This window comes from Chroicocephalus ridibundus, chromosome 14 (genome assembly GCF_963924245.1).
Source record: "Chroicocephalus ridibundus chromosome 14, bChrRid1.1, whole genome shotgun sequence".
NCBI classification, from domain to species: Eukaryota; Metazoa; Chordata; class Aves; order Charadriiformes; family Laridae; genus Chroicocephalus; species Chroicocephalus ridibundus.
Genome location: NC_086297.1, coordinates 376,351 through 517,973, shown reverse-complemented (window position 1 = coordinate 517,973; position 141,623 = coordinate 376,351). Strand labels below are relative to the sequence as shown.

The window sequence follows — 141,623 nt, the reverse complement described above, 5'->3', positions numbered from 1 at the left end:
CCCCTAGAAGAGAGAAAGGAAAACATTCTCACCTGCAGGCAACGTGAAGACAGATCCCTCAGTATTTACATGCATCCTAAATAACAGTCGATGTGCATCCCTACTCAAAACAGAAATAAAACCAACAGTCACACAATAAGCTTTCACCAAAGTTCAATCCTGCGCATCAGCAGAAATCCTCAACCAAGCACCAATGACTGCATCCTGAGCACACGGAAACATTTAACAGGCACAACTGAGGAAACAGCCATGACAGACTCACGCACTCCGGTGCGAAGGGGAAGGTACTTGCTGCCTTACAGGACGGATCTTATTCCTAACCACAATCTTACTAAAAAATTTGCCAATAATAAATGGGACGCTTCCCTCAATAGAACTGACATAGTCATCTGTTCACTGGGACATGTTCTTGCACATTTGATCAGCAAAAACATTTGTTTTATGTTTTCAGCTACAGCTGTAGTGCTCTGTGTTGACTGTAAAAATAGTTCTGTAAAAATGATACAGAATTCAGACAATACATGGAGTCATTACGGCTTCACACAGCAAAGGTCAGCGAGGTGCAGTAACTGCCCGTACACCAAGGCAGACGCTGCAGCCAGCTCAAGCCACAGCGTGGCTCCTATCCCTCCACCCAACAGGTTTCTGATCCTTTTTCTCTCGCATGTGCAGTCAGGTATAGTATCGCATTATGCTGCAATAACTGATGAATTCATGGTGACTTCACTGTGTTTCTCCACTTCGGGTAAACAGCCGGATCTCCTGCTGATGTTTGTAAGTAGAGTTTTCTTCAGCAAATCCCGTGTCTCGTAGTCCCTTGAGTATTGTGACTGAAGAGTCCCGCTGGCTTGCATACTTACACTGGGAAAGCTGGCTTGAAATCATGGCTTCTGGATTTTTAGCTGCAGATGCCGGAGGTAATGAGCAGACACTTGTCTCCTGAGGCAAGTCTGGAGGTTGCACTAAAGGTGAAAAAATTAAAGCCTTAAGGCACTTCTTCAAAGTGTAAATAGGAAGTAGTTATGCTTCTAAAGGAAAACACACAGAAAATAAACCTAGCTAGTGGTTAAAGTACAAAACAAAGAGTTGCTTTACTGGTTGTATAAATTATCAACAGATGTGTAGGCAAACATTTTATCCATTTTTATCTGGTGTTCTTGGTTTTTTTTCCTGAGTATCATGTGTTTCTTGTGTTTCTTGCACGTGCATTGCATAAGCACAAAGTAATTTTTTATTCTAATTGCTGACCAAATGCCTGACATTCAGCCCTACAGCTTTAAGGGCTGTTTCTAACTTTCTATGACACTGTAGTGCATATTTGCAAGACTCACTTGCAGGCACTTTCTGGTGTAGTTGCGCAGTATGTTGGCTTCATCTTGAAGGCCGTCCTTAAAAGTTCCTGCCCCACACCTCTGCCCACTGAATCCTCAGTTTTGCTAGTAAAAACGATGGCAGAGCAAAGCTGTAAACTCAATTGCTGAAACGATCGAGACAAGAAAAAACCTGAAGGAAAAATATGGTGAAGTATCTGGGGTTTTTAAGAAGCGGTGCAGGTAGTACTGGAAAGGGTCGGAAAGGGAGAATTGCCCCTCAGCAGCAGTGGGGTTTTAGGTCAGTCTGAAGTTTCTCTCAAAAACTCTCAGAGGTCTTTCTAAAGGGGAGGGACGGTGCTGGGAGGAGGAGAACTCCATAGCAAGGGCCACACCAGGTCTAAAGCTTTGCTTCAACACAGCTTTTGGTGGGAGGGAATTTTATGTCTGCTCTTAGCAAAGACTTTGCTGTTACGTTACTCTCTATTTAGAACAAAAAAATTTAATGGGTTATATTTCATTCTCCATTAGTGATCTGCTTGTCAGTCAGTTCTTTTCTTTTGGGCTCCCATGCAAGGAGTATAAAGTAACCGTATTGTCTCCAAAACTGCAAGGGGCTTTATAATAATCACACCTATTTTCTCTGAAATTTTTGGGTTGTTTTCCAAAGCTGCAGACCCATCCTTTTCTAAGAATGGCTTTTCCATACAAATCTTTACTGTGGGGTCAAAGCAGTGCCAAAGCACAGCAGCCCAACGCCCCCCATGCAAGGGAGGGAGTTGGGGGGGGACACACAGGGCCCTGATGGATCCACTCTCTCTGAAAAAAAGATTTCAAAACAAGGAAAACTCACCTGGTGGGAACTGCTGAGCGTACTCCAGAAGTAAAATTTCCAACTTTCTCTTAAGATCTTCTACAGCAGTTTTGGCAACGTTAAGCTTCTCATCAAGTGTCATTTTAGTCATTGCTGAAGGTGAGCCTTTGTACCTCTGTCTCTCAGGTAAATCACTCTAATAATGACGTAAGAGAATCAAGGGGAAGATATAAACAATAGCAGATATAAACATCTAGCATGATAGATTATATTATAAAGCCAGAGTGGAAAAACAGCAGTGATCTCTAAAATCTTATTCTTTCTATTGAGAGCTTCCTTTGGAGGACAGTTTTCTGTGAGCCTTCAGGTTAATGTATCCATATGTATACACAAACTTTATCTTTTTAAACTTTTTTCTTGTTTTAGAACCCAAAACTGAAGTTTTAAAGTGTATTAGTATGAGATCTAGCATAAAATACCCACAAAGGGATAAGCCTCATCTGCCTCAATTTAGAAATTGTGGACATCTACATCTGCGCTTTTCTCTCAGTCTGCCTTTAGAGTCTGTGGAAAGAAGCAGGCGTTCTGAAGGTGCCATTAATCTCACTTGCAGGTAGGCGTCTCAAGTAGGCCAGGTGACTCACGTGCTCTAAAAGTGCCTGTTTCTCTTGACTGCCTGTGACGGGACTCTGGATCAGACAGACGAACGTAGTCACACCAGGGGAATTCCAACGCAGGCCCCCGTGCCCTGCCCTGGAAGCGCACTTCTGCCGCCTGGCACCGTCACACCCAGGGAGCCCCACTCCAAATTTCTGCTAGCTAATTTGCATCATTGGCATTGCTGGTTTCAACATCAAAACAGGCTCTGCAGAATTGGAGACCCCTTGACATATTGTCCCCAAGGAAGTTGTTTGAAAATAATTAATAACTTTGTGAGTTCTTTAACTTGCAGACGTATCTGTATATACATATACTGGAAAATAAAAAGATAATAAAGGATCTTATCTTAACCTTAGATTTGACTCAGGACTGGATTTAAGCAATGCAGTCCCCACTTCAGCTCACCAACCACCTTGGAACAAACCCAGTTCTGACTTGCATCCCCAGCCTGTGCCTTTGCTAAGACTTGTTCCCTCTGAATTTCTCCCTCCAGGCTTCCCCTGGTAACAGCAATGGCTGTGGATTGGAGCATCGTCTCTAGAGAGAAGAGTGCAGTGGGGACCCAAAAGCGCCCTGTACATTTTCAGCTCTCCAAGACATCGAGCCTAAGAGTTTCTACTCATATTCTGCCACTTCATTTCACAGCTTACCGTTTGGGCTTTGATGTCTGTGAGCATGTTCGCTTCACCACGGAGCTGGTGAATAGTCTCTTCAGTTTTCTCTTGAGCTGCTTTTTGCTCTTGTTCAATGAACATCAGTGTGTTTCTCTCCTGTCTTTCAACATACTCCTTCATGCAACAGAAATCTTTAGTAATCTGGCTTCTGATCTGAGATGTGTATTCCTGAAAGGCAGGGAACAAGGAGTTCACTGTGTTGGTTGAAAAGGTGTGTGGAATATGAGAACCTACTGCCCCATCTAACGTGCTCTTTGCCTGACCCCTGCAGACCAGAAACAGCTACCTCGAATCAAAGGAATAAAATATATTTGACACTCTCCTGCATTACCTGCAATGAGATTTTGGGCATATTAAGGATTTTGACTATTTTATGGCCAGCAGTCTCTCCTTGACAACTTAGAATCATAGAATCATTTAGGTTGGAAAAGACCCTTGGGATCATCGAGTCCAACCATCAACTCCACTCTACAAAGTTCTCCCTTACACCATATCCCCCAACACCACATCTAAATGAGTCTTGAACACATTCAGGGATGGTGACTCCACCACCTCCCTGGGCAGCCTATTCCAGTGTCTGACCACTCTTTCTGTGAAGAATTTCTTCCTAGTGTCCAGCCTAAACCTACCCTGCTGCAGCTTGAACCCATTCCCTGTTGTTCTATCGCTAATTACCTGTGAGAAGAGACCAGCACCAGCCTCTCTACAATGTCCTTTCAAGTAGTTGTAGAGTGATGAGGTCTCCCCTCAGCCTCCTCTTCCTCAAACTAAACAGTCCCAGCTCCTTCAGTCGCTCCTCATCAGATTTATTCTCCAGGCCCTTCACCAGCTTCGTTGCCCTCCTCTGCACTCGCTCCAGCACCTCGAGATCTCTCTCGTATTGAGGTGCCCAGAACCGGACACAATACTCCAGGTGTGGCCTCACCAGTGCTGAGTACAGGGGGACAATCACCTCCCTACTTCTGCTGGTCACACTATTTCTAATACAAGCCAGGATGCCACTGGCCCTCTTGGCCACCTAGGCACACTGCTGGCTCATGTTCAGCCGCTTGTCAATTAGAACCCCCAGGTCCTTTTCTGCCAGGCAGCTCTCCAGCCACACTTCCCCAAGCCTGTAGCGATGCATGGGGTTGTTGTGGCCCAAGTGCAGGACCCGGCACTTGGCCTTGTTGAAGCTCATACCGTTAGCATTGGCCCATCGGTCCAATCTACCCAAGTCTCTCTGTGGAGCCTCCCTATCCTCACGCAGATCAACACTCCCACTTAGCTTCACGTCATCTGCAAACTTGCTGATGATACACTCTATGTCCTTGTCAAGGTCATCAATAAAGACGTTAAACAGAAATGGTCCCAACACTGAGCCTTGAGGGACACCACTTGTGACCAGCCGCCAGCTGGATTTAACTCCATTGACCACCACTCTTTGGGACCGCCCATCCAGCCAGTGCTTGATCCAGCAGATCGTATGCTCATCCAGGCCATGAGCCGCCAGTTTTTCCATGAGAATTCTATGGGGGACAGTGTCAAATGCTTTTTGAAAGTCTAGGTAGACAATGTCCACAGCCTTTCCCTCATCCAATAATCGGTCATCTTGTCATAGAAGGAGATCGGGTTCGTCAGGCAGGACCTGCCTTTCCTAAACCCATGCTGACTAGGCCTGATCCCCTGCTTGTCCATTAGATGACTTGTAATGGCACTCAAGATGATCTGCTCCATGACCTTCCCTGCGACCGAGGTCAGACTGACAGGTCTATAGTTTCCTGGATCCTCCTTTCTGCCTTTTTTGTAGATGGCTGCTACATTTGCTACCCTCCAGTCCATTGGGACCTCCCCAGTTAGCCATGACTTCAGGTAGATCATGGAAAGTGGCTTGGCGAGCACTCTTGGATGTAACCCATCCGGTCCCATAGACTTGTGCGCATCCAAGGAGCGTAGCAGGTCACTGACCACTTCCTCTTTAATTGTGATGGCCTCGTGCAGCTTCCCCTCCCTGTCTCCTAGCTCACGAGGCTGGGTGCCCAGGGAACAGCTCGTTCCACTGCTAAAGACTAAGGCAAAGTAGGCACTGAGCACCTCAGCCTTTTCCTCAGCCTTTGTGACTATGTCCCTCTGCATCCAATAAGGGAGGGAGATTTTTTCCTAATCCTCCTTTCATTGTTAATGAATTTATAGAAACATTTTTTGTTATCCTTAACAGCTGTAGCTAGGTTGAGCTCTAGCTGCGCTTTGGCTCTCCTAATTTTCTCCCTGCATAGCTTTGCTATATCCTTATAGTCTTCATGAGAGACCTGCCCCCTCTTCCAAAGGTCATAGACTCTCCTTTTGTTCTTGAGGTCCAGCCAAAGGTCCCTATTTAGCCAGGCCGGTCTCCTTCCCTGCCTACTTGTTTTTCGGCACACGGGGACAGCCTCCTCCTGTGCCTTTAAGACTTCCCTCCTGAAGTATGTCCAGCCTTCCTGGGCTCCTATATCCTTCAGGGCAGCCTCCCAAGGGATTTTGTCCAGCAGTCTTCTGAACAGTTCAAAGTTTGCCCTCCGGAAGTCTAAGGTGGCAGTTTTACTAACCCCTCTCCTTGTTTCCCCAAGAATCAGAAATTCGATCATCTCATGATCACTGTGCCCTAGACAGCCACCAACCTTTACTTCCCCTACAAGTTCTTCCCTGTTCACAAGAAGCAGGTCCAGGAGGGCACCTTCCCTGGTCGGCTCACTTACCAGCTGTGTGAGGAAGTTATCTTCCACACATTCCAGGAGCCTTCTGGATTGTTCCCTCTCAGCTGTGTTGTATTCCCAGCAGATATCCGGGAGGTCAAAGTCCCCCACAAGAACAACGGCAAGTGATTGCGAGATTTCCCCCAGCTGCTTATAGAAAGCTTCGTCCACCTCACTGCTTTGGTTGGGGGGTCTATAGCAGACTCCCACAGCGATATCAGCTTTATCAGCCCTTAACCTAATCCAAACACTCTCCACCCCGTCATCAGTATACTTGATTTCCAAGCTCTCATAGCATTCTCTACCATACAGGGCCACTCCTCCGCCTCTCCTTTCCTGTCTGTCCCTCCTGAAGAGCTTGTAGCCATCAATTGTGGCACTCCAGTCGTGTGAGGCATCCCACCACGTTTCTGTGATAGCCACTATGTCATAGTTTCCCTGGTGCATCATGGCTTCAAGCTCCCCCTGTTTCTTGTGCATACTGCATGCATTGGTAGAGATGCACTTCAGATGTGCTAATGACTCCAGCACCTTTTTGTGAGTGTGGGCCCCATTTCCCACCAGACCCCTCTCAGGTGCTTCCATGATTTCTAAATGTCTGTCCCTTCTCTCAAATGAAATGGCAGAGTGAGAGTCCTCGCTAGTCAACCATCCTTCAAGCCCTGGCATGCCTCCCTTGGGTTTATTCCTGACGGGCCCAGTTATCTCCCCTTCTCCCCTCATATCTAGTTTAAAGCCCTGTCAATGAGCCTTGCTAACTCCTGCCCCAAAATTCTTAGGAAGATCAGTATTCCCTCATGATGACCTGCATTTTGCACCCAAGAGCTCTACAAACATTCAGGCTACTCCTGGGGTGGGCAGAAAAAGGCAACAATGCACAACTCCGGTGGCCTTTGTGCCAGCCAAGACAGGAGTTAGTACAGCTGCTGCCATAGCTCCTTCTCATCAATAAAAACAGAGTTGTGACAGCAACAGAAGGAAACAAAAAGGCAGATCCCTGCTCTGGGCTGGAAGGCTCTGCTGGAGTCAGTCACGTCCCCAGGTGGCAGTGGGAACAGAAGCCAACTGCAGGCGGTGAATGTACAACGTGAACCTTTGCTTTACTCAGATCTTTCCTCAAGAGCTGGGTGGTCTCTTACTTGGAGATGTCCCATATCTCCTCCTCCTTTCAAGAGACACATTGGACCATTTATCTATAGAACACTCAAAGAAAGCACGACTAGGTTGAGCAGCAGGCTAGTAAAAATCCCTACATCACTGACATTCATTAAGCAGTGGGCTGGTTGAGGAAGGGTATGGAAGACCCCTCAGAATTAATTCTGAGTGGGAATAGTCACAAGGAAGTCAACGTGCAACAGTCATCAATTACATGTCCAAATATAATTGTGAGCTTCAGCCCTTTGCTCGACTGCAGAGGCTGAAGAAGACTTTTTAGATACGTATGTGCTAAAATAATGAGGGTCAAGAGATTTTTCTCCTCTCCTCCAAGTTTGGGAGTTATTTCAAGCAAGATCTAGGTAAGGAAGCAGTCCCATTTTGTCCATTCAGCTGGGTGGAGCTGCAGCACTGTATAATAATGTTATGTGTCCTTTCAGGAGTTTCCAATGCAATGCCGGTGCAATAAATAACACCCAGCACAAAGAACACTTGGTTATTACCATCATAATCAGCTGAATGGTACAGCTATCCGTTCTTCTAATTCAGCTACGCAGTTCTCAATGTATCAGACACCACCAATGAAGCCCAAACACAGCTTTGCCTGAACTGATCTGCTCAACATCCTCGAGATTGTTATGACAATGCCAGTATCAGTGTGTGAAATGCAAAGGGGGCAAAAAGAAAGATAAAGTTCACTCAGTCCCAGCCATTCCCACATTCATGACCCTGGCGAAGTATTTAGAATTGTGGCAAGACTTGTCCCAGGGGTGCCACCGGAAGGAGCCCCGGGCTGCCCCGGGGGGTTCTGCGGGAAGGAGCCCCGGGCTGTCCCAAGGGTTCTGCGGGAAGGAGCCCCGGGCTGTCCCGGGGGTGCCACGGGGTGACTCCGGCCGTACCTTCTGCCCAGGCCGCGGCCCTGCCGAGCTCCGGTCGCTGCAGGGAACGGCTCCGGAGGGTTTCAGTTCATCCCCGGTTTCCAGCTCTTCGTCCTTTACCTCCTGCGGGAGGAGGCTCACCAAAGCGGCCAGCTCCCGGTTGGGCCGCAGGTCCTTCAGCTCGAAGCCCTCCCGGCAGAGCGGGCAGGCCGCGCGCTGCTTGCCCGCGCGGTACTGGAGGATGCAGGGCCGGCAGAAGCTGTGGGTGCAGCCCGAGAGCCGCACCGGGTCCCTGAAGAACTGCAGGCAGCAAGTGCACCTCAGCTCCACGGCGCCCAGCAGCCGCTCCAGCCCGACAGCGGCCGCCATGGCGCGCCCCGACTCCGCCCGGTTTCGTTTCCCCCGGGCGCCTCCTCCCGCCGGAGCCGAAGGAGCGCCGGGGGCCGGGCGGCTGCGCTCGGCCCTGGCTCTGCCGGAGGCCTCGGGGGCCCCTCCCCTCCCCGGGCGGCTGCCGGCCCGCCAGAGAGCCCGGCGTCGGCCCGGCTCTGCCTCCGCTGGCGACTTGGGCCGGGAACTTGGGGCGACTGGGAAAAAGAGGCGGGACACAGAGCTCGCCGTGGCCTGGCCTTGACTTTGACTGACTCGCCAAAAAAGTTGCTGCTCTCTGCCCGATTTCATTTTCAGAGGGGATTTCCCGGGTTCGTAACGAGTCATGGCAGAGCTGCTGACATGGCTGGTCCACTGACCCGTCCCGGAGAGCACGGACACAGCTCAGCGCGGTGAGCAGAGCTCCGTCCCGACAAAGATCAGGCTACAGGACGGACCGATCTCCTCTGAGGTCATCCTGGGTTACTCAGCTCATCTCAAAATAACAATTAACATATGCCAACAAACCAAACGAAGGCTGATGTTGTGCCCCACACAAGTCAGAAGGTGCTTGGCTATCGATTTCAAGGGCTGCAGAATTAAGTTGTTACAAAGATTTGCTGAACTAGCACAGAGCTAGAATGAATAAGGTCACATGGGGAGAGAGGGTGGGAGCACAGCGAAGTTCATGGGACCAGGTCATCAACAAAACTGCTACAGGTCGCTCAGAGATGGATGGTGATGAGCTGGCCAAGACAGGTAGAATGATGATCCAACTCAAACAATTCTTCCATGCTCTTTGGGGTGGGGAAGAGTTAATCTCACTAATCCCTGCAAGTATTGGCACTTCCTCATTTCTGCAGAAGAGGAGAACTATTCCAGCGATCTCCGACTGGCTGGCAACTGCCAGCAAAAGGTGGAAGCCTCAGCAGAAACTTAGTTTGCAAGACTTCCTCTTGATTTGCAAACTAATGCTATCTGAAAAGAAGAATTAAAGATCTGAATGTCTAGCTGCTTGTAAGAACAAAATCTCAGATTTGGTCTTGAGGCAAGAAAACGCTCATTGCACTGGATCAGCCCAATGCAAATCTGCACCAGTTCCTGCCCAGAAGGGATGCGAGTGGGACCTGATCGGGAGGCACCACCCTCTACTGCCAGCGCTGGTCCTCGTTCATTGAGTGTCTTCAAGCAAGTCACCAAAGAGAACACTTAAAAACTACTTTCTGCCTTTCAATGCTCAGACTAATCAAGCTCATTAAGCTTCATCTGTTTTTTAGGAGGGGAGACAGATCAGCTGTCTGTTTATCCTGAACTCATGATGTGTTTGCTGGGGCACCACGTGGGGTTGCTTTGGAAAAATTTGATCTTCACATGTTAGATTTGCCACTGATAAAAGTCAGGAAGCAGGGGCTGCTGAAAGCAAGGAGCTAGAGTGTTTGTCATTAGAGTGATTCCTTTACAGTATTCTCCACAATTCACACTTGACTTTTATTTTTTACTGTTCCAGAAATGTAACACTGTAATAGACATCAAACCCACTCTGTTGAAAACCACCATGTCCCCTTCTGGACAGGAGCTGCAGCCAGGTGGAGTGTAGCTGCCTGACTCTGCTCCTCCCTGAGAAGGACATCCAGCGACTCCAGCATGAACGGGTATCTTAGATCTCTCCAACAGAATACCCTGTATCTTCCTGACAGGTGATGATACCTTTGCCTCTTGGTCGCTGTCCCTATGTACTCATGTAACAGATGACCCCATTCACTGGCAGGATACATGCCACTGGCTGGGTTGTCCTTCCGACATCAGACCAAGGCAAGAAAAGGAGGACCTGATCTCAGAGCACCTGCAGGAGTCCTCAAGGCAATGCATGCCAGCCCTTCTGGGGTCAGACTTTCTCCACTGACCTTGTTTTTTTCCCATAAGACAACACTGGATGATTCATCCCTATGTCAGGCTGGCAAGGCCTCCTCTGCTCAAAAGCAGAGAAGGGCAGGAGAGAGAAGGCACTTCAAGCAGAGTTCTACAGGAGCACAGACAATTTGTGAATATCTGCGCGCTCTCTTACTCATTTCTCTGTTGCCCCCCTTCCTGTGCCCGTGGCTGTTGAAGGAAGCCCTTTGCACTAGAGTCACTGCAGGGCCTCGAGCACCATCCTTGCCAACAGAAAGAGGCCACAGAGCAGTGCTGAACAGAGCCCAAGAAGTGCAGTTCACCAGAACTCAGCACTAGTCTTAACCAGTCAAAGGCTGGGCAATGACTCCATTTAAGGCGTCTATCCACTCCCGCTGCTCCCTGTCGTTCTCACATATAAACACAAACTCTCTCATTGGCGTGGCCACAGTGATCGCTGGTTTCCTCTTCTTCACCCGGACTCCCTGGGGCAAGCCAGCTCGTACTTCATATCCCTCATCCGTCCTTCCAATAAAAACCTGGCCCTGTGCAAATGCGTCCTAGAAAGAAGGAAGCAGAAGACAGCCATTAGCCAGTGGACAGCACAGCTCCATCAGACACTGTTCTATCCTTTGACATGGAGGAGGAACTGGGGATGTGCGAAGGGGACGCCGATTTGGTGACAGGCAGCAGGAAACATTGGGGCTTTTTTTTTGTTTACACTCACGGGCGTTCTGAGGAGGAGGAGGTAGGGACTGCTGGGTGTTCAGAAGGAGCAAGGAAGGATATTCTCATGGCTAGGAAGCAGGATCTTGGGGCCCCCAACCCTCCGTTATTGGCATATTGCTCATCTTGCCTAAGGTTACAGGCACAATGGCAACTGGGCTGGGAGATAGTGGGCTATGAACACTACAGGCAGCAGCAGCTACTTTTAAAAGACTTAGATCTTCCCCACAGCCAGTGTAAGGGCCAGAGTTCCCAACCAGCTCAGCTTCAAGGAGATCCACTGACAAGGGAGATGAGCTCTTGAGACTGAGCCTGCTTTACTCTTGTGCAGCCACTGGAAGAGCCAGATAAGAAGAGACCCTTCCTCCCCACCCAACTTCATGAAGGGGCTTGTGGAATAGTGAAGAACACTCCTCTTACCAGTGGATTTTTAAAGTACATCAGGTTCCTTTCTTGAGAATCCAGGCAGAACCAGCGCTCCTTAAAGGCCTCCTTCTGCTGCAAGGAGATGGTAGAAGTTTTTTAAAGATCAAAGTCCCAAAGGGGAGTTTGGCCTGTTCAAGGCAGATCCCTGGACTGCTTAAACGACTCAGAGCTTGAGTTCAGTTTCATTCATCCCCATAACTGGTAAGGGGTGAGTCACTGCTGTGTGTGGCCCTCAGCTCCCCTCTCCTTGGGTTCACGCTAGAGATTTGTATTCAGTGACAATCCTTTGGGGAAGGCAAGGAAGTTTGGTTCTACCAGTGATGAAATTACCAGGATTAAGAAAGTTGCATCAAACGGATTAATTGAAAGCATTGCAGAGAATGATCCCTGGGCCAGTAGCGATAATGGAGAGTGTGCAAAGAATTTCAGCATTTTGGTTTGGAGGGTTGTCCCTAGCATTGTGGGTAGGGACAAACGGTCGTTTTTTTAAAAAGTGCTAATTCCATCAACTACACTCATCTGACCATTCCCTGAGCTATTCATTCCTCTGTGCTGAACTAAAGGGTCCTCTTCTAGGGCTCACTTCAGTTTGACCAGAATTTAGGCCTCGGGAGAAAAAACACATAATCTTCCATGCTTGAAGCTGCGAGTATTGTGCGCAAGTACCGGTAGGAAGATGTTTTGGAGCACTAGCATGGCCAAACCCCCAGCATACTCAATATCAGCATTTCACCAATTAACTTTTTAATGGGACTTTGCCTCGTGGTTCACTCGGAGGAGAGCAAGACAAAGAAGTGGGAATGTTCAAACAAGACCTCAGATCTTTATCTCCTCCTTCAGCAGAGCCTGAAATCTCCTTCTCCTGTTCCAAGGAGTTGCGACCCAAATACTTTCCCAAAAAACAAACCAAACCATAGGCTTCACTGCAGAGAATCTGCTCAATCATACTTTGCTGCTATAAACAGATGCAACTTATGTGCTACTGACTTTAAGAGAAACAGGGAAGTAGGGGAGCCAGCATGTGATGTGATGTTCTAGCAGGAGCTGCAGTTAGCAGATACAGCAATCCATTTAGTGTTGCGTAACAGGACTTTGCACGTCCACTGCCAGCTAATCCATCTTGCTTACTCTTCAAGGAGAATTCTTCTTCCCAGGTCTTATTTTCCACACAAAATAAAACATGACCCCAGAGAACACAACAGGCTGGAATATAGTGTCTTTTATCAACCCAGGAAGCATATAGTCACTCAACAAATTGTTTAGAAGTAAACAGAATTAGCAAATATTCTCCATCTGGAATAAGCCTGTTTGTGTACTGGCAAGTATGCACTTACTTTTGGTCCTGTTTTCTCCATATATCCTTCTTTGACATAATTTCTTGTGATCCTGGGTATGAGCTAGGAGAACACAAACACACATACACAAAAAAAAAAAAAAGGTGTCTCATTTAAGCTTGCCTTCCTGTTCTGTTTCTGTCAAAGCTAATCACCACCAATTTTGGCTTTTAGGGTCTGGGTTTTTTTTTTGGCTGCTCAGTAAGGGGAAGTCTGAAATAAGAAGGAACGTAAGATTTTTGAAAGATTACAGTTTAAAAGGACCATATGGAGACTTTTTGGCCTTAAATGTTGGCTACCTTTTTGCATGTTTTCCAGTGTGGCCTTTCCTTCTACCTCTTCTGTCCATTCCCAAGACCCACATGCTGCTGTTTGAGCACCTGGCTCTGGCAGAAGAAGTGCGAAAATGTTTTCCCATGCTATGTTTGCACAGATTATTGCTTCAAGCCCTGGTTCAGTTCTCACCTCAGGCTCAGGGACAGTTGGGAAGGTTGTTCTGAGATAATGGTAACGTGCTGCCCGAATGGCATTGAACCAATCAACAATCTCCTAGGAAAAACAGCAAATACAAACATAAAGACAAGAATAACAAGAAGGAGTAAGAGTGCTGCCTCTCCAAAATGCCCTTCTCCTTTCTTGTGACCTCTTTGCAAAGAGGTACTTTCTCCCCATGGGACAGAGAGAGTCAGTGACTTGTCCCAGACACATGAAAAACATTAGGCCTTCAAAATAATTTAAAAATGCCCCTCTCCTGGGAGGTCCCAGACATTCTCAGCATGGACAGTCACCCAAGTCTGCGTACACAGGCTTTTTCAGTGGATTCAGTTACGGATTGTTTAAAAACCTTTGTACCTAGAAAGACTTGAGAACTATGGCAAGGGAAGAAACAGATTTAACAAAACCCGTAGACATACTTCTTAAAATTATCATTGTTTGCTTGGAAATAATGCAGAACAACAGTATTTTCTATGCATGTCAAGAAGGCTTCAAAGAATATAACCACAGAATTGTATAAAATCATTACCCGGTTACTTTACAGATATTTACGTATGTGCCCCACTGAAGGCTTAAAACTATTCATAGAATCATAGAATGGTTTGGGTTAGAAGGGACCTTAAAGATCAAAAATTCAGGGTGTGAAGTTGAGTATATACCCCAATAGATCACAGGAGCAAGATGTCATAGTTTAATTAGTGTCAAATTCTGAAACTTCCTGTATTCTACAAGTCATATTGACTTCAAATAAAACCAGATCCTGCGGAAACAGGGTGTCTGTTCCAAAATATAGATCCAACGTCTAAGCACCTTGCTTATTCCAAAATCTCAGTGCTATTCACCTTTCCACTTTGATGATAGACAAAAAGGTTCCTTGTTTGACCATCTGCGTGGTATGTGATCTGCAGCCCATGAGCATGTTGGATTTTCTCTGTCTGGAACATCGCATTCAGATTCTCAATGCTGATAATGGCTTTTGGACCTCTGGACTGTGAAATGAAAAGCATCACCGTATTAAAGGGCTCTCAGGGAAGGTAATGGAGGACAGATTAGCTGTATGAGAACTAGATCCGTACTGAAGAGAAAGCAGGCATCCTAAAATATCTGAATATCAGATACACCTAAAATATAAAGCCTTAATTACGTGCTACATAAAATCACTTACAAAGAGTGACTCCCTTTACTTGACAAATACTGGGTCACTCTTTGAGAGGGATGTGTCTGACTTGAAAGGGTTGGGTTCTATCTCCAGCCTCATAGTCGGAGAACAATTAGCCACACTCTCCAACAGAAGTGAGACATGTTGACAATGATGCTGCAGCAGCTGATGAGAGAATATGTTGGTAACATAAGAGGTAACAGCTGCTGCTAACAGATCTCTTCTTCATCTTCCTAGTCTACTGCCAGTATCCATTTCCTTTGTTCACTATGCAAAAAGAGGCTGCAGGGTTAAGATAAGGGATGAGGATAAGGGCTAAATCCAAAAGAGCAATTGCCTAAGATATCACGTATGTTAATGGGGAAACATTTGGGCTGCTCCAAACACAGACTGGCCTGGCTGCAAAACTAGAGACAAAGCTATTTATGCTGGATTTTGCCAGTGAAGAGCAGGGTCTAAGGATGGATGTTGACCAGCTACCTATGGTCAACTCTGGCTGAGGAACTCACTTCTTTGGTGTAGTACTTCATCACCCCTTCCCTTGCAGACAGGAGAAACCGCCTCTTCTGGAACTGTCTGCTTTCCCGCCCACGCTTCCAGAGGAATCCTTCACGGGTACCTGCAGATCGGACCAAGATAAGCATCGCAGAAGGGCAGCACAATTGCAGGACTGTTTATTAAATGGTGAGTTTCAAGTCTCTTCTCCATCTGAAAATTTTTATCTCATATGAAAAAATCAGTGGAGAACTAGAGAACTGTAAGATCTGAATACACCCTTGCGCTTGTCAGAGTGCCTTTTCTTAGGAGTTTCTTCTCAAACTTAGACTCAAAGCAAGGCCTGCACATCCAACAGTTCAAATATGACAAGCCAACCTTAAACATCTTCAAAGTTGCCAACAGAATACTGTGCTGTTGGCCTTAAGGCTAACACCTTTTCCCTGACAACCCTAACTTTTACCTGCAGAACAAGGATCTTGGCAGATTCGGGTGGCAACAAATTCCTCACGCTCATATTTAGCTCTAATCCATTGCTCTCTTAAAACCCTGAAAGAGGAAAACATGGATAAAGCTGATCTGCCTCTACTCTATTTTCACCAACCAACCGGAGACCTGTAGAGGAAAGCAGTAGTTCAATAGCTGTAAAGGTCTGCAGCAGTGAATACACCATCAACTTACAAGCAATCACAGGAACGGGGGATGTAATAGTAGGGAGGGACTTTTGCCTCATATTTAGCTTTGGCACATAGATTCCCGTGCTTCTTCATAAACTGAAATATAAAAGAAATTACAGTTAGGTGTGCAACTACAAAATCAATACCATGTCATGAACATAAAATGAAACTTGTATCAAAAGGAGCACTGCACTTTCTGCTCAGTCTCAGCATACTCTCAGTGCATCTCTACGTACATTTATAAATTCCCCTCGGCACTATAGTTTGCACTTTTTAGGTGGTTGAGCCTTTTAGTATTTACAGTTCTGAACCAGATGGGAAGGAACACAGGATCGTGTTGTTGATTAAAATAACAAAGGAAGATGAGGAGAAAAACTATTTATGATCTCCCTATACCTTTATCTCATCCTAGACATTAACTGTGATTATATTATTAGCACAATCCAATTGAAAATGAGATGCTGAACCAATATTTAAGAAGGGTATGTTGATTACAGAATAGAACATACTATCTAGAAATATCTGTGGGCTTCTAAACCACAGTGAGGAGTTACTGTGTGCTATAAAAAAAATACACTGCAGGCTGTTAGAAACGCGGTCACTTATCAGTGTAATTTGATTAAGTAGGTCACAAAAAAAACCCCTAAAGTTACCCATGGAGTTAACTTGGTTCTGTGTGGCTTTGTTCCTCTGTCCATGGTGGATGACATAGGAATTATGAGGCAGAGTAAGTTATGATGAAATGTGCAGAAAAGTAAGAGAATTACTGCTTTTTCCCCTGTACCTCTATAAGATCATTCTCCCAGAAGTCAAGCCGAAGAGATTTGACCCTGCTGATTTGAGGAAGATTGCGGTGGATTCCAGAGCAATTTAAACAAATGAATATTCCAAGTTTGTAAGAAGCCCACTCTGGATCTAGATACAAACACAAAGAATGAAGTGATACATGGGAAAAGGCACAGCCACTGGCAAGGGCAAAAAAAGCACATCTGATGTACAGCCAAGCTTCACACATAATACATCAAATCCCTCCCCATTGTTTATGGCTGTCGCTTTGCTGTATTCAGAGGAACAGCACCTGCTTTCCCCAACGAAGAATGCATCCCTTGCCTTTGTAGGCTCTTTCACCGACTACTTGTTTAAAAATTAATGTGACCGTACAGGCAGCTGAGTGGCAATGTAAAAGCTCAGCTAATTATTAGTTCTGCATTGAAAACCGCTGTTGCTGAATTAACAATCTAAGGAAGTTGCAGACAGTGTGCACTACTAAGAGGACAATGGAGTACAACCACCCAGAGTGAGGGCTCGAGTCCGCTGCCCACGAAAGCTCCTGCTCTTGCCTGCTGCTGCATCCGCTGAAGAAGCCTTGAAAGGTCGATGCTTAGAGGCGTTCTGAGTGCACTAGCATGACCATTTCCTTAGAGCACCACTTTCACCATGTTGCCCTCCACTTCTCCCTTATCACGGCAAACAGAAGCTACTTGTCATCTTCTTCCAGCTGCTATAAGCTACCGGTTGACTGCTTGGTTCAGTGAGGGTGACTGCCACCTCAAATGAATGCAGGGTGCCAGCCTGATGTGGGCTTTCCAGCAGGCTCTTTGGTGCCTTTCTCTGCGCCAACCCCAGTGCAGAGACACTATCGTGGAACGGTTTAGGTTGGAAGGGACCTTAAAGAGCATCTAGTTCCACTCCCCTGCCCTGGGCCGGGACACCTCCCAGCAAACCAGGTTACTCCAAGCTGACCTTGAACACCTACAGGGATGGGGCAGCCACAGCTTCTCTGGGCAATGTGGTCCAGGGCTCACCACTCTCACAGGAAAGAATTTCTTCCTCAGATCTCATCTAAATCTAGCTTCTTCCAGTTTGAAGCCATTACCCCTCATCCTATCACTACATGCTCTTGTAAAAAGTCCCTCCCCATATTTTCTGTAGGTCCCCGTCAGGTACTGGAAGGGGCTATCTGGTCTCCATGGAGCCTTCTCTTCTCCAGGCTGAACAACCCCAGCTCTCTCAGCCTGTCCCCAAGGCAGAGCTGCTCCAGCCCTCTGCTGATCTTTGTGACACTCATCACATCCCCTCAGAGCTAGAAAGCCACCCCACGCGCCCTGTCCCCCGGCCTTGTGCACCGCACTGTCTACAAATAACTCCGGGGAAGCCGCTGTGGCGCCGAGGCCACTTCCTCTCTCACGCCGGCCTCCCCTCGCCCCGCGGGGCTCCGCCGCCGCCCTCGGCCCTGCCCGGCGGAGGGCAGCCCCGTCGGGACAGCCCGGAGCCCAGCAGCCCCTCAACGGCCGCCTCCGAGAGCGGGACGGCGGGGAAACCACCTGCTCCCGCCTCTGCGGTACGTGAAGTGAAAGGCGACGACGGGCCCCGCTCTCAAGAACCGAGGGGAAGAGCCCGGGAGGCTGACACGGGATGGACAGAAGGCGGCACAGCCCCAGGGGCCCGGCCGGTCCCTCGCTCACCCCCACCCTCCTGTCAGAAACACGCCCGGCGGGCCCGGGGGCGAGGGGAGCGGGGCTGAGGGTGCTGCCGGTCGGAGCCCCCTTACCTGGCTCCCCGCAGTCGGCGCAGCGGCCGTTGCCGGTGTCGGTGGCCCTCTGCAGCTCCAGCAGCAGTGACTTGTTGCGGTCGCGGTCCATCACCGGTGCCGGGCGCGGAGCTCTGAGGGAGGCTCGGCCCCAGGAGGGAAATGAGGAACTGGAGCGCAGCCCCGGCGCAGCCGGTCGCCCCGTCCCTTCCCGCGCCCCCGGGGCGGGCGCTGCCGGGCCGCCCCTCAGCCGCCTCCTGGTGGTGGCTCCCCCGGCGGGGCGGCCCCGCGCCAAGGCCCGCGGCGGGCGGTGCCGGCCCTGGGGAGGGAAAGCCCGCCCCGGCCCCCGGTACGGCGTGAGGCGAGTCGGGGAGGGCCGCGCAGCACGGCGTCCCCGCCCGTCACAACGAGGCCAGCCTTCGTCTTGGGCACCGAGTCGAGGTAGGAGAGGCCTCTCCTGAGGAGCTGCAAGCATCTGCTGTGGAAAAGGTGGGAAGGGGACTCTTGATCAGGCAGTGCAGCGATAGGACGAGGGGTAACGGTTTTAAACCGAAAGAGGGAAGAGTTAGATTAGGTATGGGGAAGAAATTCTTCACTGTGAGAGCCGTGAGCCCCTGGCCCAGGTTGCCCAGAGAAGCCGTGGCTGCCCCATCCCTGGAGGGGTTCAAGGCCAGGTTGACCGGGGCTTGGAGCAACCTGGGCTGGTGGGAGGTGTCCCTGCCCAGGCAAGTAGATGCTCTTTAAGGTCCCTTCCAACCCAAACCATTCTAGGATTCTATTAAATTCATTACTAAGGGTCTTGCTTCCAGGAGGAGGGCTCACCCATAGGTTTGTCTCAACTCCACCTCAGGTTTGTCTCGAAAAAACTAATTTTAAAAAGCCTGCTGTGTAACAGAACGGCATCCGTTCACCAGAGATGGCTCATGGCACAGGTACCCCGGAGGGCAGGGGAGCTCCTCCACCCTGCGAGGGCTCAGCGCAGCCTCTGAGGAGCTGTGTGCCACCACAGCCCTGCAAGGGGAAATCGCGTAAGCACCACTCAACCTAGGGAAAACGGAGCATATAGGATGTCGAAAGCCTAATTGAAAATGTCCCTCTTTCAAGATAAAGCCAAGGTCAAAAAGTCTGTGACTTAATATTCAGTTTATCTAAGGAAAGAAAAAGGCAAGAGAAAAAATTCAGTTGAGGGAAAGATTTTCAAGAAGGTTAATTAAATCAGAAATAGATTAAGAGATATTCAAATATTTTGCATTTTAGTAGTTTCAAGCTAAACTTAATTTGCATAGTTAACTTGCATTACTGTAGTGCACTATAACATGGCCATTCTTCTTTAGTAAAGTTTACGTATAATCTTGCCAAAACAGTGTAGTTACTTATTTTGCAGATGATGAAATACTGTACTAGAGATGTATTATCAGCTGAAAGTACTAACACATTTTTTCCAGCTTTTCAGGCACTAAATAGCATTATACCTTTTATTTATTTTTAAATATTGGGACATCATAAAATAAACCACAGCAGAATATCTGAAAAGTTGAGTTGTTCAACTACCTACGTAAAAGCTCTCTTTTCAGCACTTACCCTTTGAGAACTGTTGTATACTAGACTGTAAACATGGATTTAATTTTCCCCAGAGATAATTTTCTTACAAGCCACACACTGAAGCTCTTTTACTAGCTTAATTTTTGTGGTGTTCTTACAAATCCTGTAAAATATAAAAGAGAATCTGTATGACCATTTGCAAAATGGTTATTTATGTTCAAGACAACCTATAAGCCCACCACCAAAAGAGAAACCCGGCATTGGTGAGTAGCCCCATGATTTTTCTTACATTTTTCATACTCGGATGGCTGAGCTTCAGGGTCTCCCTGCGATTTGCAAGGGACACGTCCTTCCCAGTCCTCAAGATACATCTTACCCTGTTTCAGGGCTTTTACAAAGACTGAGGACAGTCCTGCTTGTAAAGGGATCCTTCCATCCTCCTACTTCCACTCGGCATTAGTATTAACACAGTGCCTGCTTGCAAGAACACACGAAGGCTTAACTGCTTTTTTCTATATTACTCATGAGATTGAAGAACAATGTCAACTTCATTTGCATTCTAGAAAGTAATACTGGAATGACAGTAGAAAGAAAGAAAAGTTTGAAACTTGACTGAGATTTCAACAAGAATAACATGTTTGTTGAGGTTTTTTTGTATTTAAATTATTGTACACTTAGCAATAACTACTGCTTAAACAGGGTGTAGAGTCATTGTGAAACTCCAGGGCTTTTTTACTTCTGGTTTCACTGAATTCAGGCACGGGTTTTGCCTTTTTCCTTGCCAAGCTGCCAGAAGCTGATGTTCATGTTTTAGAAGAAAAGGCGTTTTCTGCTAAACAGCGCCCAAACTATTGCAGGAACGCATTTTGAATCAAAGGTAGGAGACTTCCGCAGTACTGGCATGGATCTTGTGGAGCACTCCTTTTAAGCTGAGTTAATCACAACCAGCCCCAGATCTCTTTTCCTCAAGATGAGCCCATCCCTCATAGAAACATGTGCTTTCTTCTAGCATACAAAAGATGGTCATACTCGAGCTCATCAGAGTTCAAATAAATCTTAAGTAGATTATCTTGCATTCAAACTATTTTTATGTCCTAATTGCACACAAGTTGTCTTATCAAGAAGTGAAATACTTGAATTCCACCTTACTGTTTGGACAACACAGCCTGGAGATTGTATAAAAAAATTCTTAAGGCAATTATTAGAACCAGAGATTTGACTTTAAAAGGATGGAAGGTGACTCCCATTGATATCTACTTTATGTCTTTTTAATTACCCATGAATTCCCTAAAATAATAATACTTTATAGGGCCTGTTTCCCTGTAATCGAGTTAGATTGAGATTGCTTTTATAAAGCAGTGCACAGACATCCTTTTACTTTCTTATTTAAAAATTTTAAAAATTTTAAAATTTATTTGTTCTTACAAAAATGTACTGGAGTTGCTTAGACCATTGACACAACAATACAACCCATTTAGATTTTAACAGCCACCACTTTATTTAATTCTTATTTGATAATTCTGGGCTTCTGAAAGAGTAAAGTATAAAAGATTACTATCTACAATGCAGAGCTTAAAATAATTTACTGTTTTCATAAATATTTCTCATTCCTGAACATATTTAAAATGTGAACAATACAAAATGAGAACAGAACGTACTAAAAAAATGCCCTTCCTTATTATTACAGAAACACTGAGGTAAGTGGAATACCACTGCATGGCACCAATCTGAGTCAGTCTGAGGAAGAGAAACAGTCCAACTGCAATATAAAGGTGGAAAAGTACATGGTTGAAATATTTCCAGTTAAAACACCCTTAAACGTAATCTTTATGGACTGAAAACCATTAAGTTTTAAGAGTCTTACTTTTCATACAACAGAAGTATTCAGAATTGTAGCAAAATCTCACAAATTTATTGTCGTATAAAACCAGATTCAATCACAAATAATCAGGCTGAAGTCTTGTCAAATACAAAGTGAAGTACAAAAATAGAACACAATATACAAGACTGGAAATAGTTAAATATTACTAAAACCAAAGTAACACTGGAATAATTGTTATTTACAGAATCTTGCCTAATCTCTGAGTCTATCTTGAACTATGGTAATCATTTCTCTACCTTTTTAGGAGATTAACATGCAGATCTGACAGCTGTAAATAATGAAATTAAACCAATGTAAACAAATATATGTACATCGAGGCATAGTGCTTTGTAAAGACTTTGCCACCCAGTCGTTATTGGGAAGAGCTGGTTTTTAGTCATTTCCATTTTAGAAGACTTGTTACATCCTCTCTGTGCCCCCTCCCACCCCCCGTTATTTAACACTTCACTACACATTCAGAAAGAAACAATCTTATTTTAATAAAACAGTCTCCTCAAAAAAAAGCAACTTTGCTGTTTAAGTTGTGACAGTTGCTCATTACAGAAGGACTTCTTGCTATGTGATACACAAACTACAGAGAAAGACAGTATGTAGTCATCCCCATTGATTAGTTTGTGCATTTAGTACTATAAATGCACTTCCTGGACAAGCACCAAACCAACCCACATTTCAGTTGTGGAGAGCAAAATATCATGACAATAGATATATACATTATCTTAAATACTTATAGAAATTTAATATACAAATGGCTCTGAATATACAATAAAATAATGTGGTAAAAAAATATAAAAATCAAAATAAGGTGAGAATACCACCATTAGGCACAAAGTATTTCTGGTGTTAGCAGTTTTAAGGGAAGTCCAAAGACATACTGTTTATCATTTGTATGGGTAATTCGAGATGAATCCCTTCAAGATAATGCAAGAACCTGTAAAAAGAAAAGTAAAAGTGACATAAGGAGACAAAGTTATTTCCAAATACGAGGCAACACTTATTGTTTAGAGAAGCAAATGTTCACCCTTCTTGTCCAGAATTATTTGACAAAATATTTTATTAAAATTCTTAACTACCTAGTATATTGAAGTGTAGCAAGATTTAGGAAAACCCAAACTTACCTTCTTTTAGTCTTCCCTTGCTCTTTAAGCTTCTGAGACCTACAGATACTGCGAAGAGTGGGGAGGTATTCAAGTATGCTAGCTTGCTTATTACCCAGGTTTGAAGGACTTCTGGAAAATACAGTTCTGATGACCGCCAGCCTCTTCTGTGCTTTTTTGTGAATACTAAAATGGAGAATTAAGCTTTATTGTTTCTTGTTCAAGAATGTGCAGTCCCTTTTTTGTTGCTTTAAGATCAAATCCACATGTTTAAAACTCTGTTAAACATACTGATGTCCAAAACCACATCCCAATGGACTGGACTCCGCACTCAGACAAAAGCATGAGGGACAGTAGTTTGTTTGGCCAATACTCTTAGCTTAACTATGGAGTCTAATCTGGCGAGGTCTTCACAATCTAATTATGTATGTGAAGTTTAGTACATCTGCCAGACAGTATAACCTAAAGCATCTGTGGTCTTCAAAAATAAAAAGTGTTGTGTGATTGGTATTCGCCAGAACGTCAATATCAGATCCATTGTGTAACTCATATATATTGGCCAAACTTGGTCACAGGTTAGATAGATAGATCCATTTTGACTTTGCTCCTGTGGGTAGTGACTTACATAAATGAGAGTCTAACCTATTTTCCTATTCAGACACTTGAATAGGTTTTATTCACCTATTATGCCCGTATCAGGTACGACAGCTTGCTTAAGTTAAAAACAGTCTTTCATATCCACACTTGCTAGCAGCAATGTATTCTTTGATCTTTTATAATATATTAAAGGTTATTGGTTTTGTTATTCTTTGTTACCATAAGTTACTGCCAAAAAATGCAATAACTTTGCTCTGAATTTTGTTAGGTCTTCATTGAGCAACACCTATGCATTTAGTACAGGCTCAATATGACCAGGCACTGGATGAAAAATTTCACGTCTAGTACTTGCAGAATCTATTTCAGTCCATCTGTCTTGAAAAAGCCATTCCTTTAGGCTTTTGTTATTCTTTTGGGTGTGGTAGTGGCATTTGTCTGTTCGTTTTTAAAGTAAGTAGACTAATAAAGGCTGCCATTCCTGAACAACATTATAGTGACCCTATTCAAACAAGAAAAGTCATTTTTTGCACATTGCCAGGAAGCTAACTTAAGCTTATGCAAGCAAAATGAACAACGTATTCCAGTGTTTTGAGACATACTGACAACATTCATGTTGGTATGAATGTGTGTATATAGTATCTGAAACAGTCCTACACCCTCTGAAATGCTTTTCTTGACAAATACATTATATTCCAGACATATTAGCAAAGTCTTACCTTGAATCAGCCGACTGACTGAAGGATACACAATTTCTTGTGTTTGAAATGTGCAAAGTCAGTCCCTCCAGCTGATCACTTTCAGGTGTTTTACTGGTACTCAAAGAGGATTCCAAGTTTTGTGAAATACTAACAAAACATTTGTTAAAACTGAGTGCTTCAATAGCTGCCTTTATTTCACTACAGCTCTGGGAACTCCACCAATCAGTATTTTCTATACTGAATTCATCACAAAGGCCATTTTTGATTTTGCCATTCATCCAGTTAAATCCTTCCTCTTTAGAAAACTCCAGTGGTTCCTTGGTGTTCGCGTTTACACAGCAATCCAAGAAAGACATGTTCTCCACAAATTCAGTCAGTGAATTCAGACACTGAAAAACAAGAGCAGAACTTTTCTTGTTTGCTGAGGTTTTAATTTTCATTTCTTTTTCTTCTTTGTTCATCAACAATTTTGATTCCTCTTTATGCACTTCAGCACACGATGTAGGACTATCCGATGGCAAAGTTATGAATTCAGCTGAATAGTTCAGTCCAGTATCAAATAAGTCACTATCATCCAATACATCAAGCCTTTTCTGGTTCTTTATCTTTTTAGACTTTTTTCCAGAGCGATAGTTGTTAGTAGATCTGTTTTTCGAAGAAACTATGGTAGTCCTTTCAAGTATTGAGTTAGAGGCTTCAGATTGGTTTGAAAGAACTTGCACTGGTAAGGGAAGAATAAGTTCAAGATTACTATATATAAAATCCACTTTCTTCATCTGGAATTCTGTGAGGAGCTGCACCAATTTATTCCATTTCTCCATGGTTGTGATTTTGTGCTGTAAAATAGTAATTGTGAAAAATTTATCAATACATTAAAGGATTTTTTTTTTTTTGAAGTAAAAGTGTTATTACAGAAAATCTCATATTCCTGGCTTTGTGTGTACAAGGTGAGGGGCTGTTTTGCTTGCAGGAGACTGCCCCAGTTCAGATTTTGCTTCATAACGACAGAATCCCCTAATTTCTACAACAAATCTTTTCAAAGAGATTAGCTTCTAAGAAGATGCTATTCATAGTGATCCTACACTCAATTACCTGACAATCATTCAAAGTATTAGCTAGTCAACTACAAAAGTACCTTAAGAAATGTAAACAAATCTTCTGAAGGCAACAGGATATTCTTAAGGCCAAGCAATGTCTCCACACAGCCTGTATCACATTTTGGAAACTCCTGAAGATGTGCATCCGCTTGAGAAAAATCAATCTTGGAATCAGTAGTCTTTTCAGAACAAATTACATGATCTGCTTCATTTATCTCATCTCCTCCTGCACAAAGATAACACACGCTTTACTTGAAAAGAAACAAATTGCATCACAAAATTGATTTTTCCCCTCTTTGCCTCAATTCTTTTTATAAAGGGTACTGTAACTGTTGCCTCTTGACACAGTTCTGAATTAATGTCATAACTGAAATTAGTCATCCTCATCCCCGTGCATCATCCCCATTTCATTTCTTAAAGTGTTACCAATCTGCCCGCTCTCCCTTCTTTGCCAGTAACCATTTGAAAAGCCCATTCTTCCTTTTACGCCCTACTAGTCTCTCTCTGTCGCTCGCTCACACGCCGTCTCACACACCCGCTCCTGCTGAGAATACTCTTCCTGTGTCCTTTGGGACCAGGTTCGTGCCCTTGCTGCCTGCTTGCTAGCTGTCCCATTCTTCTAATTTTTTTCAGTTCTGCTTCTTCTAGGTGAATTACCTACAACTCAACGAAATGGATAAAGAACTGCAATCTCTGGGTTGAAGGGAAACTACCACTGGCTCCCTGCTTTGCCCAATTTTGCTACTAAGAAGAGGAAAGGGAGAATTAATTACCATAATGATGGATAATAACCAAATGCAATAAAAAAAAAAAATCAAACTTTTAGTTTCTTATGCATATATACAAAGCTTTGAAGTAGCCAAAAAAAAAAAAAACCCCAACCCAAACCCTACGAGTCTTACAGAAAGTTACCATCTATCATACATGTCTAAGAATGGTTTGATTTAATCAAATTCATGTTAAGATGAAGAATTATTCTTTAAATTAAATTAAATCAACCTACCGTGATGTGCCAAACATCTGTCTTTCAAGCATCCACCTCCACTTCTAACCCAAAATTGTAAGTAGAGAACACTTCGTCTGATATCACAGTTATTTGTGGTTAACAGAGCAGCTAAGTCTTTTACATCTGTCCGTAGATTCTCAGCCAGACACAGCACCTGAAGATAGCTGGCAGCATTTATCTAAACAAAAGTTAGACAAAGACCACTGAAAACAACTCTTACCAATCAGACTGCAATAAGTCACACAGAAGCAAATTATTCTATTTATGCTTGCAATACATTGTTCCTTTTAATACAGAAAATTAGTTTATTAAATTAGATTACAGTTACATTAAAGCCTCTATAAAAAAGCAGACTACTTTACCAAATCTGAACAGTCCAAGTCAAAGAATTAAGTTAAACTTAGAAATTCAACTCATTAAAACCAAACAAAACACATTCTGCTTGTGTTCCTGAAACCATCTACGCTTTGCTTCTCATCGCCAGTGAAGAGGTTTTAGTGAGCTACATTCACTTGAAATGTTTTGCTTTCTTTCTTTTAACCCTGCAATTGTCTGGTAGTCCAGAAGACTTTCTATTTCACATTAAAAAAATTCCCCTTCTCAGCCTTCTGATTTTCATTTATTTAGATTTTCTGTATAATACACAGCTGCAAACAAAACAATTTGCTATACAGAATACTAGTGTTTACATTAAAGGAATGACTCATAATATTTCTAGAATAGTTCCTGTATTTTTTAATAAGTGAACCAATACTGGCATAGTCAGCCCTCAGATCAGAACTATTAGATATATCACTATGAAATTATTTACTACATTCTAAAAACTAAATTAAGCAATGAAGTGATGTTCTTACTGTAATTCTCTGAAATACTAAACAGTTAAGAAAATAAACCTTCCACGCTAGTAAAAAAAGTTCTACATGTAAAGATAAATACATCCTATACATCCTTGCATAAACCCCCCCAAAAGTTTTCTGATGAAACAGATATATTACATCAGATAAATATAAACCTACAGCAACATTTAAATTTCAAACTTAACTGACAGTAACTTGCTTAGTATTTATCTGCATTTCCAAACACAGACTTACCAAGGAAGGGGTTCTGAAGTTGATCTCTTCAAAATAGCCATCAAACATTAAGCTGAATGTTGGATCTATATAAAGAGATATCAGTGAACTGTCACAACATTATGTTCTAAACTAATTGTTTTCTTTATCCATTAGAGCAGCCGGTATCTTTATTCAAATACTAAAATGCTCGCTTTATAGCCTTAACTCATTTAATTTTACCTTTATGAGCTGTATTCAGCCATCACCATTTCAACCATCTTTAAAGCCTAAAATACTACTCACCATTGGTAGTAAGAATTACAGGTCTCTTTGCAGTTGCCATGAATGTCTTTATTGCATTTAGAAATCCTGCATCTTCATCAAATATTATATCTACCTATAGAAAACAAATGAAGTGCAAAATATCAATAGCTTAACAATAGCTACAAGCTGTGAATGGAGTCACACTGTTAACAACTGAGTAAGACAACACAAATACAGATTTCTTCACCATAAGCAGGCAGTGACAGTATAAATGCTTCAGGTAAAGGTCACACAACACTTCGGTCATAGTCTTCTGTGCTGCAGCTTATAAAACCACAGGCTGGTTGAGGCTGGAAGGGACCACTGGAGGCCAACATGTCCAGCCCCCCTGCTCAAGCTGGGTCAGCTAGAGCAGGCTGCCCAGGACCATGTCCAGGTGGCTTTTGAAGTTTGGGTTGTTTTTTTTTTCTTTTTAATAGAATTGCACCAGTGATCTGTAGGATCAACCCACATTTGGCAACACTGCTATACCTCTTTTATTTACTTAAAATTACATTATTGGCTGCAATTTTGTATTCTTAGTTTAAGACTCAAAGACATTTTTGGGCAAGAGGTTAAAAAAAAAGAATTTAATGTGGGCTTAGATACTGTAATTACTGGGGTGTTAATGGTGACTTTTAAAGTGCCTCAGTGTATACAAGTAGTGTAAAATTATAAACCAAGACTTTTGGCATAATCAAAGGAATTAAATTAGCAGAATCCTGCAAACTGTTCCAACAGTGAACAACTGCTGATAGACGATAGTTTATTTATCTTTTGAAATAACTTTGAAAAATAACAATCTGTGATTAAAAAAAAATACTCACAAGGATAAAATCATTAAACATTGAATTAATTTTTAAGTAGGTGATAATCCTTACACTTGAATCTACCTAGAAGTCTCAAGGAGGAAGGGAAAAAAAAGTTAAACTCTTTAAACATAATGAAAGGACACATCAATGTACTTGACATTAATTTTACCTCTTCAAAAAGAATGAGAGATGTTGCACTTTTTCTGTTATGTTCTCCTCCTTCTACTTCTTTGTTTATCGACTTAATCTGAGCGTCTTTCTTTTCTTCACCTGAATTCTGAGTATTTCCTGCAGATGGGCGCAGAATTGAGCAGGAAGTAAAGGAGGACTGAAACCGTTAAATATGCATTCTAGACACTGGTTTCAAAAACACCCCATGCACAAACAGCTTAAGAAAATCTACACTGACACAAAAACTTAGAAATCTGACCCACATCCTTTTCTGATGTCTCGTTTAAAAAAATTGCAAGAAATTTGCTGTGAATTCAGCTGTGTTTGGTGAAGGGATGACTATTTGTAAAATTAATTCTGCACCTAACCTGTTTGTAATCTGTATTTCCAGGGCACAGAGACGATGCAAGTCCTTCAAGACAATGCAATATGATTGCGTGAAAAGGACTAGACTCGATTACCCCCATTCAGCCCAGCACTTTGCTCATGCATTCCTCAAACATTTATTTGCTTTACAGCACCTCTTAATTCCGTGGCAGTAATTTTGATACATAGGTATATACACCCCACTTAACACAATGACCATTCCACACCAACCTGAAACAGGCACTGAGGTAATATAAAAGTGTATTTTTCTAGAGATAGTTTTTAATTTATCTTCTCTTGTCTAAATGCTCTGAAGAAACCCCAAACAAACCCACAACAAAACCAAACAACTAAGGAAAGCTTACTGAACTTCAAGTAGTCTGTACCCTTGTTAACTCTCCTGTAATACAGAGTAATGACTACTTCCTATGTAGTTAAGGGTATCTGAGATGCACAAAGTAACCCTTGGCAGCACTTAGAGTGTAATAAGTGTGCTCTACTCTTTTCTTCACGCAGCTCCACATATACCGTAGTACAGAGTAGCATTTCCATCTCCGAAGGTAACAAATTATTAAATAGCGATAACCTACCTTTATTTTTTTCTTGAGACGCTACTGCTCCATCATTACCTTTATGTTTGGAAGAAATTTTGAAATAGTTTGCAAGTGTTTTAGGGGGTAAGTTTCGTTTTAATCCTGCTCCTTTTGGTGACAGTGGAGGTTTTCTTGGTGAAACAACTTTCTTTGGAGAATACATTTTTTCTGCAAGATATGCTTTATATTAAACTTAAGTTGGAAATGTAAGGTCAAACTGACATTTATCAGGCAAAGTTAGATCAAATCCCAGTTTTCTGTCTAGTACAGGACAGGTTTACTGTGCTGATTCCTACTTATTTTACTTTTCTCCTGTTACAGGGAATGCTTTCTGTTCAACTTTCTATTCAAGTACCATAGCACTTACTCCACCACTACAGAAATAACTTAAGATAATCAAGAGTCTGTCATTTTGATAAAATCATTAATTTGGTACATAGTTGTGTTAACCAACAGAGCATTTCTTATTAATATGGCCAGATAAACTGAGATTTGTTATCTTTTTTTAAACAACTGATGTCTAAAAATTGCTTTGGTAACTCAGTTCTTTAAAAAACCAAAACAACCACAAAACAAAACACCAGACAAAGCACCAACCTAAAAAGACCCCCAACCAAACAAAAACCGCAAATATAACCATGAAACTTACTTGGTGACTTGGCACTGCTACAACTGTTAAAAAAGCAAGGCTTATGTGCATTAATGCCTTTTTTGTCCACTTGATGAGACTGAGTAGCTTCTTTTAGTTGAGACAGTATCTGTCTACCACTGCGCTGGCAAGAGGCATTGACTTCAAATATCTGCAATGGTATTTAATTTTCATTAAAAAAGTTGTAGACATCTTGTATTACAAATGCTTTCATATCACGAGTTACAAATAAGAAAAATGGCACTGAGGAGAGGACTCCACAAACCTTAAACCCCAGCTCCTGAGCACAGGCATATACTGCAGCAGTTTTCCCCACTCCTGGTGGGCCCGTTATCAGAACTGTATTGCAAAGGCTAGTCTCTTCCTCCATATCAGATTTATTATCTTTAAAGTCAAAGCTGTCCAAAGAATCTGTAGAATTATTTAAAAGAGAGGATTCATGTCATTTTTATGCCAAGTTTAACAAAGAGAAGCTATGTATATTATTTTTAATTCTATCAGCACCTTCATGCTCTTTGTCCTCCTTTTCCCCTTTCTGATTTCTTTTTTCTTCCCAATCAGCTCTTTTTTTCCATTCTTTTAACCAACTATAAAAGGAAAGAATGGAACAAAAAATAAAAGTTACGGCTGAATAAAGCGAACCAAATTCAGATGAAACAGAACATAATACTAGGGGACATAAGCCACGTGTTATCCCTCTCAGAAACTTATCAAGTCCTTTCAGATTAAAAAAAATAATTAGATTGTTCAGGATTTGTTTGATTCTCTTGTAAAAAAGGATTCCTTCTTCATTCTCCGTTCTATTAGTTGATCAGTGTAAAAACAAGTCACTTGGTGAACTACTTCACAAACTATGGAAAATGCTTTGTCATTCATAGTTTACCATTCTTTGTCAGATGGAGCTTTAAATTCTGCTTGACTTATACAGAAAATTTAACTGAAAGAACAATATATTAGATGGACTTGAGTGCTAAATTACTGTCAAAAGCAGAGGCAGTGCATCAGTGTTACCGAAGGCAGGCGTCTGCTTTGTTTCTAAAATAATTGTTTCTTACTAACCTTCTTACTGTGTGAGAAAATAGCTAATTACTGACCTTCTTACTGTGTAGAAATAGTTATTCACTGAGTTGATGTTACAGATAGCGATAATGAGGAGACAACCAGAAGTAGTTAATCACCAAGGATGGAATAACAAGAAGTAGTTAATCACTCCAAGGTTCTTCTATACGTCAAGTATGTACTCCTATACCAATTAGGACAGAGTTATGGCTACTTCAAAGACCATCCTTATTATCTTCAAGAAGTTGGCAAACTTACAGCAAACTTTTACTGTCCTGAGATGACTCAATACCTTAAAAGGATAATGTGAGGAAGGGTCTCCTTACCCAAACGACCAAGACACTCACGCTTGTGCAGAAGTGTTTTGCTGATGCAGCAGAATTTGATACACATGCGTAAAAAGACTATTAGGTCATCCTACTGAATATGTAAGCCTAGGTGGAGTTATGTATTAGGTAGGCAGAATAATGAGAATATTTTGTGTATAAATAATGGGCGAATATCCCCGGAAAGGTGTGCCAGATTGTGGGTTTTTTTCCCCCTAGCCTCTGATGTCGAATAAAGCAATATCTCCTCTCTAAACTACTTTTGATTTCGAGGGCTTTTATTTCAGGTAACATCAGGATCAGGAAGGCTTGTAGGGAAGTATAGCCAAGTACTAATAAGTTGCTACCCCTCATTCATAGTGTGCAAGCTTAAATAACCTGACAAAAATAATTTTTACTAAAATTTTAAGGGTATTAGTTAAGTAAGTATTTCATCCTATCCCACAGCCTAATGTAGCATTTCAGGTGTGTTTTTGTTTTGTACCATACAAGCTACTGAGGTACTACTGTAAAAGAAACTATGACCAAAAGATCATTTACACCAACTGACAATTGGTTTTTGCAACTTTCTGGAAGTAAACCAAAGCAAAGGCTGCAAACATACACTCTGGAAGTGTTATTCAAGCACAGTGTAAAATAACTGACTTTGCTTCTTTGAGCATAATCTTGATGTTTTGAGTTATTTTAAGAGTGGATCCATACTCCCACTTCTGACCTGTGTAGCCTTTCAATTTCTTTCTTGTTCCCTACAAGTTCACTGGAATCTTGAGGCTGGTATTTTTCTGTCCAGAGCATGTCTTCCTTTTCAACACCTACAGAAAAAAAAAATTATCCATTTTTGAATGGTTCTTCATGCAAAAGAGTTCATCAAGTCTAGTAGAACATTAAGACTAGATATGATTTTTGCATCACAGGGCAAAGCTGACATACATCATACGTACATTCCCCCAATGCAGAGAATTAAAATCATACAGGAAATGCAGTTACCTGAAAGTGCATTTGGCTCTGATAAATATTCAGTGTCTTCTGTCATAACATCTGGTTTCTGGGTCTTGTTTTTTCCCAAATGCTTTGCATGTCCTGTCTCTGCTTGTGTTTCTCCAGATAGGTTCCTGGAAACTCTGGATTTTATTTCAGTCTCTGTACCTTCAATTTGTTTTCTTCTTTTTGATTTGTGGTCTTCTGTTTCTTTCCTTTTCCTCTTAGTTTCCTTCCACTTGTCAGAATGTTTCTGATTTACCTCAGAATTTGCAGTGCCATCTCTGCTTTCTAAGAAAAAAAAAAAAAATTACATCCTTTTAAAATTTCAAGCTATGTCCATTACAACTATATGTTTGTTTAAGCCGTATTTGAAGAATTTGGTCAAAATTACCTAAAATGCAAGGAACAATTTAGTTCCAACAACAGTATTCCTTCACTGAAACACTCCTAGAAATTCCAAGTTGCGTTTTTATGCCAGACAGAGTGAGAGTTTATTTTTCCCTACGTAGATTACTAACCTTGTATACTGTTTTCAAAAACCAAACGTTCAGTTTGCTTTTTCAGAAGCTTGTAGAAATATTTTCTCACTGGAAATTCAGAATTAGAAGACATGATCTCATCTAGTAAATCTTCCCTGAATGTTTCAGGAAAAACTGGTCGGTGGCCAGAAAACTGTAATACATACATACACACACAAAAAAAATTATTACTCAAAAATATTACAGAGAATAACGACAGTTTTGCATCATTTAAACGGGTAGCTATCTTGTTAAACACAGAAATTAACAGAAAGCCTTGAGAACTGTCTAATATAATGATGCAGAATGAGTAAATCACACACAAGAAAAAAAATAATCCAGGACTGACACAGATTCAAACTCCAAGATTTTTTTAAAACAACAGAAGTCCTAATAAGTAACAAAACAATTTCAATGCTCTTTTCATTTTCCTTGTAACACAAGCCTCTATTTTAAAGTACTAACCACAGGCGCAGAACAGTTTCCAGTTAGTTTTGAATTCACAGTAGAAAATTCACCAAGCGAGAGAGTGATTTTTGTGACATTAATGACTTCAGTATTCAGTTTCCTTAGCTTAGTTAATAGAGGACACGATGGTGATTTCAGTTTCCACATTGGATAACCTACAAAAGAACCCCCACCAAAAACGCAACAAGAGGAGACCTTTGTTAACAAAACAGAGATACTCACAAACAAAAACATCCTACAGCAAATAAGAGTAAATGCTTTTTTAACTACAGCTTTATTATGTCAAAGCCAAGCTTATTTAACCTACACTGCATCAACGTTTTACCTTTAGTAATTCCACCTCCCACAAGCAGAACAAATTTGGACCTTTTTGGATACAACGTTTTTCCAGTAAGTTCTTCTTGGCAATGTTTGCTCCAAATAACCTGTGCCCTCGCCAAGTCTCTGTTGGACAAATGCTCATCAAGGAGTTTGTTTGTTTATTGGTTTGCAATATAAACTCTGTTAAAGTGCTATTCTACCTTCTGCTTTTCTGTTGTGGCCCTGCATAACACACTGTAGCACACTCCCTCAGAGTAAAGAAATGGGCTGTTTTTTCTCTTTTGAGAAATATTTTGCCTTTGTCAGAAGGAAATGGTTTCTGCCCCCATCAGTCCAACATGATCTTTATTCTCCAAATTGGAACTTGAAAGACTAACTTTTTTGACTAGATATTAAGAATTTTGCATCGTCACACATAAATGTATACATTACTTTAGCATGATTTAACTTGTAAATTGCGTCTTCAAAACTATCTCACTGGAAGCTTGTAAGTTTTTTTTCTTACTGCAACACAAAACAAGAGGGAACTACCAGTTATTCCAGTCATAATAGTAAGTTCTGTTGTTGAAATTTTTTTCTTCTTCTGCACAGATGTACTAGAAATTATTATATATATTTGCACAATGGTTGAACAAAGCTTACAGTCATCCTTCTGCTGTACATGGACAACGGTCTTAAAACATGAACTTGCAAGAGAGTATGCTTCCATTGCTGCTGCTTTCTTTGCAATCTGTCTTTTCAGTGACTCTGGCAATCCACTCATCAAGAATTCACGTTTTGCTCTGAACTGATCATCATCTTGAGAATTTTCAGATGCATCTTGGCTTCAATGAAAAAAAATAAAAAAAAAAAATCATTAGAACTACCAGCTATGTAAGGCTTACAACAGAATTTAATCACGTTCACTTCTACACACAAGTTAGAATTAGTCTGGGAGAACTGCTAAAATTAATTTAAATGTAAGAAGTTTACATTTAATTTCAAATTTGGGGTTAGAGAATTTAATTTAAAAAATAATCCTCTTTGGTTTTGTATTTTTATATGCAATTTAGGATTTCTTTTTAATCCGTCATCAACTATATTTTTAACCATCTAAAATGGCTCAACAATGGTTGAGGAGCAGCTCTCCAAAAATCCCCAAAATTTTGCAAGCAGATTAACATATTGACCAGTGTAAAAAAACTATGAACATTTAAATCATATTTCAGTAAGCGTATTTAAATTTGTAAAGTAAGAGAATGTTAAATTAACCTTGAAATATATTTTGATTCTTGAGCAACCACAACCTTGAAAACTGACCTGCTTTCATCAAAGATCACAATTGGTTCACCTGCAGAGTTTTGAGCATTTCTGCTTAGGAAGGAAGGTTTTCCTTTAGAAAGAAAAAAAAATATCATGATTGGATTAGCACTGATGTAGGATTCTAACCTTGCTTCTCTGATCACTATCTATATGTTCCATTTAATAACATTGGGAATCTCGTTTTCTTAAGGGAAAGCTGACTATTATTACAGAATTCATTATACCTTTATTTCTAGTTACTTCATCACCATAGACATTATTTTCTGTAACATTAAAAAAAATCCTTATATTAGAACACAACAAAACATGGTACACTATTGGCAGTTTTTGAAAAATAGTTTTCTCTGAATGAAGTAAAATCAAAGCAGCATGCGTAAACAACCTCTGCAGTATTAACTCATATTATAAAAACGTATATATTGTAATATTATATAAAAAATTAGAAGAAAAGATTAATGTACTGCAAAAGCAGCTTTATAAAATAATGTTATAATAGTCAATAACTGGATTAAGAAATAAATGCATTCAGTAAAACCCAATTACCATTTGACCTCTTCTTCACAACCTTCAGGTTTCTAGGCTTTTTCCCCAAAACATCATTTAAGCTCCGAAGTTTCTTTTGCTTCACATTCTGCACTGTAGTAGTGGCATTACTCAGGCTTGAATCTAAAATGACTACCAAGTCCTAGAGGGAAAGCAAATAAAATAAGAAAGGAATACAACTTTTCCTCATTTATTACCAATACAATTTAGATCAGTACTGAGAAAACTGAAGAAAATGCTAGAGTGCTTAGAAGTTAGCAAATATAATTTGAAGATTATACAATATTTTTATTACTGTTGTCTACACAGAAATAGTATATAGAATAACATCTCCAATATCTAAAAAAAGGCCAGAATTACTCTCATCTAAATTTAAATGTCTAAAACATACACATTTGAAACAGATGTCTTACTGGCCATTAGGAAAGAAAAACAGTCACTTCTACAGTGTGACCATCTTGCTGCGTGTTCTAGATCTGCACGAGGATGAGTCTTCCAGTCTATGCGTGGCAGTTACTGTGCTATTTGACATTACCATACCATTGCATAGATATCTACCTTATTTGATCCTTTTAAAGAAATGTTTGCAAGGTAGAAACATTTGTGTTGCTTAAATTAATTACAAAACCATCAAAATAATTCCTCCCCCAAAAGTATACAGGCTTACTTCATTTTCTTGTATTTTTTTCTTTTCAGCAAGAGCTCTCTGTCGAGACGAGCGCCGCACAGGAGTTGGTAAGTCTTCATTAACCTTTGATCTATTATGCCGTATAGCCTTTGCTTTCTCAATCAGCTGTTTCGCTTTGGACATGTTTTTAGAAGTAGAGCTTATCTGTTAACAAAGTACAAAAGTACCTAGCAATTAATAGCAATACATTCACATATTAATATAATTTTTCACATTCATAAAACCATATGATTTTTATAAAACTTTGTTTGCATCAGAAAAAATGAAAGAATGGAAAGAAGGAGTAAACCAAGATGATATAAATACTTTTCAAAAGGGAGTGAGAGCCCTACAAGGGGATCCTCCAATTTGTGCCCAGAACAAATGAAATGTGGGCAGTGACGTTCTTTAGCATAAGCTGTTCTGCTAAACCCAAACACCATGTCCCATCCTGAGAACCTGCAGAGCATGAGCATACCATTTTATTGTGTTTTCTGTTATGTTATGAAAAGTAGATTTACACTAATAAAACATACTTCAAAATCTAAGGTACAACTGTACAAGAAGCTATCTCAAATTCTATCATAAATCACAGTAATATCTTTTTGTAGGTTATCTGAGAAGTGTCATATTTATTATGTTACACTATTACACACAATACTGATTATTAACACAACCATATGCATATAGTAAATGATAAAATACTGAAACACAAACTATTCTATAAATTACCTTCATATTTTTGGAGTTAAACTCTTCATTTTTCATTGCTTCAGCTTTATTTGATTTTGTAGTTGCATTGATACGTGTAAACCTCATTCTAATTAGGGAAAAAAGTATTACAAAATTACTACTTTTTAAATAAAGGAAAATGTTACTCTCAATCTCATTTTCAAAAGCCTTTTAAAATACAGTGCTGCAAACAGAAGCAATCCCCCAGTTGGTGGTGGTGATGTGTGTTTGGTTTGGGTTTTTTTAATATCTCTAGTGCAAGCACATTTATAGAGTCAACTTTCGTTCTTCTGTATTATGACCCAACACAATCAGTATTCATGCAGCTTTGGTATGCATTCCAACTAATTTATAATCATGTCGTACTCTTAAAATACTTGCAGTAAAACAAGGTTCAGAAAGGTAGAATACACTCTAAAATGTTTACCTTATTGGGCTGTTTCCATCCAAGGGCACGGTAATCACCTCGGCTTTATACACATTACTTTTCTTCAAGGATCGTTTGCTTGCTTTTGGTGTAGAAGTCTGGAAAGGAGAGCCACTTAATTCATCTTCAGAAAAGGTATTTCTAATCCTGCTTTTTTTAGGTGTAATATTTTTGGATGTTTTGATTTTCCTCTGCCTTAAACTCCTCCTTAAATCATTCACTTTTGGACTTGACGAAATTCTTACATCTAAGGTGTTTTCCTTAGAAAGAGCATTAGCTCCTGGATGTTCATTAAAATTGCTAGTATTTGAGACATTTGTTTCCTTAGTTTCTGAAGCCTTCCTTTGTCTGCTTCCTTTTTTCTGAAACTTTTTAGGTCTTTTGGTCTTAGTTTTATTGTTTTCAAGACTAGAATGTGTATATTTGTCCACATAATCTACTGATACTCCACTTTCTAATCCTTTATTTGAAGTAATGTCATCTTCGGGTCCTTCTTTTTCTTTTGAAGACTTTCCAATGGCTTGCTTTTGTTTTCCAGGTGCCTTTTTAACTCCACTTTTTATCACATCGGATGTTGGTTGTCTAAATGCCTTCATAAACTGATTCCTTTCTTCCAGAGTACATTTTGGCTTCAAAGAATCTGACCCTGCAGTCTCTAGTACAGCTAACTCCAGTTCTTCTTCCTCAATAACTACATTAGATTTTCTTTTCTGAGTAACCTGTTCAGTTTGTTCATTGTCCAAGAGGGGTGGGCTGCTCTCTTTTTCCCCTACACATCCTTTCTGCTTCAAAAAAATTGAAGCTATTTTCCTAGAGCCTTTTCGCTCCTTATGTAAAGGAGCTAATCTGGGGGGAATGGAATGAACTTGTGCGAGGACAGTTACTGTTCTAAGTGGCAGCTGTTGAGATTCCTCACACTTTTCTGGGTCACTATCGCTTTTGTTCATTTCGTTTGCTGTAGCAGAATTGTCCACTGTTGGCTTTGTGTCTTCTTCAACATAATCTACATTATTTTCTCCCTGACTCTTCAAAAAGTCCTCAAAGGACACGGTTATTATACTATTATTTACCTGTGATGTCTTATCATCCTTATGAACTTCAGAACTGGAATCGCTAATAGTAGCACCGCCCTCTGCTACCATAGGAGATACCACCTTTTCCTTATCTTCAGTTTCCTTTTTGCACTTTTCATTTACCTGGTTTTCAGATGAACAACTTTCAGACAAATCTGTATTTACTTTGTGTTTCCTTTTCCTTGATTTTCTTATCCTATTTTTTGTACCATTTATTTCAGAAACAACTTTCTTCACATTTTTCCCATAGATGACAGCATTTGAGAAGTTGTCTCTTTGCACTTTATCTTCTCCCAAATCTCTTGCACGTTTTTGGTCAACTAAAGTACAAGTAGCAATAAAATCATTATTGTCCTGTTTCAGTCCTGTTTCTCTGCTGCCATCACTTCTAATTTCTATTTCATGTTCATTCTCAGATTCTTTCATCTCTCTCAGCTTATTATTTAGATTAACTCTCTTCCCTTTCCTCTTCCGCTTTAAAGATGGTTTAAAAGGTGACTTACAGTCTTTGTCATCAACATCCAACGGTGTTTTATTTTCTCCAGCTACAACTGGTAACGTAGCTTTCTCAGGTATGGATGTCTTCTTAAAATAATCCAATATATTGTTGGGTTTTGGTGGTGACAACACTTTATCCACTGGTTTTGCTAATGGTGAAAAATACCTTGTGATTGTTTTTACAGAAGTATCTTCCTCTCGCCGTTTCTTGCATGGCTATAAAAAAGTTCAACATTAATCTTAGTTTCTAAAAACGTAAGATGACTTAGCATGGCAATATAAAGCACTACAGTATCTGCAGTATGTACTAGTGACACTAGGACTTTTTCAGAGGATAAAAAAACTCATGTCAATGTGCTAAGACTGTGTGCACATCAACTTCACCTCCATGTTTCCAAAAGCCATTTAAAGTTTGAGATAAAGATTCTGCAGGTTTAAGAATTTTTTCTGGTGAGACCACCAAAACTTAAAGTGACAACAAGGTCCTCAGAACGGCTCTGCAGAGATTTCATAATACTGAAGTTTAGAAAGTCTACTTCAGTTCAGACGATCTACCTATTAGTTACATTGAGACCGTCGCCAGAGCATTTGTAGAGCAGTGAATTGCAACATCACTTAAAGATGTGTGATCCTACCATAAAGGAAATATCTCGCATATCTTAAGAAAAAACTATACCTTTTAAAATACTTCAAGAAAATGAATACAGGGGAATTCGTATCTCGTAAGTCAAACCATAAAAGAGAATTTATCTGTAAAATTCCAAGAAAGACTGCTCACCAAGAGCTTTATAACTCTCCTAGTTTATTAAAAACCGAGCTCTTCTGAAGTCACACCAACTGAAACTGAACACGCTCCTTCCCGAACCCACCGGGGACTCCGCCGAGGTGCTCCCATTCGATGACAGCCCGGCCGGGGGCTCCCTAGCGCCAGCCCCGGCCGGGCCGGGACCTCACAGTGCCGGGGCAGCATTTGAGGCCTCCCCCATTACACCGCCCGACAAGCCGCCTCCCTCCGCCCGCCCTCACAGCGCGGCCCCGGCCCGCCGCCGCCGCCGCCTCCCCACCTGAGCCTCGCCGTCTTTCCCGGGGAGGGAGGCGGCCGCCGCGGCCACGGCGACCCTGCCCACCATGCCCCGGGCGCTGGCAGGGAGCGGAGCCCTCAGCCGCGGGGGGAGGCGGGCGCTGTGGCCATGGAGCGGCCCGGCCGCCCGCCCGATGGCCGCCGCCTGACAGGCGCGAGGGGCAGAAAGGCGCGCGCGGGACGAGATTCGGACCTCCGCGCGGAAGGGGGCGGTGCCGCCGCGCCCCACGTGACCCGCCGGCCCTGCCAACGGCCGGCCGCGTTCCGCCCTCACGTGATGCGGGCCACCCCCCGCGGGCCAGGTCACGTGCCGGGGGGAGCCGCTCCCCGCCGCCCCCGCTTCGCCGCTGCCGGTCGGGTTTTCGCGCCGCGGCGCAGAGAGGGGTGGGGCGCGTGACGTCACGGGGCGGGGCCGGGGCCGCGGGCGCGGGGCCAGTCCCCGCCGCCCTTCCCGCCCCTCCCCGCCGGGCGCCGAGCCCGGACGTGCGGCCCTTCCGGGGGCGAGGCCCGCCCGCCGCCGCGGCTGCCCATGGAGGCCGAGGCCGAGGCGCGGCTCCTCTTGCAGGAGGCTCAGGAGAGCATCGAGGCGGCGCGGAGCTACCGGCGGGAGCTGGAGCAGCGGCTGCGGGGGCTGCAGCAGGCGCGGGAGCAGGTGGGGAGCGGACCGGGCGCTCCGGAGGTGCCCCGGAGGGGGCCGGCGGGCGGGAGGCGGCCGCACGGGGCTCCGGGCGCGGGAGGCGGCCCTCAGCGAGCCTCCCCCGGGGCAGCGGCGGTGCTCGGTCCGCAGCCCTGTCCTTCTGTGTCACAGCTTCTGTGTACCCTCCTAACCCGGGTAGCGCCCTGTCTCGGGTGGGACACGTAAGGATAAGGGGCAACGGCCTTAACCTAAAAGAGGGAAGATTTAGGCTAGATATAAGGAAGAAATTTTTCATGCTGAGGGTGATGAGACACGGTTGCCCAGAGAAGCGAGAGATGCCCCATCCCTGGAAACATTCCAGGTCAGGTTGGATGAGGTTCTGAGCAACATCTAGTTGAAGATGTCCCTGCTCACCGCAGGGGGGTTGGACTAGATTATCTTTAAAGGTCCCTTCCAACCCAAACCATTCTGCGATTCTGTGAAGGGAAAGAGGAGGGTGGAGAAGGAATCCTGCTAGACCTGGAGTTGGGTGATGGTGGTGGTGACCCTTGTGGTTGTCTGCATCTTCAGGGACGTCTGTGTGCTGCCTCTGTAAGTGCTGCAGATGGAGGATTTGGGAATGGATGGATATAGAAGTATCAGGAAGGAAGGAAGGGGTGTGAGTTGAAGTCTGTTACTGAACTGAACCTGTTTTTTCTGGGATGATAGGAAGGTTTCGTAGGCAAGAATAAAGACTTGTCTGGACAGGGTGCTAGGCCGCCTTGTCCAGACTGTGCTTTTGCTAAGAAAGGTTGGACTAGAAGTTCCTTGAGGTCACTTCCAACCTGGTATTCTATGATTCTAGCATGATTCTATGTCTAAAGGAACTACATTTTCTAAAGCAGTTGGGATGCTAAATCTTATTTTATAGGAAGCATTGTGCCTGTCTCCTTGCCATCGCATCTAAAAGATTCCTGCCTAGGCAAGTTGCTCTTTGGTTGCTGTCCTGAACTCTGCTGTGCCCATGCACCAACCTCTGTGGGTCACGTACTCTGTGGGTCACGTAGAAGTGTTGCCAGCGTTCCAGGTTAGCTGGTTTTTCTGCAGCTGTGCACTGAAGCCAGAGGAGAGTTTTCATTGGGACTAATAACCCACCCACTCTGTGCTGAAGATGCATGATAACGTATGCAAATGCGGGCAGGGTGATTGTGGAGAGCCAGCGAAGGATTGGCTTCTCTGCTAAGACATCTTCTAAGCATTTTAGCTTTTGCAGCCTAGAACCAATGCCTTACTATCTTTGATTCAGCTCTGCAAGGCGTAAATAAAGTAAACATCAAACTCAGAAACTGTTTCCATGGTGACCTGATTGAGTCTCTGAAGCAGATTCCATTAGCATAGAAACCTGCTATAAATCTGCTAGGTTAGTGTCCTGCTACTGAGCGAATGTAGGCGATCACTGGGCATTAAATTAGTCATCTTCAGAACCGCAAGCTACTTATGAAAATGAATTGTTCATGACTGTCTTTAATCCAAACCTTGTCATCTCAGAGTGTTGCCTCGTATCTCAAAATGCATGGAGGGGGAGCTGGTTTGTCTTTCTGAGTGTTTCATTAGCTTACCTACCTTTCCTTTTCCCCTCTGGGGGAATTTCTTTGCTTGTGTGCTTGTTTCTGTTTTCTCTCTTTCCATCTTTAGTACCACATGCTATTTTGTCCACAGAGAATCAGGCACACCACACACATCCAAGGATTCCCTGTGTCCAGAAGTGCTGAGTGTCTTAGACTGGGGTCCAGATTGCGGAAGCTTTATTATTTGGAGACTGGTGGGCCGATGTGGTAGGAAAAGCGCTTTAGATCACTTGCGTTGCATCTTTTTTTTTTTTGGACCAGTGGGACACGATTTTCGACAAGCTTCACGCAGCTCTGTATGTTCAGGGACTTGCATTTCCTCTTCTGCGTAGCTGGTAGCACCTGCAGTTCTGAGGCCGAATTGTTGGGTTTGTATCTGCGTGTAATGGAGGTAATGGGCTTCGAGAAGTGACTGTTCTGTCTTCCTCCGCCCCACCCCTTCACAAAGCTAAATACTTCCTTTTTTTTTCTCAAGCGATGAAATAACAAGAGAAGGGAAACCGAGCTGTGCAGCAGCTGCAGAGGTTCATGAATATTACTTAAAGAGGAAATTTATTTTACCTAACCAGAGAACTTCCTGTGTTGGTTGTCTGTACTTATAAAGATCTAGAAATTACGTGTAAGGCCCCATGTGCATGTTGCAGTGTTTCCTTGTTTGTGTGACTTAGAAAAGTTGTCCGTAGGGAGATGTTTAGTTCTGACTTCTGCATCTTTAGCTCAGGGATGTTCAAATGTGGTTTCTTCCCTAAAAGTCAGATTCAGCAAGTTTGCAAGCATTTTAATAAGCACTTGTAGAACCTTCTGTGGTCTAGTTCTTCCAGAATCAAAACAGAGTTGCTGTTCGCCCTGTAACCCTGCAGCACAGACAAATCAAAGGTGGCTATTTGAAAAAAAAAATAATAAAAGAAAGCAGCTTTACAAGGATTTAAAAAATTCAGTGAAGTGGTAGGGCCTGGCAAAAGTGCTTCTAGATAGTCTTCTAAAAGTCCGATACCCTCTTCTTTCCAGTGAGGATTACTGTATAGGATGACAGAGTTGTGTTTGAACAGGATTGCAGCAGTTTTGAGGGGTGGCAGGGAGAAGACCTACAGAGCATTTGGTCTTTTCTGACAAGAAAAATTCCATGATTGAAGTACATGTAACCCAGTTTGTATTTAGCTCCAGCCTCAGAGGTTATCTAGATTTGCCTAGTTAAAATGCTCTTCCCCTTGTCCAGGCTAGTTTCTTTGCCTCCTTCCCTGCTGTATGTGTGCTAAAACCACTAGTTTGTTACCTGCCAATGGTCCTTTTATTTAAAGGTGACTTTACAGACAGCTTTTCCCCAGCAGATGCAGATGAGGTGGTTCAGAAAAATAAAAGATGCGCGTGGCCTTTGCCTTTATCCTGACTCCTTCTTTCCTGTTACCTGAATTTAGATCAGAGAAAGTGCAACATTGACCAGAGATGTGCTTGAGCAACATTTTAATGATTTGAAAGGGACCCTGAAGAAGCTGTTGGATGAGCGACTGATGTCACTGCTGCAGGAAGTGGATGCCATAGAGCAAGAGAGCATCAAACCCTTGGATGAATGCCAGAAGCTAATAGAGCACGGAGTCAGTACAGCCGATGATCTGCTCCGGGACGGTAAGGCAGGACCTGATCTTAAGACTTAGCTCTACCTACCAGCATGTCTTCTCTGGAAGACTGAAACGTTCCTGTTACAATCAGCATGTTTGGCTTGTTTTGGACTTCTCTCAAACCAAATGTTGAGTACCATGTTGGGTACCATAATAATAAAATCTCTCCGTTGGTTGAAGAAAGTTATTTGCGTCTTAATGGGATAGCCGCTGAAGTAAACAAATTATCATTCCTGTTAAGTGTGATTATGCTCAATATTGATGGAATGGCCACTGTATTGGAAAAATTGCTCCATAAACTTTGAGGGTGGGGCAGACAAAAATAGAAATGTGGAATATTACTGTAAGGGCCAGTTTGCACCCTACTGATGCTAAATATCTAGCCAGAAAGGAATGTCACTCTTGACTGTTTTCCCCACACTGGAGAACCTACGGGGAGCGTGTCTGAGCCATGAGTATGTTGGCAGTTTCCTTGCATTGTTCTCATGTCTCAACTTTAACTTTCTTTCAACGTGATCTCAGTTTTGTGAACTAAAGTGCTTGAGCAGCCTCCCACGGGCAGGAGACGTACCAGCTTCCACTCAGGCCTGAGCTTTGCGCTTAAGGAACCGTGCTGGCTTGGGAGCTCTATGGCTCCTGCTCACAGGAAGAATGGCAATATTTAAGAATTAATTTGTTGGGATTTTTTTCTAGCGCCACGACCTCTGGTAGTGGTTGGTAGTCACCCTGTTTTGATTTTACCTCTCAAGTTACTGGATCACAGGATGGTGGCAAAGATTGCCGGTGTTTTATACGAGTTTCTATCAGATCCCATGAGAACCTGACTAGCTGCGTGCATCCTCTCCCCTGAGTCACCATTCCCTCTGCAGCAGTATGAGCATTGCCAAGTCATGTCGTCAAAATGAGCAGACGTTGCCTCTGAGTCAGAAAGGAGTTAAGCTTCCATGGTTATTAAATCTCCTGCTGCCAATTGTGACGTGTGCTTTTCTTTAGAGATTTGTAACATTTGTAATCCTCCATTTGGAGAAAGACTGAGCTTGCTTATGTTGTAAATTACCATCAAGTCATCAGATAAGAGAATGGAGCATACATCTGTGTAAGCTGAAGTGTGGGACGCTACTTTATATGGAAAGCTTATGAAAAGATTTCTATTTATCTCCATGCTTTAATGCATGGATTATTTCCTTCATTATGACAATAGTTACCATTTAGATTGTAGCAAACAGAACAATGGTTGAAATTACTGTTTGCTTTTAAGCTCCTGCTTTTTAATTTTCTGCTCAGTGAAGGTGCGTTGCTTTTTTCTTCCTTTAAAGCAGGTGGAGGAAGGGATTAATGATCCTGACTTCTGGCATCTGACCCCAGTTCTGCTACTGTCTGAGACCTGAGGCAGATTATTACATCTGTTATGGGTGTGCCTACAGGAAGCTTTGAGAGTTTCAAAAGCTGCCAGATAAGCTTTATGTTGTTAACTATAATTGTATTTTCTATGTAAGAGTCTAGTAAAAGTGCTGAGAATGCTTCGTATTTAATTGGTTGTTTGTGTCAGAACTGGTTCTTCTTTCAAGCAAGGAATGCCTTTCTTGGACGTTTTCTCATGAGGAATATTTTTACCGTTTGATTCCAGGAGAGAGTGCAGTCCGTGGAGATGTGGGACAACGGAACGAGAAACTGTGCAGCTTTACAAAAAAAGCTTTACACATTCAGCTGGATAGGTAAGACACTGACACGCTGAGGAGATCTGAGGCAGTGGCACGTGTGCTTTTCTTTATAGGACATCTTTTCTCTTTGAAACAAAAGCCTTCCGCTCTGTTGCCTTAAAAGATTCTTTTGAGGTGTTGCTGTCCTGTTTGTTTCACAGACTTTCACTGGTGCTGGCAGTCGCAGAATGGAGTCATTTTCAACCTCCATATGTTCGGTAGAGTTATAGGCTGTTTATTTGTGAATGATGGAACCACTCCTTGTGGAACAGCCTGTATTTGAGAGTATTTACTGAGAAACAGTCTGGTTAGGGCTGAAATACAATGTTTTCTGAGTCTTTTAAGTTTGAAATGCACATGCCAATTTCTGCATCTGTTCTCTCTTTGCAAATCTGCACACATTCAAGTGTGTGGACAAAATATGGATCTGTAGAAGCTGGCCCTTTTCATTACAGCAAACTTTCCTTTCTCAGCTTACCAGAAGTGCCCTCCTTGGTTGACGTGCCTTGTTTATCTGCCCAGTTGGATGACTGCCTTCTTACTATATTGAAAAATCAAATATTCAGCCATGGAACTGTGGCATCTCGCCCACCTGTACAGCTAGAGGAGTTCGTTGAAAAGCCTGGAGGTATTTTAGTCCGATGGTGTAAGGTGGGTAAAACATCCTGGGTGAAAATCATTCAGACTTCAGTTTTCTTGAAAGAAACTGAAAAAGCCACTTCCATTCTGGATTCTCGACAGCCACCAAAGGAATAGTCCACTCCAGTGTATCGTTAGAAGAGATTTTTACGGCAATGGCTTCATCTAGTGATGTTGTGGTTGGCGCTGGGGTTTGTGTCTGCCTGGCAGTGGCACTTGTGTGTTAGACTCTTGCTGTGGGACTCTGCTGCTCCCATCTGCAGGTAGAAAGGGCCGACACGCTAATGCACCTTTGCCTCGCAGTCTCCTTCCCGGGGTGTGGGAGCGTCGGGGGCTCAGCTGGAAACACTGCTACCCCTGCTTCAGCACGGGCCAGGTCCTGCGCCAGCAGGAAACACCTCCTTCACATACCCTTCCCACTAAACAAATGAATAGCAGAGAGAAGTCCATCTGCAATGCTGTTGGTCAAACAAGACCAAGAAATCCTGGGGTGTGTGTTTCTGACAGAGATGATTTGCACGTAGCCATTTGTGGTTTGTTTGTGTGGCAATGACAGCCGAACGCTCTCAGTGAGACTGAACTTCATTGCTGGGGTGATGCTGCTGTTCCCTTTGAAGACGTTTAGCGGATGCAGGCTGAGGCTGAACCTGTTCTGTTACGCTGTTACCCCTAAACATGTCTGTGTTCTTAGGGAGATGCAGTGGATAGAACGAGAAAATATTCTAGTATTGGCATTAGCTAGTCAAGCAGCCTTTCTCTTCAATACACAAAACCTGTTTTTGAGTAAACCACCGCTGTGCTCTGATGTGGTTTAGTTGTTGTTAGACAGTTCTACGCTCCTTGCCAGATTTAAACAAACTTTTGTTGTTCTAGCAACAGCCAGCCATTGATCAGCCGTCCTTACCTTCTGGGTGTGGATTCAGATTATAAAACTATAGGCGCTATTGTCACCTGTGGCCTGATTTTCTGGGCTATAGAGGAGTTCCCTGAATTTGGTCATGCCTGAGGGATAGTGAAGTTTTTGGGGGGTGTAGGAGGGGAACTCTTTTGACTTAGAGAGGTCAAAGAATTGGAAATCATTCCCTGGAGCAGTTTATGATGGGTAATAGTGACTTTCCCTTGCTGTTAAAAATTGGCACTGAATTTCTTCTGCAGATCTGTTTTTAGCTTTTGGCTGAAGAATCTTGTTATACCTCTGCTAGATTGAAGAGCCTTCTGTTAAATATTTCTTCTTCTATAGATACTTTTAAACTGTGATCGAGCCATTCTTACACTACTTTTGTATTGGTTGCTTCAGACACTGATATTATTTTCTGTAAGGTATGCTTTCTGCTCTTTACCTTGAGACTCTGAATCGCCTTTGATGGCAGCCTGCAGTACTACCCTAGTATGTGCTGCTTCAGAGGTGAAGGGAAAAAAAGAGGGGGTCCTTTATTAATGCAGTGACTGTTTCTCTAGGTGGATGATGACTTCATACCACAGGATTACAGACTACAATATCGTAAGAGTACTGCTAGTCACTTTGAAGATGTGTATGTCGGCTCTGAGACAGAGTTCATTGTGCTGCACATTGATCCTAACGTTGATTACCAGTTCAGAGTCTGTGCCCGAGGAGATGGACGGCAAGAATGGAGTCCATGGAGTGTTCCTCAGTTTGGCTGTACCACGCTCGTTCCCCATGGTACTGTTGTGTTGCTGTTCATTTTCAGCCTGTGTCCTCAGTGCACTCCTGAAGGTCTATGGCTGAATGACTTACGGAGCTGCTTTTTGTATGATGATGGGGCGTCCTTAGCTGTGCTGTATGTGTGTAATGTGTGATGAACTAGCCTTTCAGCCTAGAATTTATTCTTTGCTTCATGGTGTGAGTGGTAGTTAGCGATCCTTTCCCGCAGGTACTCACTGCTTAGCCTTGAAAGCATCCGTGACTCAGAAGTGAGGCATTTTTTCCCTCACCCCTACCTAAGCATTGTTTAATGACCTACAGTCACGTAACAAGCTCTTATACTGGAGAAAGAAAAAACGAAATTTTTGCTGCACTTGCAAATTTTTAAGGGCAGTGGGTCATGAAGGTTTTGCTTTGCCTACAAAATGACTTTGCAGGGATCATAGCAAAGAGTGAAATTCTGGTGAACCCTGCGAGCTGGGAAGTATTTTTTGTAATTGCAAACGATATGAAAAATAAATCTCTCCAGCAGAAGGCGGCAAAGCCAGCCCCTGTTCTTTACAGAGCTTAAGCTTCATATAAGGGAAAGTGAGTGGACGTTGTGACTGACTTTACTTTGCACGGAGAGCTGGTGAAGTTGAGGTTCATGCTGCTTTTTTATTTTTTCTTTCTTTGAAGAATGGACAACGGGTTTGGAGGGTTACAGCTTGAGCAGTCGAAGAAACATAGCACTTCGAAATGATTCTCAGTCATGCGGTGTGCTCTACTCCAAAGCTCCTACATATTTCTGTGGGCAAACATTAACATTCAGGCAAGTACTTTCTGGGCAGCTGTTCTCTGATCCCTCTCCTGCAAACCAAGCTTCTTTCTCTAGTCCCTTATTGGCATGTAAACCTGGGTCAGGATGCGTGTCTGAGTTTTACATCAGCTCAGCCCCAGTCAAGGTAGCATGTCTGTGCGAAGTCTGAACTTCCTTCTCTTTACTTCTACTTGCTGGCTCTTTAGGAAAAAACCTGATGTTTTTGTAGGACCTGCAGCCATCTGAAACAGAGACAAGAGCGAACTCCTGGGGGGTGGTGAAATATAGCCTGTGCTGAGCAAACCTGTGGAAATTGGAACTTCCTGGAGTTTTGTAGCAGCTGTTAATGGCTGGTCAGACGCCAGCGGAGGCTCGCTACCTATTTTTTTCAACCTTGGGCCAGGGGGTGCTTTCCCTCCCAGACTACCCACACGCTTTGATTACTTTGTACACAAAAACACTGTATGTGCTGCTGGGACAGGTAAGAATGGCAGTCTGGCACTGATGTCTTGAACAGCTGACATAATTAGTGGTGATCAGGCTACTACTTGAAACTTGCATTAGAAACGCTCAAGTGGAGAAGGGATCTTGTGAAATTCAAGCTTTTCATTTGACACAGAATGTGATTAAAAACCTTGGCAGCTTTGCTGCCTGTAGTCGTGTCCCTGCGATGATGCTGTTTAACGGAGTATGAGGAGCTTCCTTATGGATATGTCAGTTGTAATTACAGACCTCAGAGGCTCTGAAGCTTTATTCCATCTTTCCTTGGTTAAATAAAACTACTTGCTGAACAGTAGGCAATCCCCAGAGGCAATTTAAGGGAGTTTTTCATGTCATTTTTGTAACTCATTCCATGGTGTTTCATTTCTCCCTTCCTGATAATGAATTATCTTAACTTCAGATGGTTGTAGTCTGAGGATGTATTCAGTTGCCCTGTCTGAGATGAGATAAAAAGATCTCAAGCTTTCATTTGAAATCTGTTGCTAGATTTAACGTCTCTTGGCTCAGAAATGCCCGTGAAATTAAAGGCAGAACTTTGAGGTTTCCCTTGGTTCTCTTTCAGACCAATGCCTTTTATCTTTTTTTATTGGTAACACATGAAAAGCTTTTGCTTGACATTTTGGTAATGTGGACTCCTCTCCAAGAGGAGATTGTTTCAGGATGGCAGAGCACTAACAAGCATGTGTCCACAAGAACTATAATGGCACAAATCTTAAGATTGAAGACAACCTCAAAAATCATTTTGTTCCTCTTCCAAGGTCCAAGAGTTGCTTCCTGTTTGAAAGTGTGTGAGATTTTTCTGAGCAGGGAGACGTAGCACTTGGCTCCTGGCTTTCTCCATCTGTTGAAACAAAACTATATTCACAAGGGGATAAGTGGCTTTGCAGAGCAAGACAAATAAGCAAGGTTCACATTACAGATGTTTGTGAAGCAGCTTCGTATTCTTTTGTGTTCAGGACACAGGAATACCTACCTCATCAGTGAAAAGTGAAGCTGGGGTAAATACAATGCTTTATATTTGCTTTTTAACGATGGACTGCTTTAGTTACCTCTGAGGTGAGGCGTTTGGACAAGTTGTAGGAGAACATCGCTGCTTTAAGTCAGGACTCCTCCTGTTTCTTTGCAGCCTTCAGGGAGCCGCCCATTGGGAAAGGGAAGGTTTCCCTGCACACCCCGCTCTGCGGCTGTCTCTAAAGCTTTTGCTTGCCGTGGGAGGCCACAGGCAGTCCAGCCAGGCTGGTGGGTTGGGATCATCCAGCAGACGCCCTGTGAAGCTCATCCTGACTCCGTCAGGAGCCCACCACAATGCTCCTGACAGCTCATACAGAGGAAGCGCATGCGATCGCCCACAGATCTGCTTCTCTCTGCTCTGAGACAGATGGAAACTGGCAGTGGTTGAACTGGTTTGGTGTCTGTAGGCTGCAGGGGCAGGTTTTTGCCTCTGCTGCATTGGAAGTGGCGAGAAGGGATTCAAAACAGTGTCCCACTGAGCATTCTTCCTACCATGTATTCTGTGCCCTTTTTAAAATTTTAAGTCCCAGGAATGATAGGAGCTCGAGAAAACTTTGTTAATGTGATAGGAAAAATCAGCCTAGTAAAGCGAAGCTTAGGAGATTGTGCAGTGATGCTCTGTGCTGTACTTGGGCTGGTTATTAATTGCTGAAAAATGAAACCCCAGGAAGGAAAGGAATGGTGATCTATACCAGATCCTGGCCTTCTTCCCCATGCAGCAGAGAGGAGGAAGGCCACTGCAGAGTCACAGGTTGGCTGTTGTCTTGGGCACTCGGGTTGTGCTTCCTCGTTACGGTGCGAGGAGGGTTTGGCTCTTCCCTCGTGTGTGCCAGGGTGCAGCCCAGCCCGCTCCCCCACCTAAGGGCAGCGGTGCAGGAGGGCAGCCCTGGTGCTGGCTGTGATGGATACAGGGGTGCGCCACGAAAAACGCGGCCTCGGCCTGGATTTAGCATGGATGCCGCTGGGAGCGCTGGACCTCAAACGTTCAGCTGGTCCCAGTCTAACTCCGGTGTGAAGGCTCCATCACTCCTCCCTCTGGGTAGTCCCTGCCCTGGTACTTGTGTGGTGGGCTTTTTCTTCCTGCTGCTGTTGGTCCAGGTGACCTTGACCTGTATAAATGAGCCAGCAAGTGTGATGTGATAGAATTCCTACTTTTTAATGGGTTTTTAATTATGCATTTTTGGTAATTTTTGTGACTGTACACTTATTTCCAATGCAAAACTCAAGAAGGGCTCCCTTAACTAGGCATGGAATGAATTAATGTTACCGAAGCACAAAGGCTTTACCTCCCAAGTTTACAGATAAATACTTGTTTATAAAGCTTCACTGGTAACACAGACAGAGTTTAAAATCTAAAGTAGAGTACCAAAATGAACTTGAAATCTCATTTAAAGTTGTTTTGGGAAAACATGGTGGATCACTTCCAAGTTAAAAGCTTCTTAGATATTTAAATATTAAATTTTTTGTTGTTGTTTTGCTTTACAGTACAAAGCTTTTGCTATCTTAGTGATGTTCCCAGGGGACTGAGAAACCTAATGGAGTGCAAAAGTAAAACATGGTTCCAATTTTATCTTCCCTGTTTGTCTAGAAAGAGTTAACCCATTGTGCACCAGTCTACTGCCCAGTTTAATTTCCAGTTCTTAAAAGCTTCCGCTGAAGTTTTTCTGGTTTTTGGCAACAGCCATGTATCCATGCTGCTCTTTCTCTCAAGCTGTAATGAAAATAACCACTGGTTTACTTTCTAGAAAAGACCATCTCAGTTTCCTGAGGCTTTGAGAGATAGCAGTACGAGAGGAAGGATTATAAATACAGAGGAGCCCCTCAGCGTACAAACTGTACAGCCTCGCTCAGCTGCTGGGCCCAAAGGGAACTGCATCCCAGGGCATTTGCACAACTTATTTGCTTTTTCTTCAGAGGTTCTTTCCCAGGACCAAAATCCTGAACGCAGCTGAGCAGAAGCCAGATTGTAAATGCCCTTCTAGATGTTGTTTTTAGTGGCCATTTGCACCAAGCTGATTTAGTGAAAAAACAAAACAAACCCACACGCTCCTCCACACCCAGCAACCCACCACCACCAAAACACATAACCCTTCCCCCCCACCCCTTTATGGCAGAATATAGTGGGGCTCAAAAAAACCCTGGTTTAGTTATGCTTATGAAATACTTGCTGACACTACAGCCGTCTTGCCGTAATACATGATGTTGACCAGTAATCTGGTATAGATGATTGTAGATTGTAGTTTTGCACATATTGGTTGTTTCAGAGAACTGGAAATCACTTCAAAAGACTCTAAGCCGTGGCAGTGGAGAATTCTATTAAATAACAATGAAAGTTCGCTGGAAGCAGATTGATGTTTTGTACAGATTAATAGTTAGCGCATTGGTCAGTGGAGCTGTTGGAAAAGCTGGTTGGACTTCTGGTCATTCTGCAGCGATCTCCCCAAGAGGTTGGATGATTTGTTGAAAGCCCCGGAGCACAGCAGAGAGGTCTGGAATGGCAGGGTGTTGCTGCCTGGATTTCATTGTATGGTTCGATTTAAAGCCTCAGGGTTTGACTTAACTTTTTGCTTGGCAGGATTGAAACCGTGGGACAGCCAGACAGGCGAGACAGCCTCGGAGTGTGTGTGGAGCAGCAGAACGGCTATGATTCTTTGCAGCGGGATAAAGCTGTGTGCATTAGCACAAACGGTGAGTCTGAATCACAGAATTGAAGAATGTGACTTCCCCCCCACCAACACTATAGCCCCTGGTTCTTTATATCCCTGGATCACGTATGAGCAACTTCATCTACCTTTTACATACACACCGATTGTGTAGTTAAAATCTTTGGTGAGATCGCAGGTCACCTTTTGCTGCTTGCACTTACTGCAACCTGTTTGATGTGACAGAAAGGACCGTGGCAGCGTTGCTTTCCACTTCTATTTGCCTGCAAAAAAAATAGATGTAGTATTGGGACAGGGAACTACTGGAGCGAGTCCAGCGTAGGGCAACCAAGATGATTATGGGACTGGAGCACCTCCCTTATGAGGAAAGGCTGAGAGAGCTGGGACTCTTTAGCCTGGAGAAGAGAAGGTTGAGGGGGGACCCGATTAATGTTTACAAGTATCTAAAGGGTGGGTTCAAGGAGGACGGAGCCAGGCTCTTTTCAGTGGTTCCCAGCGACAGGACAAGGGGCAATGGGCACAAGCTGGAACATAGGAAGTTCCGTTCAAATACACGGAAAAACTTCTTCACAGCGAGGGTGACAGAGCACTGGAACAGGCTGCCCAGGGAGGGTGTGGAGTCCCCTTCTCTGGAGATTTTCAAGACCCGCCTGGATGCAGCCCTGAGGGATGTGCTTTAGGCAATCCTGCTCTAGCAGGGGAGTTGGACTAGATGATCTCTAGAGGTCCCTTCCAACTCTGAAGATTCCGTGATTCCATGTTAGCGTGTACAGAAAGTGAGAAATAATGTTTGTTTTCTTGACTGTTTCAGGGGCAGTATTTGTAAATGGAAAAGAGATGACAAACCAACTGCCTGCTGTAACTTCTGGCTCGACTGTGACGTTTGACATGGAAGTTGTGCAGTTGGGCCCTTGCAGCAACGAGGGAGGAAACTTCAAGCTTCGAGTCACCATTAGCTCTAACAACAGGGAAGTCGTCTTTGACTGGGTACTTGATCGGTGCTGTGGCTCTTTGTATTTTGGATGTTCATTTTCATACCCAGGCTGGAAAGTTTTGGTGTTTTAGCAGTGAGTGAAGGGACTTTTGTTCTTGCTACAAAGTGTAATGTTAAATGTGGGTTTCCAGCTGTTTGACATCAACGGTCTGTTAACAAAAACTTGTCTTTATGCTACTTGAACTCCACTATATTGTACTTCCTACTGGATTCATTTCAAAAAATAATTGTGAAACATTGGATCTGTTACTCTGGAAAAAGTTAGAAACAGGCATTTGCGTAGGCAGATTAATTTAAGCAGTCCGTAGGACCTTTCCCTTTTTCCTCCAGACTTGATTTTTGTCAGTATTTCATTGTACTCTAGTCTCAGGGTACGCGTGTTGTGTAGAATTAACTTTGCTTAATGCTGCTGTTCTGTGAAATAAGCCTGAAAACATTTAGGGGGGTGGAGGGGTGGTAACGGACCAAAGTTTCATTTATACCACTCAAAAATGAGCAAAGTATTTAGAGCAGTGACGTCCTGCAACACTTCCTTGTACACAATGCTGCCTTAATAGTATGAATGGAGAGTGGTTCCGCATGCAACAGCCATTTCTTCCATGCACGGTACTGTTCATTCCTCCGGAGCAAGGATGTCTGAGCCAGAATGTCTGTTTTAGGATGTAGCCAGTCTGTTAATGTCTCAATGAAGTGCCTTATTTCCAGATATTTCTTTAAGTGTTTTCTGTGTTGTCACTTGGAATATATTTCCCAGAGTAGCTGCATGGTGATGCTTACACCGGCTTCACATGGATGCTTGTCTCAGACTAGAGCAATACCCAGAGTAGGACAGTTACCTGTATCTGCTCCGAATGTCCTCCCTGGTTACAGTTTAGCCTGTGTCAGACCAAGTCGTAGCATTTCGTACTTCGGCATGACGTGCAGATGGCAGCCGTGACTCCTCACAGAGCCCTTGTAAGGCCCAGAGACAACCTTCTTTCTGTTCTGCGGCAGAGGCAAGGGAAGGGCTGTTCTGCTGTGCGGGATTCCTGAAAGTCCCAGAGATGGGCCCGGGAACGTGTTGCGTTCACCTGCAGTGGCGCAGGTTTGTGGTCGAGGGCACCGATGCAGGCGGGGAGCGCTGCTGGGGACCCACCTTGGGAGACAGCAGCATGGCCAGACCCCACCAGCAGATGTAACCTGTGGCAGTCAAAATGGAGCAATGATGGTAATTTAGCCCTCTCCTCCGTGCGGTAGGATGGGATAAGATAGCATTATGAATCAATTGATTCCTATGAATCAATTGATGAATGAATTCGGAAGTTACGTAAAAAGTTTCCACTATTTCCCCTAAGGAACAACTAAGACTTAGAATGACCTTATCAAAGAGCCTATTCCCGGTCAAAAGATTGCAATACTACTGGATTTAAAGAGTATTTTAAAGTAATGCTCAATGAGGGCCTTAAAAGGGACCTTCTTACCTCAAGTTCAATTAAAATTAAATATATTTTAGCACGTTAGAATATCAATATTTTTATAAAACCTTGACAATCATTCTTCCCTTTTTTCTTCAGTGTCAACATGCTACATTAGCCCTCTATGCTGGCCTCAAAAGCTTAATTTACATTAGGTTAATATTGCCCATACTCACGTTGTCAGAACAAAAAGATTAGCATGCATTTTTTCCCCAAGCATCTGTAATAGGGGGACAGGAATTTCAGAAGAGAATGACAGTTGATATTTATACCATTTACAAGAAAAAAAATTGTGAGTAGATTCAGAGGGACACAAAGAACTTGCACATGGTAGAAGGAGGTTAAGAGGGGAAGTGAGGAAGACGGGACACCTGCAGGTGAGATTATCCAGTGTTAGCAACAAAAAGCCTGCAGTATTCTCAGTTTTTCAAGCTAAACTGTTTCACTGTTAGGGAGTAAAAGAATACTAGCTTATCTTGTACTTTCAGTGTTCCTTTGAATTATCCTGTGAAGAGTATTTTCAATAATCTTTAAACGTTCTTTTCCTGTCTGCTGACAGAGCAGTGCCAGCCCTGATGGGAGCGCGCCCGGCTGCTGCTCCAGCAGCAGCAGACTGAAATCCTGCTCCATTGCCTCGTGCTGGTAATTTTACTTACACACTTCAGGTGTGAGGTAACTACTTGTGAGGTAACTACAAGGTACTACTTGTAACTTAGTACTTTTACCAAATGGAAACGAAAATTGTGAATATCTACACTTGGTGAGGTACCGACGGGTCAGGTACCTTCTCATCTGCTCTTGGAGGGACTTCTCAGACTATTGATTCTGCAGGATATTTACTTACGTATTAGAAATTAAGCTTAAGCCTTTATTCAGGTACTTCCAGAGATGGTGATGCCCTGTCAGTTTGTTCCGAATGCTCACAGAGAGCAGCTTGGGATGACTCTGAAGGGCTGCGAGGGCCCCTGCTGCTCCCCTTGAGAACAGAGCCTGGCCATAGAAGAAATTGGTTTTTTCTGACTTTGGGCTTTAGCTGTATATTGAACAAGGGCAGCTCGCCAATGTTGGGCTGGTGTTTTGGTCTTTTATTGTGTTGGTTTTGGGTTTTTTTAACTTAGCATAAGCCTAGCTGTCCAGATCGCAAATTAGGTACTGTTCAGACACCTCTAGAGCTGCACCTTTTAAACCTGGGAGGGGTGAAGAGTCTCTCGTCTCTTGCCCTGAGTAATTAAGTAACAAAGTATGCAAAGAATCAGAAAAAGCTTGAATTAAAAAGGTTGAAATTCTGTTCTTCCACAGCCAAGTTCAGGTAGGCAGAAAACTTGACACAATTTTTCACCTCTGGGTATCGGAGCCTTGCAAGAACAAGTGGTACCTGCTTATGAAATCCAACCCTGAAAGTTTTCTTCAACTAGTACATTCACTTACCTCAACTAAGACTTATGTGTCAAGTGAAATTTGAATTTTTTTTTTAAATAAAGTTTTATCCCTTAACTGCGTATGGTCTAGTAAATTATTTTTTGGGGCGTAAAGCTGGGCACCATGGCATTCTTTAACAAGAACATAAAAATGTATTGTGTAGCACTGCAGCCATCCTTAAGAGCATCTGCCTCTTTTTTAAATTATTATTATTTTCATCTTCTGTCCCTCAGAAGTCCCAAATTTTTTTTCAGGTTTCTCACTTGTTCACTTATTTCCTCGTGAAGTTCAGATCTTAACTGGTGTCTCTTGCAAAAACAGTAATTTTCCTTCTTTCTGAAAATTAGTTACAGCATCTGGAAAGTACTTTCCTCAGTTTTCCATCACAATTAATTTGTCTCAGTTTTACTGTTCCCAGCTCCTTACAGTTGCCTGAAGGGGTGCAACTCTTACACGTAGTAGTAGTGGCCAAAAACTACTGAGCAAGCAGCAGAGGTATTTAATCCCCTTAAAATGAAGTCTCTGTGAACTGAGAGAGTTTTACTTTACTCCCTTAGTTCTGCTTTACCTGCAGCCTGTTCTATTTCCTTGATCTCTTTTAAAGGGAAAATAATTTGTGAAACCAGTAAATAAGGTTGCTGATGGGGTGGCTTTCGCTCATAAAGACCCTTATTCCTGATAAGAAGCCGAGTGTTGCCCCTGAGGAGCCCATCTTCAGGCTCAAATCAAGCAAGGTAACAGCAGACAGGAGAGGCACGGAAGGCACTTACCTACTTGATGCAAAGCTCTTGTCTCTCAGGTGTGAGCCCATGAAGTATCAGGTTTATAACCAGGATCTGGTCCAACAGGAAGATCGTCATTCGAGCACTGGTTGATGATGGCACCAAACTGTTCTGTGAATTAAGAAATGCTTAACTTGGAACAGTATTGTCAAAACTGTCCTGACAGAGTGGCTCTTGCATTCTCCAAGGTAAAATCAAATTGGCTTGGTGGGAGGGTGTGTGTGTGTGTTGGTGATTAGAGAAGTTATCAGAACAATTCAAATTATTTGCAACTGCTTCACTGCAGGCAGCGAATCTTTACCCCACCCAAAAGCTCAAGGACTACATCCATGACACAGTCAAAGCAACGTACAATTAAGGTTAACAACTTAAATGCATCTAACAATTTTGAATATAGTATTTAATGCACTGAATTAAATATTCAAGTCATGTTAGGTTGCAACTTGGGGTTCACCAAATACAAAACATCATAAAAATCTGCCATGACCATAGTAAAGGCTACATTAGAAGAACCTCGCCAATTTTAAGAGACAAAAGCACACTGAACAACTGCAGCCTGAGGTCAAGTTTACAGAATTTAGCTGTCATAGCCTGTATTTCAGTATCCGAATTATTTTTAACATGGAAAAAGGTTTTCAGTGTCTGCTATTCAATAGTCACTATTCGGCCAAGCAGTTCCTTACTCGTTCTGTAGAACCTGCAGTATCCATCCTCTACAGTCCCAGAGAGGCATTATTTTTAACTGATACCAATTTAGTCTTTGCTCCAAATAAACTAAGTACTTCGTAAAATCTGTTTGAAACATTAACCACTTGCATGTAAACAAACTCACAAGTCTTACGTTTATAACTGACACATCACAAGTGGTATGTTTCATTTTCAGTTATATAAATTACAGTTCTAAAGAGTCATACACAACTTACAGATATAGCTCAGGTATTCAGTTCTGCCCCCAAGCATGGAGAATCAAAGGTGTTGTAAGCCAGCTAAAAACCTGGTAATTTATGGAGAAACCTTAAATATAACAAAGAGACTGGAGAGAAACTCAGCTGCCTTTGTAACAATCTGGCAGAGGAAGAGCACGTATCCAAATTTTAAAAGGCATGCAGAAGAAAAGAGTTCATACAAGGTACTGCTTGTGGCCTTTCTGCATGCACACAAAATGACCGGACAACCATCATGGCAGATTTTATATTACTGAACTTTATGTACAAAAGCGGATTTCAAATAAAACATTTAATGTAAAAACAACGGTTCATTTAAACAACTGAACTTGTTTTGCTTTTTGTTTTTGTTTGGGGTTCGGTTTTGTTTTTACATCTACTGTACCATTCAGATTCTTTTTAACCAGCTTACATGATATCTTCAAAAGCTATCAAAGGTACATATAGAAAAGGCATCTTTATAAATAGAAAACAAAGGGCTTTTTTCAGCTTTTATTATAAATTGACATGACATACAAAGTTTACTGGACAGAAGTAATTTCATTACTATTTTTGGGGGGAATCACCAACTTTTTGTGCAAACAATGCTAGCCTTCTTTTAAGCATTAAGAGCATAACTGCTTAAGAAATGACGTAAGCAATAATTCTAGAACTACATCTCCCCTAAAATAATCTATTTTTTTACATATGTGCACAGCTTTAGCAAATTAAAGCCAGAGAGAAATGCTTGATGTACTATCCAGAGGCATAATTAGAGTTTGCTAAAACTCAGAGAGCTGGCAAATTCAAGAAGGTTGTAATGAAAGCTGCAGTTTCCCTCTTTCCTATTTTGTACACAAAATCAGTGACTAAGAACTTAATACTGGATGACAAATCACATCCACACCATTAGTTAAATAGTCTCACAGTTAAACACATCTTAAGGACCATCAAAATCAGTATTTACATTTTATAAATTTCTGAAGACACCATTAGAAAGCTTATATACCCCTTAAACAAATAGGGAACTGCATCTCATGGTGATGGAATGAAATAAAAAATTAAAAATACCTGTATTTACAGCAGCATTGTTCCTTTATAAATAAAGAATATGAAAAATGCAATATTTTAAGGATAATAAAAAATTGAGGTGATGTCACTCAACCACAGTGCTTGCTGGAATAAACCCTTCGGTGCTGATACTGTACCAGTAGTGAAACCACTTTCCATTGGAAAAAATCTGTAAACGTATGCATAAAATGTGTTAACAGCAGTGCAAAACTGCTCAAATATAGTTTAGTCAGCATCTTAGTATCTGTATTGAATACAATACATCACAGAATACTTGCATAAGAAGTGCAACACATTTTCTGGTCCAATTTTACAGTGCATTTTTCCCTCAAGAGTGGCATCTCGAAAGCCAAAGCTAAACCTATGGCCTGGACTTGCAGTCTGTGCTCAGGCAGAACAGCAGGCATCAACTTCAGAAGTTAATCGACGCAATGCCTACATACTGATGATCGACTCTCGGCTTTAGCATGGCATGCTAACGATGCGGAACCCCAATAAAAAGGGTTGGCATCGAATAGTTTGTGTAGCTGTGTAAATGTGTAATAAAAATATAAAGGAGCTAATGTTCAAGTTTAAAATGGTACACTGGGTGATCAATACATCAGAATTATCCACGAAAACCCAAACTGCTGGTATCCTCAAAAAGCCAAGGTGGTACTTCACTGTGTCTGTAACGTGAAAAGCCAAGATCTTTCCAAACAGGCACAAGACAAAGGAAGTGCTAAGTTTACTGACTTTGATACTTTGAGTGTAAAAAAATTAATTTGTAATTTATGATCAATTGATAAATGATTTCAAATACAAGGATCAAGGTTAAACTTTAAATAGTGAGACGTTATTTTCACAAAAGCTAACTGGAGAATTTCTAAATAAGAAAAGCAGAAACTGTATCCCAATCCCCTTTCCCCAATGTTTCACAACTTCATGGTAGGAAAAACAGCCAGATACAGATGCAAAAACCTTAATATAAAAACGGTTTTACATATACTTAAATTATGTAAATTCCATAAAGTTCTTAAAACACTAATTACTAAAGTTACAAAAAGATTTTCATATTGCTCTTCATGCTCAAACTCTTAGAATATTGTCATTACATCACCAAAACCAATATACATGTAGTACTTGCATAATTAACTGAATAGAAACCCTGTTAAAACAATATCCTTGTTGAAATCATTTATTTCCATCCAGCAGTGCCTGTTTGGAATCTCTGTATTTTTGTGTGTAATTCTTTATAGAGCTCATGCACCCTAGAATGTCACTTCAATGCTTGTCCGTTGAATGGCGTTTGACTTTTGACTTCAGAGCTTTTGTTTCTTGCTCTGTTTTGTGACACCTGAGATGCTATCCATTTCTGAAATTCTCGTATTATTTTCACTATATCCATTTGTTGTCCCGCTTTGTTCCTCAGAAGATTCCTCATCCGTTGGGGAGGCCGATTCTCCTTTTTCTAACTTCTGCTGCATCTCTCGGAGCCTGGCAACAGCTTTGTCTATTGACATTATGCTGATGAGGTTAAAGTCATGCATGCTGACCAGATGTAGCATAAAGTTTCGACACAAGTTCTTCTTAATTATTTTTTGTCCGTAATTTTCAACAAACAGCATACAGGCATGATTCATTTGATTGTCAGCAATAAACCTGTCAAATTAGAAAGCCATCATTATGCAAGTAGAACATTTTCAAAAACAAAAAGATACCCCTACAACATGGTTTATCAACCTAAATAACTGCGTAGACCACCTATTACAGAACGTCAACATCAGCAATGCTTTTTATTTTCAAAGCCTTAGGCTACTAAGCACAAAAACATTTTTTAAAAACTTAAACAGTCAAAAGCTTGTTACCAAATTATCCTTTAACTGAGCTAACTGAATTTGAAGTGCTTAGTGAATTGCAATGACAACCAAATCTATACCATAATTGATTTGTATCAAACCTAAGTTTATAGTAACGTACCCGTGCTTCATAACATGAAGATTCCACAATTTCATCACTTCTTTCTCTCCTTCGTTAACATCAGAAAATTCTTCAATTTGCTGGAGAGATAAAGGATTGGGAGAAAGGACAGGAGAAGAAACATCAGAACTGCACGTCTGCTGACAAGTAGTGACAGCACATCCGAAGTTCAACCTATGCCACCCACACATCACAGAAATAACTACTGCTGAAAATTCAGGCACTGCAGTCAACAAGGTCAGAAAAAAGTTGTATCATGTGGAGACTTGCGATGATAAATTACTTCCACATTATATACACACACACCACTGTGTACTCCTGTAACACCAGCATCTCCTCTTTGAAAGAGAAAACCAGCCACAAACAATGGAAACTTGTTAGGACGCACGTGGACTGAGCTAGCTTTGCAACTAAAGACATACTTGAAAATACAAACGTTGATTCCGCGAATTTCTGTCAGTAGCATCTCACCATCACAAAATTTTCTACTTCCTCTTAAAGTAAATGCATCATTTTCACAATATATGTCCTGTTTGTTCCCTACAACAACTGCAGACTGCCTTTTAAAAACCACAATCCATTTAAAATAATTTTGTATACATGGAATAATTACAGTAATGGTTTTCTCCCGTAGCCATTCAGGGTCCTTTTCATCCTCACTGTCTACTTCCATTTCTTGTGGACGGAGAGGTAAACACGTGTCACTGTGGAAATACAGCCGATTGTGCCCGCTGCTGTATGTTCGCTGCTGTTCTACTTCTCCATCTTCAGATTCAAGAAATTCTGACATGCTGGCTTTCGTACGTTTTGGCCTAGCAGAAGGGAGGAAAAAAAAAGTTACTGTTCTCAACCACCAAAATATGCAAATACTATAATTAATACAAGTTATTCTTTTAAGCTCTAGCGTGCAAAAAGCGGGGGGGGCGGGGTCAGGGAGGAGGAAATAGTCAGCAGTGAAATAAACCAAATAAACCCCATCAAAACCCCAACACTCTGCTCCAACCCATGCTCCACCTTTTGGGGAAAAAAAGTTTTAGGATAAGGCATTTAGAAGTTACATCATTACGAACAGATGCTTCAACTGAAAAGATGTAGAAAAATCACAGATGAAGTTATCACCCTCCAATAACACTTTGTTTAGTCATAAACCAGTGTACTTTAATGACAGTGAAATTTAACACTGTTTATGTGCACCTACAGATTTACAAACCCCTAGGTTTCACAAATCCAGTCTCTATGCTGTATTACACAAATACAGATAGACCTAGATTTCCATCTCCCTACCTGCAAACGAGGATGTGTGTGATAGGAGTTCTTTTGACCGGCCCATTGCGACTGAAGGCAAATCCAGGTTGGCGATGGATGTCCTGGGGATTTCCTGCATAGGAGCCATCGTAGCACTCATTGATAGACACGTCTATCCTAGCACCTTTTGGATGATACTGAAACAGGTAACAGCAAACATAGTTAGCAAACAGTAATGACAATACAGCAGGAGGTCTAAACAAGTAACCTTTTCAATCCTGAATACCTTAAATATCACCCTATGAATAACCTGACCTAGCTCTAGTTTACTTCTACAACACCCAAATAATTTTTAACCTCTAGAAACAGATTATACTAAAGCTTCCTTGCTCTGTAACATTTTACTGTTTTACATAAAACCACTCAGAATAGAACTAATTATAAAATTAAGGAAAATATCAGCAAAAAATTATTAACAAAAACCCTTAGAAATTAGAACATTTCTAAGTTTCCTAAATCTTCAAGAGACTTCTACAAAGTGTAGATTATTGCTTTCTACATCACATAAAAATAATATATTAATACAAAAGCAGCAGCAATAGTCAGAATTCATCCTCCAGCAATTAGCATTATTTAAAATGTGTCTTACAAAAAAAAAACCTAAATGAGACCCACACATTTTTTTCCTCATGTAACACACAAACATTCACAGAACACTCACAGTAAGCTGCACGTAACCTGTAGATACAGTCCTACAACTAGCAATGGAGTCACTGCATGTGTAATATCTGTCACAGACTGGACTGTGTTTCATAGTGCTAAAATACAAAAAGATTACTTACAACATAATTAAAGATAAATCTGCTGTGGCACAGTTTAAGATGTTTGAGTAAACTATACAGTTTCCGACAGTTGAGTGTGCACCATGGGCAATGCAAGTCATCTCGGGCTTCGGTTTGCTGTCTCGTGTTGTTGTTATACAGGAACTGATGCAAACAAAGCAACTGGTAGCGTTAGCATCAAATGCATTTCATTCATTAATGTCCCAAACCAAAACTGACCATCATTTCAGGAAACCTCTACAGTAACATTAAGTTCTTGGGAACACTACAGCAGCTCAGCCTTCTGAAACACTGGTATTTCAAGAACTTTTTCCCCATCAGGAGACCACCTGTCCCCCTCCAGATGTCTAACAAGAGATGTCCTTTGTATTTTGGAACATCAGACATGCCCCCAGGAAGATCAGTTTTCTAAAATACTTCCTGTAAAAAGAAATATGTGGAATGGCTCCAATATGTGAATCTGAGACCCTTTAAGGCATCCTCTAAAAAGGCAAATGGAAATTTCCACCCAACTCAAAAGTGAACATTTTAATTCAATACAATATTTACAGTCTCTTTTTCCCCCTCTAACACTTATTTTTTAATACCTGGTAAAATATTCGCAGCTTTTGTCGAGGTTCATTTAAAACATCCCTCTCTTTTCTTGTTTGAAGGTCTGTCGGCAAGGATTCTTTCACAGCTGAAAAAAAAACCACGTATAGATATACATTTCTTTGGTGAAGAGGAAAAAAAGACATTGTTTCTTAGGCAAGTATGGAAGTACTGAGAAGGGCACACTGCTGCTGAAGGAAACAGGCTGCTCTAGTGTACTTTGCCATAAGTAGCTCCCATCAGCAACAAGGAAGTTTCGACGCTCAGCCTCCTTCACAGATCTGCAGGCAAATCCACCATTTTTAAATACCAGACGTATCTCCAGTTTTCGAGAACCATTCAGAGAACTTAAAAACAGTCAGGTAAAAAGCAACATTTTTCTTACTCCATTTAAGAAAACAGAGAATTCTTTAGATATAGCTAAAAGCAGGTGTGGCTGGAAATAAAAAAGAAACACTGCTTTCAGCTGGCTGCATTGCAAACACATTGCTTAAATTCAATTTCAGAAGTTTCCCAAGTCACACACCAGACAACAGTGTGAAATGCAAGTAACACACAAAATATTTAACTGAAACTTTCACCCTTATCCCTCAAACACTCACTGTTTGTGTGTGTGATGGCACTGCTCAGTTGCCTCTGAGTCTCTTCCATATATTTTAATCTCAGTCAGATTATTTGATTCCATATGATTAACAGGAAACCCCACATACCGAAGCAGGTTTTAAATCTACCCTCAGGACAATCCAAATAATGACACCTACTTGGTTTTGAATCATGAAAAAGATGGCAAAACAATCTTTTTCTTTTACTATCAGAACCTCTAACTGGTAGGAGTTTCCTACTGTTTTCACTCTCCTCCTTTCTTGGTATCTGGAGATCGAAAAAAGCACAACCATCACAAAGACCCTATGATGCTGCACATTGCGCTATGATATATTGCTGTATTAAGAGTCTGCTGTACTGTTTTGGAAGGTGGCTCTTGCTGTAACTTTACCAGTTTACTGTAACACTTAGCTTGTCTGATGCAAGAAAAGGGGGTTCTATCAGTACATCAGCAATGCAGCCCTGCCACCTCCCTACACCTCTATATTTATTATGTAGTAAACTAGTACACACCTCCTAGAGTTAGTCAACATACCGTCATTTCTTTTGCAAGTCTGAGCACAAAACCTGCCTAACAAATTACAATATAGGTCTCCAAGAAACTCTAAAGTGCAAGGAAGCCTGGTATGAGGAAGTAAAGAGAAAGCAGAACAACTTTTACAGCATAAGTTCAAGTACTTCTCCGCTTCTGTTGCCTTCCTTCTATTGGAAATTACTTCATGTTTGTGTACATTAAGTGTCAGCCATTCATCCAGATTTAAGAAACCAAAGTGACTACAAATCCCCAGCTCAGGTGAAATATTCACTTGAGAGAACAGGAATTGGTTTTATTTAAATATTACTGTACTCTTTTCAAAGACGTCTGTAGCTTGGATGAGGATGTTAGGGATCATTTTAGACAGTGGCTTCTGCACAGGTACGGGTGAAATTCTATTTGCTCTCTTTTTTTTTTTTTTAAAAGACATTTTGTAAAGGTGTAAAACTACTGAAAAGAATTGCTGCTCTTAGTCTCACCAGAGATGAGCTATTGTTGACCCATCAAGTTTCTCAACATCTACAACGGCACAAAACACACAACGGCACAAAACACACAACGGCACAAAACACACAACGGCACAAAACACACAACGGCACAAAACACACAACGGCACAAAACACACAACGGCACAAAACACACAACGGCACAAAACACGAATTTGGAAAAGCAGCATTTTTTTCCATAATAATTATTCCCTTGCTATCACTACTGCAGCTCCAAAACATACTTCTATATCCAACACAAAACCAAACTGAAATAGCATTTTGCAGAAATTCTCCAATGCGCTACCATAGACGAACCCCAAAACTCCAAGCACAGCAACTCTTTACAAACCGTGCCTGGCTACACTCCCCAGAGCTTAAGTCTGGAGACAGAACCACTACACGCCAATTACTTCTATAACAGGGACCTAGAAATTTCCTTAATCCCAGAGTCCCAATCCAGTTACAAGCTTGGAAACACTGATCACTCTGAAGTGAACTGGGTGCCGGGTGCGAGTCTAGGTACGTTCACAGGTGTCTGAACAACAGGAGCAGCCTGTTGCCTTCCGAAAAACTGAAGTTTTCCAGCTGTCCTTGAGCCTTACCTGCCAACACAGTATCCCAAGCCAACGTTACTAACAACTCTGAGGGACACAAAAGAAATACAGTCCCCAGGCCAGCCCCCACTGCCACTTAGGGATCAAAGGGGAGTTTCAGATTAAATATGAACCTGAGACAGGAAACTGGTATTAAAAAAAGGGGTTGAGGGGGAGGATAATGGTCATTCAAAGGTGTCTTTTCTATCTAGCATCAAACAAGTATTTTAGTAGTAGCTTTTTTGAGCTAAGCTCTCAGACAGCAAGGAAGAAACAGGGTTTTATAAACATATGAACAAAATTACAGTTAAGCGACTGAACTAAATTACTCACAAATTTGTATTAAAAAAATATAAAAACTACATTAAGCTTAATTTCCTGAGATAATTATAATGAAATATCCTGCTACCTGCCGTACAGCTACATCACTTTGTGAAGTGTTCAGTTAACCGGAGTGCAGCATACAATCAGTTACACCCACCCTAGCAGCTATCCCAGTGTTTTGCAAGAAAATCTAAACGACTCTTGAAGGAGAGAAAAAAATCGTTGGGTTATTTTTTATATCTAAAAGCCTAATTTAATATTACAATCTTTTGCAAAACATCTCCCAGCAAGTATGTGTCTGTTAATGTTTTTACATCATGTATGAATTAAAAAAAGTGTGTTATCACACACTCCTTGAAAATTATTAAGGGTCAAACTTTGTAAGTTCATTGAAATTGTCAAAGAAAAACCCAGTACTGATACTAATTAGCTAACCTTATGCAAAGGGAAATAATATTACACAAAGACTTTCCAGAAAGAAACTCATCTGGAACACATACCTGTTTTTTAACATATACCTACAGAAATATCAAAGGACATTTTACAAAGTTTTTCTAAAATATTGCTTAAAATCGCCTATGTAAACTTAAATATAATTTTATATTCAGTAGCTTCACAAAACAAGCAGCAGCAGAATAAGCAGTTTCTAGACATTTCAATAGCTCTTTAACTAATGTGTTTAAATATATAATGGGGGATATATAAGGTAACAAAACCTATAATTTTAGGTTTGCATTGAGTATTAGCAGACTGCATTAATATTTTTGACATTATGTCATCTCCCAAGTAGCAGATCAGATTATAATAGTAATTACATTAAATTTTCAATGACACTGTAGCCTCCGCAGAAGTATCACTACTATATTAAGTACAAACCAAGCAAAGTAGTAAAATGAAAATAGTTGTACAGTATTTAAAAATGTTTCCATAAAGCAAGGTTAAGCAATATTAAGTAGTCTATCCACTACTGCTTTTAATGGGCTATATATTTAAAAGTGATGATAAAACAGTTCAAAGGCTGATTACGAAGTCTGACAATATGTAAACTCTTCTGGAAAGAATGTACAGGAACTAACTTGTAGAAGAAAACCAAACCAGTTACATTTCAGATCACCGAAAAATTCTGACCTTAAAAAGCATTTAGTTTGAAATTACAATGCTTTAAACATTAATTAATGACTGGGGAGAAACTAGTTCAATGATACATACAGATTAATTTACATATAACTAATACAGAATTACCTCACGCTGTAGTAATAGTTTGCAGACTTGCTACGTGTTTCTCTTACCTACACAGAATTCTTTTTAGACAGTATTAACTGTAAGCCTGCATTCTATCCAGACACCCTCAGACTGCCCAAAATGAATAAAAGCAGAGAAAAACCTTTAGTCCCAAACCGAAATCTTTGTTAACTTGTGTGAATATGAAGAAAATGCAGCTAAGTAATAAAAATATTTATTTATTGTGCTTCCATCATGGGATCATGCCTAGACATCGAACTATTTATCAAGGAAATTAGTGTCCATTCATAAGCGTTCTGAAAGAACCCGTGTTACCTTTACACCAATGTGCAACGTAACATACAATATTTTAGACAGTTTGTAACATTTCATAGCAGCAGCTATGTTTTCTAAGAGCTCTGATATAATTTGATAGACAAATTTTATAACTATTTTCACTACAAAGCATAAAAAAGGAACTATAAATCTAAATACCAACAGAACAGTAATTAAAATGAGTCGAGCAAACCAGACAATCCTAAAAGTCCTATTCACAGATTTTCCCCCCAATTTATTTCGCATCAGGACGTATGAGCATGGTCTATAAATCACTTCAGTGTTGTCATGACCTCAAAGACCCCATTATTTTTAGTTTTTAAAATTACCTTAAAAACTGTACAAAATGTGGGATACAACAAAGCCCATTCATTTTTGCTTTTTCATGTTTAAGATTACCTGAAGCAGTTGCACCAGCGAGTCAGGAACCCTGAGGTACATATGTGCTAAGCAGATGATTATTCAGCAGCGAAGCCAAAGTTTGCTTACCTATAGTCTGAGTAGGTTTAACAGAATTGGGCTTGTTTTCTTGAGGGAGGCTTTCAGAATTCCGTGTTGCAAGAGGCTTAGCTATAGGAGCTGTGGACTTATCATTTGTGTCTCCTGTCCAACGAAGAGTAAACTGAAGTGTAGGTCCCTGAGAAAATGTTTCAAATGGAGGCAATCTCTGGGGGAAATAAAAAAAATATAACAGCAGAATTAGTGTTTTCCCATATAGAAAAACAATTATGAGAAAATATTCCCAGAATAGGGATAGATGTAATTTTTTTAATCACCCGAAGTCCTTGTATTTTCAACATAAGCATATGCATTTAAATATACTAAAAAAAAAAAAAGCTGGAAGAGATTACTATGCAGTTTCTGGCACCTTACTGAGCAACCACTTCACGCACACACTGTGGCACACAAATTGATCTTTGTGAAACATTAAACAGTAAACAGCATGGTCCCTGACTAGAGAGAGAACAGCACCTACCCAGGAGCCTGCTGCCACTGTACTTCTTTTTCTATTCATATCTACTCCTAATTCTGCAGTCCAGTATTATATATTAATACACAAGCTTTAAAACCCATCGCATTGTCTGCTGTAGAAAGGCTATTGTAATATTCTCCTGTGGATACGTTCTCATATTCCACTCACTTTTCAAGTTAATAGTAATAAAGTAATAGAAGAGACCTGAGTCAAGTCCAAACTCTTACAATCAAGTATCATACCCTAAATTTATCATAACATTACAGAATTCCATCTTAAAAGCTCTTTATTAAATTTAAGCATTGTTGTTTTACAGAAATGCTACTGCAAAATGGAAAACCAATGACAATGTGCTTATCAGATCTGGACAATAAACATCCTGGCCGTGACTATTTTTTCTTCTCTTTGGGGTAGCACCTCCAGCGTGGAAAACCTCTCTCATGTTCTCCCAACAACAGAAATCAACCATATCTCTGTCTCAGTTTAACAAAGTTACAGCAATTTTTTATCTATCTATCTATCTATCTATCTATCTATCTATCTATCTATATATCTTTTTAATTACATTTACACATGGAGGATGTCCTATAATCTTCCTAAAAGAAGTTTCTAGCTTTTTCAATTTTAATTTCTTGAACACAGGTTAACAGAATCAGAAGCAGTGTTCCAGGTAGAGGCTGAACAGGGTAACAGAGCTTATAACTGTATTTTTACTATATACTTTGGATCATCTCAGCTTTTTTCATAATTATATAATCATGTTGATACACAACTACTTTGCAACCATCTAGAATTTTCATATTGTTCTCCTTAGTCACTTAGGACTGATACTGATGGAGGAGCACCTGACTCTGTAAGTGCATTCACTGTATCACCCAGTGTTGATTCACCTCAGCCAACAGTTTCTCTCTGCACAACACTTTCTCCTACCCTGACGCACCCTCTTCCTTTCATCACTAAATTCACCAGCATTCTCTTAAGGTATGTAAGATCACACCTATGAAAGCTCGGGATTCCTCTTCCTTTCCCCAAAACATTCTACTTCTGCAGTTTGTTCCTTCTGATTTGTCCAACTTGAATTTATTACAATAAAAAACATTTAATTTGCCTGATTTTCTAAGACAGAAATTTAGAAGTCATGGAAAGAGACAGCGGCCGTACCTACAGTAGATAGCATCTGCCTGTATTAACGATCTAGTGCAGCCAAAGCTTTCCTAAACCAACAGCTAAATTAATGTCCATACATCCTGAAAGAGAAGTACCATTTCCTGTTCAATTTAATCAATTTTCAGAGGAACAGCCAACTGACTGCACTTCGAAATGTGTTCCACCTTTATGCACAGCATTTTAAGTGAAGACAGGTCTTTCAGCCACTAAAACAATCCATACCTTCCCATCAAGTATTGTTTCCCATGTTGCTCTTTTCTTGCTAATGGGACACTCTTCCATTTCCTGCATGGCCACTTCGTATTCTCCATCCAGAAGTTGCAAGCGCCTGTCAAGACAAAGTACGTATTATGAGTAAAGCAGCTCATTTTTATTGTTTGCCTATTAAAATGTAGAATATATTTCACAGTAACTAAGTTTCCATGAAACTAAAGGCAGATTTTCAGGCAGATTTATTTGGCAACCAAGTGTGAAACTCAAGCAAACATCATCCATAACGAAAATGCTGCCTAATGCCAAACATTAATGTAAAAGCCTCCATCCAAGTAATTCCAAGAGATGTAGGAAAGCTACTGTTAATACAAAATGAATACCATGATAGAAATCTTCCTGTGAAGAAAAAAACCCCCGAACTGAATGACATCACCTCCAAGTCATCTCTTATTTATTCCTTCTTTATTAGTAATTATTCTGTTCTGGAAAACCAACATGACCTTTAATAAGGCCTTCAAAACTAAAGAATCCTGTCTTCATATGACAGCCATGTCAGATGTAACCTTAAGAGGACTGCAACATAGTAAATTTGAAGTATGACATTCTCAAAAAGCAAACAAAAATGCTTTACATAGACTAGAATGGGTAATTTGGACACGTTAACCAACATGCCACATTTTCACTTTCCTCCTTATCTCACCCTGTTTCCTCCTATATAGCAGTCTGTTCAGGGAGGCTTGAGAAATTCTGATTTCTACTGAAATAGTTTTATTTTGTTGCCACTTGCTGAACAGCACAGGAGAAGCAAAAAAGAAAAAGCCTTGAACCAAAGGTATAGCCTCAGGAAAATGTCCCATGGATACATGCCCATGTTTTAAAGATATCAGTGCAAATCAATTTACAATACCAGCTCACTTTCCCAAGATTTTGTATTTTTCCTTTTGAGACATTACGTTCCGAAGCAATGGCACTGAATTTCTGACAATAGATCATAAACTACAGAAGCATCATTCAAAATAAACGAGTTGTTGCCAAGCAGGTAAATTCCATGTGAATGTAGGCAAACGGTCACACAGTTTGAACTTGGGAATTATGTCTTGCAGAAAAAGGCTGTTCCTGTTTCTAGACCCTTCAATATTCTACAGTCAGATATCGGAACACGTAAACTACAGCCTATCTTTTTCTGTTACATGTAAACTATATTACAGCAGAAGTATCCCAGCAGAATAGTTATAGATACACCAAATAAGCTATCAGAGACCTTTCGTTCTATTTCTTGACAGCATGTTGCTAACCACTAACTCCATCATGTACTCTATTTAGAAGAGTAACAGCTTCAAAAGGTAAAAAACCCCACATATATAGATAGAGAAGACAATGGCCTTAAGGCAATACTTTTCCTAGATCGGCATGATATGCATAATCCTTGTCCAGGGCTGGAGTCTGGGTAAAATAACTTATTTCTCAATTTCTCCATCAAACAGAAGACTCTAACTTCAAGAGGTTAACAAAAATGAATAGCTTATACTTTACAAAAATCCACAAATAATCAATCAAGGTAATAACTTATATTTTCAACATGGCTTTCCACATAAGTATAATTTAAAGATTTAAAAAAGAAAAACCCAAACAATTTTTATGTGATTTACTGCAAATCAGACAGCGTCACTTATACAGCAGCAAGGCTGAAAGTGTCCTAGCTTAGGTATCATCACTACGAAACCCCCAAATAGTTCATATCATGTTTAGCATATTAAAGTTCTCCAGAGGATTAAATAACAGAAAAGAACAAAATATTGTCAAGACTGCTAAGAAGATACAGATTAAAGACATTTCTTAAAAAACCCTACTCAAAATATAAGACTTCTAAAATCGCATTTGGATAAACAACCATTTTGTCAGAATGACTTGGAGCTACGTTTTACGCAGCTTTTTCTTGAAGCTGCATTTATATTTTTACTAATGAAGAAGTTATCTAGAGACCTTCACCTGGGGTCCACATTTCCCATGGATAGAACTCTTATTTTCATATACAGTATTTTGGATGTTGCTGGTATTATCATCATAGAATCTTCATGGTTGGGAAGGACCTTTGAGATCATCGAGTCAAACCATACACACACAAAAAAAACCCCTACAATCTCTGTCACTAGAGCATGCCCTGAAGTGCCACATCTAGACATCTCTTAAATACCTCTAGGGATGGTGACTCAACCCCCTCCCTGGGCAGGCTGTTCCAGTGCCTGACCACTCTTTCAGTAAGGTAGTTCTTCCTAATATCTAACCTAAACCTCCCCTGCCGCAGCTTCAGCCCATTTCCTCTGGTCCTGTCATTATTCACCTGGGAGAAGAGGCCAACACCCACCTCTCTCCAACCCCCTTTCAGGTAGTTGTAGAGGACAGTGAGGTCTCCCCTCAGCCTCCTCTTCTCCAAGCTAAACATGCCCAGCTCCCTCAGCCTCTCCTCATATGACCTGGTCTCCAGACCCCTCACCAGCCTGGTAGCTCTCCTCTGGATACGCTCCAGCACCTCAATGTCCCTCTTGTACAGAAGGGCCCAGAACTGAACACAGTACTCGAGGTGAGGCCTCACCAGTGCTGAGTACAGAGGCACGATCCCTTCCCTGCTCCTGCTGGCCACACTATTCCTGATACAAGCCAGAATGCTGCTGGCCTTCTCGGCCACCTGGGCACACTGCTGGCTCATGTTAAGCTGGCCGTCCACCAGCCCCCCCAGGTCCTTTTCTGCCGGGCAGCTTTCCAGCCACTCTTCCCCAAGCCTGTAGCGTTGCTTGGGGTCGTTGTGACCGAAATGCAGGACCCAGCACTTGGCCTTATTAAACCTCATACAGTTGGCCTTGGCCCATCAATCCAGCCTGTCCAGGTCCCTCTGTAGAGCCTTCCTACCCTCCAGCAGATCAACACTCCCACCTAGTTTGGTGTCATCTGCAAACTTACTGAGGGTGCACTCAATCCCCTCATCCAGATCATCAATAAAGATATTAAACAGAACTGGCCCCAAAACTGAGTCCTGAGGGACACCACTGGTGACTGGCTGCCAAGAGGATTTCACCCCATTAATCACAACTCTCTGGGCACGGCCATCCAGCCAAATTTTTACCCAGTGAAAAGTACACTTGTCTATGCCATGATTTGCCAGGAGAACGCTGCAGGGGACGGTGTCAAAGGCCTTAACAAAGTCCAGACAGACAACATACACAGCCTTCCCCGCATCCAGAAGGCAGGTCACATGGTCATAGAAAGAGATCAGGTTGGTTAAGCAGGACCTCCCTTTCCTAAACTCATGCTGGCTGGCCCTGATCCCTTGGCTGCCCTGCCCTTGCCATGAGAGCTCACTCAAGATGATCCTCTCCATGATCTTTCCTGGTACCAAGGTCAGGCTGACAGGCCTGTAGTTCCCCGGATTCTCCTTCCGACCCCTCTTGTAGATGGGCGTCACATTGGCCACCATCCAGTCATCTGGTACCTCCCCTGTTGACCAAGATTGTTGATAAATGATGGAGAGAGGCTTGGTGAGCTCTCCCGCCAGCCCCTGAGTACTCTTGGGTGAATCCCATCCGGCCCCATAGACTTATGTGCGTCTAGGTGCAGAAACAGATCATTGACTACTTCCTCCTGGATTATGGGTGGGTTGTTCCGCTCTCCATCCTTATCTTCCAGCTCAGGAGGCTGAACACCCTGGGGATAGCTGGTCTGACTATTGAAGACGGAGGCAAAGAAGGCATTAAGGATCTCAGCCTTCTCCTTGTCCTTGGTTGCAACTTCCCCCCCACGTCCAGTAAGGCATGGAGATTCTCCTTGGCTTTCTCTTTGTTGATGTATTTATAAAAACTTTTTTGTTGTCCTTTACGTTAGTGGCCAAGTTGAGCTCCAGATGGGCTTTTGCCTTCCTAATTTTCTCTCTGTATAAACGAGATCTGTGTACTCCTCCTGAGTTGCCTGTCCCTTCTTCCAAAGGTGGTAAACCCTCCTTTTATTCCTAAGTCACATCAGAAGTTCCTTATTCATCCAGACTGGCCATGTTCCCCGCCCTTTAAACTTGCAACACTGCAAGGACAATATCTGCAGGACATCATCTGCAGGATAAACAACTGCAATGTCCACTTACCAGTAACTGGAATGCTACTTATCTTCTGAACTATCTGGATTGCTCAAAGCTATAGCTACATGTAAGTTCACCCCACTCCACCTTCTTTAAAATGCATTAAGTAGTGTCAAGATAACAAATGTTAAAATATTTCACCACACTTAAACTACATGACAGAGTAAGCCTATTACAATTTTAACTACTTGTTTGATTTCACTGTAGTAATGGAGAACTACTGTCGTCTTCAGGCAGCAGCAGAATAGGATCTGTGACTGCATCAGCAAGAGTCTGGGCATGGAGAAAATTATGCCACCAAATAGAATGTATGCAGTAAGCATATTTCAGAGACTTTTTGTTTGTTTAATTTACTTTTCAATTACGCTGTCAGTGATCTTTAACAGAACCACAGAAATTACATCTGTCAGAAAACTGACAAGGAACAGAAACTGATGCATATTAACAGGACAATACCCAAGTTCATAAAGGGAATAATTTACAATTGTCACAGAACAGGACTCAGTATAAGATGTGCATTATGAAACCTGTAGATTTTTTAAAAAAAAAAAAAAAAAAGACAAGCAGCCTAAGCTCTTATTGAACTACCAACTAAAAATGTAGCCAAAGACAGCCAACACTGAAAATAAAGAATATACTTAAGCTTAAACAAATTCCTAACAATTAACAGAAATAATATTTATTTTGGACAGTATTACCTGTTTTTATCAAATACAGTCATTTGTGCTACAAATGTCTTTTCCCCATCTTCACGATTTGAAGAGTTTCTTTTTCTTCTAGCTGGAAGTTCCTCATTGACATCTGTACGTAAGAAATACAGCATTCAGTTATTATAGAAGCACAAACTGAAAAGACCAAATGGCTTTGTGTAATTGTAAAATACAACTGGCTGTTGATTATGTCAGATGTGTCATACAATAGAAAAGAACACAGTATTTAATGAACAGCTTGATGGCAACGGAAAGAGTACTTTGCTTAACAGTAATCATACTTTAGATATGTTCACATATATTTATAGTTTAGTCGTATTACTCTGTCAGCATAAAGAATTTGGGATTTGAGCTTCCTCCTCTCGTAGCTATAAAATAGTGAGAAAAAGTTTTTCACTCTACATGCACTCTTCAAAGCTGCAACATCTGTGATGTAACACAACACGTCTTGATAAGATTAAGAAAATAGCTTTTAAAATTCTGTTATTAAGGTATTTTCTTTATTGGCTAGTCACTTAGTTTTGGTGAGAGACGGTGATAGCACCTACAGCTGAGTCAGCAGTGACCAGTGTTGCAGGAGGTTTAATGATAGTCACAGCGACCACAGGGCTCTCCTACATTATTCACCCCCCAACAGTGTTGCCTCACCTTTACCATCACACATTAGTAAAAAATGATGTTAAACTTACACAGAAATAGAAGTACAGTTTCTAGCTACCAACTGTATTTTAGCCCTATCTCGAAAAAGGCTGAAAACAAATGAAAGCCAGTTCAGTCACTCATCTATTACTGGCCCTTCTCAGAGTACGACCTACGCTGCAGATCAAGACAACTGTATACGTGCCTACAAGATAAATTTTGTAAAAGCATATTTAAAGACTGAAGTTACCAATGTTTTCATTGGTTTCGCCATTGATCAGTCCATTAAACTCTCTTCTTCCCGGGCGAGTTACTCTGAATAACAATGAGTAAGACTTCACCATATGGCTGTTGCTTGGTTCAAACTCATTGCTGGAAACTGCAAGCGATGGGAAGTTGCCCGGTTTTATTTGGCTGAGGTCTGGGTTTAAAGGCACCTGCTTTTTACCTGTAGGAACCTGTCTTATCGGACAACTGACATCCTGCAGGAAAACAAGAAAGCCTAGGTTTAGGTTTTTAGAAAACAAACTAAAGACATTAAGTGTTAAAACTTGTATCATTTATGAATTGTACTTGTCCTGCCATCTTTTTGAAAATAAGCCTTCTAATAGACATAAATAAAAACAATCTGGAATAACGATCCCAGGTTTTAAATGTAAAACAGATATTTGAAACTGTAAATAAAACTGGCATTTTATAACCATTCCTGGCAGCATCCATCTTTCTCCAAGTGATTAAATTAACACTAACATGAAGCATCCAGAAAACTGTAGAACAGTCATTAATACTAATTTAATTCTGTTTACCTAAAGGAATTACATGGTTTGGTTACATATATATTTGAAGGGCTTCCTACCTTCTCCTGAGAGTGTACCCTCAGCAAGTTTGCTGATGACACAAAGCTGCGGGGGGGTGGCTGACACAGCAGAAGGCTGTGTCACCATACAGGAAGACCGGGACAGGCTGGAGAGCTGGGCAGAGAGAAATTCAACAAGGGCAAGTGTAGGGTGCTGCACCTGGGGAGGAATAACCCCATGCACTGGTACAGGTTGGGAGCTGACCTACTGGAGAGCAGAAAGAGACCTGGGAGTCCTGGTGGACAACAGGATGACCATGAGTCAGCAATGTGCCCTTGTGGCCCAGAAGGCCAGTGGCATCCTGGGGTGCATCAAGAAGAGGGTGGCCAGCAGGTCGAGGGAGGTCATCCTCCCCCTCTACTCTGCATTGATGAGGCCGCATCTGGAGTACTGTGTCCAGCTCTGGGCTCCCTGGTTCCAGAAGGACAGGGAACTGCTGGAGAGGGTGCAGCAAAGGGCTGCAAAGATGATCAGGGGACTAGAACATCTCTGTTATAAAGGAAGGCTGAGGGACTTTGGTCTCTTCAATCTGGAAAAAAAGACGACTGAGCGGGGATCTTATCAATGCTTATAAATACTGAAAGGGTGGGTGTCAGGAGGATGGGGCCAGTCTTTTTTCAGTGGTGCCCAGTGACAGGACAAGAGGTAACGGGCACAAACTTGAACATAGGAAGTTCCATCTAAACATGAGGAAGAACAACTTTACTTTGAGGGTGGCAGAGCCCTGGCACAGGCTGCCCAGAGAGGTCGTGGAGTCTCTGGAGACATTCAAAACCCGCCTGGACGCATTCCTGCGCAACCTGCTCTAAGTGAACCTGCTCTGGCAGGGGGTTGGACTTGATGATCTCCAGAGGTCCCTTCCAACCCCTACCATTCTGTGATTCTGTGACTCCAATATTACAAGGTGCACTTTGTGCTATCTGGGAGATAAAGAACCACTTACCTAGGATTAATTACATTCATTATCTCTCAAACAGATCACTGAGCACTGTGTAGTAGTGGAAAAACAAGGCAAGACGGCCTAAGCATGAAACTTGCAGCAAAACATTTCCAATAACCATCAGCACCTCCTGCTTTTACCATATTTATCCATGCTACAGCAAGTAAAAAATTGACTAGAAACAATATTAACTCTTACGAACATGTCAAAATAGCTTAACATTCTTAGGGAATATATACAAAGTTCTGACTGCAAATCTTTCCCTTTTTGGTTAAAAATTACTGCATGTATTACTAAGCTTCCCATATTCCCAGAGCTGTGAAAATAATTTGCTAACTGCTGTGAAACAAACATAGCTAAACCAGCAAGCAAATTCAAAGACACTTTGGGGAAAAAAAAAAAAGATGAAAATTGTAATTGTTTATGATTCATAGTAGCCAAAATCTGCAATAATAGAGATGATCAATGTAAAAAACACAGACACAGAAAAAGCAAGGAAAGAGACAAGACTTGGCAGATGACTGGAGAATTCAAAACAATTACAACTTGTTCCTTTTTATTTCTAAACTCTAAAAGGCAGAGACTATTTTATGACTTTGTGATCGCCTGATTTACTTAAGCCTCTGAACATCACAACAGAATTAACAGTTTAATGATGCGATACAAAAAAATTGAAGTAAAAACAGAGGTGGCCAAAATTCACAATGAGTGAATTTCACAATAACTTACAAGCAAGCTAAATTCAATGAACAAAGCAGAATGTTTTTTTAAAACTTCCAGTTATTTCTCGCAAAGCAAAGCGAAATCCATATATCTATACATACTTGCTTCTGAATAATCCCTTACCCAGTTAACAGAAAACAGCTTGAACAGATTAGTTCTTAAATTTAAAGACTAAATTAATCTCAAAAGAAGCATCATTTCATCATTTCAACATTACCCTGTTGCACGGCAATGATAAACAGATGTTCCACAATCAGGTAGACATTTTGCTTTACTATATATTAATACTTTGTCAAATCATTTTTACCTTTCGTTTCTTGTGGCAAACTTTCACAAGCAGTACTTCCAGGGTTACAGAATTTTGTTCATTCTCTGAGTTTTGTGATGGCTTATCTAAACAGAAAAATATTCGAAGTTCTGAAAAAATGAAGATCTATTCAACAGTGTAAATCCACCCGTAATTACTTTTTAAACATAGGTACCTCCAGGCACAAAGACCTCTAGTCAAATTGTAAGTTTCAATTCTCCCCAAACTTACAGCAAATTCCCACTTGAGCACATATACTACCTAACTATTCTAATATTAGCAGATTAAAAAGCGTAGTCAATCTCCAATGTTTCAAAGAGTAAGCTTGCTACCTTTGGCATTGCCAAAACCTCTTTATAGCAGAGAAAAAGGATATAGATAGACCTAAGGAACATCAGAATACCCTAATTACAGACGAGTCCAATTATTTCCTATAATTTTTTTTCTTTACAGCTTGCAAACGTAGAATTTGGTTTGCACTGAAACTTAAGATCCAGATGCAGATCCAGATAGGAAAACAAAAGAAAACAAAGAAACCTTAAAGATTATGCAAGGTTACGTACATGCAGAATAGCTGTTAAAGGACTCTTTAAAGAACGTGAAAAAAGTCGCCTTTAGAAAAGAGGACCTGGCTTGACAGCCTCTGCACGATCAGTCTTCTAGAGCCTGGAATCTTCAAGACGGCTACTACTACCAGCAGTATGATCAGCAACGCCAATCAAAAACTGCCTTACAAAATAAATTTCACCATATGGTAGGAGAACCTTTAATCATTTGAATTTATATTAAATCTAGAAACATGCCCTCATATAGAAAAAGAATAGCGAGATAATTTTGATTATATATCTAGTTAAAAAACAGTTCACGGAAGAAATTCTGAAAAACAATTATCAGCAAAAACTGAATGAACTTATTTATGCTCTTTTAAAAATTTTACAAATATCATTATGGGCTTAAGTTAGAAAAGGACAACGGCTTCACATTGGTCCAATGTCACAAAGAATCTGACATTCAATGAAATACTTTGTTATGCCCATCAGATATAAAAAGCAAACTTTAGCATAGTAAAGATGACATAACCCATGTCTCTTCACTTGCTTTCCTCCTGACACTATATCCACATTTGATAAGCTTAACACGTTTCAGATGACAGGGAGTGCTGGACACTCATCTAGAGACACTCGCAGTTTTAGTAAACAAATATGGGTTTTTTTTAAAATTTTAAACACGGGACATAATAGAAATCTGCTTAGCAAATACAGAAACTTGGGGCAGGGGGGAACCCAACCAAAACTCCACCACACTCAGTTTCAAGAGTTTCTAACACAATTTCTATCCAGACAAATAACCATATTAATTGTGCCAGTGTCATTAACTTAAATATTTTCTACAGGATACATTACTTATGTTAGTGATATCCTTTTCCATGGTACAAATGACCGCCAGTCTCTCACTATTGTAGTTCCCTCTTGAAGTGAAAGGTTTTTATAGTTAACAGTAGAGCTGCATAACCCAAACGTTCAAAAACACACAGAAAGTAATCAAATATATTAACATCTTGAAAAATCTACTTGTCTGCATAAGACCACACTGTAATAGAAAAGCAGTAAGAAAAGGAAGGTCTGTCAGCAAAATCTATGGAACAACTATCCTATCCACTAGGCATTTTAAATTCCATATTTGAATTTAAGACACATCAGTATACCCTTTCCTCCACTTTCATTCTATACTTCTCTATTCTTATCACTGGCTGCCCCAAAAGGCCTTCGCTCTTGCGGTTTCCCAGCTTTAATACTGAACGCAACATATAACATGAAGTTACCGAGAGGAGAAACAAGATGAATACTACCCATTGAGACCAGCACTGTTTTGAAGTTCCAGAAGCAGAATGTTCCTAATCTACAGATTTTAAGAACTTTCTCAGAGTAATATTACAGTTTAATAAAGAAGTGCTTCTGAAATCTAGACATTTGCAACTTTAACTTTCAAACACCTTACCAAATAGATCTGGTTAAGCACAAGATACTTTGAGGGAACATAACAACTTCCAGAAAAAAGTACAAAACCTCTTACATGAACTGCATTACCTTTTACATCCAAAGACTAAGATGCCATTCAGAATATTTTTAACTGAAAAATTAGAAACACCACTTTATTTTAGTAGATAAACAGCTAGGGTTTTTTTAGGGAAGTAAAAAGACAGTGAATTTACCCATGCCTATATGGCACAAAGCATGTCACTTCTGCTTTCTTTAAAGGAATAGAACCCTTCATTCTGGTTTGGGAAGTCCAATATTCCAATTTTGAGAAGTAAAGCCTTGTGTGCATAAAAGATACCATAGAATGACTGCAAGTCACTAAAACATGATTTCCATTGCTCTTGTAATCGCTGACATGGCCTTTGCCTCATTTTTGGATTCTACTTGATAAAATTTATTCTCACACTTCTATTTTAAATTAAAAAACACTGAATCTTCTAACTATTTGAAGGCTGAGGCTTTTTGTAAAGCTACTTCAAATATCCCAAAGATACATTTCCATAAAATCAGTTTCTTCAGGACTCCTCAAGGTCTATTTCAATTTGAGTGGATGACGACTTGAAGTATTTCTCAATATCACTGTTTTGACTAAAGCCCAGGAAGGCTTATTTGCTTAACATTACAATTACGCTACAACATATTTTAAGTGCTATTGAAAGTACTGTAACTAATGGGACTAAATAAGTTAAAATTTGCCTCCAAACAGCAAGAGATCCAAAATATTCTCACAGATCTATACTAATTTCAAAGGTTATATACAAATTAACAGTACAATTAATAAATTAGCAAACATAACATTTTATGGAAGAACCCATCAGAAATTAAAAATATTCAAATATTCTCCTCAGATCTATACTAATTTAAAAAGTGCTATACAAATTAACAATGTAATGAATAAATTAGCAAACATACCATTTTTATGGAAGAACCCAGTAAACGTAAGTTGCAAATGAGCAGACAAGCTAAACAGAAGAAAAGAAAGGAGATGTTACAACAAGTAAGTATTTTCTCCTCCCAGCGGCCGCTCCCCTCCATTCCCCGATGTTCAGGACAGGCCAACACAAGAGGCAGAACTACAATGAACAGGTCCATCTTTCTAACCTGCAAACCACCTGGGTACAGCAGTTGCAATTGATGCAAAGTTGTGCACCAGTCTTCACATACTGATTCTCTCTATGTATTCTATGACTTTAAGTAGAGCTTTAAACACTGCGGGAGAGGGGCGTTATCTGAAGACGTGAGATCTGTCCTTCACAAGCAAGCAACACGTTTCCTAGACATTTATCAGCAACAGAGATGAGTTTTGGTGGAAGTTTTCTAGAACTTCTAGACCAGACTAGAACTAGAACAACTAGAACCTTGAACCATGCACTTAGTCCACCACTAAACCATATCCCTGAGCACCAAGTCTACCCGTCTTTTAAATGCCTGCAGGGATGTTGAGTCAATTTACAATGGGGAAGCTACAGCCTTAGAAATCAAGATTATCAGTCACATCAAGTCCATACCATCCATAACATATGCAATCCAAGTAACAATTGCATCTATTTTGTTTCACAGCACTGCAGCTCAGAGACTATTCTGCTGACTGTAGAACCATGTTACTTCCAATTGTTATATTCAGAATACATCTCAGCTTAAAGCAAGTATTCATAAGCCTACATTAAAATGGCTCTCAAAACCATTTAGTATTTCTGAAGTCCACAGTATTGAGCAAAACATCATCTATTACACTAGAACACCACATCCAGTTTTGAGCACCTTCACTGACTTCTCAGGAAGGTACAACCTGACATTTAACACCTATTTTTAAACACAAATGTTCCTGAGAGCCTGAGCTTTCAAAAGACTGATCTATACCAAGTTGAATCATGCATCCATGTTACTTTTACAGACCAATTCTAGACTACAGTACATTTTTCAATAGCTTTGAAAGCACAAAAAATGCACACAAATCAGTATTTTGACTATTTTGTTTCAACATGATCCTTATCCTTAAAAAGAGAATATTTACCTAGCAAGTATCCACAATATATGGAGCAAAAGATAATTAAGAAAAATAGACCATAACTCTATAAAACCTCTTAGAAAACAAAATTTATAAATTTGTTTCAGACTAAATTCTATCTAGCACGGTTGCCTCTGAAGCAGGCTAGTTATTTGTAAATACTATGGAAAAAGAACTGCTGGTTAAAAACCAAGCAAACTAACACCACAAAAAAGTCATCTCAACAGGTCTTCGCACATTCCAGCAATTTAGGTTAGTCTTTAAAATATCTGGTTTTGTTTTAAAATTTCCAGAATGCTTTGCATTTCATGATCAATCAGCACAGTAAATAGAAAAGTTTTGCCAAATTACCTACAGCCTTTCTACCAAAAAAAGATCACAAAACCAACCTGCAGGACTAAAACAGATCCCTGACTGAATCGTATAAATTAAAACAAAATTATTCTGGAAGTCTTACAAGAGATTGGTTAATTACTGCAGTAGGGTGGACTAGATGACCTTTAAAGGTCCCTTCCAACCCAACACATTCTATGATTCTCTGATTTCCATCATGTATACTTTCACAAAAAGCTTAGGTGTGTAATTCATACATAAAGAATATAACTTAAAGTTACGGTCATCATCTATCACACTCAAATATCACAAACACATTGTATGCTCTATCAGTTCTCAGTGAATAGTTTTTTTTTATACCATTTTATTCCAGCACTAGGAAACTTGTCAAGAAACAACAGACCAGGCTTATTTGCTTTGCCTTCTTTCTGCCATGATTGCAGACAGGCTAGGATGAAAATGAACTGAAACGCACCAGTTCCAAGTTTCACATTTCTGCTGAACTCTGACTTTTGACAAATACAATATGGCAAATTCAGCAAGCATTCAGTATTCTTCTCTGAAGCACAGTAAGACCTGATAAAATAGGAGTTTTAGCCAACATTCAAGTGTGCTAAATAATTTAAAGTAAACTCTTGCAGAAACAAAATTAACATGTCGAAACCAACAGGTCCAGCAGTATAAAGATAATTACTATTTCACCATTAGAATTCACAGAGTAAGTCCCCGCCCCCTCCAAGTGACAAGTTCATATGGAACTAAGGCTTGAAATTATCTATTTGTTAAAGAGGGAGCGCTGTTATTCAGACAGAACTATACAAAGGTTCAACATGAACCACAAGAAAAATCTCCAACTAAGCAATATTTCTCACGAAAAAATTACAAGTGGAAATCTAAGTTTTGCAGCCTGTAATGAAAACTTTTTATAACTAGTTACTCAATTACAGCTTGAGATCAGTAAGGTCCTTTAAATACTCTTGAAAGTTTCAGGGTCTTTTGTTTTGGTGGTTTGAGTTTGGGGTTTTTTTGGTTTTGGTTTTTTTTTTGTTGTTTGTTTTTGTTTTTTTGTTGTTTTTTTTTTTGCATAACTATGAACATAAGACTAAGAACAGCAAGTATTCAACCATAAAAACCCCAAACAGTCTAACCTCATGGTATTTTCCCAAATCTGTCTTTTTTTTTTTATTCCAGTACACACAGATTAGTTACTGACACAAGTGACAGTTAAAAAGTTAAGGCAAATACCTAGTTGAGGCTTCTATACACAGTTCAAGAAACAGCACGACAAATATTGAAAGTTTATTCTGACACTGCTCTTCTCCAAGTTTTTAAGTGACCAGCACATATACACACACTTCAAAATTTTGGAAGCAACGTTTCAAACGGTAAGTACCTTGTTTCTAACAATTACTCGTTATCACTTCCATTTTATCAATCAAAAAGACTTTGGATTTAGCACATGCATGTGCTTATTTGTAGACAAATATATCGTAGGACAGTACCTGTGAGATTCTTGTTCTCCCTTCATTTTCTCTACTTTTGATAACATGTCATCTACTTTGAATGTTTTCCTGTGAAGAAAAAGCAGAAAGAACAGTTTCACATAGACACTATTCCCATAGTACATAACAAGAAAATTTATTCAGTCTAAACTTTAACTTGTTTTTAAAGCTAAAACTGTCTATATACAGTTTTTGCCTTCTATTCAGGAAGCACCCTTCCGATACCTTTTTAGGCCTAGTAGCACACCTGAGTTGTAGGGACAAAAGCACAATACAGCTTCTCAAGCAGTATCAAAATTATACAAAGCATTAAAACCAGCCCTTTCAGAAGTAATCCTACTGGTCCTCATAAGTGCCATTTAACGGCACCATATTCAAATGTTGCAATGAACATATCTAACCACATTTCAGCTCTGGTCAAAGAAAATCTGCGCACTTTAATGACACATATACCTACTAGGAACTTCTGCGTCAGCTCTGCAGCCATTACTATTTTAATCTTGGTCATAATAATGAAAAACACTTAAAACCTTATCTGACAAACAGTTAAAAACCTAATTATAAAACCCCCTTTCTTTCTCCGCAAAGTTACATTGAGCGGACACATACAAAGAACAATGAATTCTGCCCCTGCTTCTAGAGCACACTCACAGGAAATGAGGAGGACGATGACAACCAATGACAACAATGTCATGGAGAATAACCACTTCAAATCATTTCTCTCCGTAATTCTGACATCAGCCTGTTCATGCTCATATGTTCAGCCTGTTCTACCATACATACAATTTAACGTTCATTGCTAAATAAAGTTCACTCATGAACTGACGTTGTTCAGTACTTTCCAGAATAGTTTTTCAGTTTTTCTTTAAAGGAAAATTAATGCTTGGACCTAGATGCCAATAAAATTGCACTAGACTAGGGTGACAATGCAAGAGCTGTGAGGACACCCTTCCTTTACATTTATACCTTAGAAAAATGAAGAACAACACAAGCTGTTGCCAAATACTGGATTTCTTGCGGAAACAATGACAACATGCTCTGGGGAAGTGGGAAGCATCATCTACAGAAATATCCTGACTGAAGAAACACTGATGTCACACGTTGTCTACTTTCAGCATATAATGCATCCCAACGATTTAGTTACAAACCACATGGTGGCTAAATAGCAACACTGGGCAAGAAACACTACACAAGTACAGGGCTGCCGTCAGATAACAAGGACAAAAATAATTATGGTTTGTGTAATAAACAACCACTGATTCAAAGCTCTACTCAGCCTAAGGTTCACACAGATGACAGATTCAAGAACTGACTCACCTACACTAAAATGTGGGATTATTAAAATGAACATTGCAATGCTCAGCTTTAAAGCAAGAGATGTTGAAAACAGAGAAATTTGTTGAAAGTTTCAGATTCTTAGGTAAAAAAGTCTCTGTGTGCACTTTGCCCAAGCTCATGAAAATCAGGCACTGCTCTGAAGGACAGCAAGCCGTACACTTCTCTTTAAAGGGTTTTCTTCAGGCTAAAGAATTGCTTAGAACAGCTCTAGAGCAAAGCTATGTCATGATTGGAATACGAGCCAGAAACCACCTAAGAGACAAACGTGTTTCATGAATGGGAGAACATTTAACTATCTTTCATAAAATATACTATTATCTGACACAGCTTGCATTTAACATTTGTGAGCGTTACTGATCCAGAAAGATAAGTGACACAATCTTTCCTAATCTCAAACACAGGTTAGTTAAAACAAGAAAAAAGTCCTCCTAAAAATTGTTCAAAAAATCTATTAAATCAAAATTGTTGCCTTTGACATTAACTTATAAGAACGTTTTAAAAATTCAGAAATTCCTTCAAACTGAATTACTATCTTATGTTACCATGTTCCCATACATAACAGACAAAATTAAGTTTCTGCAATAACCATCCCTAACACCCTGGATTTAAGACAGCATTTACTTGTGCTACAAGTATGCGCATCTTGCGCATTCCTTTCTCCACCCACTCTTACTCCAGTCAAGCACACTCATAATTAACAAAGTACTAAAAGTCACATCATAGCATGTCATTACTTTGCCAATAAATAAAAAAATTCTTTTATCCAAATACTATACAGGAAGCAACTTCTACTAAGTCAGTAACTTTTTTGCAACACCATAGTTTTGTCTAATAACATAGCGACACCTGAAGACAGACCGACAGGCAGAAAGCTCATTTCAGTTCTCCACCAAGTAACACCTGACCCAAGCATATTATCTCTCCAATGAGAAGCAGCAACTTTCAACACTTTTTTTAGCCCAAGTTGACAAACGCCCATTAACATATTCCCTATCAACGTTTCTCTGTACTCTAAGCATTCTGGTCTTTATAAACACTTTCTCAGTATTAAACATACAGACCAACATCAATTGATAATTCCTTGGTAAAAATACAGTTTTACTTCCCTACCTCCAAGTGATAAATTTGTCTGGCATTTTTCTCAGACTATCGTAGAGCTAGAGATAAAAGATGTGGAGCCATAATTATTATTGTGATAAGTAAGTTCTATATAGTTTGGAGATATCTTCTTTATATTTTACATATGACACTGTTAACTGAAATGGCAATCAAAACAATGATAAGCAATTTAAAAAAGGCAGAATTAAGAAGTCCTATGGGAATAAATAAATAAATATACATGTACAGTCATGGTCCACATAAGCAGGCTAACAACGATGCTGTTCCAAAAGACACTTCTTTGCAAAGGGAACTCTACTAACATTTTTACTATACTGAAGCTAGGTACGTACAGTTTTCCTAACATAAGGCTCAGGAAGATCTTCTACTCTAGTTTAAATATTTTTCCTCTTCTAAAGCCCCCTTTCCACCAGAATAACAAGATCATATACCTTAACTATTTATATTGAATGAAGAACAGCAATTAAGGTCTTGTGCACATTTCAAAGTGTTTACCAGCACAGATCAGCAAACAACTACCCTTAAAACTACACCTTTTGTAGGTTTAACTAGGCTGAAAGAGAAGAACCATGGTACTGACAGAACATGGAAAAGTGGGAGAGGGGGACTCAGGGGAGAATAACGCACCACTTCGCAATTATTTTGGTTTTTCCCCCCCCTCGATTATGCTAGGTCACTTCTGTTGCATTATTGTCTTTTTTATAAAGAAAACAAATTGTTTGTTTCGCTTTATCTTCCTAGAACTAATAACCAGAATGACTTCAGTAAGTCAGTATTGTCAGAAAACTAGTGAGTGAAAAGGCTATTAATCTGTTACTAGAACACTACCTACCTAAAAATCAGAGTTCTAAAACAAAGTGGAGCTCGTAAGTATCAGTATGTTTCAAAGAGAATCTAAGCATCACTTAGATTGATCACAGCGGTCAACACAATGTAAGTGCAAAGTACCATTTCTCATTTCCGAGCAACTACAGCAGACATGCAAAGAAACACATTCAGGTAAAAGAAGATACACATTTCAATCAACTATAAGTTAATATAAGTTATAAGCAAGAACTTGCATGTTGCACAATTCTAGTTAAAAAAACCCCAAACAAACAAACCAAAAAACCCACAAAGCACTCTGACCATTATTTCTTAATATTTGCCTCTACCCTATTTTAAAATAGCAAACAATTCACTTCTGTAACTTTTCTAAGAAAAAGTAAGCAGCAACTTGAAGTTTAAAAAAAAAAGAATCTGATCATTACCTGTCTTAAATACCTGAAGTTGTAGGTTATGGATTCAGTTTTAAGAAAAAGTTATATTGCAGCATTAAAGCTAATGGCAAGAACATTAAAGAATATCCAAGAGATCTGAGAATGCCAAATATAGCTTCTTCTTTAAATAAAAACGTGCAAATTTTATTGCTCAACAGATCATTCAAATATTACCTTCCTTAGATACAAATATAGCTTAAATTAGAACTGTCTGCATAATCAGATTTTATTGCTATTCCTTAAGCAGTCATGATTAAGTATTTCAGTCCCACAGCAACTGTTTCAAAGCAGTAAGAACTTTAGTGTTAAAATATTTTAAAATAAGTGTCCAGGCTACACAAAAATCCAAAGTGTAACAAATGACTTTCAACTACTTCCCCCTCACTGAAAGGACTCTGCAATTCTGCTGCTAAATAATGTACACTGCACTTTTCACTCTGCAGCATTTATGTACGTTGAAGTCTACTGACATGCAGCTGTAGCAGCTCACATGATGGGAATGACTATTTCGCAAAGTCAAAACTGAAGCCCATTTCTCAGATGTAGCCAGTTCAAAGGAACCTTTTTAAAGTGTCTCCTGGACTTTTTGCAAAATGCTATAAACTGACCTCCTTAATTTTTCAGCTTTTTGATTAATTACAGAAATAATTACTAGATCCTTCTAAGAATAATTAACAAAACACATGTTTTTGTGTTTGTTTGTTTCTTAAAATAAGCAGTTAGGTTACAGTTTAACTAAAATGTTTCATATGATTATGAACAAGCACCATTGATTACAAGAGCTCATATCTTACAGTTTTCTTCGTATTTTAAGAAGTTCTCCCCCAAAACAGAAAACAAACATCAGAGAATTAGTTAGGATTCTGCAGATAGTTATCCACATTTGAGTACTCCCAGTATCAACAGAAGTCACAAGCATAAAGTCACACACACACAACGCTGCAGAGTTCTTAGGTCTCAGAAATCAACCACAAAGTGATGTATGCTTTTTTTAAGTTCTTCAAGAAGAAAAGGTGATGTTTTACACATCACACGAAAAAAGAAGGTCATCCTCCACTATTTTTTTGGACTTCTGCTACTTGGTTAACATTTTAGGATTACTTTTCAAAAAACAATTTTACCTTTTCATATTTGTTCGGGAGTTTCTGTGGGACATGTAAGTGAGAGTTCTGTGCAAAAATATTGGCTGCAGGAAAAAAAAAAAACAACAAACAACAAGGTTATGCTTTAATTAAAATTTCCTACAAATCCAAAGTAAAACAGTGATAAAGACCAGTTACTCACTGCTATTAGATTCCGGGTACGTAGAAATCTGTATATCTGTGTTGGTTCTAAGAAAAAGAAACACGTGTTATCCAACATACCTTATAGCTCCAGACAGACAGCCTTATAATGATAAAAGAGTATCTAATTTAGGATGTTGGGGGTTTTTTTTAGACAATTATCACAGAAGTCATCGTTTAAGTGAAACATCACAATGTCCAGATAATTTCAAATCAACAAGTCAAAGGTTACTCCAACCACTGTATAACACAAAGCAACTTCTTGTTTAAGCTACCATAAATCAGCAGTCACAATTCAACTATGACTGCTCTGCTTTCCACTAACTACGTTTCTTACAGGCTTTTTATCATAAAAGGATAGAAAAAAAATATCTCAACATACTACAACCTATTATCAAATAGGTAATTTTTCTTCATTAAGTTAATGATCATATCTGATATGATACCAAAAATAGTATACTAAATTTACATAGTCAGACAGTTTGATAGCTGATTTTCCCTTCTGGAAAGTACCAAGGTCACTTGCACAAGGTACCAAAACAAGAAGAGGGCCTGTCAGTTGACTCTGACGCATCAGGCATCATTCTAAACTTGAAAATTCATTTCCTAAACCTTTTACATTCAAAGGATCAGAAAAACGTTTATTCTGGTAAAGCAACTACTGTTTCAAAGTGCAAACGGAGGGAGGACAATACAGCCGTGTGCAATACTGACATGAGAGGGTAGCATCACTTGAAACAGTTATACTAACCCAGTTCCAAAGATCAAGACTTGCCTACAGAAAAGAGGACCTTTAGTGTAGTTTTAACTAATTCAGATAAATGAGGACAAAAAAGGGTTTTGTATAGATCGGGTTATATCAAACAAGAATTCCAATATAAACTGAAATACACCCTTTTAAAACTGAAATAAAAGCCAGCTTCTGTAGGTAATGTCATCAAGAAACTTGGAAATGACTTGATAACATACATAAAGTGGAAAAAAAAAAAAGACAGAGAGTGGAGAATGCCCTGATGCCCATGCTAAGGCTGCTAACACTGCCTCCATTTCGCACATAAAGAAAACAGACAACTATTACCTTTTAAGAAACATAAAACTTTGTTTTCATATGACTGCAAAACGTTTATTACAAATAGCTGGAAACCTTATCGTAATTTAAGGAATTCTGTGATTAGATGTGAAAGAGGGCAGCATTTTATATCCTTTATCCTTTTTTTAAAGATATGATTCAGCCTTATTTCTACACTTAAGAATGTAAGACCTCAAAGAGCCTACTACTAGTGAGACGTATTGTTACCAGAGAAGGAAACATTAAAGTGATCCTAATATTTCCTTTTAGAAGACTGATGAAAAACAGTAAAATTCTGCTTAATGCAAATTATCATAATAAAACCCGTATTTTTCAAATCAAGATAAAAGACAGAAAAAGAAATTAAGAAACGTGCACTTTGCTAGAAAGTGAAAATACAGAGTAGTCACAACTTTTAAAGAAACAGACCGTGTTTTTTAATCTCCAAAAAAAGTGACATAATTTAGAAAGGTATGAAAACGTTAAAATCCTTCCCAAGGTTGTAATTTAATTTAAAGACAGTGCACTGCTGCTTCAACTTTAGTTTTCCCCAAGTAGAAAAATTCTGAAACACACTTTTCAACCTGCAGACAGACATACATTTCACAAGTCCGTGTTACTCAGCAAAAGCTTAAAATATTTTTTTATCTTTTTCTAGCATATGACCTTGAAAAGGGACAAAAACATTCAGGAAGAATGTGATTCAACACTACGTGTGATAGGACTTTTTCAATCCAATATTTACTTATTGCACTTTTCCCATAATATTCACACTACAGAGTTTATGATACATTTATACGGTAACTTACTCCTGATCACTACCTGCACAGCTCTAACGCTCCCCTTGTCTGACAGACTGAGGCATGGGCAAGAGAATTTTCTTCCCCCATCTTGGGCTGAACACTGACACTGAGCAAACCTTTTAAAACTGGTTTGCCACTTGACCTATTTGCTGTACAGCATGTATTGAACACATAGCTTTATGAACAGGGCTAAGGCTCAAAGGACCCCGCGTTATTAAGGATTTTAGACATCACCCAAAAGTCCAATGCTTTCTCAAACACTGTCACCATCCATAGCGAGTGCGTGCAGTGACAGCACCAATCCCAGAATCAGATCATGTATGTAGTAGGGCATTAAAAATACCCTTCAAATCCTAGCAACTGCACAGAAATCTTTTTTGTAGAACCTAAGTTTACTGCTGCCCCGTGCTTTTGAATCAGAATTCCATAAACTACTTTCTAGGGCATCCAAGGGGATTCTTCTCCTGCCTGGAACTGCCACAGGGTGATGTGTGGGTCGCAGAGGTCAGTTTCCAATACGAAATCTGAACTAAGGGACAATTATTGCCAGACAAAGAAAAACCAAGTACAGTGAAGTCTTGATCACATCCCGCCCCTGAAAGGGGCTCGGAAGGCAGCCGCCGGAGAGGAAAAGCCGGCCCGTCCCTAACTCCCCGATGTCTCTGAGGGCTGCTGGAGGAAGGCAGGGAACCGGCCGCCCCGAAAGCCTGACGGGCGCTGTTACCGAGGAACCAAGTTCGCCGGCCGGGCGCAGACACACGCCCACGGGCACCGGCTGGCGCTCGCCACCCTGCCCGCACACCGGCCCCCAGCCCCGCGCTTCCGCCCCAGCCCCGCCGGGCCCCCGCCTCCCCCAGCCCCGCGCCCCTTCTCCCCCCTCTCCGGTCCCAGCTCCCTCCCTCCCCCGACCGTGTTTACCCCCGGAAGCCCCTACTCTCCACAGCCCTCCCCTCCTCCTCCTCCCGCCCTTTCTGCGGCGGCCCCGGCCGGTCCCGCCGGCTCGGGCCCCCACTTCCTCCCCCGGCCCGGTACTCACTCTCGAAGGCCTGAAGAAAGAGCTCGTGGTCGGCCTGGATCTGCTCCATCTTCGGCTTCTTCACGGGGGGCAGCGCCGCCGCCGCTGCCGCCGCCGCCGAGGAGGCCGAGGAACCGCCCGAGTAACCGCTTCCTCCGCCGCCGCCGCCGCCACCGCCCGCGGCACCACCGGATTTGCCACCAGGAGCCGCCGCCGCCGCCGCGGCGGAGCCCCCGAACCCCCCGCCGCCGCCGCCGCCTCCGCCACCTCCTCCTCCGGCGGCGCCGCCAGCGGAGCCCGAGCTGGGCCCCGCACCTCCACCGTGCTTCTGAGGAGCCATGGGCCTGGCCCCCGAGAGGGCCCCGGCAGGACGGAGACCGAGCGGAGAGGGAGGGGGCGGCCGGGGCGGGTGGGGTGAGGCGGGGGAGGGGAAGCGCCGAGCTCCAACTCCTCTAAGTCTCCTCCGCTCCGCTCTCCTCAGCGCTAGGACCAGCCGAACCCGACGACCACGACGCGCCCGCCTCCTCCGCTCGCCCATTGGCTCCAAAGATGGCGCCGCGGCGTCGCATTGGACGGGGTGGGACCCGCCCCCGCGTGACGCACGGATGGTTCTGGAAGAGTTTGGTTGGTCGGTGCGCTCCGCCGCTTGGCGCTTCTCCCCTCCCCCGCCTTTGAACTGAATTCGCGGGAAAGGGCCGCTCGCTCTCCAGCGCGGGGCATGCCGGGACAGCGCGCCGCCTCCGCCCGCCGCTCCCCGGCCCCGGCCTCCCCCCGCCGCCGGGCCCGGAGCCCCGGGATTTCCCGGCCCCTTCCCGGCGGCAAGTTCCGCTGCCTCCGCGGCCGCACAGAGGGAGCTGGTGCCCCTCTCTCGCCTGAGGGAACACGGCCGCTGAGGGGCCGCTCCGCTGCCCGCAGGAGCTGGGGCTCGATCGTTTAAAAAGCCAGATGAGTCGAAGTAGAATCTTGGGTATAAATCGGTACCATTTTTGTGATAAAAATGGTTATGCTGGGTCGGACACGAGATCCTGCTGGTATCACATAGCTTTAATCTTAATTAACCATGAGGTTTCCTCAGCGGATGGCACCAGAAATCACCCATAGGTGCAGGGAGACTTGAGGTGTGAGGTAAAACGTTGCGCTCTGGTTTTATTCCTGCCTTTCTTTGCTTAATGAGGACCCACGGAGTCCTGGGGGAAATAAAAGTGCCACTGTGGCTGCCTCCAGCGTGCTGATGGGCCGCGTACGGCCCGGCACACGGTCAGGATCCGGCCTTCGGGGCAAGCTCCCTGCCCGCCTCACGCATGTGGTGCAGCGCAATGCAGTCCAGCTGTGCAGTGGGAAAATTCTGCACTGGCTTTATTTAATCAAGCCCTTATCAGCGGTGCGGCAAGCACAATACATAAAAGGCTATGACAGCCACCCCATTCTATTTGCTTTCTTTAGCGAAACTTTTCAAGAGTAATTGTACAAGGTAGGGTAAAAATGGTCTATGTGTGAAATACAGCCTTGAATTTTGATACCAGATACATCTGTGATGCTGGCACTATACTGTCTCGGTTTATCTTCTAATTCCTAGTGTTATGGAAATTAATGATAAACATTAAGAGGAAAACCTTATATGAAACTCATCTGTGCTGTAAATGTGCCTTACATTATCAATCAACAGGGGGATTCTAATGTGATGTCTTAATTGTCTGTTATTAATCTTACTATGTTTTAAGAAAATGTGTGTATGTACACCCTACACACGTTTGGATAAATACGTCTTTATTGGCTACTGTTCCCTCCTCACTGTTTGATTTTGGTTTTGTCTTTTTCCACAGTTCCTTAATAGTTATTTAATATCTGAAATGTTCATTTTATTTTTCAATTACCTCTCCTCTTTTCTGCTGCACCATTTACCTTTTATCTTTTAATCTTTTCTTCCCTGATGCTTTTTTAATTACTCTTCTTTCCTTCCTTCCTTCCATTTTTATCAGACATTGATGTTTTCCATGCAGTTTTTTCTGTAATTTGTTTCAACCTTAATTTTTATACATTTTTAGAAATTTGTCTTTGTCACCATTTTCTATTCTTCTTCCCTTCAAACAAAAAGTGATATTTCTAAAATACTCTCTTGCACATTTTATCCTACTTATCATAATTGTCTTTGCTTAGTATTCCAGTTTCTTGATCTTCTATTTCCTACTCAGTTTCTCTACAGCCACTTATTTGTTGTTGCTGAATATATCTTTAATTACTTACTGGCAGCAGCAATGTTTGATGACCTTACATCATGCCTGAGGACCTTACATCATGCTTGAGGACCTCACATGTAGCTACTTCTCTCTTAATACCAGGGGCTTCCTGGTGAGATGAGCCTTCCGATGCATTGGGTATTTGCCCCTCTTCTGAGGTCAGAGACTAAGATAGCAACAGTACACCAAATGAAGAGCATCTTTAGGTGATCAGAGATTGATCTTGAGGTCAGCGATACCATGTGCTAAGTGACAAAAGGTAACAATTAGTGCAGTATGTGTGAGAAGGGTTCCTAAATGTTGTGTAGCTGCAGTTTTGTTCTTGGAAGTTGTTTATTACCTAAAATCTATTCACATTTCCTCCCAACTGTTTACAAGCCTCTGCTGCTTCTGGTGGCTCATCCTTCTAAATCTCAAAACCAGGAGGAGGAGCCAGAGGGCAACTTTCCAAGCCGGAGTAAGAAAGATAATTAGGCAATTATTCTCTGACATTGGAGTCGGATCTGCTTGTGAACAGAGGAGCTGAGACCCTAGCCTTGAGTGGGACAGGACAGCCTAACACAAAATATGTGCATATGAGCCCTCTGGGAGCATAGGACTGACTACCAAATAGTAGAGCTTCGATAGCTTGACCCTATTTTCCTCTTCATTTTTTATGTTATTAAGATCTGCTGCCCTGGGCTGTTCATATGTACTTGAAGAGCTTAGAGTACTGTTGAGATACGTTCAACTGACACAACCTCAACAACTCTGAAATGTCATATTTCTGGCTTCATAGTATGGATAGCTAGAGAAAGTGCAGGGCATGACATAGCAAGTAACTTTTATTTACTTAGCACAGTTAGAAGCATGAAAATAAATATTCCTTTTTAGAAAGATGGAAATCATTATGGTTTCTTCAGAAGAAATGACCTGTGTCATGAGACTGTTGTGTCCTTGACTCGCCTGGTAATATAGACCCCTCTAGATTTTACAGATGCGTTTAAATAAATAAGAAATAGAAAATTAAAAAAATAAAATAAAGAAATAATTAAATCATTTATATACACCAGGTAACAGAAAGAAGTTGGCCATATTTAGCAAATGACAGGGTATCTCCAAAGCCAGTGGAAATGTATTTTCTAATAAAATAGCCTAAAAAAGACAGGTAGTGAAATATAGTGTACCTTACTGAAATTGTTATGAACTCATAAAATTTAAAAAAGTAAAAGATGATGACAGGTAGTGTATTTTTTTTGCTATAAATACAGAAAATATCCTAACATAATGCCAAAGAGGGTGGTTTAATAGGTTTAATATGATAGATGGAAGAAACAATCATTTGTGAACCAGGGTTGCTGTTGGAACAAATGTCTGATAGTGAAAGCAGAAGTAGTTGGCAGGTGTGCTTCTATGATATGTTAGATTTTATGTCTTGAGATGGCCCGTCCATTCTTGTTTTCACGTACTGTTTGATTTGCATTTGATATCCAAAGTGGATATCAAAGTGGGATTTGCATTTGATATCCAAAGATCAGATTTGTTTCTTGCAGGTTGAAAGCATCTGCTACTTCTAAATCTCTTTTTCCTAAGGTTTTTTGCAGCCTGTGCGTACCCAGAATTTCTGTCATCTTGAAAGGCTAAACTGCAGCGATTTTTACCTCTTCAGATATGTATGAAAACGTGCATGCATATATTATACTGCTTTATGAATTTTTTCTTTGTTTCATAGTTACATGCTTTTCTTGGTTGCCTGTAGTACTCCTATGGCCACCTACTTAACTTTCCAGCTTCCAGTCCTCCAAATTACTGTATCTCAGCATGGGAATGTTGACAAAGTAAATCCTTTTTTTAAGGAGAAATAAATACCTGTATACTTGGGGCTCAGTCTAAATGAAAGTTCTGTCGGTATAATTATACTGTTTTCCTCACATCTTTAAATGTGGGCCTGTCTGCATAGATTGTTAGTAACTGACTAATGCTACAGATTTAGCTTATCTTCTGAGAACTTAATTTTAAATATAACTTTGGAACAAAAGAGCAGTGCTTAATAGCTGAATATAAACTTTTGGTCAATCTTTTTTAAAACTTGCTTACAGATTCAGGCCATCATGAAACCCGGTGTCAGTATTTATTACGGAATGCTATTATATCACATTGGAAAGGAACTGAAGTTTGCTTTTCAGGGTGTTGCTGAGAATAACAAATCCACAGCGAATGTTCTGCATGTCTTTATTTTGGCCTCGAGCTAATGAGCACATTCAGTGGGATTCAAGGGCATCCAGCATGGAAGAGACCTTATACACTCCACTTCTGTGGTTACATCCAAACTTCTTTCTCTTTTCATGCTTCCAGGTTCTCCTTCCCACTCTGGCCAGCCCACCAAACCCAGGTTTTCCATGAGAGAAGTGAGAATGCACAAATGCTGCAGGACCGAGACAAACAAAAATACTTCATACAGAGATGGGAAGGTACGGGTCCCACAGCTGTATCACTGTACTCCAAATACAGATCCATTTCAGTGGCATCCCTTTTTCACTTACATGAATAAACTTCACCAGATGATGAGTTAATTTTATCTGCAATAGTTATTAATTGATCTTTCAGTTCATATTTTTTATTTTCATTCTGATTCACTGTTGATCAGCAGTAACAGGCAATGGAAATGATTAGATAAGCTATTCTTCCCTACCTACTTGGAAAGCAAAAGTCAACTCCCACTTTTTGTTTTCCCATTCTCTTGTAAACAGAGGCTACATAATATTGCAACTGGAGAAAGGGAGTAGCTACAGCTTTCTGGATAACAGCATGAGAGCGGGTAGGCGGAGTACATGGTATATTTAGGATGGCAGGATCATATTGCCGTTGGGGTGGTAGCTCTCGGTTTCTGTTTGCTTTTCTGCATGTTAATGTCTAGCGCTGCCCTGTTTTTATAACCAGGGAACTAAGAAAAGAGAAAATAAAATTTACTGTAAGGGAACAACTGTACTGAAGCACGGCAAAGGGAAGAGCTAAGATCTGACGTAGCAATCCAAGTATTCTGATCTATAGCTATGAATGCAGTATGTGTGGAAGATTGACAGAGCAGCCACTTGCGATTCTCATTCATGTGTTTGGCCGGGGACTGCTTTTGTACAGAGCTGTTCAAATGTATTCCAGGAGCACAGTACTCAAGGAACTTGGCCCTCAGGGAATCTTAATGCACCCATAATGCACAGCTTTCAGCAAGCAAGTTGCTTACATGTCTTGAGTTATTGTAAAGAGTGAAAAGTGAATGCACAGTATGTTTTGCACCTATCTTCTGCATTCACATGGTGAACAAAAAGTGATAATTATTAGTCATTACTGCTTAGTAGAAGTGTGCGCTCAGGAGTTGTTTCTTAGACTCTTGGATGTTTTAATATATTTTTCATGACTCTCCTACAGTGAAATTTATTTCCTGATTTTCAGTTAATGATTTATTTTTGCTTGGTGGCTTTTTAGCAATAGTGTTTGTCTCTAGTATTTAGATAGTGGACTAAAAATACCATAATTGTTTCAAAGGCATTATGAAAAGCCTAGGCCCAATATATTAATTTGCTCTAGAAAGGTAGGAGATCTCTTAAGATGATTTAATTGTAAGCCCAGAAATGTACTAACAGTAAAAGCATTCATTACAGAAAATTACATCTCATACAATGAAATAAAGAAAAATAATGTATAATGTAAAACCAGTAAGTTCAGGATAACATCCACTTAGTTTTAAAGACCAAGATCTTTATTCATGTAAGATTGGATCAAAATCAAAAGAAAGTGCCTGCTGAAAAAAAACAACTTAGTGTTACTCACCTTTGTTAAAAACTGAATAAATTCCATGTATCGCTGAAGCCTCCATAGGTAAGAAAAGGACTTGTGGAGTCTCTGTGCAGAAGTACTGTCGTTGCTCAGTTGAGCTTACACAGCACTCAGAACAGACCTTATCTGGCTTACTCGTTGGTCTGTGCCCTTCATTTTTAATGTCTTCATCAAATTTGTAATTGTTTGAAAAATTGAAAGTGCTTGAGGTGAGCTGTATAAAAGTTCTTGTCCCTTTTGTCCTCAGAGAAGCTGTCGATCTTTTTCATGAGCCCCATTCTTAAACTTGAGCTTCAGAAAAGAATAGGGTATGCTTTTAATATTTTAATTCAGAGTTGTTTGCCTTTTTTACAGAAAATCTGATTTTACAGAAAATCTATATGATAAATAAAAATGCCCGTCCACACTACAATATGTTTAATGTATGATTCCAAACAAAATACACAGAAAAAAGCCATGCTAAATCTCAACGATTAAATGCTTAATACATGGAAATGGAATAGGAATCATGCTTGTTCATATTATAATTTCAGAGATACAGCATGTGTAGTACTTACTGCAAAACTATCAAAAAATAGTTCTAAGTGAACTTTCAGGAATTGTGTTCTCTTAATTGAGTGCCGGAAACTGTGAAAGATACGGCAACTGAAAAACTTGTGATGTAAACTTAATGATTAAACTCAGAAATGCAGAGATCAAAGAGAAACTGCTGGGAAGATGTGAGAATTAAGTCAGTTACAGATGTAAACAGAAGTTTCTCACCAAAAGGTCTGTTGCCAGTGCAAGAATGAAAGCTTCAGTCAATCGAAAAGAAGAATATAGGAGGATCAAAGAATATGTCAATAGATAGTAAAATGAAACCTCAATTAGTTACAAATTAATTTCAGCTTTAAGTAAGGGATAAGTTTTAGCAGGGATAAATTCTTTCCTTTTTGTCTAAACCAAGTACAGGTTAATAAGATGAGAATTTTGAATTTTATCATCAGCAATTACTGAAATGATAAGATCAGGGCAGAAACTGTTTTCCCAATGTTTTCCAGTTAGCACAGGTATACAAAATTCACACACAGGAGAGCTTATCTAAGTGTTTCATATGAAAGTTAACATGTTATCTGTGGTTATATATGCTAGAGGTTGCTTCAGAAGGCTTTTACAAGAGTTTATCTTGGTTTTGGAATGCCGCTTGCGATATATTATTCTGCACATTATAATCTGAATTATCCATACTCCAGAAGTAGTTTTACTCATTGTTGCCATGACTGTGGTCACAGCACTTTTGCCATGCTAAACACATCTCCACAGGAGGTGAGAAACAGCAGGAAGCAAATTGCAACCAATCCTAATCCCACTTTTTGGAAGGAGAAATAAGTCTGTATGTGGCATACTTTATGCTCTTCAGCATGCCAGTTCAGTTGACGCTGGTACTGATATCTTTGCGTTTAAAAGATACGAGGCTTTGCTCTGAGAAGTTCTATTTTTACCTGACTTACTACTTCTGATAAAGCTGGGTCATGCAAGGCCATGACGCAATTTCACCTACTCTTCAGACCTAGACAGGTTAGTGAGGTAAATTAAGATTAGCACGACTCTGCTCTACAGAGCTCTGGCAACAATCCTAAGTACAAACGTACATGCAAGAACTAATATCAAATTAAAGGTAATTAAGCAATACATTTCATGGTGTTGACAATTTGGGAGTATGTAGGAGATGACTGATAACAGTTTTAAACTGTTGAAATGTGACTGGCATTTCAATGGATTATGAATTGGCAGCTAGAATATGATGACTGACTAGTTATAACTGCCCTGCTGCATTTCGACAGAGTGTCAACTACTCACTAACCAGCCAAATGACAAAATCGAATTAAAAGGCGTACTTATAGCCACTACTGTACAAGCCCCTGGAGACCCTGAATAAACAGATGGATCTTGTACTGAGTACCAGATGTGAACTGGCAAGGAAACAGTTCCAAAGGCATCATTCCCCTTCACTGAAAATTCTTCGTGTAGATGTTCAGATCTTGGGGCAACTGAGAAGAAACAGAATGCCTCAAAATGCATAGGAGGACAAATCTCATTCATAAACATTCAAGTTCAGAGCTAATGCAGAGAAGTAAAGTTCTTGCCTTTTTTAAGAGACTATATGTAAGAGTAAGTTGTTGGATAATAGTTCTGTTAAGGCATTGAATTAAAATGCTTATTTTTTTAACCAATAATAGTTGAAGAAGAGATATGCGAGTGAATGAAATTCTAGGAAGCGTTCAGATCTCATGCTGCAGGGTAAGAGCCAACAAGCTCCAAGAGTGAAGCAATGCATTGACAAAGACAAGCATTGGTCTATTGGAATGTGAAAAATAACATTACTGTTAATACAGGTACATGTACATGAAAGTAGGCATGGTGCAGTCCAACTGACTGATTGCATAGTCTCAAATATAAACTTTTGGAGGCTCAGCGTGGAACTACAGTGATGAAACCACTGTTTATGCAGATAGACGGCTGGTTTTGGCAGAGGAGAAACCAAATCATCGTGTAAATTGTTTTAATTACAAAACTAGGTAAGTTAATATAGTCCAAAGTTTGAGTTAGTTTATTTTTGAGAGTAAATTCCAAGCTGCTTTATTAAAAGATGCGTTCATACATTTTTAAACTAAAGCCTCACATTCTCAGTAAATGCTTTGAGGGCTTTCTTAAAAATGTGTCCCTAAGGACGAACCACTGGCTCAGCTGAAGCGAGTGGAAGTTTCCCAATTATTTTCATGAGGTCAGAACATCACGCTCATTGTTGAAGAGGCATCTTAATATAATATAAGTTAACTGTGAAATACTGTACATATGGTGGCACCTTCTAAAAAGCTGTAATTGTTTATGCACTCAGGTAGTAAAATAGCAGAAATAAATAAGATATATCTAAATCAATTTATAAATTAAATATTTGCCTTATGCACATTAACAATCATGCATTTTAATATAGACAATACTTAAAGCACAACCACTGCTATTATTCCTAATTCACAATATATTCATTGCTTGCAGACTATAATTTAAAAATACTAAGCTGTGACAGCTTGCCGGAACTTTTCCTGCAAGGACCAACTGATGGAGTTTTTCTAAAGAGACTTCATAAAAGAAGCAGCAGCAGCAGCAAATTGAGTGACCCTACAAGTGCAAGCTGCAGCAGTTGTCCCTCCAGTCTTCCCAATAAGATTTGTTGAAATTCTCTGTATCGCAACATCTTTATTGGTAATGGATCCCTCCCTTAATTTGCACTGATGCATTTGGAATGTCAGCTTCCAAAACAAGGCACATGGGAGGCATTTAAAGTAGACTTTTTGAAAGGAAAATGAACAAAGAGCATGTCAGGTTCCATTTTGATTTGCATGACAAATCCAGCATGCAGTGTTCTGGTGGGTCGGGCTGGGCTTGCCTGCCACTCACTGCATTTGTCACTTTGGTTTGAACACTTCTGACAGTCCGTTATGTTAATTGTTCTAAGGATTGTTTTGCTGGGAGAAGAAAAGGAAAGGCATTTTTATTTTTTTTACTTTTTCCATTTACAGGAAAGGAGGGATATCTGAGGGAACAGAAAATGCTTTCAATGGGTTTGTGATCTATTTTGTTTGTAAATAATCCTGCGAGGTCATCAGCAAGTTCAGTATTTTAAATCTTATTGTTACTCAGTCTGTGCATGTGTTTTGAGTGGGGAATACCAGGCCCCTAAACTAGAAACTTGGGGAGTCTATTGTTTTGGTGCAAACCATTCTTTCTTCCTTTGAGTCCCACAGTGATGGGTCCTGCGGAGTGGTTTGTGGTGTGCCTGTGTGCTTCTATCACATGATATTGTGGTGCTTTGACAAGTGCTAACAAGGGATTTAATGCCCTGAGAGGCATTGTTGGACTCACATTGTTATCAGTATGTGGACAGTATGTGAATAACTCTCACATGTGTACAAGACCTGTTGGTAGATACATGCCTATGACTGAATTCTGGAGGCACAATTCAAGGTGGAGGTCGCTGTTGCCCCTTAGGATGCACACACTTCTCTATCATCTACGGTAAAGCAGTCACGGATGTTTGGTGGTGGGGTTTGAGTTTCAGAGTTCCTAACCAACTGCAGGTGGCAGAACACTGTAGGTTGATCACAAAACAATATTTTCAGACTGACAGAATGATCAACCATAAAGTTTCAGGAGAAGACCCTGCTGTTTATGTTTGTGTCTCTCTGTCATGGTTTTGGCCGGATGGGCCCATCAGAACAACAGATGGCCCTCCCCCCCACTCTCCTCAGAGGGGAGAGGAAGGGATAAGGAGATTTACGAGTTTAGAAAAAGAACTAAACTACTTTAATGAAAATAATAATAAATAAGAAAATAGTAAATAATAATAGAATAATAAAAATTAAAGAAAAAAGTATACAATATATACAAAACCGTATCCAGCTCCCAGGATGACGATGGCGTCACCAGCAGACACAGGGAAAGTCCCAGACTGGAGTCAGCGATGGAGAGGAGCTGAATTCCGGAACTAGAGTCCGGAGTGCTCGGATCGGGATCAAAGGCAGACGAACAGACAGGGTCCTCCTCAGACGTCGGCCATTGAAGAAAGAGCGAGCCAGAGCCCCCTTGCCCCTTTGATCCCTCAGCTTTTATACTGAGCGTGGTGCAGATGGGATGGAACACCCTGTTGGGCAGTTTGGGGTCCCCTGTCCCGTCTGCTCCTCCCTGCAGGTGGGACCCCTCTATGCTTCCACGCTTCCGACCCTCTAACAGGGCAAGCAGCGAAGTTAGCTGACCTTGGTTGTTATAGCAATAAGTCTAAGCAAGAGCCCCTGTGCATACAGTTCCTTGGTGTAATCAGGTCTTACCACTCTGAGAGTGAGCGGTTTCTAAAGAATATGCTGTTAATTTCAGGCTTTAGTCAGTTAGAAGAGGCCCAGCTAAAAAGTAAAATTACAAATCAGAAAATTGTTTCTGTTTTACCTCAAATAAAGAATGAAGAGAGCAAGAAGATAAAATTTCCCAGAGGTTTCCAGGTAATGACTGACATCTACCTGTTAAGCTTTGAACTCCTGCACTGCGTGTGGTATTCTTATTTACATGGTGTGATCCAAGTGCACCATGACAGATAAGCTCTCCATACAGAATGCTTTTATAGTATAAAATCATGCAATCGGATGCAGAAATATCAAAATAAATGAAGTTAAATAATCAAATCTAGTCATTCCAGTCACATTCTTGTTTAGTGATTCAGTATGCTAACATTACTTTTCATGCCCAGTGTAGTCCTCCTGGAGTACTATTTTAGTAAAGTCTGTGGACTTATATGAGAATCAGTTTGAACGGGTGCATCTCAAAAGAAGTCAAACCCAATATAATTAATGTGTTACTGATGATCATGAATAATATTCTTACACCACCGCTGTGAGAAGGATTACCTGTTTTGCTGCGTTATTGAAAGCTGAACTCCATGGGAGGTGAACTCGTGGAACTCTAGTTCCCGAGAGATTGAAGGCTTTCCTCGCATGTGGGGTGGCTGATCCCTCACCAGCCATCTGTGCTGTGGGAAGTTCCTCCTTCCACAGCAGGGATGGCTCAACTGCGCTGAGGCAGCTGCTGGATTTTGCCAGTTGTATTGTGTATATTGTGAGTATGTAAAGGTGAATTGATAGCACTGTGATGTGCACCACCACAGCTAGTGGCAGGTAGGCGTAGGACATGGGAGCATGCGGGGTGGACACCCTACAGCAGGAGCTGCTCTTCTCCTCACGAGGTAGGGAAGTGTCCCTTTGTGCTAGACGGCTGAGATGCAGAGCTGCCACAGCCACTGAGCTCGGAACTCAGCACTCTGGAGTTCTTGGTTTTGTGACTGGATGGTGCCTCTTCGTTTCCTGGCAGCTTTCCCATTTGATCATGTCTTGGAAAATGGTGTCACCATTTCCTGTCAGAGTGAAAAGTTGCTAAACCTCTCCCACTGAGAATTAGGTTTTTTTCTTTAATTGGTGCCCGATATTGGAAAAAAACCACCACGAATCCAAGTCATAGCAGGTGAAAAAAATTACCACTGTTCTTGATAGTTCTTGTAAAGCGTTTTGTCTTATGTGCGCTTTTAGCAGAAGTTAACTGCTCAGGTTCTCACTCTACTCGGCAACACTTTTTAAGCCATTCTACTATCATAAAAGTGGAAGATCACCCACACCTTTTTTGCACTATTGTATGTGAAGAATGCTGTGCCAGAAGCCCTCTTCCCCTTAGTCTCCTGCCTCTAAATCCTCTGCTTTTCCAGAGAAACGGCTCCTGCTTCGTCCTCTAGGAGGGAGTAATGATCACCACAGGTCGGAAGGTGTGGTTCCAGCTCTTCCAGCTCGGTGATGGCAGTGGCAGCTCAAAGCATAACTAGAAGATACTGCTGTGGGTAACACGTATTTAAAGCCACTCTCAAAAAAATTCTCCTACACCGCCATTTTTTTTACACTTCCCTCGTGTAAGAAACAGAAATTTACCATCACCTGTTTTTATTGTTAATTTTCTCAGAAGAAAGGTGCCGTGTGAGAGGGGCTGAGCCGTTTATCCCATGAGGAATCCCACCAGAAGACGATGTCCTTGTGATGTTCTGGGCTGACGTCCCCTCGCCTCGTTCATGGCTCTGGCTGGGGAAGACACCCTGGGAGAGCACCCGGCGGTCCGGCGGCTCCTGAGCTGTTAGAGCCCATCTCTCCTCCAGGCGCCCTTACCACAGGACTCCCAAAACCCGTTACGTTTGGAGGCGGTTTCCCGTTGGAGCTCGCACTTGGTGGCTTCGCCGCCGGCCTCCCCTGGCCGGCATTTTGCCTTTCGCCGGCGGGGCTGCCAGGGGGCAGCAGAGCGGCGCGGCCCCGCTCCGGAAGGCGGCGGGCGGAGCGTTGCGGCGCGGCCGGAAGGGGTGGTGGGCAGGGCAGGGCAGGGCAGGGCCGGGCCGGGCCGGGCCGGGCGCGGCGCACGCGTGAGAGCTCGGCGCCGCCGCCGCCATGGCGGAGCGCATCGAGCAGCGGCTGGAGGACCGCGTTCCGGAGCTGGAGCAGCTGGAGCGGGTCGGGCTGTTCACGCGGAAGGAGATCAAGTGAGGCGGGAGGTGGCGGCGGCGGCGGTGGCGGTGGCGGCGGCTGGGGGACCGGGTGCCTGGCCAGGGGCGGGCGGCGCGACCGGGGTGGCTCCGCTCGCTGATTTCGCCTTCCCGTAGGGCCGTCCTGAGGAGAGCTTCGGCTTTGGAGTACAAAATACAGCGGAGAGCGCTTCGGAAGGAGGATTTTATTAATTATATTCAGGTAGGCCGTACTGATTAGCAGAGCGTGCTGCCTCACGTTGTAGCGACAGTTCGGTGAGAAGTGACGGGGTTCTGTAGTGACCCGTGGAGGAAACCGGCATCTTCTTAAGGCCTCTCCTCACGTGCCCCGTGGTGTCCACTCCTGAGTGGTTTATCGGCACACCTGGACACAAAGCACGGCCGGGAATTGGTGCCCGAGTTTGGGATGAGAGAGTCTTCTTTCTTGTGGTGTCTTTTTGCTGTAGTTTTTCGTTTAGTTAAGTGTAGTTAGTTTTCTGTGGTGTTAGGAGTTTGGCTTGTGCATTACAATTCTAGGAATATGTAGAGTGCTGACAGTTCAAGTCTGAAACATCATGTGCAATACTACTCAAGCTTGCTTTCAGTCAGGCTTAGAAATGTAGTCATCTGGACAAACAATTGCTGCTTATGTTTTTCTGGATGTAATTTTTATTATCCACCTGATTAGCTAAAAAAACCCACTTGATCAGTATTTTTTTTTCTTTACTGTTATATGTCTCCTCATTTGCTTTTAAATTTTTTTTTCCACATTTCAGTATGAAATTAATTTGCTGGAACTGATCAAGAAAAGAAGAGCAGTAAGTCTGTCAATTATTTAGAGTGCAGAATACTTTATGCCAAATTTTTTGTTACAGTAAAGTTAATAGTTTTTGTTTTTCTCCTAGCGCACTGGATATTCGTTTAAGAAGGATGAAATTGAGATCTCTATCCTGCATAGAATCCATAGCCTCTTCAACCGTGCTATAGGAAAATGGAAAGTAAGTTTGTTTATTTGTACTGATAAGTTGAAAATTGCCCTCTTGCTATGTAAAATTTATCTAGGTATCACTGCTACGAAATATTGGCAATAATGTGGAAGAATGTAATAGAAAAACTAAGTGAATGTTTGTTCTTGCATTTAGCAGTAGCCTAGAAATAGATCGTTCATGTCAGATAGATGTTTTTTGTATACAAACAATATTCTGTCCTTTCTGAGTCATTAGTCCTCAACAGTCTTGAAACAAGTATTGCCATGTGAGTTTGGTCTTTAGGCTTGCAAGGACTAGAAACCGAATGAAAAGAACTTTCAGATGCTTTAGGAAAAGAGCGTCTTGATAAATTTAATGGTAAAACCTAAATGAGGTGCCTGAGGAACTGTTAGAGTGAGCTCTCTGAGTTCAGTGTAACACAGATTTGATTGGAGAGTCTGTGAAGGGTGTGTCTTGAGATGGGAGCGTTGTTTTTTTTCGTGTGTCTCACAAGAATTTAAGGGGGGGTGGAATCTGAGATTCAAAAGCCCTTCTCTTGGCGTGCAAAGTTATTGTACTGAGGGTGTACTGTTTGCTTGTCAATGTGCAAGTGATTTTTGTGCTTGCCTTGTTGTAAGGTTGATTCTCCCTTGCATTTCCAATAGGAAGATGTCCAGCTTTGGCTTTCACATGTTGCATTTTGCAAGCAGTGGGTGAGTTTTCAAAATGTTAATCTTTCCTGAGTTGAGATACTGGATTGGTGTTTAATCAGGCACCTGGTACTTGAATTACAAGACAGGGGCACAAACTTCCCTGCCACATGCTGTATTACTGAAATAATTTTTATAGCATTGGTGGAACTTCCTGAGATTTTCACTGATGTGGGTAAGTGCAGAATTTGCCTTAGAATGAATTAGTATAAAATTTGGTGCTTGCACATGGCAAAGGTGAGACTGATTGCATTGATTATATGAAGTACCATTTGGTTTGTGAGAATCATAATATTGGTTATACCTTCTCTGGAATGAATGGATCACCTGTCTGTGAACTGAGATTTTGTTCCAAACATTTCTTATAGTGACTATGCCGAAAAGTGTAATTCTGGCAACTCTGTACTTTGTAAACTTACCTGTGCAAGGCTTCACATTATTATTAACATTCAGTTGTTGTCGTCGCTGCTGTACTGAAGAAGGTGATCTTGTCTTAGTAGTGCAAGTGGCAAAAGGAAAATGCAGTTTTTACCTCAGAATGGTCAGTGAGACTATGGGTTTGTGACTTAGGCCAGATTTGCGTTAGCTGCATACTGCAGAAAGGTTTGAGTTAACTATGCTAATCTAGGCTGGTAACATTTGAAAGTTGGACAATATTGAACAAACATGAGAAACTTTCTACTGAAGATAAAATAGCAGAGAAGTGTCTTTTCCAGTACAATTGCATTGCAACTTGTAACCCTTCACAATGAAACTTTGGTGCTGGTGGTTCAATTTGGTACTAGAATGGGTAAAACAAAACTTTTTTTCTTTTACAGAACGCAAAACATCAGCTTAGTAGGGTGTTTTCTTCCATGTTGGCCATTCATCCCAATAAACCAGGTAAATAAAACAATGGCGAATGCTGCATAAATGACTCAGTATAGATTGTATAGAGTTGGTTTAAGTTCTTATAGATCTCAGTTCAAGCTATTGGGGTAAAAGTTCTTACTCTTTTCTTTGCCTTGTGGCTACTTCGGAGAGAAGGGCTCTGTCAGGGATTGTGCTGAGCAATCAAAAGGTGATGTGAAGCAGGAGTCCCCATGGTCTGAATGACCATTTTCCAGGTAGACTGGGGACTAGGTAGATGTTTCAGAGGTAGATGTTGAATACTCATGGCTGCTTTTTGTCTTTTGAAGACACCATTGTAGGTTATTGGATCTGTAGCTATACCAGATGAAACTTCCTGGATCTGCTTAGCTGCTTAGATCTGTCCTTTAACTCGGTTTTACATGGGAAATAATCAGTCTTATTCCATTACTGAGCTCATGGATTGTGTTGGAATGGGTACATGGAACAAAAACAACTTGTGCATCCTGGAGAGTAGCTTCAAAGTGGCTTGTCATCAACAGCCACTTGCTTTGCCTTAAAATAAATTCATTTATATCATCTATTGCAGCACTGTGGATTATGGCAGCAAAATGGGAAATGGAGACACGACTTTCGTCAGAAAATGCGAGGCACTTGTTCCTTCGTGCTTTGCGCTTCCATCCAGAGTGCCCAAAACTTTATCAAGAAGTGAGTTCCTGGTTTTCTTCTACGACCAGTTAATTGATCAATCAGAGCAAATCAGGCCAGCATATTTCTCATATCATTCGGAGAAAACTGGAAAAAACTTGTTTCTCAATCAGTGGGGAAATGTTGTCAAAAAGATTTTAAAAAAGAAAAAGATATTTTATACTCACAGCATTTTTCAGTTGTTTAGCAAATACTGTATTTATGTATGTGAGAGTTTTATACTGTTTGTACATAAATGTGTCATAGTTCCCTTCTAAAGTACTGTAAGCTCTGCTAGGACGTAGTTCTTTGCATGAGATCTGTCATCCCTAACCTTTGCTAGGGAGCATGGTTTTCTTTGAGGGCAAGGTAAGGTTTAAAGAATTACTAAAAAGTGGTAATTTCTACATGTGAAAACTTCTGGAGTAAATATGTAGGGCAGATAGCTATATGCACAAACCTCTAAAAACCAAGTCTCTCATGTAGACGTGTATGGGATATTGGCAAAGTCCTGATTTGTAGCTCCTCAGATAGAGCTTGTGTTACTACGTTTGTGGACTTCGATGTTTTATGATTTATCCCCACATCCTCAATTCTCTCTTGCAGTATTTCAGAATGGAGCTGATGAATGCTGAAAAACAGAGGAAGGAAAAGAAGGAATTTGAACGAGCAAAGATGGACTTGGTACATCAGCTAAAATTACTTAAGTGATGTTGTTTGCTTGCGTATCACACATTTGAATGCATAGTTTCAAGGGATCTGTATTAGCGGTTTGTTTGAGAAAAGCTTAGAGAAAAAAGTTTTTGTTCATGTCCTGTGCCTGCGTTAAGCTTTTGAAGTGTTGGCTGATGCTCAGCTCAAATACTTAAAACATAAATTTTTGTTTACATTTGTAAAGTCTTTTGTTATATCCCTAAGTTTGAAAGTTAATAGTAATTTATGGAAAGGAGTAGTTAAACTTACCATTTCTTATTTCTTTCTAGCTGATGTACGCAAATTGGATAAGATAAAAAACCCTGTTAATATCTTGTGATGTTTTTTTCCATGTTTGCAAAAATGGTGGCTGAGAAAGGAAAGCTGTTTTTACAGTGATGCTATGCTTGATATTCCAGGGGGAATTCAGTTATTCTGAAGAGATTCTCAATGGGGAAATGGCTCGCATAGTCTACAGGGATGCTGCTCAGAAAATTAAAGGTGATTTAACATTTCTTGAATTTACTCAATAAGAAAATTCTCACCTTTATTTAGCTAATGCAGTAGGTAACAAAGATAGACTTAGCTCTCGTGCACACGCTTCAGTAGAACTTAGATAATGACGAATTATAATTTAATAGTGCTGATAGTTCTGATTTCATAGCTGTTCTGCAGGCTGACAGCTCTCTTCTGGTACAACAGCTTTTGGACTGCAGTGGCACAGGTGCTAGGCTTACAGTCTCAAAACTTGTTTGTTTGCTTAAAAAAAACAAAGGGAGAACAGTTCAGAATTACATACCTTTTTTGCTTTGTTGTTTACTGAACGTTAGATTACAACTAATGAGATAGCACTAGTGACAAATAAGTAACAATTCAGACTAATAATAAAACAGGTTAGATGATTTTAAGTTCACCAGGCTTGGTAAAATTCACCGATTTTATGGAGAGAATTGGGTAAAATAACTGCAAAGTAGCAGCAGATCTCTTTGAGAAACGGTAATAGATGGGGATATTTTGGAAGACAATGGACCAAATATAATAATAGCGTTGAAAAGTAGAGGGGGAAAAAGAGCGTTAGAGAAAATGACAAAAAGAGATGGCTTACTTTAAATTCCTGGAGAAATACTGGAATAAATAGGCATACGAATGATTTGTAAGCACCTAAAAATAAGGAGGGGAGTAATGGCTGATAGGGATTTGCAATGCACTAATTATGTCAAGTCATGTCACTTGGTATTCTTGCAGATGTTAGAGTTATAACATCGAAGGCTGTAATTCATTGACGTATACTGTGTGCAGCTTTGGAGAGGTCTGTCCCAAGTGTGGAGCCTTCTGTGTTTCCATGTCAGAGTCAAGTGAAAGAGCAGAGGAGGTGCTTATTAAATTTGCAAGGGGAACCAAGCTGGAAGGATGTGTAAGCATGTCAGGACAGGGCTAGTTTATCACTTTGGATTCTGGAATGTCCTGCTTCTCCGGCCTTTTTTTGTAACTGAAGTTGTGAAGAATATAGCCAGGGAATCAACATCCTAACGTGGCTTATCATATGGGTGGAACACTTAAGATTTATAGAAAAGAAGAGGGTATCTGTCGATGCGCTTAAATGTTACCTGGGTCTGGACAAAAGCTTGCAAAGATACAGATATGCAAAGTGTGCAATGTATGTAATACTCTGCTTGATAGGTTTTTTTCCTCCCCTTGAAATGTAGGTGTTGAATTCCATCTGGCTGTGCTTTCTATTGCAAAGCTCTTTGATTTTACCCAAGATTTGCAAAAAGAAATTCTTGAAAGGTGAGGTGTGGCTTTGTGTTGTGGTTTTGTTGGGTTTTTGTTTGGTTGGGTTTTTTTTCTGGCAATTCTGGAAATGTTTTTGCTCTGGCATTTTGTTACTTAGAAATTAACTACATTGCTATGCTAATGTAACAACCCTTCTAAACAGACTTGCAAAAGAGGAGTGGTGGTTGAGTGGTATTACAGACATGGTGTGTTTAGTTTACAGACCACATTTGCTGATGATCCTCTTACATGGGACTACATGGCCCGTCATGAGCTGGAGCTGGGGTCCCTGCAGTCCACAGAACACACCACAAAACAGACGAAAGTATCTGAAATGACCCAGAGAGAGGAGCGGTGCTCTGCAGTCTTTGAAGAGGCTGTGAAAGCAGTCCCAACAGGTGAAAAGTTCTGCCTGCATTTAAACATCATTTTCTTTTTCTAGTACTTTAGCATTCTGTAGACTGTGAAAGTTTTGAAGTAGGTGTTGTCAGGCGCTGCCATACCTAAGAGAAGGCAAGTAGTTTTTAGATGCTGCCGTTTTGGGATCTATTTTATGTGTTATTTGGGTTATTTTCCAATGAATTTATACTCTCAAAGGAGCTGCTTGACTGAAAGTGCTTTTTGTTGCTTGTTTGCTTTTATTAATGTGACTTAACCAATGAGGAGAATAGAAGCCCACAGATGAATAGAGGCTTGGGAGTTGTAAATAGAGAAAACTTCCTAAATAAAGGAAACCTGTAGAACTGAAGTATATTGGTGGTTAGCTGTGAGTAAGCAATGTTTTTGAGTTGCCAGTGGAGTGGATATCCACCTTCAGCATCTGGCATTGTCCTTAACTCTTAAGGGAGGCTATCAAGGGGCCATCTGTGGAGCGGACTCAAACTTGCTGTTTCTATAGCCTTTGAAGTCAGACAGACAAAGAAAGATTTTGTCAACTGCCCGTGAGTGTCTTTACTTTTGCAGGCCCATTGAAAACTACAGGCAAAGGGTGCAGTGAACATTAATTGTGACAGCGTGTGCTGAAGCCTCAGCTGAACTGAGTGGAATGCTCTTTAGAAAGAGTTACTGGCTGCAGCTTACACCAGGAAGCCATTTTTAAATGTTAATGTTATAAATGTGGGGCCTCTTTTATAATACAACCTGTTAAAACAAAGTTGACATTAACATTTATTGCTTGGATTCTCTATATTCCTTAAAGACAAATATTTGTGCAGTTTTGTGGTTCTATAAAGTGTGATATTATGCCTTTGATTCTACAGAGGACATGTGGAAATACTACATCACTTTTTGCTTAGAGAGATACAACAGGAAAACCAACAGTGAAGAATTAAAACAAAAGGTAAAAGCTTATTAACAAATAAGTAACAAGTAACAAATCATCTCTGTTTTTACTGATTTCTGTAACCCATCAGACAAGAAGCAAATATCTTTTGACGTTTTATCAGAAATACTTATCTGCGGCTATGATTAAAAATCATTTAGCCTCCATTGAGGGGATCACTTTTACTGTTAGGTTGATGTATGGCCTGCCTGAACATGAATTACTTGGGCATAAACCAGCCTTATCAGTAAAGTACAGTCACCTCTGGATGCAAGTTGAGAGTGCAAACTCGTTAATGTTCGCTGACAGTCCTGCAAACCTGTTCTTGTTCAAAGAAAAGGACAAATTAAAACAACTCTTGCAAATAAGTCTGAGCAAACTTTGGTGCTGACACATGGGAACTTAATTATGCATCTGTGCTTGGCTATGACTTGGTGAATTAACTAATCATCCTGTGCAGGTTAATTCCCTTTTAATACAGTAAAAGAACATTGCGATGTTTTTCTTTTCCTCCTTAAAGAAAAGAGTAATTCGGGTGCTCAAATTTCCCCTTTATCTTGGAATTTATGCAGGTACCTAAAGCATTAGATACGTAACTCTTACTGAATTTCAGTGACATGTTGATACACTAATCCACTGGGCTTCTTGTAATGCTGGGATCTGGTATATGCAGGAATAATCCTTGTTTTCTTTTTCTTCTTTGTTGGTTTTAGAGGCTGGAGAGGACACTGAGTGTGTTCAACAAAGCCCATGAGTCCAGTTTGCTGCCAGAAGCTCTCTATAAGCAGTGGGTAAGAGCTGACATAGAAAAATAGATTGTGAGACTGTCCTGCATTGCTTACGTGCCTATCTTTGCCATTTTGAGTACATTGAAAGGCGGGCAATAATGCGTTCAAGGCCTTGCTTTTTAACCAGGTATTACAAATCTCTTGTGGTGATTAGCTGTATCTGCTTGGTTTTAGCTTCAACTATTACTGGAGTCCACCCTCTTCGAGAAGGCTACAGAGGTGGCAGAAACTGCAACGAAGCGCTTCAGCCTGTCAGTGGAAACGTGGCAGATGAGGCTGCAGGTGCTGATTCAACTAAAGAGTGATGATGTGACCCAGTGTTTTGAAGAAGCTATTAAGCACGTGAAATCTAAGGTCTGTGCTAGTTTTATGGACTTGTATGCATTAATCTTAGACAGGAAACCTCTGCTATTTAGTTGAGTGGGTTTTTTTCCTTTACAAGGCATTCAAAGTCCCTAACCATTTTTAAGGTCAAAAATAAGAACTTGACATTTCACACGCACATTGCATTCAGGAGCATTAGGGAATTGCAAATTCACTTAATATTCACCGTTTTAAAGTCTGAATGCTCACAGGTGACATTTTACATACACTTCTAGCAGTCATATGGTATTCTTTGTGTCCTACTCGAAAATGCATTTCCTTTTCTTCACTGACTGATGAATTGTTTGCATGTATGGTATTTCAAGGCTTGAATTAGCTGTGTGCTGTCTTGCTGTTCCATTTCAAACCCTGGACACAAGGAGTGAGGAGAGGAAACAAGGAGGTGATTGTTTCTTTCCTTCTTGTTGTTCTCAGAAGTTACCTTTGTACTGCAGCGTTTGGTGATGCAGAACTTGTGTCTCATCCCTGGCGACATGTCTTGCAGCTGTGCAGCTAAGTAGCATTTATCCTCTAAGCGAGGAAGGAAACAAGTAATTCCAGTGTGCAGTCCAAAGTTGTCTAAGAGCTATGTCTAAAGGACACTTTTTACAGCAGCTATAAATACAGAACCTGGTGGATGTGTCGCTGTCTGTTTCTGTAAGTCAGAGTCACTGTATTCCAATCATGTGATTTATCTGCTTACCTTGTAGGGCACTTTGCCAATATGGACCCTCTGGGTGGAATGGAGTGAAGGCACGAAGAGCAAGGAAGACACAGAAGCTGTCTACCAGGTACTTAGCTAATAGAAATCTACTTTTTATGACAGTGTGTAAACAAACAGGAAGAGCGTGTGCGGATGGAACATGTCACAAATGCTTTATACTCTAGGTCCTTCATGCGTTGATATCAAAGCATTTCAAGTAAAACAATGTTACCAAAAATCAGTTGGACATAGGCTTATAAGCATAAATGCCATCCCCACGCTTCTAAGACGTTTACATATTTGTAAGCACATAGCCACCTCTTTTACTTTGTGGTCTAGAAGTTGCTCTGTTTTCAGATGTCAATCTGAACATGCAGAGGAGAATTTTACAATCTGTGAAAACGTTCAACCTTGTTACAGAAAACTCAAGAACAAAACTGTGACTTTAATCTGACTGTAAATTCCCTAAATAGCTTAGGGCAAAACATTTCCTTTTTGCCTGGTATGTTGGTTGTTCCCCCTTCCCATTTACAACATAAAACACGTATTTCAGGTGGAAGCTTGAATTCAGTTATTTGTAGAGCATTGTGAAACCCTCTGCATGAAGGATGTTAGGGAAATGACAATTGCCAGCTGTATGGAATATTGGACGAGACATGTATTTTAGGTTACAAGTAATATTTTAATTTGAAAAATTTGAACTTTGAAAATTTCAGACATCATGTGGGATGCTTTTGTTCAGAACTTTGTCTCACTTAGGAGATCTGCTTTGTGTCAGATGCCTAATAAGGGAGAAGGTACTGTTTGGTTTGCTCTCCCTTGTTGCCTTTTATTTGTAGCTTATGTGGTGGGTTTGGTTTTTGCTTTGTTTTCCTTTTTAAACTTGCAGAGATCCTTACACGCCACGACTCATGCTGAATCTGTGACTATGAAAGAAAAGTATCTTGACTGGACCTACAGAAATAGTGGTTATAAGAAAGTTAGAAGAGTCTTTACCAGGTGACAAACCTTCAAATGCGATTGTTCTAGGGCATGTGTTAAAAGGCTTTAAGTCTAAAGTTACTTATGTTTTTACTTCAGCCTGTGTGAAAATCGTCCATTTTCACTTGACTTCTTCAGGAAGATGATCCAAATAGAAAAGGAACAAGTAAGTTGTTGAATATCCAATTAGTGCCTTGTATTCGTAAAATACACTTCTAACTTCAGATTTAAAAAGGAAACAGAGGGCTTATGAGTAGCGTCATTAGTTTATGATCGGTTCATATTTGTCTTCTACAGTTGATTCATAGCATGTAATACAAAACCAAGTTCCATGGTAACTAATCTTCGGCAGTGTGCGTGTGCGCGTGTAATTACCATGGCTCTTTTTCTTTGTGAGAACCTAATCAAGCTGCAGATTCACTTCTGTACAAAATAAATAGCCTTTTAATACCTTCCTTTGTTAGGAATCCTGCAAAATGCTTCATCTGAGAGAATACTATGAACGTGCCTTGAGGGAGTTTGGTTCAACAGATTCTGGTAAGGAGATTTTATTTATTTATTTATTCATTCAGTGCTGCCTCTCTTATTTTCATCCATTTCAAAGGTAGCTGTTTGTTCTGCCCTCATGATTGCTGTCATGCAGAGTGGAGCTTATTTCTTCTGTGCCATTAAGTGCATGACACTGCAGCGACCCTTCACTTTCAGTTCAGGGTGGCTGGTCACAGTGGGACGGCTTCAGCAGAACTACTAGCAAATAAGGTTTTGACACTCGCTGGTATAAGAGATGCACATCACTTTTAATTTGGATTTGTGAACACTGTGGAGCTCTATGTGTTATTTTTTTTTATGTATTCAAGATATCTGCAGTATTCCTTTTAAGGAAGTAAGCAGCTGCATTAGTTTTTAAGACATTCCTGTCCTAGCTGGGAATGGAACCCAGGCTTTTGGTCCTCAAGGGGCAGGGGTTTGTAGTTTCACAAAGTAAGTCTCATTGCGTTAACATCAAGGACGCTTGCAAAAAGAGAGTTTCTAGGTTAGGTTTGGTATGTTTGTTAAGTAATATCCAATCAAAATCTAATCAGAACTTCTATTTTTCTTTTAAAGATCTCTGGCTGGATTATATAAAAGAGGAGCTAAGTCATCCCCAAGGCAAACCAGAAAACTGCGGGAGCATTCACTGGCGAGCCATGAAGATGTTGCAGGGAGATCTGGTGGAAGATTTTGTTTCCAAATACACTTTATTGCAAACTGGACACTTATGAAAAAGCTATAAATAGTTGCAACATGACAGTGTGGATTTTTTTGTACTTTGTACAAAGGTAAATATGTGCCCAGATCATATTAAAGTGTACCTTCAATACATTCATGTATTGGTGTAAAGAAAAAAAAAAAGCCATCTGCCCCATTGCAGTTGTTTCTGCTGTTGCTTCTGCCAGGGGCAAGTTAGAGGAGAAAGCAAAGGCGTCTCTGAGTGCGTTCTTCATTGAGACTGGTGAGAGCAAACTCATCCTCCTGCCTAAACATTCAGATGGAATAGTCATAATGCATCAGCTTTCACGCTCTGGAAAGCTAATATTATAGCTCATAAATGCAAAAAAAAAAACCATGGAAACTCTACCTGTGGGCGATCTTCGTATCTTACTAAGTTGAGTAATGAAAAGTGGAACACTGGAGAAACAATTTGTAAAATTATGGTATTTGTTGTTTCCTAGCTTTGAAGTCATCTGTAATCCTCTTTTCAAAACCAATCTCTGCAACCACGTTGCATTAGCATTTGTGTCCTAAGCTGTAATTCTGAGAGTGACTATGAAAAGTAGAGGGGAGCTGAGATCTGTTACAAATGCCCCTGATGTGACAGCAGAAAGTTCTGATCTACGCCTAAACTTCCTGTCCACAATGCCTGAAAAATGGGTAATGTTTATTTGAGACAGTGCTTTTCTTGGCTGTTTGCAGAGCCACGGTTTTCCATTGCAAACCCATTAAATCAGCATAAACGCTCTCCTCGGACCAATCAAGCATGCATAGGGGAAGTACAAGACCATGCAGCAATAGTTCCTTTATCTAATTTTCCAGTGAGTGAATGATGACTTAAAGAAATATTTCTCTGTATTGTCATTAAGATTTTTGACACAAGGAGAAAAACTGCAGCTCCTCTCAAGCAATGAATTCCAGTAACTTTTGACTAGCTGAAAACAAGGTTTGGAGCAACAGCCTGCTAAACTTGCTCCTTCTGTGGCATCTGAACTATGTCCTGCTTTTAGCCAGGCCATCTTCTGTCTCCCCACTAGTTCTCTGCTGTCTTGTGTCTGGCATCGCCCTTCACCCCAGTAACCGTTCCTCATATCCTGTCTGCCCTTCATTGTGTTACTCACTCCCTGGAATCCCTTGTCTTGCTTCTTCAGTTACACAACAAAAAGCGTCAAGTACGGGTTTTGGGGATCTTTTTTTTAAGTCCAGCAAAGTTTATAACCCCACCATTTCAGAAAGTTGGGCTCTTTTTCATTACGTGTTCTGGTTCCTTACAGAGCTTTGCCCCTCACCTCACCACCTGCAGCCCCTGAGAGTGATACACGTTTCCCAAGAGCAGGTTTGGTCGATAGAGCAGCTGCCAGGTCTGCTCATTCCCACTGCTCCCCACCCCTCGACACCTTCTCTGGGCCTGCTTCTAGCACGAGGCCTAACGGACGGTGGTACCTTTTGGCAAGACTAAAAAGCCAGAGAGCCTGGGGCGGCATTGATGTTTTATTTACAACTTTATGAGCGTAAAGGTGTTTTCTTGCAGCTCTTATGTTTGTATTTCTCCACGTTTTTTCTCCAAGTTGTTTTAATTGCTTGTGTCCTGATTCTGATGGGGCTAAACCACGATAGCTTGTTTCTGCCCTTATGTCAGAACGTTTTCCTCTCCCTCTGGAGACAACTTCCAGTAGCCATGACAGAAGTTCTGCATTCGACAAGTGCCAATGGCGCCAGTCCCTGCGGGCGGTGAGGCGGGTGGAGGTCGCAGCGCTGTCCGCCCGAGGCCGAGGCGGGAGAAGCCGCCGCTCGCCCAGCGGCTGGTGGATCCTCGGGCAGGGGCTGCCGGGGCACAGCCATTACGGTCAGCGGGTTCGGCAGCAGCCGCCCTTCCCAGGAGACCGTCCGCCTGACGGTGCCCGCGGCTGCCTCGGGCGCAGGCGCCGCTGCCGGCGCCGGCCGGGCCGGGCGCTGAGGGGACGCTCGGCTCCGGCAAAGCGGAAAGACGGGCGGCGACGGACGGACGAACGTCTTCTCGCGCCCGGCCCCGCAGCTGCGCGCCCGGACGCTCCCTCAGCGCCGGCCGGCGTGGCGCGGCTGGTGGCACCGCCGCCTCGGCAGGTGTGGTGGGCTCCTGCGGGGCGGGGGGCGGGCGGCAGGGCCCGCCAGTGCGGGGTCGGCCGAAGTACGCGGCGCTGTGCCCTTGTCCGCTAGCCGCGACCCCCTCAGGCTGCCTCCCGCGGCCTTGGGCCTGCCGGGCTCGGCTCTGCGAGCTCCTGGGAGCCTGGCTGCCCGCTCCCACCGCCCTGGGCAGGGGCTGTGCCTTCAGCGAATTCATCTTTGTTGTGGCGTAAGTGGTGGGGATAACTCGCCCTTCCGTTCCTCACTCTCTGGGGGTCATGAAGCCAGTTGAGGTGTTGCCTTCAGCTGTGCATCTGCCATCTTTCCCCAGCTCCTCAGGGCTGCTGGAGGGCCTGGCCCTCTTCTGTCCCCTTGCCTCCCCCCGAGGTGGTTGGTTCATAGTTATTGGTGCTTGTACTTCTTCCACGCTCTGCAACTTTCACAGTCTGCTGCTGTTCCCAAACAGGTGCATTTTAGGTCAGTTTTGGGACCTGTTTCCAAAATGGCATGAGGAGGATTAGGTCTGTGGCGGAGGAGACTGGCTGTTCTGTGTTGGCTGCCGCCAGAGGTGACTGATGGCGGCAGCAGGATGAGCCATCCCTCATCAGATTTGCTTTCTGAAGTGAAAGCCTGTCTGGTTTAAAACCTCTGATTCATCAAGGGAACAAACAAACAAACAGGTTAGGCTCAAGGGCTCAGAAACACCCAAATGCAGTAGAAGTTGTAGGAGCCTCATTGGAAGAATCAATGAAAGGCGCTACTGGATTCTTTAAAACTGTCTTGTAGGTAATGGCTGCTGCCATTGAGTCTGTAGGCTTTGAGGAGGAACAGCTTTCTGATAAGAGAGAAACGATGATCTGGAAGCCCAGAAAAGGTAAGCCTAAACTATTAGGGCAAAACCAAAGCAGATAGTAGTGAAACTTACACTCTGCTTGAGGAAATATACTTAAAATTCTTTGGTGATGCATGGGAAGTGTTTCTTGAGTTACTGCACTGAATTATTTCCATGTAGATATTTATGTGTGCCTACATGCAAGAGTAATTAATCATTACTACCAAACTATTTATTTATTTATTTTGTAAACTAGAGCTGTGGTTTTTCAACGTACCTGTTTTTTAAAATACCAACAGGTGAATGTGGTGAAACAAGACTGCTGGTCCTATGCCCTAGTTTAAAGAGTTTATTTTACAACAAGAGTCTGTGGAAAATCCTGACTTGGACTAGTGGTGTGATGCAAGCCTATGTTCTGTGTTCCCAAGCATCTGAAGCAGCACTGTAGTGATACTAATATGTAAGGAACCACAAACGTTATAATTAGATAGTAGTCACAAAGTGCATTCATATACCTGGCTGAATTATTGCACGCTAAGAATTTAATTGTTCCTGTTTAATTCCTAAGTATCTCTGTTGGCTTTTTCTATTGTTTTTAGAACGTTTGCTGAAGAATATACCAACTGTTCTTGATAGTGAGTCTGAAGAAAGTGAATTCTCTGATACCTCTCACAATGAAAATGATGTCAGTGGCTCTCCTGTCGACTGTGTTCATACACATTCTGACCTGGAAGACTTAGATGGTGAAGTCTCCAGTATGTCTGAGGCTGTAACTTTTCCAGAGCTGCAGACTGCTTCGCTGTACGAAGCAGAGGAGGACTGGGATAAAGAATTGGAGAACTCTGAATGTAATCCTTATGGTAAGTACAAATTTACTTGTGCTTCATTTGAGTTTTGGTTAGTATGTGATTGGAGGTAGGTGCTTTGCAGGAGAATGTGTTTGAATAACTCCGCATTCTATTTTGGGAAGCAGTTTTTTTGTTCTTGTTGACCTCATGGTCAAAATGCATAATTCTGTTGTCAAATATGGGATTTAAAGGCAGTGTTACAAAGTTCACATGAAACTCTTGCTTGAGCAATTGAATTCTTAGGGAGTGGAACGGTAAAGAGAAGAATTGTATGTGTGTATTGAGTTTCTCTGGAGAAGCTAGGTCTCAGTAATATATCTTTGTTATTCTGAAGCAGAAGAGGAAGGCACATGGAGTGCAGGAATATAACTTTTTTGTGTAAAAGGAGGTCTTCCTTTCCCCCAAGAAAATTAATTGAGACTGTAATGTCCCTCTAGAGCGTGGAGTTATTTGGAGGGGAGCAGTACAAGCACTCAGTCTCTGAGTACTGGCTTGTTGTTGCTTTTGTTTTGTTGGTTTTTTTTTTGTTGTTGTTGTAGGATTTTTTTGGGTCTTTGAGTTTTTTTAAGCTTGATCCTCGTAAATGGTTGTGCATGTGATCAGTCCCATGGACAAAGGTGGCGATGGATAGAAGCAGATTCATCCACGTTTTTAGAATTGTATTAACCCTCCAGTTTGTAAACTGTTTTGTGGTGACTCATGTTGAACTGAGAGTCTCAATCTTCATTTGTCAAACTGTACATTGGGATAGAACAAGTAGATGGAGGTTAGCCAGCAGTGGTGACCTGCTGTGTCTTTGCTGAAGCAGAGTAGTACCATTTCCATTTTCTTCTCATTAATGCATATCTTCTGTAATTAATACAAACACATCTTTCTTTCCTTAGAAAATATAAATTATCTGTTAATTTTAATTCCATAAATGGCTGTTGTATTCAAGTTCCGTTGTTTGATAACAGAAGGAAGTGGGAAAGTTTTTGCAGCCTTCCTATAAAGTCATTCTGATTTTAAAATGGAAACACAGTAGTGGTTTTTCACACTGAGTAATCTGAGAAAAAGACCGTTTCCTTTTTGGATGTTTCTATCTCTTCCATCCTTCCTTCCCTTTTAATCTCTCATTTGCTCAAGTTTATGGAATGTTTTGATTTTTTTTATTTTTTTTTTTTTACTGGAACTGTCACAAGTTCTTTTGCTTTATTTAACTAACTCATCCCTACCTGTAGCTTACACTCTTCAAATCCTCACAAATTAAGGAAGCTGTGATTATGGGGTTCAGGTGCTTGTGAAGGATACCGAGTCTGAGTTGTTAACTGCTACAAATAAAAAATGTGCTTGGTCATCATTTCATGGCTTTTTTTAAAACTTTTTAAAAATGCTTGCTTTAATGGTCTGTTTGTCAGTGCTACTGAAAGGCTGATATTGTGTTGGGTTTTCTGCTGCCCAATACTCTGGGCTTTTCATTTGCTCAGTCCTTTCAGTGCCTGCTGGCTACGAATCTTTTGCTTCTGTTAAAGGACTTTGCCCTATTTTTGTGCTAGGTTGGTTAAATAACAGACTTATTAGGCTTAATTCTAGCCTTGTGTAAATGTTGTTCAGAGCTCGCTTTTACCAGACCCCACCCTTCCATTCTGTCCAGTGACCCAGTTCTTAAAGGGTTTGGAGGGCCCCTTATTGGGATGTGGTTATGGAGAGAGCAGGAAGGGGGAGGAGAAATAAAAGTAATGGTTTCATGAGCCTTTTATGCCTGGAGAAAATGTAGAACTACATGTATTGTAAGAGCTGCTGTTGGATATTCTGAATCCAGGTACATCATTGAGCTTTTTGGTAAACTGTTTTGTCTCTGTGGCAAGAACCTTCCTTAAAATGAAGATGTTGCCAAACTCAGCTTTCTTTTTCCTTTGTTTGTAGGTCTAATTCATGAGTGCTGGCAGATCAAATTGAAATACCTAACTGGAAGATGTGGTAGACCTGCAAAACAATCTGCTATACTATACCACTAGTTTTCTAAGCATCTCTCATGATTTAAATCTTTTCTTTGATCTTCTTTAGATGCTGGCGATCTCCACTGTGGAAGCTTTCAGGAGAATAATCTTTTGGCCTCATACTCATGGCGAGAGGATTCGTTTTACAACCCAAGCTGTCACCATGCAGCTTGCTTTGCTTTTACGTCACCAGTTAGAATGACTGAGACTGGTCAGTTTGATGATGCTGATGAGTGAGGTTGACCCTGGTCAGAACTAAGTTTGGCTTCTGAGTTGGATTATGTCCTTCACCGATTGAGTCATGTCAAGTCCTTTGGCTTGCTTGCAGAGTTCTGTGTAAGGCCAGAAATGCTACACCATCTCCGAAGTTTTGCTTAGACTGCTTCTGAGCTGTTTATAAATTGACCATGCTGAACCTCTGGAAACAAGAATGCAGGTGCTAGCTGTAAGGAGTCAATACATTTCTGGACTTTTTGTTTCTATTATATAGATCTATGTTGTTGCTAACGAATTGCTTGAGAGGAAGTATTTAATTTCTAAACTTCAGCTTGTTTGCCAAGCTTTGCCAGTTTTGACATGCTGATCCATGTGTGTCTATGTAACTTGTGGTTTTCTTTCCTTTTAATTTGATGCTTCAAATTGGTTCACATAGCTTCAAAAACTGTTCTTCCTTCCAGCTTCTCTGTTGTATTTCTGTGTTGCAGTTTGTGATTCCATATCTAATTCTGGTGTTTAACAAAATCAGCCATGACAAATACAGACTGAGTTGTTTTGTTTTTATTTTATGTATTTCAGTATAAAGGGGTTACAAATACGTGATATACATTTTGCAAATACACACGTGGACATACAGTAGGGCCCGCTGCATCCAGTAGCAATGCTGAATGCTTAAGACTGCCTCCCGGCAGAGGTTCCTCCACATCAGACTTTCATGTGTTCGGGCATATTGTCCTACAGTCTCACGGTTGTCTTTGTAACGTTCTCATGTGATATCAGATGTGTGATCATGAAGAAAATATCTGTGCTTACACAGTGTCTTGCAGTGTATAATCTCTGTGTCCTGCAAACATGGGAATTAAGGTTCCTGATACCGCTGATACATTTGGGTTTTTGTTATTTATGTTGTGGCAAATGAGGAGATGAGAACACAAAATAGCTCCATAAAGCCTCTAAGAGAATAGCTGGAACTAGAACCATATCCTTCTTGCCTTTGCTTTGGAGTTAGAGGAAATGTTCTCAAATGAAGCGTATAAGTGGATTGAATGGCTGATCACTTGAGTAACAATCTTCTGCTAATGCTCATGTTTCATAATCTCTTATCTCTCAAGAGATTTTGATGGCTTTGTGTTTTAACACTGATGGATGCTGGAGCACAGGACCGATGTTTGTTTATTCTCAGACGAGGAGTTAACAGTTACTACTGGAAGACTTTTCTTAAATTTTTTTTTTAATAAATCATCCAATGTAGGAGACTGAAATAATTTATGCATCAGTTTGGAAGGAGGAGGTGAATGACACAGTGATATTTGCTTAATCTTTTCCTTGAGAGCAGAGGAGGACGAGAGCTTGGAAGAGTCTTTTCTTCTGGTACCTTGCAGTTCCTGGTTACCTCTTAGTACCTAGCAAGCCATCAAAGTAAGGAGTGGAAGCCTTGTAGTGCGGTTGCAAGAAAGAGGTCTGTTCTTTTATTCCTGAATGATGGAGTGATCTAGGAATTAGTATTTCCACCAAAACTTACTTTGGCCTGCCTCCAGAACACATACATAGAATCATAGAATTGCTGAGGTTGGAAGGGACCTTTAAGATCATCAAGTCCAACCTTTAACCTACCCTGACAAAAGCCACTTCTAAACCATGTCCCTAAGTGCCCCACCTACCCTTTTTTTAAACACCTCCAGGGATGGTGAATCCACCACCTCCCTGGGCAGCCTATTCCAATGTTTAATAACCCTTTCAGTGAAAAAATGTTTCCTAATATCCAATCTATACCTCCCCTGACATACATACATCAGAAAGCACAGTCTAAAAGACTTGTTCTTTCCCTGCATGGCAAGAAAGCACTAGTTGTGCTCTCTAAGGCATTGGGGATGTTTTTTTGTTCTGTGGAGTGCTGTGTATATGAGAGAGAGTGCCGCTCTTAGAGTCCTGCATTAGTTAGAACATACACTTGACTCTCTGGAATAGCAGTGAGAATTGACTATGCCCAGCTTACCAGGTTTGGATATATAGTGACTTCTTTCTCTGAGAAAACAGGAATGAAACTCTGAGCGTAACTATAACTGGCTCATCAACTGGAGTAAAATTGTTGATTTGCATTTATAAATGCGATATTAATCAATATAAAGTGAGTACAGATTACTTTTGAAATAACAATACACCAGGAAATTTTAAAAGTTCTTCTGAAAAAGCCCAGGCTATTTTGTAAGCCCATTTATTGCTTCCTAGGCTTCAGCTCAACGCTCAACGCTACCCTGCAGAGGGCAGCAACAAATTGTCTACCCTGCTGAGCGTATTTTCATCTGGCACTAGGTTTCATCAGCGAGTGTCAGATCCCCGGGCTGGATTTCTAACGTTGATAGCAACTTAGATCTGTGTTCCCCAGTGAGACTGATTCATGGCCCTGATTAGTTTCTCATTTTTTTAATTTCACTCCAAAGTTATACTTAGTGCACTGAAAAATTTCTCCCATGGCTGAGAAAAGAACATCACTTGACTTTGGGCTTAATATATTTTTTTACTATGCCTGTGGAAGATGTCCCACTGTATTTAATAAAGATGAAACTAACAGAATTCTGTGGAAGCAAACCCGCCTTTTTCAGATTTTTTTTAAAGGATAACCAAAATGTCTTTATAACATCAATTAGGATTACTTTCTTCCTGTATGGTTACAAAATTCCACCAGTACCGTAGTCTTCAAGCCATTTTCTGTGCCCTCTGTAAATCAAGTTTGTTTTTGCAGCCTGCACCTTTAATTGCAGTCAGCCTTGTCTATCTTGACTGTCTTGATATTTGAGGAGTAATTGTCTTGAATGCCTGTCTTGCCAAGCTGATTGTATTTTAAATGATTGTAAACTTAAGAGATTTGTTTTCAGTTCCCCTTTAAGGTTAAAACTGACACCGCCCCCACCAGCTTTGGAAAAAATGGCATCAGGGTTTTACAGCAGAGATGAATTGCGCTCTCTAGGGATATGTTGGCAAATGTAACTTCATTTGTCTTGGCCCTGCTTGTTAGGAAAGGGGCTTAATGTAAAGCTTCATCTGAATGCTCTCAAACATCAGTGGGATTAGAAAACCAGGTGCAGACTTCTCAGAAAGCATCTCCCTGGAAGAATTTGAAATCAAGCTCACGGATTCCAATGTTTCTGTACTACAGAGTGTTTCAAATTCCATTATGAATCTTGCACTGAGCCTGTTTTGTGTTGACACAAGTGTGTCATTCTAGACAAGAATACATTGCAATTAAAAGCAACGTAAGGTAACACGTGAGCCAACAATTTAAGCCAAGAGTGTCAACCCTTCAGCCTGCTCAAATTATTGGAGGGAAAAGAGTCCCATTACAGGACGAAGATCATGTGTACACAAGCAACACATTAGCAGTAGATAAATCAGTTGGAAAATTTATAAGAAGTGTCAAAGATTTCTCAGTTAAATGCGCATACATCTCTAATAAGATTTCCCCATTCTGTATCAACAGTATAAGATACCATTCAAAGGACAGAAGGCTCTACCGCAGGTTAATATCTTGCTGGGTTTATGTTGTGGGGGGAGGTTTAGTAGCGTGGCATAATATGGTGACTCAGGAGGAGACCTGTGTGCAACTCTGAAGCTGCCCTTGCTTTTTTTCTCATTTCCCTGTTTTACAGGTAGAGATAATGATACCAGCCTGTGCGTAAAGTACTTCAAATTCTCTCAGCAAGAAATTTTGTCTAAATAGTGAGCTGTTTAAAAAAAAAAAAAAAGAAAACAAAGCCAAACACAAAACAGAGTTTGGATTTTCCTTGAACAGGACAGCAAAGAAATGAAAACTTGCTTTGGGTGCATCTGTTGTTTCCTTTGAGGCCTACAGGGAATGATTTGCAAGAGGAAATAATTGAAGGAAATGTGTTCATATTTCCTGTTGATAAGGTACAGCATTTAATTCATACATCAGATTGAGACGGGGTTTCTTGCTCTTATATAACCACAAAATCCAGCCCCTTTTAATGTCTTTTAAAGACACTGCTGCTTGACTTGTTGTTTTGTCCCACCTTTTAACTAGCATGCATTCGCTTTTAAGCAGAGAAAACGTCTCCAGTGTTGAGGGAACTACGTGAATAGTTTCACAGACTAAAGGAAAAATGCTGATGGCAGCAGCTTATCCTGACCATCTGCTGCTTCCAAGGACACCAGTGTAAATCCCATTGTAACAAAGGTCATTTTGTGAAGCTAGTGGATAAGCCTCTGTAGGCACGGAGAAGGAACTTTTGATAGTTACTCGCTGTGGTTCTGTATTGCAAACGTAGTCATCGGAGGCTTGAGTATTAGAGGATAAAATTGTGGTGGAGTTGTTAGTCCTGGGAGCACCAGCTGCTTCCTAGCATAGCTTCCTAGCTTGGCAGAAGAAACTGTAACCTACTGAAAAAAGCTGCAAGGTACACAATCCTACTAACTGTTTTTAGTGACGGAAGCTGCTTCCTTTAAGCGTTTGGAATAGATCCTCAGCTGGTATAAACTGTTGCAGCTCATTACCCAAGCAGAAGCTCTATGCAATGCCTGTGTCATCTCTGAGCTAAAGCTCACGTTCAGTGTTTCATTATTGCTGTGGATTTTACTTCTTAATATAATGGGCTCTCTTTACATTCATTGTAACTCTATTGTCCTTCACAGAGCAAAAAACATGAATGTGGCTCAATGTCTGCCTTTGTTTCTTTGCAGGTTGTTTTGGTTTGGGTGTGGTTTTTTCCACATTGAGGGTAGCGAATTTCAGGACATGTAGCAGAAATCAGCCTAGGAAAGTTAACTTCTGATAATTCAACAAGTCTTGATTCTCTGGCCTGAGTTATTTTAATCAAACCTTTTCTGTCTGCCTGCAACTTCTGCATTTAGACCTAGAAAATCTTTTCATTCTGTGATGCAGGAATTTAAGACTGAGTTGTATACATAAGTTGTATGTATTTGTGTATGAGCCGGAGGTCTCAGTTTGTTTTATTTCCCTGAAGGGAAAGTACCAGTTAATTCTGCTCAGTTCTTTTTGAGCTATTGGTCCTTAGTAAAATTTAAATTGAGCAATACATTTTCTGTGAGACCTAGGGTACCAGAGAATGCCAACTTCTCATTCTGCTGCTTTGCAGTTTTAATCAGTGTAGGTATTGCGGACTCTTGTTCCGACATTAAACAATATATTTAGTATTTCTATCTCTACCTCAGGAACTACTCCAGAACTTTCATGTTCTTACTGAGGAGTTCCTTCAGTTACTTAACACATACTAGAAAATATTTTGTTGTTTTTTTAATTATTTGATTACAGATAAAGTAATATCATTTCATCTGTAGTCTTTGTCCAGACACCTTATGGGTTTGTGAGTAAACGTTCAACATTGCAATATAGAACTGGCTGGGTACAGTCACCTGGGAATTGTGTAACTCCGTCTCCCGCTGTACGTGTTACATGCTCAAATGCTTCTGGGGGAGTAAATAGGTGTGACAGTGTGATTAAACAGGACCTATACTCCATGGCAGAGAGTACAACTTCCTTTTATGTAACTGCAGTTCCAGAGAGAAAGAAAAAGTATTTTAGCTGAGCAGGTCTTCACAGTGTTGGTGGCAGTAGTGTGGTAGAATTGGAGCAGCAAGACCAGAGGAACGGAATCACGGAATCACGGAATCTTCAGAGTTGGAAGGGACCTCTAGAGATCATCTAGTCCAACTCCCCTGCTAGAGCAGGATTGCCTAAAGCACATCCCTCAGGGCTGCATCCAGGCGGGTCTTGAAAATCTCCAGAGAAGGGGACTCCACAACCTCCCTGGGCAGCCTGTTCCAGTGCTCTGTCACCCTCGCTGTGAAGAAGTTTTTCCGTGTATTTGAACGGAACTTCCTATGTTCTAGCTTGTGCCCATTGCCCCTTGTCCTGTCGCTGGGAACCATTGAAAAGAGCCTGGCTCCGTCCTCCTTGAACCCACCCTTTAGATACTTGTAAACATTAATCGGGTCCCCCCTCAACCTTCTCTTCTCCAGGCTAAAGAGTCCCAGCTCTCTCAGCCTTTCCTCATAAGGGAGGTGCTCCAGTCCCATAATCATCTTGGTTGCCCTACGCTGGACTCGCTCCAGTAGTTCCCTGTCCCTCTTGAACTGGGGAGCCCAAAACTGGACACAGTACTCCAGATGCGGCCTCACCAGTGCAGAGTAGAGGGGGAGAATGACCTCCCTCGACCTGCTGGCCACAGTCTTCCCTTTCTAGCCCAGGATGCCATTGGCCTTCTTGGCGACAAGGGCACACTGCTGGCTCATGGATAATTTGCTGTCTACCAGGACCCCCAGGTCCTTCTCCTCAGAGCTGCTTCCCAGCATGTCTGCCCCTAACATATACTGGTGTTTGGCATTCTTCCTTCCCAGGTGCAGGACCCTACACTTGCTTTTGTTGAACCTCATTAGGTTCTTCTCTGCCCAGCTCTCCAGCCTGTCCAGGTCACGCTGGATGGCAGCACGGCCCTCTGGAGTGTCGGCCACCCCTCCCAGCTTGGTATCATCAGCAAACTTGCTGAGGATACACTCTGTCCCCTCATCTAGGCCATTAATGAATATATTGAACAAAATTGGTCCAAGTATTGACCCCTGAGGGACACCACTCGTTACAGGCCTCCAACTGGACTCTGTGCCGCTGATCAGAACCCTCTGAGTTCTGTCACTCAGCCAGCTCTCGATCCACCTCACTGTGTCACCTCATCTAGCCCATACTTCCTCAGCTTCCTAATGAGGATGTTATGGGAGACAGTGTCAAAAGCCTTGCTAAGGTCAAGGTAGATGACATCTACGGCTCTCCCCTCATCCAGCCAACCCGTTATAACATCATAGAAAGCTATCAGATTGGTCAGGCATGATTTGCCCTTGGTAAATCCATGCTGACCACTTCCAATAACTTCCTGTTCCTCTATGTGTTTGGAGACAACATCCAGAATGAGTCGCTCCATTACCTTCCCAGGGACAGAGGTGAGACTAACCGGCCTGTAGTTCTCTGGGTCCTCCTTCTTGCCTTTTTTGAAGATTGGAGTGATGTCAGCCTTCCTCCAGTCCTCAGGCACCTCTCCTGTTCCCCATGACCTTGCAAAGACAATGGAGAGCGGTCTAGCGATAACATCTGCCAGCTCTCTCAGCACTCGCGGGTGCATCCCGTCAGGGCCCATGGATTTATGAATGTCCAGCTTGGCCAAGTGGTCTCTGACCCGGTCCTCCTCAACTAAGGGAAAATCTTCCTCTCTCCAGACCTTCCCCCTTGCCTCCAGGGTATGGGATGCGTGAGGGACGGCTTTATCAGTGAGGACCGAAGAAAAGAAGGCATTCAGTAACTCTGCCTTCTCTGTGTCTTCCAAAGAAAGGGTGACAAAGCACCCTTTTTGTCAGGAGAGAAGCATGTTACATGTTTGGTCTGGATTTGATATGCCCTTAAGTGGACAATATTATAAAAATTAGAAACTTATTATAAAAATTAGAAACTGCATCTGCTCCAAAATAGCATATTTTGTGAAAATAAAATTTGTGTAGAGGAGGATAACAAGGAACATCTAGATTTTATGCTCTGCAGGCCTGTTAGATTCTTCTGCGTGGTTCCAGTTGCTGTACTTACTGCATTTTACCAAAATATACATGGTCTGATATGTAAAACCATTTGATACTGCATTGCAATTCAGAACCCCTCTTAAAACTCCCCTAGGGAGAAGGGGAAGGGTGTAAAGGGAAATTAATATAGCTGCTACTTTAAACTTTTAATGAGTACATGTCATAGATAGGGATTACTTTGGTCATGTAGCCTGACCCTCTGTCTTGTGTTCAGTGTTGTGTTTATAAGTACCTTCAATTCCATATTCTTCAATTCTAGCTTTTCTGCATCATTCATACTTGATTTGTTTGATTGGGCCTTTAACTCTGCAGCTTGTAGTTTGCCGGAAGTGTGGTCTATTCGGTGGGATTAGTCAGACATTGTAGATAAAGCCACTTAGATAAATGTTTCTCAGGCAGAGACTGCCTGTCTACTAGATAAGAACTACATCTAGTTCTATTATATGCACTTGTGTTAGTAGGTGGATTAGATTTAATTTGGTCTTTTGGAGAGAAGCAGTAAAACTGTTCTTCAGACAGATCTGGGATTTGGTTTAAGCACAGGTTTTCTTATGTGGTCTATAAAGTGCATTGTAGCCCTATAGTAATACTTTGTGTGTCTCGTTCCTGCCTGCAATTTTAAATGCTAACTTTAATGATGGTGCTTCTAATTATGCATGGAGGTAAATTCTCAGACGGAGCTGAGCCCTGGAGCGTGGGGAGAGGTGGGTCGGGACCCACGGAGCCCCTTTTGGGGTGGGGGGTTGGCCTTTCCCACCCCCTCCCCTCCCGGGGGGGGGCTGGGTGCTGCTCCCTGGGTCCCCCCTGGACCCCCCCAACCCTGGCTGGATGAAGCCCCCCCCTTTGAACCCAGGGCTGTGGGGAATACCCTTGGTGTGAGCCCCTGTGGAGTAATTACTAAAATGATCAAAAATACAGCATTGTCACACATTAAGGAAAGGTATAAAATCAAAAAGCTTCTAGGGTAGAATACAGCCACAGCTGGGATGCGAAGAATCTGTGATTCCCTGTACAATATTGCTTGCAAAGCAACATGGGGGGCAAAGTGGAATGGAGAGCCCATGGTCTCTCCCTGTGAAAATCCAGCAGATATGGGAACGTGATGGTCCTGTGGAACCGACAAGCTGCATACTTAGTACCCTGAGCCAACAGTCTGTCGAATTTTGATGAAATGCTGTCCTTTGTGCCAACTTTGCTCATTATGATGTTGTTATAATACCAAAACACACCTCCATCCCAGAGGCTACCCGCCTCCAAGGTGTGACCACTCCTCCTGGAGTCTGCACCCTGAATTTTTTGTAAACTCTACCTTTAAATGTGAAGTGAGAGAATTTTACACCAGTCATAATAAAGGTATTTATGACTAGAGTCACTCAAACTCCACCTTGAAGGTAAAAAATAGTATAAAAATAGCCCAAGAAAGGGGGGATATCAGGGAAGACACCATCGTGAACAAGTCAAGAAGGACTCCATCACAGACTGCCTTTGACTTCTGGGACCGGTCAACGGGCTGAGCCTTTCTTCCCCCTCATAGGGACGCCTTTGGGTAAGACTTGGACTATACTGTGTGCTTCCTCGGGAAACTTAGAAATCTCTCTAGAGAGTCTTTTCCCTATATTCGTAGCCAGACCGTATTGTTTATAACCTTGTCGCGTGTTTTGTTTTATTTGCACGTGCTTTGCAGACAGGGTATTTATCACCAGCAACCGTAAGAACCTATATATCTGTTGCTTAAATAAATTGCACTGTTTAAGTAGCTGGTTGTTTCGGTTTCTCATGGAACACGGCCAAAGAGAGTGGCCGTGCTAGTTCATGAGCACGACTAGACTGAAGGTGCAGTCCACTATTAGTGTATCCAGATCGTAACAGTTGAATGTATTAAACGCGACTGGGCTGATCGTGGTGAATTGGGCATCCCTCAGAATTTAAACCCAGCCGCACCTGGCCTCCCACCTGGGTGAGGAGTGTTAGAACGCAATGGGGTTTATTTTCTGCCAAAACCATTTTGCCCCTTAACGCAACAGTCCCCAGTGCCTAGGGTGGGGGGGGTCCCCAGGGTGTTCCCCCCTTGCCGTGCTGGGTGCAGGGAGACTCCAGGCACCCAGTGGGGGCAGGGGGGAACGACACACTTTTTATTTTCCAGGTGTTTGTGCCGGAGCAGCAGTGGCAGCGGGTGCACCATTGTCCTTGCAGGTGCGTCGGGTGCAGTCCGGGGTACCCCCCGGGGTGGGGGTGGGGTCAGGGGAAGGGGATGGTGGCCAGTGAGGCGAGCTCAAGTGGGGGCTTGGTGGTGGGGCTGGCGCTGTGGTGGCCGTCCTGGAATTTGATGTGCAGTTCTGCGATGGGGGATGTTGGGGATCCACTGGATGATGAAGGGGGTGGGCGCCTTCTGTGTCGGGGAGGTGTTTCCTGCTGGGGGGTAGGGGTAGACAACAACGACAAAAAGAGGATTAATTATTCCCTGGGGAATGTTATTTTCTAGTAAGGTGTGCCTGGGGAAAGGGGCCTTGTGGTGCCACTATTCCCTCTCCAGCCAGCTCTGGGGCGGGGGGCTGGGTTTCAAGGTGTGGGTGTTTTCCAGCTCTGCAGGTGCGGGGAGGAGGAGGAGGGAGACCCGGGCCCTGGCCCCTGGATGATTTTGTCCCAGGCAGGGCCCCATTTCCCTGGCACTGAGGAAGTCTGAGGCGTTTTCTCTGTGGGACGGCTGCCCCCCTGGGAAGTCGTTGGCCCGATGAGAGAGCCCTGAGGCCTTTGCTTGCTCCGGCAGGGTTTGTGTCTGACTCTTGCTGGTGTCTTTGATACTGGTGTGGGGCGCCATGCTGGTTTTTTTTTCTTGTTAAGAAAGTGAATGATGGAGCGTTAGCCTGTGGAAAATGTTTCTATTTGGAGTGTTTGGGTGTGGTGGTGGTTGTTGTCCTTGGCTGGGTGCGGGGAGGGTCCCTGGCTTGTGGGTGCCTCCAGGCCCACCTTGCCCCCCCAGATGCCTCCCAGTCTGCCCCATGTGTGGCTATGTTGCCCCCCTTGCCATGGTGGGTGGGCGGGCCTGGGTGCCCTAGTGATTTGGGGGGGTCCCTATCCTTGTGGGGTGTTGAACTGTTGTTTTGTTTTCCAGGTGACTGGAGGAGCAGCTAGGTGTGACTGGTGTGGTGAGTGTTTGGGGTTGTTTTGGCCTTTTTCCCTTGAGTGGGGGCTGGAGAAAGCTGGAGAAAGTATTTGAGATTTTTTTTTTTTTTTGGGTGGGAGGGTGGTCACCAACATTGAGCTGTGGCTGTGTGTGTGGGGGGGTGGGAGGGACCCTTGGGTGGGATGCTCCCCTGAGTGGGGGTGTAAGGGGGGGGGCGCCCTTTGGGCTTCAGGGGCCCCCTGGGTGGGGGTCTGGGGGTCCCCCTTATGAGTGAGGCCCCTGTGTGTGGGTAGGAAGAAGGGGGGGAGTGGGGACCCCCTTAGCACTGGGCGGGTCCCTTGTGCCTGGGGACTGTTTTTTTGGGGGGGGGGGACACACTTCTTGCTGTGCCCCCCTCCCCATCCCAGTTAGGGAGGAAGAATGAAGAATTCCTGGGGGGGGTCCTGGCCCCCCCCCTTCTCCATCCCAGGCAGGGAGGAAGAATGCAGCTCCACCTCGGGGCACCTGAAGAGCTCGTAGGAACTGTCCCGGTTTCGCACCAAGGTGCAGGTGATCTCCAGCAGCAGGTGAGGATTAATAGAGAATAAATTGAATCTTAACTGATGCCGGGCTGGGGAGAGCTGCTTTGGCTTGTGCTGCTGGTCAGCTCGGGTGGGCGTGGGGGCACAGGGGGGGCTGGTGCTAGTGGTCCTGAGGCCTCACTGCTGCAGAGACGGCGACTCGTGCTCCTGCAGCACTGACAGGATGGATTTAACTGTGCTGAGAGCCCCGAGCGGGTGCTTAAGTCTGGTTTTACATCCCATGCTCATGTAGGAAAGAGAAGGTAAAGCAGCAAGGACACTTGCCCGCACTAGGGGCTGCAACCTCCCCCTTGGGGGAAGCATTTCAATTAGAGCTGGGGAGGGGCGATGACAGGGAATAAAGTCTCTCAGCTTTAAGCCTGGCTGGGTTTATTCCTGCAGCCCCAGCTTGTGCTGTTTTTGTGCTCTGCCAAATGCTGAGAGCGGGGACCCCCTGGATGTGGAGAGGAGGATAAAGGAGCTGCGGAGCAGAGACCGATGGGGGCTTTGATGGGACAAGAGAGGGGAAGGGAGATGAAGTGCCACAAGGTGCCCTGGCGATGGAGGAAGGTATTTGCTCTAAAGCTTTAAAAAGAGGCAACTGAATGTAACAGGCTTCCCTCCCCCCAGCCCCCACCCCCATATTTAGACGGCTGCTCTGAAGTGCTATATTTCTGTCTGGCTTTCAGTGGTGCGTTTCCCCAGCAGCCCAGTAGCATCTCTCTCGGGCAGTGCCACTGGCCAGATGTCCCTCCTCCTTGTGTAGCACACAAAAAACCTTGTAGTCCAATTATAACTATGTATTTTGGAGAGGGAGAGTGTTATGGTATCAATTCGCAGCTGTGCAAGTGAAATTAGTGCCAGAGCAAAGTCAAATACTTTTATAGCGTAAGTATTTTTATTTGGTGTATATAAACCTAACACTCACCTTTTCACCGAAAGGGAAGGGACAAGGCATTTCCCAACACCAGTGAGAAGGTTTACTGTTATGCTAAGAACGTGTTCAAAATGGTAGCAATTAGACTTAATCCTGACTTTAAGAGTTGAGCTGGCGCTGGCTTTTGCAGGCTGTGCTGTGTTTGGAGCTGAGCTGTTTCCCCAGAATCCTCCTGTATCTCAGCTCCTGTCCTGTCCCTCTGACGGAATTCCTCTACTCCCTTCCGGGCTATTTTTTAAAATGCTGAGCTATAATTGGGGATTTTTGTTTTCCAGGTGCCTCGTCGTAGGCGTCTCGTGCTGCTCGAGAGATGCCCCAGCCCAGGTTTGCAGCTGGTGGCGGAGCCCCCCTGAGGGGAAGGGGCCAGCCCTGGGTCTGGGTGTTTTGGGCATTTTTTTGGGGTGAATAGAAGGATGTCTGTGTGTCTCAGGGTTGTGAGGATGTCATTTGGGGGTACCTCGACGTCATTGGGGCAGCGGTAATGCAGCGGAGGAGCAGGTGAGTGGGGGATGTGGGGTTAGGTGAGGGTGTCCCAGAAGAGGTCGTTCACAGCCCCAAAACGTCTGAAAATCTTGGGATGCATTAAAAAATGTGAAAATCTGTAACTATGGGCGTGAGGCATTGAAATAGAGAACAATCTCTCATTTATATATGAGAAATATATACATTGAGAAATAATATGTATGTAAAATAAGTTCAAAATAAAAACCTCTATGTCTAAGAATTCTATGATTCTGTGCTTCTGTGTTATACAAAAGATCCTAGAATATAAAAATATTTAAAAAAATGTATTTATAAAGAGATATTAGTGTCAAAATAGATGTGTAAGCAGACAGTCTAAATAGATATTCTGTATCATAAATGTTAACGTATAAGTCTAAGTAGATTTTGTATATGAGTGCAAACAGGAAATGTAAATTCCCTAAATAGATAATGTGTAAATAACTAAGGGGGTGCTGCCGCCCGGCGGCTGGAGGCGGGTCCTGCAGGTGTGCGCTCCCCCGGGCGCTGTGGCCCCGCCCCCGGCGGCGCTGTGCGTTGGTTCCGCAGCTCGTGCGCATGCGCGGCTTCGCGGAGGCCGGTCTCGAGAGCGCGGCGGCCGGAGGGCGACCCAGGACCGCCGGGACTCCGTCGAGCTGCCCGCCGCCTCGAGCGGGATCGGTGCAGCCCGCCCGGCCTCGAGAGCGGCCGTCGGCGCTCCAGTATCGGCTCTTACGCGTTACCGCGCCGCCGTCAGTGCCCGGCAGTTTTCCGGTTGTCCATTTCCATGGCCCCTCAGTCCGCCGACGCGCCTCTCTATGGCACTTTGGTCCTCCGGGGCGCCGCGCAGTCAGCCGACGCGCCTCTCTATGGCACTTTGGTCCTCCGGGGCGCCGCGCAGTCAGCCGACGCGCCTCTCTATGGCACTTTGGTCCTCCCGGGCGCCGCGCAGTCCGCCGACGCGCCTCTCTATGGCACTTTGGTCCTCCCGGGCGCCGCGCAGTCAGCCGACGCGCCTCTCTATGGCACTTTGGTCCTCCCGGGCGCCGCGCAGTCCGCCGACGCGCCTCTCTATGGCACTTTGGTCCTCCCGGGCGCCGCGCAGTCAGCCGACGCGCCTCTCTATGGCACTTTGGTCCTCCCGGGCGCCGCGCAGTCCGCCGACGCGCCTCTCTACGGCACTTTGGTCCTCCCGGGCGCCGCGCAGTCCGCCGACGCGCCTCTCTATGGCACTTTGGTCCTCCAAGATCCAGGAACTGCTCATCAGTCTTCTGGAAATCACTTGTTTCCAGCACTCTTCTAAAAGCATAAAACACGATTAACAACTAACCACGAAAATATCTGAAGAGCGCAAAAATAAAGTGATGCCTGCAGAACTCTCTTCTCTACAGCAACAAGTAGACAGAACTCAAACAAAAGCGGTAAGAGAATCACCAGAGGCAAGTGCCCAATGGAAATAAAAATGACTTGCTTTGCCTGCTAGGAACTTAAGGCATAAGAAAAGGAGCTACTGCTCCTGTGGCCACCTTTTTGTCTTCTGGGGGGTTGGCCCCGCCCCTTTCTCCAGGGGACTGTGGGAAGGGCGGTGGGCGGGGCCCGATGGCAGTGGGCGGGGCCCGGGGTGTATGAGCCACAGGCTCCGCTCAGGAGCTTGTTGTGCTGCTGGGCTCCTCTGGACTCAGTGCTCTGCTGGTCCTTCACTTGGCTGCAGCTTTGGGGCAGGCATGGTTTGGTGTTTAGGGAGGCAGAGGTAAGAAGGCTGAGCTAAGACCTTCAGGACCAGTACACATCCTGCTACCTGTATAGTAGAAAGTTGACTGCTATGCAGCTTTTTTGTTTCCTTTTTTTCAGGTCAGTAACTTTGTGATGAGTGTTTAGGGGATGCCCAGATGGTTTAATAGTGTGCTTTTCTTTATTCTAGGAGTACTGCATTTTCCTAGAATTCCTGACTTTATTGAAGATGGGCCTGTGTTTTTTTTCCACCAGTTTCACAGTATGCTGTGTGAGTTGCTGATCTTGTTTCTCTTAATTGGGTTGATGATGAGATTATGTTGTAGGGGTGTTGTGGTTTAGCCTCAGACGGCAACAAAGAACCACGTGCCGCTCGCTCGTGCCTTCCTAATACAGGAAGAATCGTAAGAAAAGGCAAGACTCTTGGGTTGAGACAAAGGCAGTTTAACAGGACAGCAAAGGGAACAAGCAAACAACAACAACAACACGGATAGAGGCATATACAAACGCGATTACGGAACCGCTCGCCGGCCGGCCGGCCCCGGGACGCCCCAGCCCGCTTTTAAGCAGCAACTTCCTGCCCCCTCCCCCGGCAGCTCAGGGTGGGCATGGCTCACATGGCATGGAATACCAGGAAAAATTAACCCTATCCCCACCGGAACCAGGACATTATCCACCCCTTATTCCATACCATCTATGCCATGCCCAGCAGGTTCTAACGAATTGCCACCACTTTCCCCTGTTATATATATATATATACACACACACATATAATGCCCTTAGTTTATGGGCCATCCCTCCAAAGTGTCCGTTGAGTTCTTTTAATCCACGGCTTTGGGCTCCATCTGTTAGAACAGTCTCTCAGGGCAGGTGAGATGCTGGGTGGTGCTGGTCTGTTGCATGCTGTATTTTTCGGAGCTTGTGACTGGTGCACCTGGTGTGGCTCATGCACGCAGTCTGTGGGCTGAAGATGTAGATCTTGAAGAAACTGCTGGGCGCCAGCTGCTGAGATCAGTTCTTATCCCATCATCCCTGTGCCTTACTTGTAGTACAACTGATAGCAATTATAGCAATGAGGACATACAGTGACAGTGTTACTTAGCAATTAACAGCACACAATCTGATTCATTGGCTATTCTCACCCAAAATCAGATCCCCATGAGGTACACATCGGACTTCCCCATCCTGCCGCATCACCCACCAAGTGCACCCAGGTCCTTGGGCAAAAGCAATCCCACGGATGGGTTTGCCTTTGCCTGAGGCAGGACTAACCCAGACTGTCTTCCCTAGCATATTTTTCATGTGCACTACGGGGACTTTATCCCCTTCTACAGTACGTGGAAGTTTTGATTGGGCAGGGCCAGCCCGATTGTTAGATCCCCTGGTGTTAACTAGCCAGGTAGCTTTTGCTAAATGTGTATCCCAGTGTTTTAAAGTCCCACCACCCATTGCTCTCAGTGTAGTTTTTAACAGTCCATTGTATCGTTCTATCTTCCCAGAGGCTGGTGTGTGATAGGGGATGTGATACACCCACTCGATACCATGCTCTTTGGCCCAGGTGTCTATGAGGCTGTTTCGGAAATGAGTCCCGTTGTCCGACTCAATTCTCTCTGGGGTACCATGTCGCCACAGGACTTGCTTTTCAAGGCCCAGGATAGTGTTCCGGGCAGTGGCATGGGGCACAGGGTATGTTTCCAGCCATCCAGTGGTTGCTTCCACCATTGTGAGCACATAGCGCTTGCCTTGACGGGTTTGTGGCAGTGTGATATAATCAATCTGCCAGGCCTCCCCATATTTGTATTTCAGCCATCGCCCTCCATACCAAAGAGGCTTCAAACGCTTGGCTTGTTTGATCGCAGCGCATGTCTCACATTCATGGATGACCTGTGCAATAGTGTCCATGGTCAAGTCCACCCCTCGGTCACGAGCCCATCTATATGTCGCATCTCTCCCTTGATGGCCTGAGGAGTCATGGGCCCACCGAGCTATGAATAGTTCACCCTTATGTTGCCAGTCCAGATCCACCTGAGCCACTTCAATCCTAGCAGCCCGATCCACCTGCTGGTTGTTATGATGTTCCTCCGTGGCCCGATTCTTCGGTACATGGGCGTCCACATGGCGTACTTTCACAACCAGATTCTCTATCTGGGCAGCAATATCTTGCCATAGGTCAGCAGCCCAGATGGGTTTGCCTCTGCGCTGCCAGTTGCCCTGCTTCCACTGCTGTAACCACCCCCACAGAGCATTTGCCACCATCCATGAGTCAGTGTAGAGATAAAGTACTGGCCATTTTTCTCGCTCAGCAATGTCCAAAGCCAGCTGAATAGCCTTCACCTCTGCAAACTGGCTCGATTCACCCTGTCCCTCACTGGCTTCTGCAACCCGTCGTGTAGGACTCCACACAGCAGCCTTCCACTTTCGATGCTTTCCCACAATACGTCAGGACCCATCAGTGAACAGGGCATATTTCTTCTCATTTTCTGGCAGTTTATTATATGGTGGGGCCTCTTCTGCACGCGTCACCTCCTCCTCTGGTGACATTCCGAAATCCTTGCCTTCTGGCCAGTCCATGATCACTTCCAGAATTCCTGGGCGACTGGGGTTTCCCATTCGAGTTCGCTGCGTGATCAGTGCAATCCACTTACTCCATGTAGCATCGGTTGCATGATGTGTGGTGGGGACCCTTTCTTTGAACATCCAACCCAGCACCGGCAGTCGAGGTGCTAAGAGGAGCTGTGCTTCTGTACCAACTACTTCCGAAGCAGCTCGAACCCCTTCATATGCTGCCAATATCTCTTTTTCTGTTGGAGTGTAGCGGGCTTCGGATCCTCTGTATCCACGACTCCAAAACCCTAGGGGTCGACCTCGAGTCTCCCCTGGTGCTTTCTGCCAGAGGCTCCAGGTAGGGCCGTTCTCCCCGGCTGCGGTGTAGAGCACATTTTTAACATCTTGTCCTGCCTGGACTGGCCCCAGGGCCACTGCATGGACTATTTTCTGTTTGATTTGTTCAAAAGCTTGTCGTTGCTCAGGACCCCATTTAAAATCATTCTTCTTCCGGGTTACTTGATACAGAGGGCTTACAATTTGACTGTAATCTAGGATATGCATTCTCCAAAAACCCACAATACCTAAGAAAGCCTGTGTTTCCTTTTTACTAGTTGGTGGAGACATAGCTGCTATTTTGTTGATCACATCCATTGGAATCTGACGGCGTCCATCTTGCCATTTTATTCCTAAAAACTGGATCTCCTGCGCAGGTCCCTTGACCTTACTTCGCTTTATAGCAAAACCAGCGTTCAGAAGGATTTGGACTATTTTACTCCCTTTCTCAAAAACTTCTTCTGCTGTGTTTCCCCATACAATGATGTCATCAATGTACTGCAGATGTTCTGGAGCTTCACCCTGTTCCAGTGCAGTCTGGATCAGTCCATGGCAAATGGTGGGGCTGTGTTTCCACCCCTGGGGCAGTCGATTCCAGGTGTATTGGACGCCCCTCCAAGTGAAAGCAAACTGTGGCCTGCACTCTGCTGCCAAAGGGACTGAGAAGAATGCATTCGCTATATCAATCGTGGCATACCACTTGGCTGCCTTGGACTCCAGTTCGTACTGGAGTTCTAGCATGTCTGGCACGGCAGCACTCAGCGGTGGCGTGACTTCATTCAGACCACGATAGTCTACAGTTAGCCTCCACTCTCCATTAGATTTTCACACCGGCCATATGGGACTGTTAAAGGGGGAGCGAGTCTTGCTGATCGCTCCTTGAACCTCTAGTTGACGAATCAGCTCATGGATGGGAATCAGAGAGTCTCGGTTAGTGCGATACTGCCGCCGATGCACCGTTGTGGTAGCAATCGGCACCTGTTGTTCTTTGACCCTCAACAATCCCACAACAGAAGAATCCTCCGAGAGACCAGGCAAGGCAGACAACTGTTTAACTTCCTCTGTCTCCAAAGCAGCTATGCCAAAGGCCCAGCGGTACCCTTTTGGGTCCTTAAAATACCTTCTCCTGAGGTAATCTATACCAAGGATGCATGGAGCCTCTGGGCCAGTCACAATGGGATGCTTTTGCCACTCATTCCCAGTTAGGCTCACTTCTGCCTCCAGTACAGTCAACTCTTGGGATCCCCCTGTCACCCCAGAAATACAAATGGGTTCTGCCCCTCTATAGCTTGATGGTATTAAAGTACACTGCGCACCCGTGTCCACTA

At 42.1% G+C, this 141,623-nt stretch overlaps 6 protein-coding genes and 1 long non-coding RNA gene across 15 annotated transcripts in view; 3 read left to right on the top strand and 4 right to left on the bottom strand.

Annotated features, from left to right (window-relative positions):
• RNF135 (ring finger protein 135) overlaps positions 1-8,776 on the bottom strand; it is a 10,317-nt gene extending 1,541 nt beyond the window's left edge. Inside the window, exons 1-6 of one of the 5 annotated variants that reach the window (XM_063352450.1) lie at positions 6,173-7,146; positions 3,435-3,626; positions 2,164-2,320; positions 1,332-1,503; positions 861-962; positions 1-3 (exon numbers count right to left, since the gene is read on the bottom strand). The exon at positions 1-3 is cut by the window's left edge and continues 118 nt beyond it. In XM_063352450.1, coding sequence (XP_063208520.1) covers positions 899-962; positions 1,332-1,503; positions 2,164-2,320; positions 3,435-3,626; positions 6,173-6,892 — 1,305 coding nt within the window. In that variant the 5' untranslated portion in view covers positions 6,893-7,146 and the 3' untranslated portion in view covers positions 1-3; positions 861-898. Of the gene's footprint in view, positions 4-860; positions 963-1,331; positions 1,504-2,163; positions 2,321-3,434; positions 3,627-6,172; positions 7,147-8,223 lie in introns of those variants that run through there. The other 4 variants (XM_063352449.1, XM_063352448.1, XR_010073337.1 and 1 more) reach the window with 4 other exon arrangements.
• A 1,259-nt stretch (positions 8,777-10,035) lies between these two features.
• Positions 10,036-18,587, bottom strand: ADAP2 (ArfGAP with dual PH domains 2). Its single transcript, XM_063352409.1, has 10 exons — positions 18,322-18,587; positions 16,555-16,685; positions 15,775-15,866; positions 15,557-15,642; positions 15,108-15,217; positions 14,282-14,428; positions 13,410-13,493; positions 12,945-13,007; positions 11,605-11,682; positions 10,036-11,018 (listed from the first exon to the last, which is right to left on the bottom strand). The coding sequence occupies exons 1-10, from the start codon at positions 18,410-18,412 to the stop codon at positions 10,800-10,802; spliced, it is 1,101 nt and encodes a 366-aa protein (XP_063208479.1). The 5' UTR covers positions 18,413-18,587; the 3' UTR covers positions 10,036-10,799.
• Positions 18,588-21,335: 2,748 nt separating this feature from the next.
• On the bottom strand, positions 21,336-40,207 carry ATAD5 (ATPase family AAA domain containing 5). Its single transcript, XM_063352558.1, has 23 exons — positions 40,142-40,207; positions 37,507-39,293; positions 37,080-37,167; positions 36,348-36,512; positions 35,681-35,822; positions 35,135-35,207; positions 34,478-34,659; positions 33,512-33,669; positions 33,047-33,200; positions 32,535-32,816; positions 32,263-32,359; positions 30,667-30,749; positions 30,428-30,573; positions 30,163-30,313; positions 29,511-29,681; positions 28,553-28,671; positions 27,572-27,665; positions 27,308-27,372; positions 26,214-26,394; positions 25,249-25,436; positions 24,132-24,949; positions 22,840-23,004; positions 21,336-22,652 (listed from the first exon to the last, which is right to left on the bottom strand). Exons 1-23 carry the CDS (start codon positions 40,205-40,207, stop codon positions 22,574-22,576), a joined length of 5,454 nt encoding a protein of 1,817 aa, XP_063208628.1. The 3' UTR covers positions 21,336-22,573.
• A 313-nt stretch (positions 40,208-40,520) lies between these two features.
• CRLF3 (cytokine receptor like factor 3) lies at positions 40,521-56,941 on the top strand. The gene is made up of 8 exons (XM_063352560.1): positions 40,521-40,810; positions 43,818-44,025; positions 45,646-45,733; positions 46,192-46,369; positions 47,816-48,038; positions 48,699-48,831; positions 52,907-53,019; positions 53,806-56,941. Exons 1-8 carry the CDS (start codon positions 40,688-40,690, stop codon positions 54,057-54,059), a joined length of 1,320 nt encoding a protein of 439 aa, XP_063208630.1. The 5' UTR covers positions 40,521-40,687; the 3' UTR covers positions 54,060-56,941.
• An 877-nt stretch (positions 56,942-57,818) lies between these two features.
• SUZ12 (SUZ12 polycomb repressive complex 2 subunit) lies at positions 57,819-93,428 on the bottom strand. The gene is made up of 16 exons (XM_063352559.1): positions 92,816-93,428; positions 89,909-89,955; positions 89,746-89,810; positions 84,909-84,977; positions 81,978-82,027; positions 79,027-79,112; positions 76,450-76,681; positions 75,549-75,651; positions 70,737-70,842; positions 68,864-69,041; positions 64,271-64,362; positions 63,684-63,827; positions 62,881-63,038; positions 62,210-62,408; positions 61,597-61,676; positions 57,819-61,278 (listed from the first exon to the last, which is right to left on the bottom strand). The coding sequence occupies exons 1-16, from the start codon at positions 93,330-93,332 to the stop codon at positions 60,939-60,941; spliced, it is 2,466 nt and encodes an 821-aa protein (XP_063208629.1). The 5' UTR covers positions 93,333-93,428; the 3' UTR covers positions 57,819-60,938.
• Positions 93,429-105,785: 12,357 nt separating this feature from the next.
• Positions 105,786-123,859, top strand: UTP6 (UTP6 small subunit processome component). Of its 5 annotated transcripts, XR_010073282.1 has the most exons (22): positions 105,786-105,940; positions 106,061-106,145; positions 106,699-106,740; positions 106,828-106,920; positions 107,556-107,603; positions 108,419-108,482; positions 109,039-109,157; positions 109,743-109,820; positions 110,249-110,330; positions 111,536-111,617; positions 111,819-112,000; positions 112,862-112,941; positions 113,637-113,714; positions 113,886-114,065; positions 114,785-114,865; positions 115,667-115,776; positions 115,858-115,924; positions 116,223-116,295; positions 116,863-117,077; positions 119,899-119,986; positions 120,544-120,804; positions 122,839-123,859. XR_010073282.1 is itself a non-coding variant. In XM_063352051.1 (19 exons), the coding sequence occupies exons 1-19, from the start codon at positions 105,849-105,851 to the stop codon at positions 117,018-117,020; spliced, it is 1,794 nt and encodes a 597-aa protein (XP_063208121.1). In that variant the 5' UTR covers positions 105,786-105,848; the 3' UTR covers positions 117,021-117,168. The 5 variants fall into 5 exon arrangements, 2 of the variants coding, with proteins under 2 accessions (XP_063208121.1, XP_063208122.1); XR_010073284.1 differs by lacking the exon at positions 106,699-106,740; XR_010073283.1 differs by lacking the exon at positions 119,899-119,986.
• A 7,506-nt stretch (positions 123,860-131,365) lies between these two features.
• Positions 131,366-135,690, top strand: LOC134523327 (uncharacterized). Its single transcript, XR_010073298.1, has 4 exons — positions 131,366-132,776; positions 133,696-133,729; positions 134,177-134,273; positions 135,480-135,690. It is a non-coding gene; the product is annotated as an uncharacterized LOC134523327 (long non-coding RNA).
• The last annotated feature ends 5,933 nt before the right edge of the window (positions 135,691-141,623 follow it).

Excerpts from the sequence above, each read along its gene's own strand:
- ADAP2 (XM_063352409.1), bottom strand. The coding sequence starts at position 18,412 with ATGGACCGCGACCGCAACAAGTCACTGCTGCTGGAGCTGCAGAGGGCC. Across the intron at positions 15,867-16,554 it reads GGGAGAATGATCTTATAGAG|TTTATGAAGAAGCACGGGAA; the intron begins GTACAGGGGAAA and ends TTTATATTTCAG. Across the intron at positions 15,643-15,774 it reads CCCCGTTCCTGTGATTGCTT|GGTTTTAAGAGAGCAATGGA; the intron begins GTAAGTTGATGG and ends TTCCTCTTTCAG.
- ATAD5 (XM_063352558.1), bottom strand. The coding sequence starts at position 40,207 with ATGGTGGGCAGGGTCGCCGTGGCCGCGGCGGCCGCCTCCCTCCCCGGG. Across the intron at positions 37,168-37,506 it reads GATGGAAACAGCCCAATAAG|AATGAGGTTTACACGTATCA; the intron begins GTAAACATTTTA and ends TTCCCTAATTAG. Across the intron at positions 28,672-29,510 it reads GTCTCAAGAAAAAAATAAAG|GAAATACTCAGAATTCAGGT; the intron begins GTAGGTTATCGC and ends GCCCATCTGCAG.
- CRLF3 (XM_063352560.1), top strand. The coding sequence starts at position 40,688 with ATGGAGGCCGAGGCCGAGGCGCGGCTCCTCTTGCAGGAGGCTCAGGAG. Across the intron at positions 46,370-47,815 it reads TTTTAGTCCGATGGTGTAAG|GTGGATGATGACTTCATACC; the intron begins GTGGGTAAAACA and ends CTGTTTCTCTAG. Across the intron at positions 53,020-53,805 it reads TGTGTGCATTAGCACAAACG|GGGCAGTATTTGTAAATGGA; the intron begins GTGAGTCTGAAT and ends TGACTGTTTCAG.
- SUZ12 (XM_063352559.1), bottom strand. The coding sequence starts at position 93,332 with ATGGGCGAGCGGAGGAGGCGGGCGCGTCGTGGTCGTCGGGTTCGGCTG. Across the intron at positions 69,042-70,736 it reads AAACAATACTTGATGGGAAG|AGATTGCCTCCATTTGAAAC; the intron begins GTATGGATTGTT and ends TATTTCCCCCAG. Across the intron at positions 63,039-63,683 it reads GATTTATCTTTAATTATGTT|TATCATCCAAAAGGTGCTAG; the intron begins GTAAGTAATCTT and ends TACCTGTTTCAG.
- UTP6 (XM_063352051.1), top strand. The coding sequence starts at position 105,849 with ATGGCGGAGCGCATCGAGCAGCGGCTGGAGGACCGCGTTCCGGAGCTG. Across the intron at positions 106,741-106,827 it reads TGATCAAGAAAAGAAGAGCA|CGCACTGGATATTCGTTTAA; the intron begins GTAAGTCTGTCA and ends TTTTTCTCCTAG. Across the intron at positions 115,925-116,222 it reads TCCAAATAGAAAAGGAACAA|GAATCCTGCAAAATGCTTCA; the intron begins GTAAGTTGTTGA and ends TTCCTTTGTTAG.